This window comes from Mytilus edulis, chromosome 2, assembly GCF_963676685.1.
Source record: "Mytilus edulis chromosome 2, xbMytEdul2.2, whole genome shotgun sequence".
Taxonomy (NCBI): domain Eukaryota; kingdom Metazoa; phylum Mollusca; class Bivalvia; order Mytilida; family Mytilidae; genus Mytilus; species Mytilus edulis.
This window is the reverse complement of record NC_092345.1, coordinates 15,602,293-15,714,121: the sequence shown is the minus strand read 5'-3', so window position 1 is coordinate 15,714,121 and position 111,829 is coordinate 15,602,293. Positions and strand designations below refer to the sequence as shown.

Genomic DNA, 111,829 nt, shown 5'->3' with positions numbered 1-111,829 from the left:
GCAGATCTAAGTGTGGTACAATTTTTCTTTTTTACAGGGGAGACTTTTACATTTCTTGGTCAGGCAGAACATCCATAAGCTTGACAAGTCATTTTAACACTGATTATCGTTTATGACATTTTTTAAAATCTGGTGTAGGAGATAATAATATTTCTCTTGCAGATGAAACCGCTTGTAAATCTCTGGGATCAAAACAGTAAAAAATATATATTAGGTGATGGAAGACTGACGGTTACATTAGTGTTTCTTTTGATCTCATGTTTGTAGTCAATAATACAGACACTCGCTTTTGTTTTTTGTTTTAAATTAGGTATAAATGTGTTCAATTACTCTTAACAAAGTTGACGTTTGAAAATGAAAATGAAAAATTAATTTTAATTAATTGTTGTGTCTGGAACAGTTAGACAATTGCTATCGCTTGAATGAGGAAAATCTTCGCTTTCAAATGACAAAAGAAATAAAGAAATACACACACACAATAACCCTCAATGAGTTCGTGATATTGAAATAATTTTCTACTCCACAAGCACAGTCTACACAGCTGCTTTAGTACAAGTAATCTTGATGTACAGTTCTAAACATGCATATCAAATGTACATCTGTGAAGCTGTATATAAACTGTACAGCTGTAAAGCTGTATATAAACTGTACATCTGTATAAACAGTGTATATCTGTTTAGCTGTATACTTTCTATAACTTTCTAAATTATGTTTCAGAAAAACTTAAAAACTGCATTTATTTAATTTTTTTTTTTAATTTAATTTAATCATTTTACACAATATACTTTAGAATATTCAAATAATTGTTTTGTACACAACTTTGTAATATTTTTCAATGAAAACGTAGCATTTAGGTGTATTTTCCGGAATTTGCCGAGTATCACCGGAATGCCATGTGATAACGTTACGGAAAGGCATGTGATAACAATCGAAGCATGTGATAAACTTTTCATATCAGCCCGCTAAGCACCAATTCAAAAAATATGGAAAATACTTTAACTTAATGCTATTATCATACTGTAAAAATCATATGTTATTTAGTCTAAGTATATGATAAATAGCTTTACAGCTCACGGTACAGTTGATCTACAGCTTTACAGATGTACAGTTTATATACAGCTTCACAGATGTACAGTTTATATATAGCTTTACAGCTGTACAGTTGATCTACAGCTTTACAGATGTACAGTTTATATACAGCTATACAAATGCACATTTGATATGCATCTTTACAACTGTACATGAAGATTACTTTTCCTAAAGCAGCTGTGTATGCAAGGATTTACTATACAAATTCTTGGTCTATGGAAAGTGCGAATCGGTTAAACCGTTTCTTATGTGGAGTCGTATAGAAAAAAACGTTTTTTGCAACAATTTAGTATTAGTACAAAGACGTTCAGTCCGAACTTAATTTACACAACAAACAGAAGAGTTTTGTGTATTACCCGATGATTAATAAAAAAAAAGCGTTAAATCAATTATTATCAATCTTTCACGGCCGTTTTTATGGGAAAAGTCAAATTGACCAATTGAACCAGCAACAAGATAACATTTCTATATGAACATATTGACTGTTTATCTATCATTTAGATATAAACAAAAATTTAGTCTTGAAATATAATCAATATCAAAATATAAGAAAAAGTGTATGTCTTTGTTAAAATTTTACTGCTGCGGGTTTTTTTTTTTTTTTGTAAACACACAATTAAATGCTATTTATTCTATCGTAGCTGCGGTATGTTTTTGTTGTAACTATACATTTCATGTTATATGAGGTAGCAGTTTTACACCACTACTTACTGTGTATTTTTGAGACATCATTCGAAAACCTTTATTGTTCTTCAAACATAATTTTATTTGATTAAAGTTAACGTGACGGTACCCAAATTGCACCTATTTTGACAGTTTTTTCGCCTACGTTTTTTTATGATAAAGACAAAAATGTCCATTCTGTGTTTATTTTGTAGCCGTATCCTTCTTTATTATGTAGGTACACCAATTTGATTTTTATTCCATATGAAATCATAGAAAAATTGGTCTAAACTGACCTCCAAACCATCAATGATTCTTAAATGAGTAGTACCCAAATTGCATCCATGCTTAAATTCGCATCGTCAAAAGTCTAGTTACAGAGCTTTTGTTTAATTTCTTCAAATATTTTGAGCAATTGGATATTAGTCCATGCTTACTCTTCATTTTTTTTAAATGGATACTTGTAACATATTGTATTTGATCATTTTAAAAAGATGACGTTTTGAGGACGTCGCATAGCGACGTTTCAGTACATTTTGCTTTTTCAGTAATACTTCATAGTGTGCATAGTATCAAATCATAAAAATACAAATTGTTTAGTCTCAAGGAAATCTTGTAAGACGTCCGCTGCTATTTTTGCTATATAGGTGCAATTTGGGTACTCGGTGCAATTTGGGTACCGTTACGTTACATGGCGGATATAATTCAGTTTTTCTGTTTTTTTGAAGAATAAAATCAAGTCATAATGTATAGACCGAAATTTTCGTTCAAACTGTTAGTATCGACATAACATCTCAGAATAAGTGTCTATATGCACACTTTAAAAATTGCATTTACGATAAACTTCCTACGTGATCACTGTATAAATGGTGTTTAAACCCTAAACACAATTCTAAATACATTGTACATTGTTTGCGACCTTTTTAACATGTTTAATTTCGCAACATTTTTAACTGAAGATTGTGTTTGTTAAATTCACATTGCGATAAGACGTGTCACGGTACTTGTCTATCCCAAATTCATGTATTTGGTTTAGATGTTATATATATATATGTTATATTTGTTATTCTCGTAGGATTTTGTCTATGTGTGTTACATTTTAGTGTTATGTCGTTGTTCTCCTCTTATATTTAATGCGTTTCCCTCGGTTTTGGTTTGTTGCCCCGATTTTGTATTTTGTCCATGGATTTGTGAGTTTTGAACAGCGGTATACTACTGTTGCCTTTATTTATGATCATGTTTATCTCAGAAATGGGTGTAAAAGTTATGTAGTATAGACCGACCCGAATTTTCGATCAAATTGGAGGCATCGACATGATATATATCAAATTTCTGTATGACCACGTAAAAAAAATATCATTTCCGATAAAATTTCTACACGTTAACTGTATAAATGGTGTTTAAATCCTGAACTAGAGTTTGTACATTTTTTGCTCTCATATTTTAACACGTTTAATCTTGTAACATGTTTAGATCGAAGAAAGTGTTGAAAATTGTGTTTAGAAGCTTAGTGTTAAAGTCCGAAAATCTTAACGTAAGACACATTTATTGCGTTCCCTCAGTTTTAGTTTGTAACCCGGATTTGTTTTTTGCTCAATCGATTTATGAGTTTCGAACAACGGTATACTACTGTTGCCTTTATTTTTATAGTAATTTTTGTTGTTGGGTTGCTGTCTTATTAATAATTAAGTATACCATATTTTGTTTATATTGAAAACATGACGGTTCATTTGTCAGATACTCTCATTATTATCCCAAGCAGAAAACCTTAGCCGTATTAGGGACAACTTTTTGGAACTTTTGGCCCTCAATGCTCTTCAACTCTCTTCTTGTTTCGCCTTTCGAACTTTTTTGATCTGAGCGCCACTGGTTAGTCTCGTGTGGACGAAACGCGCGTCTGGCGTATTAAATTTTAAACCTGGTACCCTTTGTTAGCTATATTTCGTGTGTTTTTTCTATCCTATATGTTTTCCTATTTATTTGTTTTATAGTCCTGTCATGTAATGTTGTCATTTTAATGTTATACTAAACATTGCCATAAAAGCAGGAGGTTTGGCTAGCCACAAAACCAGGTTCAACCCACCATTTTTTTTCTTAAAATGTCCTATACCAAGTCAGGAAAATGGCCATTGTTATATTATAGTTCGTTTCTATGTGTGTTGCATTTTAATGTTGTGTTTCCGTTGTGTCGTAGGTTTCTTATATTTGATGTGTTTCCCCCAGTTTTAGTGTGTAACCCGGATTAGGCTTTTCTCAATCGATCCATGAATTTCGAACAGCGGTTTACTACTGTTGCCTTTATTTACATCTAAGGTAACATATACCTAAGTTAGAAAATACTTCGGATTACGTAAAATTAAAAGTTTCACTTTATCAACAAACAAACCAAAAAAAGCACAGTTTTCTGTTTTGTTAACTCATATTTTTTTTATTACATTAGAAACCATTTTCATAGCGTATTTATACTATCTAAGAGAATGGGAAAAAAACATACACATATCAATTTATACGGAAGAAATTAGACCTTTTGACTTTTTTACAATTACAGATCATTACAAGATGAATCGTAACTGACACTGTTACTGTTCTCTAACATGGATAAAAAAAAACCATTGTGGTTGGGTACTGTGAAAAACAAAATAACAAAAATACAGAAATGGCCAAAACATGATATCAAACGAATTAAAATAACTGTCATATTCCTGACTTGGTACAGACAGCTCCTCGTGTAAAAAATGGTGGCATAAACTTGGTTTTATAGCTACTAGTAACTCAATATACCTCTAAATTGTATCACAGTCGCATAGAACCACCACCCTGAATTAGAAAATTGACATTGAACCAATATCTTCGTATGCGATGGTAGTCTTTCAAGGTAATGATCTTTATTTCAAACTTGGACAGACAATTCTACAAAATCAGGAAATCCTCAACAAAAAATCTAAATTTAATGACTGATAGATGTAGTTCATTTGCAGGCAGCATTACAATTTAATACTGACAACATTACTCGCAGACGACACATTGCCGTGAAACCGCAGGAAAAATCATTTGCCAGTATTGTGTGTGTTGGAAGTATATTAGCTCTTTTCTGATGAATCATAACCAACCGGAGAGGAATTTGAGTTGTACCAATTTGTGGCAATCTGATTATGCTTTCAAATAAACAAGTTTTTTTTCTAGTTAACCATGATTACGCTAATCAACCTTGAAATCAGGTGATACATAAATTGAAATAGCTGCATAAACGGACATCGTGGTAAACTTTTGATCTAACAGTTAATATTAATAATTAATGCTTTATTAAAACTGTTTTCTCTATTACGCTCCAGCTTGGGAATATCATTATTGTCTGATTTTCAAAAAAGTTTATGTATGAAATGACTGTATAACATTGAACATTTTTTCCCATGCATACCATTCTTGAATAATTAAGGTGTGATTATAACTTACATATGGTGGTGTTCTGCTTTCTGTTGTCTCTTGACTGCTCTTAATTCCCTCATCTCTGAATCTTTGTCGCTCTCCGCCGCTACTTTGATGTCATAATATGGTCCCAACCTTCACCGGGTGTGTCGACCTTTTACCCATACATCATCTGGTTGGCGGGTCAGTAGAGGTGGCCAAATATCTTCTCATCAGCACTCGACTTCAAGCTCATATCATCTCGACGATGCCTTAACCAGCAAGATGAACGTTCTGCTGCTTCCCCAGCTGTCTTACAGCTGTCTTCCTTGCCTTTCTGACAATTCCAATAGCCTGTATAATCCTCCATACTGACTGTGCAGGAACTCCTCTGCAGCCAACCTCTCTCTCTACATGTTGTCATAAGCTCTGTGTTCTTTTTCTAATACCACGTTTTATCGTTTAATAAAATGTCGCGACATATTGACCTACAATACACACAAAAAATAACTGATACAGTGATTTTTTTCTCAATTTCGAAGCAAATTACTTTCCTGTACTTAACATTCTGCATGTACAAATACAGGACATCATCCCAACTACGAAATACAATATAGACATGTAGATGTCAACGTACAGTCTGCAATAACAAACAAGCAATTACAATTTGTCAATCTCAATCCCTCCCCTTATTCTCACCGAGTCTACAAAACTGTATAAATTTACGATATACGGCATCAAAAATTCCGTCAACGCTCCTCAAAGGCAACAACAATACGAAATTTCTGTGTTCTCTTGTAATCTGACGGACTTGTATTTCGTCAATAACTGAATATTTTTTGGAGTCAAAGGAGAAGGGGGCAATAAGGCCCTTATTTGGCCCAAAACTACTGCAAATTTAAAAGTTATCATACATGTTCTTAAATAACTGAAAACTTGACTAAGGTGTAAGGTACTAAGAAAAACAAAACAAAAATTTGACATCGAGCAAGTTACCATGGCAACAAATCATGAATTAATTTGCATATTGTGTTAAATTTCGTGATTTTCTTTGTTTTTTTATCAAATTTTAAGTATTGAAAAAGTATGTGCGCACCCAAAAAACAACTTTATATTTGGTGAAATCAAGCCAATAGTTATAATAAAGCTCCTGTTAAATTATTTTGTTGTTTCTTGGGTGCGCAGGATGTTTCCACAACAGATATAAAGAAAGAAAATTGCATAAATTCTGTTTTTTTTCATCGTTTTTGTGAAAACAGTACATATTATGACGTAATTGTGACGTCATCAGATACAAATCTTTATGTTTTTTATTTATATTTCTTGACCCAATGCATTTCTAAACATTATGTGCAAATTTGAAATAATTATCAAACATTTTATTTTCTTGGGCCAAAACTAGTTTACGTAAGGAACAATTCGTTCCCATTGGAATGCCGATATTCTGTTAAAAACACGTCCTCCGAACGTAACAAATATGTTGTCAATCTAAAAATCAAGCATCTTGATAATGTCAGTTTCAGAGATTTTTTTGTTTGAATCAGAGTGATCCTTTACAAAGTAGGATTTATCCCTTCCTAAGACAAGATACTTGTATCTTCGTTGGCCATACTTATTGATGAAACAAAGCAATACCAACTCTTTCAATTTTTCTTTTAGTTTGGAATGTGAAATACTTGTATAAAGTGTAGAAAAGTCAAATGTTTTAATACTATTACAAGATGAAAGAGAGTTAGATTGTATGTACTCTAAAAGATCTTTGGAATTTTTAAGTATCCCCATCTGATTCACGCCACCTCTAGAATAGGCCGTTTCATAATAACTTTGAAGCCCGTCTTTGATTGCTGATAAAATAGATGTTAATAATTTAGATAGAGGTTTCGTGGAGCACTTGGACGACCCAGCAATATACCGTTGTTTGTAAGGACACTTATGCAGTTTAAGTATCCAATACAGTGATGGAAGATCCAGTGAATATAGAATATAGTTATCAAAGGTACCAGGATTATAATTTAATACGCCAGACGCGCGTTTCGTCTACATAAGACTCATCAGTGACGCTCATATAAAATTATTTAAAAAGCCAAACAAGTACAAAGTTGAAGAACATTGAGAATAAAAAATTCCAAAAAGTTGTGCCAATACGGCTAAGGTAATCTACTCCTGGGATAAGAAAATCCTTAGTTTTTCGAAAAATTCAAAGTTTTGTAAACAGGGAAACTACAATTTAATTGATATTCATGTCAACACCGAACTGTTGACTACTTGGCTGGTGATACCCTCGGGTATATTCCTTGACTCTTGAGATGTTTATATCATATTGTGAAGGCAATTCAGTGATGTTTATATTTGCCGACATGTAGAAACTGACATTGTAAATAATTAAAAAAAAAATTGTATGCATTATTGTAAAATTCAAATAAACTTTTTCAAGTTTTATTTTGCATTAATGTAACAGTTACGTAATGTGACCGTAGACTCAATTATTATTGTTACAATCGTAATTAATCGGTTCCTTTTCAAACACTGCATTCCTGCAAATCGTCTCCAATGTAACATATTTTTTTATGTTATGGTTACATTTCCATGTAACCGTAGTCAGTGCCTATTTTATTTTGGGTGTGTGTATATATGATGACAGACCACTCGCAACCTCAGGGTTGACAGGCTAGAGATAAGTGATGTAGTCTGTTGGATAACTTAGACCTCTCGGCTACAAAGGTCCCTACAAATGTTGCTTATATGTTTTATGCTCATCTACGATAGTAAAGGGGCATTATGTTTTATGGTCTGTACGTCTGTTCGTCCGTCTGTCTGTCTGTTCGTTCGTCCATGCATCCGTACGTCCGTTCGTTCCGCTTCAGGTTAAAGTTTTTGGTCAAGGTAGTTATTGATGAAGTTTAAGGCCAATCAACTTGAAACCTAGTACACATGTTCCTTATAATATGATACTTCTAATTTTAATGCTAAATAAGAGTTTTGATCCCAATTTCACGGTCCACTGCACATAGAAAATGATAGTGCGCGTGGGGCATCCGTGTACTGGGGACACATTCTTGTTCATAGTATCAATCATCATTGTATTCTTATATAATGGATTAAAATGAAGACGAGGAGGAGTCTAACACGTCCGATTTCTAGCACAAACTTAATATGGTAAATATATGTTATACAGAAGGAAAATGCAGTACAATGGTTAAAAACATCGAACAAACATTAAATTTGTAAAAATGAAATGTGAATACACTAGAACACAAATAGTATAAAATTGATCAAACTCTTTACATGTTGAACAGTTGCAAAGTCCAAAATTTAGAATTCTTACTTTGAAAACTGTCTTCGTCTCATTTGAACCGATAAATAGAGACATGACAGGTCATTTCATAATAGGGTAGTCTTCTCAACAACTATCTGAATTGGTAAAAAAAGTCTATACTTTAGATAAGGTTTTAGTTTAATAAAAAAAAATCCCTCTCAGACTTCCTCATCAAAATAAAAGGAATGGAAACCGATTTATTGCATGCTTTACAGCTACCAGTAAAACTTATTTACATATAAGAAAAAGGATGAAATTTATGATAATAGTTCAGCTGATAGATGATTGTTTTTTTCTTATTCTTAAAATTAAGAATGAAATTTGGAAATGTGTCAAAGAGACACCAACTCAACCAAAAGGCCAGATAACAGCCGAAGGTTGTATCACTCGATATGAAAAATCTATTATTTAGGTAGAAAAACAATCAAAGATGGAGATAAGGGTAAAGTTTCATGTTATTTCCTCAGATGTTAAAAATACAAATATTAGTTATTTCGTTCTTTAAATATTGGTTTTTTTTTAAATGATACGGGTAGATATCAGAGTAAACGTGTAAATGATTTCTTGAAAATTCAATAACGGCATGAAAAAATTAAACGAGCAATAAATTTATCCCGATAAATTAAATAGCACTGCTGCATTTTACTAGTATAACGCTAACAGTTTTTTAAATGCCCACACTAGATAGTTGCTTCTGTGCAATCTACATGTATAATTGGAAAACATTTTGGCAAAATCTTTATATAATGATAAATTGTAAGTGTCTACTTGTATTCGGTTTAACCCCACACTAGGTATAATGTAGCTGGTATTAAAAATCGGTCACACACACCCATATTTCAGAAGAAAATTTGTCCGAAAACACGTTTCCGATTACAAGTTTCTACTGTTTAATTCTTTTACAACTGTTATTGCTCCTACAGTTGATCCAACTTAATCCGATAATTTGCACTTATGCAACAACCATTTTTGTCAAATGTAGAAATAATTCGTTTGATCTACTTTATAAATGATAGCGAAAAGGAGAATATTTACGATTTTAAATCCTGGGTTTGTTTTTATCTGGTATTTCTACGTCTCTAGGAGGAACTGAAGAAGGCAGAAGAATTTATAGCATTCAAAATCTCACTAAATCTTCAAGTTAAAAGCGGTCCATAAATGCCATGATGACTGATTTTTGTACAGTACTGCTTGTATCGGAAGCATACTGTTTGTATTTTGATTGGTTTTTTTTCTCTATTTAAAATAGTTTCAAATTATGAATACTGGTTAACATGATTGCATGTTATTTACTTTAACTTTCTTTTTGCCAAGGTAAAAAGATACCAACCAGGCTTATACTTCTGTACGCCAGATGCGCGTTTCGTCTATACAGGACTTATCATTGAGCCTGGTGTATAGATAAATCGTATTACAACAGCATTGTTATTCGTGTCGCAGAAAAAATGGGACACGAATCTTTCGCAAAACTGGGTGAAAATAGTCACCAGAAGTTACTTTAGACGTGGTATTAATTGTGGGCCATTTTTTGCATTAAACTAGTTGTCCAAGTTATCATACTTTTATATATTATATGAATCTGTAGCGGCGACTCTCGAAAATTGCTTATATTAGTTCTACAAAATACGCAGCGCAAAATTATTTGTCGTCAATCGTCACGAAACATGAATATAAAATATGAATATGTTATGAATGTGAAGCATATAACACTAAAAATACAAATAACATAATATGTTTAATAAATTGAATAAAATGGAAACATATGTCTGGGGACATTTGTAACCGAACTTTGTACCATAAACTAATCATTGATATCAGGATTGAAATATTGTACGCCAGGCATTCGTTTCGTCTTCAAGAGACTCATCAGTGACGCTCGAATAAAAAAAGTCAAAATCCAATTAATGTACTAAGTTGAAAACCATTAAGATAATTCGATAAGGTTTTGCCAAATACGGATTAGTATATGTATTCCTGTGGTAGAAAATACTTAGTATTACAAAACATTCAGAGTTTCACTTTACCAATTAACAAACAAAAACATGTTCTGTTTTGTTAACTCACAATTTTCTATGACATCTTTGGTCATTTTCATTACGTATGGCACAGAATTTCATGTATATACTATCTAACAGAATATAAAAACTAACATAAATCAATCTATACGGAAAAAATTAGACTTTATGACTTCTTTGTTTCCTTAGAAACGCTGTCCCGTGAACAGTTTTCAAAGATTGAACGGAATTCTAGATAAAAAAAAATCCGAAAAGCCCTTGTGATACGTTTGTTAAACTTGAGCATATTTACACAGATTGTCATAATTTCCTTAACACAATAACTTACAACAGTCATCAAAGATAAAACTCTTATCTACAAGTGAAGCTTTTGTATCGAGTTGTTGTTGTCATGACAATAAAAGTAATGATCGAACTGACTTCTTATTTATCCTGAAGTTTTCGAAAATATTGTTCTTTTAACTGTTATAAAAGTAAATTAAAAAAAATTCTGATTTTGATAGATAAATAATTAAATACACGAAACAAAACAAAATATCACCAACTAAAACAAAATATCACTAACTTAAACAAAACTAACATAAAACTATCCTGCAAATTTTAAAATGTAGTATGCATAAAACCCCTAACGTTAATAGATCCAATCGTAGTACCTATATGTCGTAGACATGTAAAAAAACACCCATCCGTTCTGAACAAATATTAACTTAAGTAGCTTCATGCATACGGGCATTGATGTCTAAGTGCATTGTACGTATTGTCCTTTTTTAAACCTCAGAGGACTGAGTAGTATATAGAGTAACTTATACTAATCATTTCAACTGAAGGACTATAGACTCTGTGATTTATGACAGAAATTGTCAATTCTCAAAGAAAGCAGACCACACTAGTTCTCTATAAATGAAAAGCCATATAGAAACTGCACCCCCTATCATATGTGATATTAACAAATCCCGACCAAACAAACAAGCAAATCATTACAGAAAAATAATTGAGCTATTCTCTTCAAAATGAAAAACTAAACATTCGATGCTACATAGCTACAACCCAGCGTCATTCTCAAATATGTGAGTTTATTTACACTAATACAGTCACTGAAATCAAGTCGTTTTGAATGTGCATGACACAATCGTAACTGGACGTAAAGTACGCAAAAACTAAAGGCAGTTTTAGCTTTATTTCACTTCTTATACTAATTTCATTTTAATTTTGATACAAACCTATTTTTAAGAGCACGCACACCAAAACAAACTACTGGGAGCGCATGCTTTGACATTTTTCTGTCTCAACACTAGAGGTTAAATTCCTCATTCTACCTACACCAAAACACGACCATACTTACCTTTCACCTGTTAAGACAGTCTTCAATAATACCGCTTATTAACCAAATCTTTACCAAGCTTTGTGTGAAAAATCAGTAAATATTTGTATACTTGTTATGTCATATTATATGTCTGGCAGAAACTTCAAGTCGTCAGGGTTAAATTTGTTTGTCGAAGTTGGTCGTATTTCACGACAGTTTAAATGCTACAAAGAATGGTAGATTTATTCTTCTAAGGGATATCTGCACATATGCACTATATCTACTGTCAAAATATTTGTGATTAATTAATCACTTTAGTCACCGTTACACGTCAAAATACCTGCGGTGTGTTCGTTTAGGTGGAGGTGTTGGCTAAACAAACAGTTGTCAAAACTGATCGAGAATCATTCTGACGATATTACTATGCAATCATACAGTTTTGCTTTAGAAAATGACTATTAAACAACTTTGAATTCCGGTTACGATTGATAAAGTTTACAAAATAATTGACGAAATAGGGAAACTGTTCTCATATCCGATTTCACCCTCTGATCTTTAGTGCATAAAATACACACAAAAAATAATAATTTAAGAACACCAGTTTCATCCTCTGTTATGACGTTCATTTACATGAATAAACATAAAATGATCTTAAATGGTCACACAACAGGCGTCTCCTTTAATGTGAATGGGTAGGTTTTAAAAAAATTAAAATTCAGATCTATTTTTAATTCAAATCAAAATTAAAACTTTATCCTTGCTGAGATGGTTCTAAAATCCAACATTTAATTGCATATATAAGATTGAACTGAAATTATAAATGTTGTGTACAAGTCGAAATGTCAAATTTATTATTGAAACATACTTTTTGTGTCAATTAAACACTGGACACTTTTAATTTGTAAAACACTCATTTGCAAATCCGACGCCGCCTCTCCTTAGAGCTATAGTGTTATGTATATAAACCAAATGTGCAGAATTACATGGGATACAATAAATTCATTACTTTACTGCTGTTATTTTAAATATACTTTGCAATTTGAATTAGAAAAAAACCCATTATTATCGCTTTTTAGCACACATCTTTTTCATCAGGTGGTGCAAGATTAAACATCTTCTACCATTAATCGCACATTGATATACTTTAATTTTTGACAATAAGCACTGTCTGTTTATCGTCATAATCATGTGGGTAAATAAATGTAACAGTAGTATACCGCTGTTCAAACTCATAAATCCATGGACAATAAACAAAATCGGGGTAACATACTTAAACTGAGGGAAACGCATTAAATATAAGAGGAGAACAACGACACAACACTATAATGTAACACACACAGAAACGGACCAAGCATCAGACAAAATCCCACGAGAAAAACAAATATAACCTCAAAACCAAATACATGAATTTGGGATAGACAAGTAGCGTGACACGTCTTATCGCAATGTGAATTTACACTCAAAAATAAGAGAAAACAAACGACGCAACGTTAAAATGTAACAGACACAGAAACGAACTATAAAATGACAATGGCCATATTCCTGACTTGGTACAGGACATTTTTAAAGGAAAAAATGGTGGGTTGAACCTGGTTTTGTGGCATGCCAAACCACCCTCTTTCATAGCCATGTGAAATATAACATTAAAATGACAACTCAACACCACAGGACTACAATAAAAATAAATTGGAGAACACAATTGACAAAGAAACACACGAACAACAGCCAACAAAAGGCAACAAGTTCAAAATTTTAATACGCCAGAAGTGCATTTTGTCCACACAAGATCTACTAGTGACGCCCAGATACAAAAGTTTGAAAGCCGAAACAAGCACTAAGTCGAACAGCATCGAGGACCAAAAGATAAAAAAAAGTTGTGCCAAAGACGGCCAGGATTTTCTGTTAGTACCAGAACATCCCTATTATTTAGAATAATTTATACTTTTGCAAACAGTAAATTCATAAAATTACTATACAAAAGATGTATATGTTCAAACTGAAGTATTAACTAATTACAGAAAACAACTGAAATACATTATATAACCAGACATTTGCAACACAAAATGTAGACACATCCGAATAAGTTTAAACCTCAACGCCAAGTTACGTCATATTTGAAATTGTAAAAAACGAAAAAACAAATGACGTTGAATTTGTAAAACAGATCATCAAAAAATGAAAAATGACGTCACATAAGAATGAATAAGATAGAATTAGGATTGATTTAAGATTATATTTGAATTAAATACTGATATTGCATTTAATAACAATGCACATTTCAATACTTATTAATAGCAAACTAAGGTAGCAATTAACTATATTATAAAGCTATGTCCGGTTTGCCTTGAATCCAACTTCAAACGCAAAATATCGTACTGATTACGTTGAACAAAATCAAATCTAATAAATGAATGCGGGGATTAATTTTCTCCACCGTAACACACAAATACAATAGAAAAGACAAGCTTTGGTTCTTGGCAAATCTGTACCAGTAACGTCAAAAGCAAACAAAAAATCGATAATATGATGCAAAAATACCGAGTCACGTCAAGCAAAAGGAACATAAAAGCTTTATGGTCAAATAAAATTAATATTTCGTATAATTGATTTCTAATACTAGCTAATTCAAAAACTGCGCAGAATTAGTTTTTTTTAAAGTTCTTGTTTAAGCGAAAATGTACCAAGTCACTATTAGTTGACATAAAAAAAAACTTTTAAATACGACAAAGAAACCTACCATCTTAAGTTTTAACCCATTTAACTATAAAACATGGAGACTTTGTATCCAGTTCTTTTATGTTTGATCTCACCATTTACCCAGAAGATAACAAGTGAATCCCAGTCAAAGACGAACCCATCAATTAGTAATTGTACTATACCTCCTACAGTTAGTATCAAAGGAATCGAGCTGTCCTTTAGTTTGCTTTCGATATTTATTAATTATAAATAATACTAGTTTGAAGTTACAACAATATGGTTTTATTTGTCTCTTTCTCAGCGCATACTTGTCCTAAGCCTACACTATTTCACACGATGTACATGTGTCAGTTGTTATATCTTTCAAAATGTTGACGTCTCTTGGCTTTGTTTGAGTGTATAATTCCCAAATCAAGTTTGGGAAGGTTGTAAATTTTCCGAATGTCGGTTTTTATCGCAGTTGCATACGTTTAATGGTTCACGAATTGAGAAAATGTGTTTGCTCAAGATAGTGATAGAAGTTTTAAACCTTTTATATCAAAAATATTTTATCAAAGAAGGATTTCATCTTCAGAGTTGTTTAGATATGTATATTTAAAAGTGATGACTACGAAAACACCTTGATAAGATCAAGGAAATAGTTTTGTCTGTCGCTCTGTATACCTTTTCCCAGGGTTTAAAGGGTGTATGCTTAAAATTTATATACGGTAGTTTTAAACTTAATATCCCAGTTGTTATTGCTTAGAAATGCAGAAACAATTTCAACACAAGGCCGAATACTGAGCTATAAATTCAGTCAAGTGTAAAAACCTGTCACTATACATTAACTGTTAAAACATTTCAAACAGCATAAATTTGTGCTGAACAATTAAGAGCGGATACGGGATGGGGAAAATGGGATGTGACTGCAGTCATTCCAACATTTGGAGTGATACTCGAAAAAGTATAGGCTTTATCATATATAAACCCCATAAGGTGCACCTGGGCCCCTGTCCCCTATATCCGCCTCTAATGACACTTAGCTGTAGTACAGTACGACAACTAGGTTCGCTAAATATCTATAGCACCAATAATCCAATGTGTCAAAAGAAAAAATCTCATTTTTGACATGCTCATGGGTGACTATGTGAAAACAAATATTAACCATCTGATTCAGCTAATCAATTCAATAGGAAAAGTAACCATATGATTCAGCTAATCAATTCAATAGGAAAAGTAACCATCTGATTCAGCTAATCAATTCAATAGGAAAAGTAACCATCTGATTCAGCTAAACAATTCAATAGGAAAAGTAACCATCTGATTCAGCTAATCAATTCAATAGGAAAAGTAACCATCTGATTCAGCTAATCAATTCAATAGGAAAAGTAACCATCTGATTCAGCTAATCAATTCAATAGGAAAAGTAACCATATGATTCAGCTAAACAATTCAATAGAAAAAGTAACCATCCGATTCAGCTATACAATTCAATAAGAAAAGTAACCATCTGATTCAGCTAAACAATTCAATAGGAAAAGTAACCATCTGATTCAGCTAAACAATCCAATAGGAAAAGAAACCATCTGATTCAGCTAATCAATTCAATAGGAAAAGTAACCATCTGATTCAGCTTAACAATTCAATAGGAAAAGTAACCATCTGATTCAGCTAAACAATTCAATAGAGAAAGTAACCATCTGATTCAGCTAAACAATTCAATAGGGAAAGTAACCATCTGATTCAGCTAAACAATTCAATAGGAAAAGTAACCATCTGATTCAGCTTAACAAATCAATAGGAAAAGTAACCATATGATTCAGCTAATCAATTCAATAGGAAAAGTAACCATCTGATTCAGCTTAACAAGTCAATAGGAAAAGTAACCATCTGATTCAGCTAAACAATTCAATAGGAAAAGTAACCATCTGATTCAGCTAAACAATTCAATAGGAAAAGTAACCATCTGATTAAGCTAAACAATTCAATAGGAAAAGTAACCATCTGATTCAGCTAAACAATTCAATAGGAAAGTAACCATCTGATTCAGCTAAACAATTCAATAGGGAAAGTAACCATCTGATTCAGCTAATAAATTCTAACGAAAATTATTTATGGCAAGACGACAACTGACGACAATCACTTTACAAGAAGATTTCATTGGTATAAAATAGTTCCCAATTAAAATGATTATATATATGAACCAAATTAAAACGGTATGTTCATGTTCAAGATCTTAAATATTCCGACATCAAACAACAAGGTGTGAACCATCATGGCATGGACCACAAGGCAGATAGCTGTGAAATCCTTCGGATTGGTCCAAAATTGACTAATTCGAACAGTCTAGCTATTTATGCTGTAGATGATCAAGTATATTAGATGTTTAAACATTTAAATAAATAAGGAACAACATTTATAGAGGTTGAATCTAAGTTTACAGCATGTTACACTTATATATAAGAAGTTTAGAAGGATCGCATGAAGTAATGTAAATTTAATCATGGTTCAACCTTTTTTTTTCTTTTCGATAAAAATTGGCGGAGTTTATATGACTTTCCCTTTAAAATATTTTCAACGGTATTAAAAAAGTATTTTTAATTTATAAATAAATAAAGGCAACAGTAGTATACCGCTGTTCAAAACTCATAAATCCATGGACAAAAAACAAAATCGGGGTAAAAGACTAAAACCGAGGGAAACGCATTAAATATAAGAGGAGAACAACGACACAACACTAAAATGTAACACACACGGAAACGGACCAAGCATCAGACAAAATACCACGAGAATAACAAATATAACATCAAAACCAAATACATGAATTTGGGATAGACAAGTACCGTGACACGTCATATCGCGATGTGAAATTACATTAAAAAATAAGAGAAAACAAACGACGCAACGTTAAAATGTAACACACACAGAAACGAACAATAATATAACAATGGCCATATTCCTGACTTGTTACAGGACATTTTTAAAGGAAAAAATGGTGGGTTGAACCTGGTTTTGTGGCATGCCAAACCTCGCACTTTAATGACAATGTTGAATATAACATTGAAATGACAACATAATATTACAGGACTACAATACAAATAAATAGGAGAACGTATTAGACAAAGAAACACATGAAAAAGGACTTTATAGAAAGTCCCTGAAAAAACGAAAAACAAACAACATATATTTATTATATACGTTGGATTAAATTGTGTTAGAAAAAAAATATGAAGAAGAATTATTATATTGGATTCAAACTGAATATACGCATTGTGCGTAAAATTGCCTACAGAAAATAAATGCCATAACATCGTATTATCCTTTTCTTTCTTAATGAAAATTTATGCAAATTTCAAAACAAAAAAGAGAACATCTGAGTTAAGTTTTTCTTATTTTAATGACAATGTTAATTTTAATTTTATATTATTTTGTCTTCATTTTTTTCAAGATCAAATAGATTACCTAATTTGATATTATGTAACTTAATTATCGTAATGGTGCTAGTTGATGAGTCTTTAGGGAAATACACCTTGTTTGAATTAATAACTATATTTCATCGTTTTATTGTGACACTTAAATTGGTTAAAGCTTTATTCATTCATTTTATCAACTTCCAATTCAAAACCGTTACATAACATGAGGTTGAAAATAATGAAGTCAGGTGCAAAACAGGCATGTCTGTGTGCAGCAGACATCATTATTGAGGTGTGAAAACATTTTTATGAATATTCAAAATAAAGTATATTATGTGTCGCTTATTTTTTTTTGTATTAACGTTCGTTTTTTTACAATTTACTTGTAATTTTGTATTATTAGTATTCTTCAAAAAAACCTATTAAGTTAGTTTTAGACTAGAGCAGGCATGCAAAATTGATACTACAGCCCACTGCAACAAAAATTAACCCAAACAGTCATCAATAACATAAGCTTAAGGTTTCTTTTATTCAATTTTATAAATGTTTATTGTCAAATGTTGGATTTTAAAAGAAAAACTTTTATGAATATACTGATATTTTTAATTATAGTGATGTTTTTTTATTTATGTACACTGTATTTATTGTATGTATACTTTGTATGACGCAAAAACTAATGCCCTGTTGGTGTTTGTCCCGATATGTTTAAGAACATCAGTTGTTCGTCCTGTTAGTCAAATGCATATTGTTAAAATATATTTTTCACTCTTTTGGTCTTTTGGTCTTTTTGGAAAATGATATGGCGTAGAAACGTCACGTTCCGTAATAAATCGTTACTGATGTAAACAAGATCTCCACAGCTCCGACTGCTAGGGATTTCCTTTTGTTAAGATGAGTTTCCATATATTGTACAAGCATTTCAGGTATGTTACTTATTTATTTTATCAAGTTTTACCATTTGCTATACATTTTTTCGTACTTCAGCGCTCTGGTATTGCCTCTATCGTCCTCGGGTAATCTACCCGGGAGCTTGCACCATTGATTGTAATGGAGGGCGAGCTGGACTCAGTGACAAAAAATAAATAAAAATGAAAATAAGTCAATAAGGCCAGGACTGGACTACACAAACAACATTTTCCAAAAGACCAAAAAGAGTGAAAAATATATTTTAACAATATGCATTGGACTAACAGGACGAACAACTGATGTTCTTAAACCCTGCCATTGACGATTGCCAAATAAATTGATCACAAAGTGTAACAAAATGAATCTCTATATTAATTTGATAACGAGTAGAAAACAATAAACTTGAGGCAAAAGTTATCAAAAGTACCAGGATTATAATTTTATACGCCAGACGCAAAGATGGTAAACCACAACATGAGGTGCTAAATTTTTTACACCATATCCGGATTTCGACAATTAATGTCTCTTCAGTGATGTTAGGGATAGAAAAGTATTTGGAAGGCCACATATATATATAAGCGGTACCAATTTCACTGCACAAGATGCACATTCGGCAATTAGTATCTCTTCAGTCATGTTCGAGATCAAATAATTGAAAATTCTATACCTATTAAAAAAAAGCTGACCAAACCATCCAAAATTACTTTTACTATAGTCCAATCCGAACAAGTAACCAGGACTTTGCAGGATGGAGATATGTTCCTTATTTAAAAATGATTTCCATAATTTTATTTCAGCAAATTTTAATCAAATAATATCCGTATGTTCATGCAAGTATCGAAGTACTGGATATTAGGAAGGTGTTACTCTTGAAAACTAAATGTCTACCAGCAGAGCTAGAGGTAGAACATGAACGGTACCACTAAGTTTTTCTGCATTTCGACAATGTGGATTACTAGATGTAGCCACAATTATTTCTAACTTAGCTGATGTTATAAGATACTAATCGCTTAGTGTAATCATTTTAATGGAATGAGTAAAAAAAAAACTCGGTTTACTTTTTCATAATCCTCCGTGCATATAAGAGAGTGTATGCTTTTTCGTCGAGAGCATCCAATATCTCTCCGTTTTGTGTGTGTATTTTTTGTTTTTTGTTAATTTTGTTTTTATTTGTTTTTATTTTTTTTAGTCTTTAATAGTTTATATCCTTGTATAGACAAACTCTAATGTACCATGTTATTTTTTCCCTTGTGCATGTTTCTATGATAAATATTGTTAAGGTTTAAATGCATTTTCTAGTCTTTAAGTGCCTTTTATATATTGAAATTTTGGTGTAAGTTAGTTGAACTTGCATTTCTATCGCTTCCAAATTGTTTCAGTTTTTTTCTAGAAATCAGTTAGTTGCTTCTTTTGTTGCTTTCGAGGAAAAAGTTTCCCACCTCGAATTTGTTTAGTATTTAATTTTATGATTTTTTATTATCAAATCAGATATTGCTTTCTATGTAAGGCAATTTATTTACTTTTTTGTTGTTATGTCACTTCGTATATAAATTTGGAAAATTCGTGTTCATTCAAATTTGCAACAACGTAACGAGTTCATATTAGGGACATTTTTAATGGTTTCTTAATGATTGCAGTCATTCATGAATATGACGAGAGTTTTATACCTCGCAGTACGTACGTCTTTCAACGGACAAAAATAACTGAAACCAAACACGGATGATTAAACTATGTAACTACTTTGTAAATAAATGACCCGTTTAAATTTTTTACACAAAGTACCAACGGAGTTCGGCACCTCTCGTTTAGTGATGATGTGACATTTTAACATACGTTAGGATCGATTGTATACAAACAGTTAACTGTACCCAGCCATCTATAACCTAACAATGTTGATAATTTACCAGTAAACAAGTTATAGTGTATAAGATTACACTGGGTGGATTTTGTTTCTACTCAGTAAATAGAGTTTGACAGGCGAAACCTTAATGGGGCGAAAGCTGGTACGATACATCACGGACTTACACTGCCACGAGAACGGTTACAAAGGAAACGACAGCTTTAAACGCAAAACTAATTCTGATTTGTCTATCCAAATCGGACAGACGTTTGTAATTAGTTATGACAAGGGTATATAGATTAATATACAATAAAACATTTAAAAGCTTTTGTTTTCTTTTTATTTTGACATCCTGCTGAATCTTTGGAATTTCTAAACCGATCACTAAATAAAAAAAATGACGTTTAAATTCTTCAAGAATAATTATAATTACTCGATTAAAGAACGTGTCATGTTATGAAATATTCATTGTTGTAATTTTCACGACCACAGGTTTCACTGATAATCAAAAACATGTAGCAACATTAAAAAAAAATACCTTTTTTTTCTCCTTTAGATATTTTTGTCGGATTTTCTCAAAATGTATTTGCTCCTAAAAATCTACACAGAGGACAAGAAGGTTTATCAAAAGAAAATCACGTTTCGGTAATTTGCGATATTGAATATAATACTGCCGATATCACTCTTACAATGGTAATAAATATTTTTGCTCTAAAGAGTAAAATTTACATTTTTGTTTTTGCAAATTTTGTTCCTAAAAATTTTGAAAATCTCCAATCTTCAGTATCAAAAGTACAGAAAAATAAATCGAAGAGGGAAAATTAAAAGGTATCAATAAACTAATGATAAATACCAGGATTAGAATTCTGTACGCTAGACGATCGGTTCATTTATAAAAGACTCATTACTGACGCTCAAATAAAAAAAAGTTAAACAACCAAACAAAGTCCGAAGTTTAGATCTAAGAGCAAAACAGCAAATACTATTCAATGTTTAAAGGAAACATATGAACGCTAACGTTACATTTAAGAAACTATGACATTAATATGCTATGCTTAGCAATTGTAATTTTAAATACAGAATGTTTGCTTTAAAATAAACAGTTTACGGAAATACTTATTTTCAAATCTGAACTGATAAAAACTGTTTATATATAATTGTAAATTTCATAAAAGAAAATTTAAAATATTCATTGTACAATGCTTTATTGCAGTTTGTTGATACAGAAACAAAATCAATTGGCTGTAAAAAGTTTTGTGTTCCTTGCTTCAATGTCGACTTATTTTTGTGCCACCGTATTTGTTACGAATAAACATTGAAGTTTTTACTTACCTAATGAAAATATTAAGTTTCAAAGAGAAATCTTAGTATCAATTATTTGGGTTTAAATTCAATTCTATTTTGCCGCAATTTAAATCTTTATTTGTAGAAATACAATAAATGTTCAGCAAATTTTTTTATTCCTTTTTTAGAAAACAATATTGTTATGTACGACAGGACTAACTGTTTTTGTCATACAGAAACATTTTTAATTGTTCTTTTTAATATCCCTAAATGTTTCAAGATTAAGTGTAGTAATGTTATAAATGTTTATGTAACCAGATGAGCCACGAGTTTAAAGGCAATGTCAACGTAATAACAGCAACATTTTATTACACAACCTATTCTGGGTAATTGTAGTAAATCGGAAAATCCTGCAATTGATTCAACACAAACCATTTAATTATCTGGTATTCCACTTTGTCATAAATTGTGTTTTCTTTGTTTTAAGTTAAGAGAACTTAAAACAAAGAAAAATACAACTTATCGCTAGTTGCATGTTCATATCAAACATTCCTTTGTTAGGGACTTTCCGTTTTAAATTTTCCTCGGAGTTCAGTATTTTTGTAATTTTACTTTTTACATATGAATACTCATGAAATCTACTGTATTAAGAAAAATAAACTCTCTATAAATTCCATGCGTTTAAAGGGTTTTTCTTGATTTACCTACATAAGAACACTTAAAGTCAGGTATTTGGAAACCAAGGATGTATAAAAATCAACCCTTTAGAAGAGCTATGTAACAACAAGGAATTAAAAACAATAGCCAAAGCGGAAGCAAATTTTTGTTCTTCCCTGTCTGAGATTCGAACTTATGCTACTGAGATATCGTGGCATCAAATCGCCTTGCATGCCCGGCGGTCTAGACCACTCGACCAACTAGGCTGGACAACAATCAAGCGTTCGTCAGCCGGGTTTTACCTTTCTTCGTCATTTTTTTATGTGGCATCGTAACACAGTACATGTTAAATTAATGCAGGATGCAGAAATAATTACATTATAAGTATGCTCTACCAGTGACAACTCTACGACAGATTTTAACCATCGGATCACCAGTGATGGTGATATAAGTTTGAGAACACATTCTGTATATATTATTCGTCTAAATATCAGCCCAACAATGTTAGACCTGTAAATTTGCGGATGCACATTTTTTGTTCATCCCTGGCCGGGATTCAACCGCATGCTAATGAGATATCGTGGCACCAAATCGCCTTGTATAATGCCCGACGCGCTAGACCACTGGACCACAAAGGTTTTACATATAATCAAATAGCAAAATAAAAAAAAACTGAAATACATCAAAAGAATGGAAAATAACTTTCATATTTCTGACTTGGTATAGGCATTTCTTGATATAGAAAGTGGTGGATTAAACCTGGATGTATAGCTAGCTAGCTACTTCTCTCACTTGTATAACACTGGGTTTTTTTTGTATTTACCTTCACTAGGAATTTTAGTCATACTATATATACCCCAATTCATTATTCAGTTCAAATTAAAATAAAAACTCAAAGTATTACATAAAGGTATGCAGTTCGGTAGATAAAAGTTTTGATTAAAAGTAATATTTTGTTAAACCCGCACCTAACTGCGGATCCGAGTGCCTTAAATCGAAAGAAAAAACCCACCAGAATAGTCGTCGGATCTATAAATGTACCGCTTGTGTTTCATTCTCGATTGTGACATTTTGACTGAGTGTGGATGCAGCAGCAAGTAATCAATTATTGCAGAAGACACTGACCCTGTAGATGCACTCGGTCGTATAATTCTTTCGGTTTTTGTTTCTTAATCTTAATATCTTATGGTAAATGAGTTTTGAACGTCGCAAAACTACTGCTGCCTTTAAACTTATGTGTGTTTATAACAATATTGTCATTAAATTGTAACAGACCAAACTAACTGAGTTGGACCACGAAATAAAGATTTCTTGTATTGACTTTAAGCTGGTGCTCTCGTTAAATAGATAAAAAAGGCATATTATTTAGAATGTGATGGTTTACGATTACTACCGGGTTGTCATAAATGCTCATAAGTAAACCGTCTTAATTTTAGTAGTAGATATCAAAATGTGTGTTTTATATTAACTATTTGTGTATTTGATTAAAATATGAAGGTCTTTACTCTACCATCAGAGTCAATGTAGACATTGAGCACTGTAATTCCGCATTTTTATTGGACACTCATTGCATATAAAAAGTCAATAAAATACAATTTGATAAAACATTTGAAAACGAAACTGAATGCATTAGGTGCTTACATTATGATCGTAAATAATCAATGTTCGAGCACATTTTTCAGTCCTTTCACTGCCTTTTTGAAGAGGGAATCTAGCCTTTAAAATCGGGAAAGTATCAAAAAGTACAATCACAAAAGTACTGAACTCCTAGGAAAATTCAAAACGGAAAGTCCTTAATCAAATGGCACAATCAACAGCTCAAACGAATAGATAACAACTGTCATATTCCTGTATTGGTAAAGCCATTTTCTTTTGTAGAAAAAGTGTATATTAAACCTGGTCTTATTGCTAGCTAAACCTCTCACTTGTATGCCAGTCGCATCAAATTCTATCACATGTAAAACGATGTTTGAACAAAACAAACAGACATAATAGGTAAAAATGTCAAAAAGATGGATACAGAAGTCAACATTGTGTTATAATCTTAATCACTATAAAAACCAAAATCTCTTTAATTAATCATTTTGATTATTTCATAATATTTTCGCTTGGCGAAGCCAGGACTTTTGAAAGGGATGTGTAATTCCCAATAATGGAATAAATACAAAAAATCTAGTTGAGACTAAAAAAAATCGTGAGAAACACGAATGCCGATCAACGCCTCATCATGCCTGGATCCGCCACTGTGTTTTTTTTTATACACTAGCTGTTAAGATGACGAATTAAGCTCGATCATATAGTAGCTTTTGCAGTTGTCAGATTGTTCGGGTTTTATATATTCTGTACGTACCATATCTAGTTCAATTCTTGTTTGCTTTCTTCAAGTTATTATGTATTTTGAAATATAAAAAGTCATATAACTTTTGTTTTTCGTTTGTCTTTTTGAGGAAGGGTTTGGTTTATGATCACATTTATAAATTATTACGGTTATACATTTGTCAGACTTGTGAACCTCAAACTAAAAAAATCTTTGATACTGACGAGCAGTATTGACAAAGCAGTTAGAAATATAATCAATGTCAGTTGAAAGCTTTTCATTATCATTACACATCAACAACATTTAAACACAATAAAGTTATCTGGTTATTGGAGTATCATATAATAGTACCCGGATTTAGCGAAAATGATTTACATTTGAAAGCTATCACAATGTTTTCATGGACATAATCGCTAAATAATCACCTTTAATAGTAATCTAACGCATATTTTAAGTTCACGCTTTCGCGACAATCTTTACGACAATCATAAGTCAGGTTGTTGGATTTCCGGCCTGTCAAACTACTGTCCGTTTGAATTTCGAACCAGCAGGTGTAAATCTATGTAATCTTGGGGATCAAAGCCAGATAATGTCCCTGTTTTGTTTTGATCCCACTGTATGTGTTTGCTAATGATAAGTGGGTACTACATCGAGATATGAAAAGAGGATCAAGGAACGAGAAAACTGCCCACAACATAGTTTCCTTTTTCATTTATTTACATTTTTAGAATATTTTCAGAAAGTAAGTGTGATTTGTGGTACAAGTAAATATCGAGTGAGATAGCATAAAACCACGAAATCAGTTACTAACCAGGAAACAAACAAACACATGCCTGAATGTTTTTCGAATGTACGTTATTTTTAAAGATACTGGAAAATTTTATTTCTTTCAAATGTATATCTGAACTCCCGCCCTGACGGTTGAACAAGTACATATACTCCTTCTTACGTCATACTAAACGTTTTTATTATCACCATGAAGCCTTTTAAATGTTGTGTTTCACAGCAACTGTAGTCGCACTAAGAATTAAAACTGTTTTATCACCAGGACATTATAAAAAGGAAAAAAACAACAATATATATACGTATTTCATTACAATCGATATATCTTTCTAAAAAAGAACATTTAAAAAAATTAGAATGATAACAAAACTTTAATTTAGTTTTTAATCAGTTTATTTTACCAATAGGGCGAACATCTTCGATTATCAACATTTATGTAACATGTCAGTTTGTTTTGGAGGTAGTAAAAATCAAAAGATATACAAAGAAATTAATAAATGCAAGTTGATTTTCGGTTCTTTAAATTTCTTAAGAAACAGTATGATCACTCCTAATGGCTCTCGTAAATAATATCTAAAAGTTTTACCATTGGCTAATGTCATTCATTTGCATGGTATTACTAAACAAACTTCGATGCTTGCTAGTAAGAACTGTCCTGTAACGGTAGACTCGTGTCTATCTCAAGGACATCGCACGTAATCCCGAAATCAACATCTCGTGACTAAGATTTTTTATAAGCATTGAAATGCCTCAGTATGAATTCAGAATAGATCATCGTTCCTGGTGGTATACAACTTGTTGAGCAAAGTAAAAACCGATAAAATGTTGTCAGTGCCAAGTAGTACGTCTATCTTTAAAAAAGATTACTTCACAATAAGAAACGTTTTGTTTTGGTTCGAATTCCATTTTATCAGACTATCTGTCCCGTAGTCACAATCTTTATCCTGTAGCGTTTCTAGTCCATGGAATATGTTTACCGAATATTTGATTGTAAACATGGTGTATATCGCCTACAATACCTGAGGCAGTTTTTAAGGGTGGGAAAATCTATCGTTTATGTTTTGGATCGTAGAATACGCTATGCTTGTCTTTCAAAGCCACTACCCGTTTAATAGACTTGGTGGGAATAAAACATATCTTTGACCACAAATCAACTTGGATGCATTCCCGAAGAGATGCTGTAACGATAATTCTGATTGGCTGACTTGTCATTATTTCTAGATGTCGTTATACACCGGAACGTTTTATTCTTTTTTCAAGCGTCTATCATTAACATCAATTTGCCGGGTCACGTACTAACTTTACGCGGTTGACTTCCTTTAAAACATATCTCTGTCATAAGAATGTCTACATAGTTAAATACCCTATTTGTCTGTATATTGTTTTAAGAACGTTTGTTTAGAGATAAGTTTCACCTATTCAGTCCCTGTCTTGGCTTTTGTTTATCAATGACAGCAGTTTTTATGTATCATACCATCTTTTATTGTTGATGAAATCCTGTATTTATCTATGTTAAAACGATCAAACCAAACTAAGCAACCAGTTCACAAAAGGTGCCTTAAATAGACAAAACTATAAGAAGATATGTTTAAAGCTTTAGCAGACTGGAAATAATAGTATACATTTGAGTTGTACAATGAATGCATTGATAAATCTGTCTTTTGAAACAACTGCATTTGTACTGTTCAATCCAAACTATCATATCTATATGTCTTTGTTTTAAAAAGTACATGCTTCTTTTGAATTACCATAGACAACATCGAGTTACAGAAATGGAAAGTGAAAACAACCGCAGCATATCACTTAACTGATGGTTGACTTTTGTTTCCGATGGAGCCATCTAGCGACCATGTATGTAACCGAGTATTCAACATGTCAGTGAAGTTATGTCATGTTGCAACTGACCCTTTAGTGAATTGTACTGTTGCAAGGCTTATTAGTCTTGAAGACAGCATGGCAATCATCCTACATATGAGAAAAGTAAACGTTCCATTCCGATTGGTCGTGGCTGTGTATTTGTACATCCAAAAAAATGCCCCAATTTTGCAAGGGTTTATCGCCGGACTGGAGAAGTTAGGCCCGGACCATATTTCTAATTCGAGTCAATTATGAGTCTGGTTTCTAATAAACTATTTTTTTTATGTCAGCAATAATGTATGGTATTAGCGATGTTGTTACAAGTAAATATTAAATAGAGAGATTTAAACTGGTGTAAAAGGGGTTTCAAGTCTCGTTTTTATCACTACATGCATATTTTTAACGTTTATAGTGCTTAAAGATCGATATTTGTCGTGTTTCCATCGATTTGTAATAAATGCATCAGTTAAAACCAAAAATTATCAAAGTATGATACTAATTTTACTTTTTTTTTATTTCACGCTCTCCCAATCACAGGACACACTGCTTCTTTGCTAGTGTTATATGACTTGGACATAGACAAAGTCTTATTAATTCTAGATTCTTTAACGAGCAGTGACGAAATATATTGTATCTTCAAATATTTATGACGAAAACAATTTAAAAATAATAAAAAGTTTTTGAAAAAAGTAAGGAGATGAAACCAAGATAGCATTGGCGTAACCATGATAGCCTCGGCGCATCAAAGTTAGCACTGTATCAAACAAGATAGCATTGGCGCAACCAAGAAAGAATTGGTTCAACTAAGTCATGATAGCATTGGCGCAACCAAAATGAAACTGGCGCAACCAAAATTTATAAGTCATTGAAAGATAAAAACTAAGAAATATACTTTCTAACCTATTTGTGTACACTGTAAATATCGTGCTTAGAATTTAAACACTTGTGATACATGTTTAGATCTAAACGTGTTTAGGATTGTGTTTAATTTCTAAACACATTTTTCAGTAAGCACATAATATTTAAACATGACGTGAATTTAAACACGTTTAAAAATGAAAGTGTATAGAAATTAAACACATTTTTCTAAGCTGAACACGATTCTAAACACAGTCCTAAACACATTGTACTGAGACACAATTAGATCTAAACATGTAAAAAAAAAGTGCACAAAAGATGTGCTTAGAATTGTGTTTAGGATCTAAACACCATTTTTACAGTGTAAATATTCCCCATTACCAAATAAGGAGTGTTCCTAAGATAGGAAGCTTATACATAAGAAAGAAAATAAAAGCTCATCGAGTATTTTTTTAAACAAAAAATACTTAGACTTGTTAGAGTACTTGGCGCTTTGCTATAATATCTTTATCAATAAAATTAAAAGACATGTACCGGCAGTAGACATTTCAGTGATAAAAAGACTTTTGAGCGCCGAAATGTTTGACCATTTGAGCAAAAAGTAGCAAATGTTGAAGGAACATTTTTTTAATTCGCTAGATTTATTATGCTACCCCTGCTCTACGATGTCGGCGCTCAAATGAATCAATGTATTTTTTTTTCTCTCTTTGAGATGTCCTATGCCCGACATTTAAAAATACAGTTCAGAATTATATATAAATAGTGTGAGGTATACTCTGTCAATTTTCGAACCATTCTCCCGGTACATATACTGCATAATACTTTGGGTTGACAACTTTTGTAAATGTTAAATAGACGGAAGGACGGGAGTACGGGCATGCTAAGACAAATATTACGTAAGAATATATGTTAGTCTCCTTTTGAATCCAACTTTAGGTTTCTTCTTCTTATCAATGCTTAAAAAAATAGTTATTGTGCTATATAATTCAATCTTTTGTTTATAGGAGCTATTTTGTGTATTGTAGATGATATACATGTCCAGATATACATAAAAGATAACTATTGTCTTGCTGATATAAATCTGCTCGGATCATCACCTTCTGAAAGGCGCAGAGATATATCGTAACACATCGATTTTTAGGGTCACTGAAACTCTTTTTTGGATGAGTTGTAACATACATTTAGAGAGAGATTGTGTTGCATGGATGACCATCGAAACACATCGATGTTTTACTTTAAATACCGACTATTATTACCTGAAACAATAGGTAAGCCAGTCTAGTTATTGTTTATATTTACACAAAGCACCTGTTTGGCAGGTAGAAGAAAGATATCTGCTTCTACTTAACTGTGGGAAACAAAATTTACATTTTATTTTTAAAGAAATCTTAAATGATTTCATGACGTCTTAAGAGTTTCAAAAATTCCATTCTTCTGACACAAACATACCCCCTAAATAGTATTAAGCATTGGTGGTCGAAATGACATGCTTAGTCACATAAGACATGTAATACAAGCTTGAAGAATCTGTCGTCACGTAAAAGACGACTTTCAGATTCGTTTCGTTTACAAATTCCGCTAAAGTGTCAGACATTGTTAAACTATCTTTTATTGTCTTTTTAATTTTTTTGACAAGTTTGAAATGTAGCATTTTGAAGTTTAAGTTACAGTATCATGTTAATATTGTAATTTTCACCTAATGTTTCACTCTTCCTTAGGCATAGGTGACGAGATTAGACAGTAGATTCAGCATTATATATTTCCTATTGTTCGACTGAATTCATGTAAATTGAGTACGTATCGTTTGTTTGTTTGAAATTGCATACTTTAAATATAATTGTAATAATAACATTTATATGAATTTCTTTTTAGATAATTGTACTTAGTCCTTTGTGGTGGTATTAAAATGATTTGTCATTTTTATTATGCAATCTCGTCACCGATTTTTAATTTTATTGAACTGTGTACCTTGACATCCCAAATAAATCACATGGATACTTAGTACTTGAGATTTCAAATAATGGAATTGGAATATGACAAGGCCACTTATTGCTTATTTTCATAATGCGGAAAGTGCTTATCGAAAAAAGGAACTGGATTGTTTTGTGTTTTCACTATACATGCTTTAACTATTACAATAATTGCGCTTTTTTTATGTGGAAAGTGTTAATCGAACAAAAACAGTTGAATTGTGGTAGGACTATAACTCTTAATTCACTTGTTTCGTGTACCGTGTCGCTTGTGTGTTTTTTCTGATAAATATGACAACTCTGAGGCACATTGCCGGTACAAACACATGGCTTACACCACATATTCAAATTCCCGTCTAAAATTTAAGACCAACAATGTTAGATATGCATTTGCGTTTGCAATTATTTGTATCCCCTCGGCGTACGTTAACCCGTGCCTCGGTGTTGTGAAACTCTGTGACATCTTTGTCTAGCGACCGACCTAGACCACTAAGCTAACTTTAAAAAAATATTTCTAAATGTGACAACTCTCCGTCGTGGTTCCCTTATATCATAACAGCTTCTTAATATAAGTACGTAGGACTCGGAGATGGTGTGCGATGGTCTATAGGACACGTGATGGCTAGTTTAAAATTTACAGATGACCAATTATTATGAGAGCTTGAAATTCCTTGTTTCTTATTCCTTGTTCTGAATCAAAGCAGCTGTATAGAGTTTTCTAAATCAAAGCAGCTGTGTAGAGTTTTCTGAATCAAAGCAGCTGTATAGAGTTTTCTGAATCAAAGCAGAGGTATAGAGTTTTCTGAATCAAAGCAGCTGTATAGAGTTTTCGCTTATGTTGTACGACAAACCAAGAAGTATTTGCATCTCAAACAACTTCAGCTTGTGTCTTTCTATGTGGTGATGTTACACTAATGTTTCGGGTAAGGGTGAAGGTTGGTACCTATTCACAAACGTTTAAACCCGCTGCATTGGTTTGCATCTGTCCTAAGTCAGGAACCTGGTGTTCAGTAATTGTCGTTTGTTGATGTGGTCCTTAAGTGTTTCTCGATTCTTTTTTTATATATAGATTAGACCGTTCGAATGGTTTTACACTAGTATTTTTTGGGGCCTTTTATAGCTTGCTGTTCGGTGTGAGTCAAGGCTCCGTATTGAAGACCGTACCATGACCTATAACAGTTTACTTTTATAAACTGTGACTTGAATGCAGAGTTGTCTCATTGGCACTAATACCACATCTTCCTATATCTGTAGATTGTTGGTTTTCCCGTTTGAAAGGTTTTGCACTAGTCATTTTGGGGCCATTATAGCTATAATTCAAGCTGTTCGGTGTGAACCAAGGCTCCGTGTGGAAGACCGTACTTTGACCTATGATAGTTTTTCTTTAACAGATTGTGACTTGGATTGAGAGTTGTATCATTGGCACTCATACCACATTATCTCATATCTATCCAACCACATGTTTTTAGTCATTGCAATTGGTTTAATGGTGTTGATAAGGAAAATAGCTTTTATATGTAACATCAATTTCTGAACGATAATATGAACGACTTCTTTTTTTGTCTAAGCTATTTGCTAAGTATAATGTACACTTTACCGTTACAGGGGGTTGCTGACTCGTTGACTAGTGACACAATATTTCCTGTGAGAATACAAGATCATACAAGTCGGATGACTGGTAGAATTCGAAACAGTGGTACAAAGCCACGTGGCCACTGGTTCGGAGTTGGATAGAAAGGTTCCTCTCACTTATTATAATTTATAGTAATTTTCGAATAAATAAATAATTTCCTCATAGCCTCCATATTTTATTTGGAAGTAAAATAAATAAATAATAAATTTACAAATAAAACAGTGCACATATATATAGTTAACGACAACGAAATAATGCAAAATTCAATGAAATTGCGGTAAAAAATAAATAAATGCCTTTTCCATGTTAAGAAATTCACCTGTTTTATCGTCTTAAATGTAGAAAGCGATTTTAAGCAAAAATGGTATGTTTAGATTACATTTTAAAAATAACTTACCGAAGGAAATTTTCCAAAGTATAAGTTATCTTGAAAACAGTGAAATATGTAAAAAAAATTAACATGGAACTAAGCTTTTGTATTTACAATATTAAAAAAACTAATTTCAAAGTTTTACTTTTTACTATTAATTCGTGATTCGTTACAAGAAGTAACAAAATTGTGAAGTAAACTGAACATACTTGCAAGAAATATTTTTAGACAAGGTTAAGATGCACATTATGAAATTGAACATTGGTTATTGGCAGTTCTAGTAGATACGAATCGTATTTCAAAAATATGAAATAATAATTAAAATAAATAAATGCATCAAAGCGTGTTGAACATTTCATTTCATGTAAGAATCATATATTAAAAAAATATTCAATTTGTTTTTCAAATTTGTTTTTTGATGTTTCAGAATTACAAATGTATATTATTTCTGATAATCATATCAAGTAATATCCTAAATATCATGATCATTGCAATATGAGTAATTGTGTTCATATCTTGTCATATACTGCTACCACCTATGAAGTACCATTTCCGAATGTTTCCATAACGGACCGAAGTTTACCGAAGTATTTTCTTTTAAAGGATCGACCTAATCAAAATTTTCTACAAACAAAAAAAAAATATTTTTTTTATATCAAAATAGCTGCATTCTCGAAAATCTAAGCAATGGAATAAGAATTGGGACATATTTTAAGTAAAATTTAAGTAAAAGCTATATGCCATTCGATAATCATATGAGTTTACCAACAATAACATTGGAAGAAGACAAATCTAAGATCAATGTTGCTGTAATATGTATAAGTGAAAAGATAACAAATAATATAATGCACCAAATGAACTATAACAATAGACATACATTGTATAAATATAAGATATCATGTTTCATGTTAAAAAGTTATAAATGTGAACGGACTGATTGAAACTTTTAAGATCAGACACTACTAGTATATTGTGAAATTTGTTAGTATGAAGGTATCCAAAGTTCCAGAAAAGTATTGTTTCTTTTTTTTTAATAGTCTTCAATTTTAAATGAAAAAAAAACAAATATTAAACTATAAGGTATTAACTGACTTAAACACGATATCTGAGATTTATAGAATATGCCAAATGCGTATGAAAAGAAATACATTAAAAAATAACAACAAACTTTTCTACAATGTTGCTAAGAAACTAGAAAAGATTTTTTTCTACGAATCTGACACCACCGTTTGCCATAGAATAAAAATGCGATGTTTGATGAATATAAATAAATTAACAATGACTTTTTATTTATGAATATGAGATAATATTGAGCAATCCTGATGATAACACTGTCAACAACTTTATAACAAATAGTTGTTAGAAAATAGGTATATAAATGTTTTTTAACAGTATTCTTTTTTCATAGTCAAGGCATAAGAGGACTAGTTGACCCTTCATGCTCCGATAAAACATACCTTGTTTATTATAAAATTATTATACTAATTTAATTCTGTTGTACAGCACTTGAATGACTTACTTAATAAATGAATGCATTTTGTATACGTGAAAGATGTCATTTATACACAACTTTTCCGGGTCACTATGCACAAATTGTTTTTTTCTCTCCACATACATGTATATGTATGCAGGACAAAACTTTGTATTGTTTTTTTTTCAATTATATCACATTGAACATTATTTACAAGAAAATGCTTAAATAATTTATATAAAATGTCTAATGATAGGGCGGAATGAATTTAAACGTTAACTTCACTCTGCACAGAAATACGAGTTCTGCATGGAATAAAGTTTGTTTATATGATTGGTCGGGCACCTCGATTTATTCAAATCAGGTCCGAGAGATTCTGAAATATTCTGTTCGGGTGACTCGGCTGAATCCTCTGACGTTTGCACATCCATAAACATGTTGTTGGACAGATCCACATTGGAATATAAAGAACCTGTAAAAGTAAAATAAGCATGTTTATCAATTGGTCACACGAAATTCGCATTGGTCAACAAGAAATATCAAGTACCGAAATTTTGAATTTCAGAAATATAAGCATGTCCTTAACCGTATTTCGATTTTATTTTTACATATTTTACTACAGCCGATTTTGGTAACAACGTTTAAATCATTGATTCTGGCAGACTATTTTCATTTGTTTCTAAATATTTCAATTGTATACATTTACTTCCGGCCAGTAAAGTTTTACTTTTAAATCGAGGCTTCACCGCTCAATATATGATCTATATGTACCTAAAATGCAACATTATACAGAGATCCTTCCATTTTCATACCTTTTCTCACTTTGGTCCATTTAACACACAAAAACATTTTTTTTAAATACTTGGTCTATTTAAAAAAAAAATTTGTAGCAATTGCAGATAAGATCTGTTGTTTCTCAGTGTTTTTGCATCAGTTACATTTAAAATCATTTTTCTGATTGAAGCAAATGGGTTTTTAATAGCGCTGTAGACAGAAAATGACGTACTTTCCCACTCTTTTAAAGATTTGTTATTGCAATGCATCATACCCTTTTATAGTTAAAATGTCTCTGTACATTTTTGTTCATTTACTTATTGCACCAAATAGTTAATAGGCAAACCATCGTTTTTGTTCTGTTTCTTGTCTGTCCATCTACCTGTTATATTTTATGCATACCCTTACACATTTTATGGACATTTATCGATAAGCAACGTTACGTCCACAAAATGTTTGGTTAAGTACCATTAAAAGCAGAACATTTCCATGTTATTTTAACTTAAGTCTATGTAAAATGTTTTTATAAAAAAAAAATACTAGTCTATCCGATTTTTTTTTAGCCAGAAGTACACGAAACTAGTAAATATTTTTCTGAGCCTTAATATTTAACTTAAATTCCTATCTTTCTTTAATCATGTGATCATTAAAATACCTATGTACTGTAGACAATTTATGCATGCACTTGTCTCCTATTCTCCCAACCGTGTCCTATTATGGAAGTATCCTTTGATGTGTTAGCCGCCATTAAAGAAGATTTCAGATGAGTGAAAAAATATTTATGTACTTTTAATTCCACGATTAAGTGTTGAAATTGAGCATAACCAAGTATACTCGTCATTAGTGAATTTTTATGGGTAAAAAACGGGAATCTTGCTCGTATACTTAAAGGGAAGATAAATTGGAAAGACAAACTCTCAAAAAGATCTCTTAAGATAACAATCCACAAATGTATTTATCTAATACATTTGATATGCAATGGTATGATTTGCATTTTGAGATAAAACGCTAATGCATTTTGCGTGAATCTAAATTTTTACGATAATTGTTTATTTTGATAGCACCATGATTTTATTATTTTTATGCCGTAAAAGAACTTAAATATTTGTAAAAACTTGCGCAGTCATTTTTATGAAATCTGCATTTTACATTTTTGAACTTTTAGTATTAAGTAAGTCCATCTTTACCTTAAAACACTCGCTGTGTATTAAATGTTGTAAGAAAATGACATGTAAATTTCAGCGAAATTTATTCAATGCTACATGTGCTTTTAATAATTGAAAGTGTTTACAAAATAGGTGCCCCATGAAAGAATACAAAATCTCCGATAGTTCACATACAACAGAACATATATCTATACTATTAAATGAGAAGACCTCATTTTTGGTGTCGCTTCTCTTCTTTCCACAATAAATTAATCAACACGACTCTGTGTCCTATATATACAGTGCATAGTCGCATTTGTAATCCATTCATATGATTATTCAGATTGAGTTATTTTGGGAGAAAAACGAGAAAAAAGGCATCCGGATATTGTCCCGTCATTGGACGAAATTTTAAGTCAGATTATACTTCCGGTTTGCGTTTTTCTGTATACTTTGAACAAACAAATAGTACGAAGAAAGTGTATTTTAATTTTGTTCAGAGTTTATTAAATGGAGAGGGTCTGTATACTATGTCAATTGACCACCATGGATCGATTACTAAACTAAAAACTGAAAGTAAATACACTTTATTTATATAGTAATATACAGATAAGCGCTAAAATTATTCATGTGAACTTTTGATATCTTTTCTGAAATTCTCCATTCATTAAATATTTTACAAAATTCATTGATTACAAAAAAAAAAGATGTGGTATGATTGCCATGTTGAGACAACTCTCCACAAGAGACCAAAATGACACAGAAATTTACGACTATAGGTCACCGTACGGCCTTCAACAACCAGCAAAGCCCATACCGCATACTCAGCTTTAAAAGGCCCCGAAATGACGATGTAAAAAATTCAAACGAGAAAACTAGCGGCCTTATTTATGTACAAAAAAGGAACAAAAAACAAATATGTAACACACAAACAAACGACAACCACTGAACTACAGGCTCCTTACTTAAATGTTCATAACATACTAAATGTATGTTCATATTGAAATTGATAGAAAACCAAAAATTGGGAATTTTGGAAATGAAGGAGGAGGTATAAAACTTCTAACAACACTTTACATACTTTTAACTCCGCTCTGAATGCCCGCGATTTCGCGGGTGTATTCTAGTAACTATAATGAACAAATATTGAAAACCAATTAATTTTCGCGAGCGATTTAATAGTCACGACTTCCGTGAGCAGAAACATAACACCAATATAAATCCTTTAAAAGTTTAATAGAAAAAGAATGTCTTCTTGCTTTGTTTTAGGTTTTGAAGAAAAAAAGCATGCCTTTGAAACACCCCATCTTAAGAAAAAAGACTCCATCTAAAAATATGCATAGCACTACTGTAGCCCTCATAAATAAAGGCAACAGTAGTATACCGCTGTTCAAACTCATAAATCCATGGACAAATCATAAATCCATAAGTGTCAAATCGATTCCTTGCAAGTAGCTTGTCTGTTTTTTTTTTTTTTTTATTAATGGACTTTATCATATTTAATCCTACTTTTTGTATTTATTTTTTTATTCGTTGTTCAACCATCGGATGCCTTCAAGAGATGCTGAATAAAAAAATGGATATTTCCGGGTTTGGTACGTGTCGGAAAGCTAATCATATCCGTATCCGTAGCATATTATATTCAAGGTTATATTAAAATTTTAGCATCTCATTATACTAGTTAATGCCAAAGTATATGTAATTGTATTTTATAGAACATTAATTCCAAAGTTTATTAATATAGAAATAGAAAAAAACCAAAGGGTATGAAATATGCTACACTGATTATTAATTTTTGCATAATAAAGTCATTAATCATCCTGTGTTTACCAGCAATTTTTATACTGAGATGCAATTGTAATTCTGTCTTCAATTAAGGTTTAAAGCAGCTCAAACTAGAGGACGAGTCAGTTTCTCAATAGAACAGGAGAGTGTAGCGTAAAATGGATTGACTTTAGAAATGCCAATGTTGTACTAGATAACTATTTAGTTTGATACTGTACAAATTCATTACAAATTGCATTTGTCTAATATTGTATAAGTGCAGCATACATACAATTTCGCCAAACTTGGAATTGATGACCAATAAATTGTTAAACAACTATAAGTTGAAAACAAATGTTGAACTAACTTTGACTGAGCGTTTTTGTGTTTTACTCGATGTACATACTAATATTCGTGGATTTGTCAAAGTTATATTTGTTTCCATTTTTAACTTGAAAAAAGGCTTTTGATTGTCACGGTCGTCTGCAGTGATACTCACCCTCGTTATCAGATGCCATACGAAGAGATTGTTCGTCCATGTCTTGATACAATGATGGATCCTTATCGTCATCTAGATGTCGCCCTCGTCGTTTTCTTTCTTTTCCAATTGAATCATCCGAACCTCTTCGAGACATTTTCTTTACCTGAAATATAAAAGCTTTCCTTGAATGCAAAGCTCTAGTTCCTTGTCCGGTTTGGATAAACTGTGACTTTTTGTCCGTTTTGGTTTATAAGCCCTTCATTGTTTTAATATTTAGATTTTCAAATGTATTGGCCTCGAGCGTGATATCACTTTGTATTGTCGAAATAAGCATATGGTGAAAAATAAAATGGTACCGTTGATGTTATTGAAAAGTTAAAGACTGTTGTGTATACCTCATGTAATGAGAGGTTCAAGTACGAGAATGAAACTTCTCAACAGTCTAATAAAACAAGTGACCACAAATCATTGGAGGTGATAAACATGATGTATTTCGTAACACGTTTTCTATCGCAAAAAATGGAAAACATCTGTCTTAGTGTCAGATTGTCAAAATGAAGTCGGTATTTGAATTTACATCCCAGCTCCTTTGTTCTAACAGGGGTGATCTGAGCCGGATCGCCCCTACCAGATCACCCCAGTTTGAGTTTCTTTGTTATGCATGCTTTCCTTTGTTCTGTAACATTTTGGCGGGAATGTCAAATCCACTATAAAACTTATAATTAATTATACGGAAAAGACTATCTATCAAAATTCACGTAGAAAAAATCCAGTGTATATGCTGGGATTCGAACTCAAGACCTTTAGCATATCAAGCCACGACAAATACCACTACACCAGGACGACTGGATACAAATTAATAGTAATTTGGCATACTTAAAGGAAGCAAGATCATTTTATAAGTGGGGCGAGTTGTCAAGCCTTTATGCAGTGGGGTTTAAACCTTTTTCCTTAATAACATGAATAAGTGAGTTTTCAGACAGATTGTTCAATTTGATTTTACACTTGTTCAAAAGTGGGACGAGTCGATAAACAAGAGTGGGTTGATTTTTTTATAAAGTGGCGATATAGTGTGGGCCGATTGGCAAGTGGGGCGAGTTGACATTATTTGATATCTACTCATCGTGTTTGAGGGTCATTAAGGGTATACATCATATAGTAATATATAAAGTATATTATAATGGTTGTGTGGCATTCTAAACTAGATTTTATGAATTGTAAATGGTTTTCCGTCTAATCTAAAACAGCTGGGATGTAAAATAGTTATCCCATTCGGACTTGGTGTGTCAGTGTTAGATCACCCTCCGGCCTCCGGCCATCGGGGTGATCTTACACTGACACACCGCGTCCTTATGGGATAACTATTAAAGATGATTTAACTTTTAGTTCTTAAATTCTAATGAGACACTGGTACATGTATCAGACATTATACGTGTTTTTTCTGCACTGCTATTGCGAAGATGGTTTTACCTGAACAAGCAAAGCATTAGCAGACTTTTAAATTGTGATACCTATTTTCAATCATCTTTATTAACTTCTCTACAAAAATGTTCTGAAAACAGTCGATATTCGAAGACTTGTTTGACTTTAGCATAGATAGAGTGCCCTTTAACTTATTGACTGTAAAGTCAATGTTCAATCTTGAAAAACATTAAGTAATAGTTTATTATGAATACAAAAATTCCGTTGGAACATTCATTTGGATGATTTCGAGTTTGACATACTGGTATTGCATTGCCTCCGATCTTTTGTATAAAATACGCCATTTTCTACATTTGAAAATGCCTGTACCAAGTGAGGAATATGACAGTTCTTGTCCATTCGTTTTTGATGCGTTTTGTTATTTGATTTTGCCATGTGATTATGGACTTTCCGAATTGATTTTCCTCTAAGTTCAGTATTTTTGTGATTTTACTTTTGATATTGTTTTGTTGGGCTGCTGTCTCATTGACATAAACTAAGCATATCCATTTATTGATATCATTTTCGATGGATGCTGATATATGTTTTACTAATGAAGCATTATTGTAAAAAAATACACCAGTTTTGATTATTGAGGATAGGTATGATGTTTCATTATATGAATAAAACATAAGCAGATTGTTACCCCGGGGAAAACTAGTCAGATTCGGTGGATGTTATTGAATACATTAAACATTTTACTTCCTGCTTTATACTGAGGTTCTAGATTAGGGGATTTTTTATTCGTTATTTTTTTATGTCATTTCTCTGATTTTCATAAGTATGCCCATTATTCTCCATTCTCTATATTCATGCACCCCATTTTTATCATTCTTTATCATTTAACCAAAGTTTTCTCTATTCTATATGTTTTTTCCTATTCATTTGATCCTTTACTTTCTTTTCTGTATACCCAATCCTGACCCTCCCTATTTCTATTGTCCATACAGTTACTGATTTTTGTTTTGAACGTACCTTTGCTCGTTGATTTTGAAACCACACTTGTACAACACGCACTGTTAATCCTGTTTCCGAAGCTAACTGCTCTCGTACCTGTAAAGAAATATAGAATATTGAAATATTTGAAAATAACTTTTAATATTTTTCAATATTACTTGAATGAGTCGTTTTATATTTGCAAACTTATAGTTCTATTGATAAGCCAAAAGACACAGCACATAGTGAAAATATCTCATAACTGTACAAACTAATTAGATTTAGGCATGTATTATATATTTTAAAGATCTGTTACACATCTTGAAAGCACATTAGCTCATGAGAAAACGAGTTAACTACAGGTTTTTGATAGGGTTCGTGTTACTCATTATTTTGTTAGTTCTGTGTAGTGTTTTAGAACTATTTTTCGTCTATTCGTCCTTGTTTTTCTTGGTCATGAAGTTTCGTCGAGTTTTGGTGTGTGCTTAACCCTTTAGGTTATTCTTCTATTTAAGTATTGCTTTAGGTCTCTCCGCAGTTACTTTACGCATATTCTTTAAGCGTTCGAATGTAAGTTCTAGTTTATGGCTATACAAGTCTGTATTATTTACGTGGTAACATATTATTAGTGAAAGTATTTAAACATGCAAATATTCCACGAAGAAACATTTTTCCAACTTGAGATGTCGTTGGTTTTTGTGCTTTGTGATATACTACTCCACAAACTGGTTTCTTTCTTTGAAATAAACTTTCCTTAGGAAATTACATTGTCTGGTTTTAAAGATGCTTATAAAAAGTTGCTTCGCATGCAGTGGCGGATCCAGACATTTTCATAAATGGGGGCCCACTGACTGACCTAAGAGGGGGCCCGCTCCAGTCACGTCTATATTCCCTATGATTCCCTATATAAGCAATCCAATTTTTTCCCAAAAAGGGTGGCCCGGGCACCCTGCCCCCCCCCTGGATCCGCCTCTGCCTCGGTAATAGAAATCCCCCCAAAAGATGTATATATTTTCCATCGAAAATCATGTAAAAAAAACTTAATATTTACTTTCCGACAGGGTTTGGGATTAAGTTCAAATGCTGCCTTAAACTTTCGTCTTTGTTGTGTATTGAGTATTGTACGTGGACGTTTTGCTGCCCTATCTAAATCGCCATCAAAATCTTCATAACTGTCACTATCGTCTTCCACTGAAAAAAATAATCCCAATAATTAAAAAGTCTTTATTATTCTCAATTTGTCATTTTGATGTAAATTGAATATTAAGATAATTTATTCATTCTGAAAAGATGTAAATTGCATAAAAAAAAAGATCAGTGAAAAAGTCGTGCATGTTTAAAGCTGACAAAAATAAAGCATCAAATCTAGCTTGAAGTTAAAAAACAAAATTTTAAAAATTAAATTGTAATTTGTCATCTTAAAAGTTAAAAAAAAGTTCATGGAAAGTCAGGTATAAAATAACATAATATCTGTTACTGACAGTACACACTGAAAATGATTGACAGTTTCTTACAAGACGAACACTTTCTTTATGCAAAATTATGCAAATGAGATTCAAATTTATTTCCTGGTCTTCAATGCATATGCTTATAAGACTTTGATATAAGTGTACGTGTGGGTGTCCTAACATCTGGTAGATCGTTTTTTGATTGGATTACAGAATTGGTTTGTCGTTAGTATTGTACATATTAATGATATTCTAAATTCCCCGTTCTTTATGCTAATTAGCTAGCATAAGTACAGTATTGTGAGCCTTTGTCAACCAGAAAGTACAAGAAAAACGAAGATGAATATATTTGTATATATTTAGTGACGGTTATGACATTTTCCAATACGACAATCATCGAAATCAAGATTTTTGTGGTTGAAATTTATTTCAGTTTATTTTTAAGTTGTTCATTTTTTAGTAAAATTTTGAAAAATTTATTGCAATAATGCATCAAATTTTGTCATTTGTCGCTTAAAGTGATTTTTCATGTCATATGCGTTTTTTCAGCTGTCCAAATCAATATCAATGCATTTTGATTAAGTGGTTGCCAGATATGATTTTTTTATAATGTTTTAAAAGCCTTAAAACAATGAACTTTGAGTAAATATCAAACGACGAAGCCATTTAAAATCACATTGTTTAAATTTTACAAAAACTATATTTGAGACATTGTTTTCAGTACATTATCCTCTAATTTGTATTTTACAGTTCAAATACTTTAAATTTCCAAGTTCACCAACTTATTTTGTCTGAAATGTCGAAATACATTACCTACACTTTAACGATTGACACCTGATAACTATATTTACCTGCATTGTAAACCGGAGGTATAATAAACGATGTTACAAGCTGTATCTATTTGTTTTTCGCATTTGGTACATGAACACTTATGAAATGAAACTATGATTGATACAAATAGATCAAAAATTGATACAGACATGAATAGGTTTGCAGTTTTATAATGTTGTTTCCCAATTCTATTGATTTATTGATGTTTGCTTAACGTACAGTGGAAAATATTTCAGGCGTATTCAGAACGATGTTCAATTCGAATGATAAATTTCAGTCTCCAGTGATATGATAAGGCTCATATTTTATAACTTGTCCCCTATCTTTCGTCGTTTACCCACACACCCCTTAAAAAAAGAAACGTTGACGACAGTTACCAGTAAGATTTAGGCGGGAATTTACACATACAATATATGTACACATTTGATACAAATGACTATTTATTGAAGTATATCTCCTTGCTTCGAATTGGAATCGAACCAATTCTGGAAAATCTTTAAGACGATATGTTGTTCGTGACAAGATAATTATCAAGACATTAGATAAACATAAAAAAATGTCGTTTACAAAGACTTAACATCAATGTTGTCGATCTAAGATACAATTGACTTTGAGAAACATGTAAGCAACATGATATCTGTAACTAAGGTATATGATCTAGTTTATAAGGTTTGTAAACATTACGACAATGTTCGTGGTATTAATATACATTTGGAATACATAGAAAAAAGTAAAATCACAAAAAATAGGACATATTGAAATTATTGGAAGGAACTTTCGAATTTTGTTTTGCTTTTGAGCATTTTAGAATTTGTTTTCACTCCACAGTTCTAAAGGAGCACCCATTTAACTTTTAAGAGGGTTATGGGTTTTTTTTCTCAGTCAGTACAGCTTTTATTTAGTTTTTCAACGTTATCGATCAGATTTTTTCTTCTTCAAAATTTAAAATTATAAGATATGGGTAAAATCTCGGAATAATTTCTTTTGTTAATTGCTTGACAAGAATTTTTTAAATTGGGTATCAGAACATTTTTTTTAGGAAAAAACCATTCCCCCCCTTTTTGAAGTAATATATCATGTATCTTATTCAAAACAGCATTATCTCTTCCAAACAATTTCTTCAAAGGTAGACATAAAGTGAATTATTCAAAGAAAAGTAAACGCTGGCCGAATTTGGAACAATGTCAATGTTTGGCTGTTCAATCTCTTCGTAGCAGAAATAAACTCTAAAAGTACAATGACACGCAAGTCCAAACAGCGCCTGCTCCGTCTTTCATATACAAATAGAAACGGAAACCTGACGAACGGAAATAAAATAACGCCCAGTGGCAAATATTTCATGTATGCTATTGACACTTCAAATATATAAGAAGGTTAGGGAACCAGTTAGTATTTCTTTTTTTTTAAATAAAATTACCAAAACGCTTTACAAGTAAGAAACGTTTCAAACTGATTATGTTTTGAATCGTCTGCCAAATGAAAATGGCGGGAAAAAATAATTAATAATAAATAAGACTCTACAAATGAACACCACAACTCCGCCTGTTGTAAAAATTAAAGACGTGCCGTAGAAAACGTTTGTATTTAATTCGGTAAACTTTTGGTTTTGCGGTCTTGTTAAGGAAAAATCCCGAATGCAAAAATGTAAGAGGTTATCGTAAAAACTTGTAATAAACATCATGCAGAACTGACGTAATTAACGTCACAAATAAAAAGTCTTTTTATTTTGGCATACAAAAAAGCTCTAAATGGATTGATGATTCAATTACAGAGATTTCTGCAGTAAATTATAGAAAAACAAACAGAATGACACGTTCTGTTTATAGAATGACAGTTTAGTGACACAGATCTTTGAAGCTAACGGCTAAACAGCGCCAACTTTTCACAATTAGCAATGCAAATGAATGCTTGTTGTACTTTCGAAATGTTAATTACTCGAAGGTCACACTTCAAAAATTTAAATCTTAATTGATGTGACCAGTGTTCGTGGAACATTTTCTTTGTTCTTAGTTGACAATTGTAGCACGGTATGAATTCAAACTTATTTTATGACAAGTTATACTGCCGTGACGTTAACATACTATGTACACTCAACTAATAGGAATTTAATTGAAAAAGTTAGACATTAGGCCTTGGAAAAGAGAATGATACTTATTTTTAAAATAAATTTGCAAGAAACATGAGAAACAAACAATAAATGTCAAATTTGTAAATATAGTCATCATGGATTTGTCAAATTTATCAATCTATGGTAGTACCAATTTGTCATTCAAAGTCATACCTATCAGATTCAATAACGTATATATATGTTTATGTATATAAAACGCTTGGGGTGCCTGCGTGTTAACATGAATGACATAGTTGGATGTGAAACGCAGTTGCTACTCATCTTTTTCGCAATTTAGCGTAGATTTTATGAAAAATATCCCTGACTAAAGATACATTAATTGTCGAAATGAAATTAGGTGAGGTAAAATTGGTACCTCTAGTGTGCCCAAACTTATCTTTTCACATCAGATACATATGTTTTCCCCAGGTTACATGTATATAACTTAAACTGAGACAAAAATGAATAAAATATATTTCGGTTACCTTTTGGACTATATGAAAGAACACTAAATTCTTTGTCGAAATCAAATCGACAAAACAGCTGTCCATCTTTGAGCACATATTGGTCCCCTTTCTGTAATATATGGCCACATTCCACACACCGGAAACAGTTCATGTGATATACATTTCCATTAGCCTTCATTACCAGTTCTTGAGCTGAAATGCAGTAGCCACAACCAGAACATTTTCCACGGAATAATCTGAAAAAAAGTATACATTCAATTAGTCTAAACCTTAATATACATTTAGGAGAAATGCAAGGAAAAATTCCAATATTGTTATACGCAGATGCGGATCAAGAATTTTGAAACAGTAGGCAATTTCAGGAGTAGAACATGTAAAAAATATATTCATTAACGATATATGTAGCTCCAGGAGTGACAACCCGTACTCCTACCCTTCCCCACTTATTCTGGTTCAGATGCGTATATAACGAAGTGTTGCGCGATACATTATTCAATTCAAAACACCACATAGCCACTATAAATACATTTAACGACACTTTCTCCGAAAAATCAGAAAAAAAAGAGGTTATTATAAGTGATAACGTTAAATAAGTGTCACAATTATAAACAAGTATTCTTTTAGCTTGATACATATTTGTTTGCCACATACACCAATAGTTATCAAAAGTACCAGGATTATAATTTAGTACGCCAGACGCGCGTTTCGTCTACTTAAGACTCATCAATGACGCTTATATCAAAATATTTATAAAGCCAAACAAGTACAAAGTTGAAGAGCATTGAGGATCCAAAATTCCAAAAAGTTGTGCCAAATACGGCTAAGGTAACCTATGCCTGGGATAAGAAAATCCTTAGTTTTTCGAAAAATTCAGAGTTTTGTAAACAGGAAATTTATAAAAATGACCACATTATTGATATTCATGTCAACACCGAAGTGTTGACTACTGGGCTGGTGATACCCTCGGGGACAAAACGTCAACCAGCAGCGGCATCGACCCAGTGGTGTAAATAGTTATCAAAGGTACCAGGATTATAATTTAGTACGCCAGACGCGCGTTTCGTCTACTTTAGACTCATCAATGACGCTCATATGAAAATATTTATAAAGCCAAACAAGTACAAAGTTGAAGAGCATTGAGGATTCAAAATTTCAAAAAGTTGTGCCAAATACGGCTAAGGTAATCTATGCCTGGGATAAGAAAATCGAAAAATTCAGAGTTTTATAAACAAGAAATTTATTAAAATGACCACATTATTCATATTCATGTCAACATACAGGAGAAGGTCATTAAATTTTGTAATATAAGTCAGTAACTCATGTCAATCATAAATTCTGCATATATGTATATATAAAGGCTCACTGTTGAAGGCCATACAACGACATGTGGTGGTTTAAATCTTTGACCCTTGGTCATTGGTGGATGTTTGTTTCATTTGTATTCATATACCAACTACTTCTCGATACATTAACTGTTTAAGTCAATAGGTCCAGTTTTGAGATTTTCTATTTCCTGCAGGTCAGTATCGCTGGATAAAAAACATTTAATATTGAATCAAAATTTTCGATAAGGTCCAATTTTAAATTTTTCTATTACCTGCAGGTTAGTACCCAGACAGATGTTTTTGAATAAAAAGTTTTTATATTGATTCAATATTTTCCGAGGCAATAACCTGACAATGTATGCAAAGTTACGAAAGTAAAGTACAATCAACCTCCCTTATTTATTCAATCCAAAATCGGCGTGGTTAATAAGATTTCCTTAAACGCATGATGTGCAAGTCGCAATGTCAGACGGCTAAAACGGAAATATCGTATGACTAAATAAGGTACATGTACTATACTGCAGAGTCATCAGTACTGATGTCAACTGCACATACAGATATTTTGAGGTCCCTCGTGTGTGGTACTTTGTAATTGAAACATCACTTGTTTTCGTGCAGATCAAATGTAAATACCATTTAATTGATCTTATATTAGTAAGTATAGAACAGTCCTTAATCAAAACTCAAATGACGGACATATATTTTGGTATGATAATCAAATAGGTTTAAATATATTCTTTATAATACACATGCTTTATAATAATAAAAAAAAGCCACATTGGACCACAAACTGTAAGAGTAACATTTGATAACAAATGAATATATATATTAAAGCAATCATAATTTTTCACATTAGATTGAGATAAACTAGATTTCCCAGCGTCAACGAATTCAATTGTGTTGTCAAGTGTTTAGCTTGACGATTAAAGCAAAAGTTTATATAAAAACAACAATTTTAAAACGAAATATGAAAAAAAGATTAAGTATGAATACAACGACCAATGCCCTTGTAGTCAGGAACTACTAACCAAAGTTCACCCCTCGGTTTTTGGTGAGGTTGGTGTTTCTAAATCTGTAGTTTTTGGTGAGGTTGGTGTTTCTAAATCTGTAGTTTTTGGTGAGGTTGGTGTTTCTAAATCTGTAGTTTTTGGTGAGGTTGGTGTTTCTAAATCTGTAGTTTTTGGTGAGGTTGGTGTTTCTAGATCTGTAGGTTTTGGTGAGGTTGGTGTTTCTAGATCTGTAGTTTTTGGTGAGGTTGGTGTTTCTAGATCTGTAGTTTTTCGTTTAGTGTTTTGTATACTTGTATGTCTTCGTGGTGTTGTCTGTTTTTCTTCAACCTATTGCTTTTCATTTTCCCCAAATTTATCTTTCCTCTCCTTTTCATCGAGAGATGCATGCGCACAAAATGAGCTTTTTAAAATTGCTATGAAGCATTTAGTTTAATTTTATTTTCACAATCTCTTTCAAAAAAATTGTCAAAGTTCGCACATAACAATTTTATTCCTCTTAATTATTATGCAAATGATAAATCAGAGATTTTATTGTATTGCCAATATGAACTATCCACCGAAGAGCAAACAAGATGAATGTAAACAACTACAGGCCAACGTACTGCCTTCAACAAGGATTGATTGATTGTTAATAGTTTAATGTCTAATTACAAGTATTGCATGTATGTTCATGACGGGAATAAATACATTCAGTAGTTTCTGCATGGTAGGGGTCGATTGTGACGTAGGGCAGCTAATTTGGATTTTCACTTGAAAATTGTGGTGTGTTTAATAGGGATGTGCATTTTGCATAGCAACTGTCAAACTATTTACCCCTCACAAATTTGTTTGAAACATTTTTCCTCAGGTAGAGAGCATGGAACTCTCTCTACACGATGCATCGGATTTAACGTCCCTATTTCGAACGGACGTGGCTGCGTATTTCAACAATAGTCAAAACCATTACTGAAATATATTTATAAAAAGCCATATTATAACAACTATCATGAGAAAACTAACGACCCAATTTAAGCCCACTTCTCACGCTGATAACTTTCCCCTTCATATTTATGAATTATAATATGCATCTTCTTATCAATCAAAAAATTATTTGTGACATGCATTGTATTTTTCTGCAAAATCTTGATAAGTAAGGATATATTGAAATATACATAATTTTATTAATATTATCAACAATCAATATTGGTCGAATTAAACCGTGTGAACAGCCTTGGATATTATATGTTAAGATATCATTATATTGTGCTCGCATCAATACAATAACCATATAACAATATTATCAAAATCGAAGTCGGGTTTAATCGAGATATTTTGAAACGGTTAATTTCTATATCAACGATAGACGATCGTATTTTCTGATAGGGTATTTGCGTATTAAAATCAAAAATGACATTTGTGGTCAGCAAAAAGTCTTATTTGCGCTAAGTCACTTCTGCATTTTGATCTACCGATTTTTACACGTACACATTCAACTGTTTAATTCCAGTTAAAACCTGTCAATTGTGATGTTTTAACATAAGAAAAGACTTTTAAGTCAGATGATCCCAAGTGGGTAAAATTGGTTAAGGTTATTTGTTACAAAGATATTTTTCCCTGTCTATATCTCCTCTGAACATTCTTCCAGCAATTTAATTGAAAAAAATGTCCCTCATTCTCATAAAGTTTTCTCCAATTATTTAATAATAAAGTCAACAGTTGTATACCGCTGTTCGAAAGTCATAAGTCGATTGAGAGAAAACAAATCAGGGTTACAAACTTAAACTTGGCGAACACATCAACTATAAGAGTTAGATATTGAAGATCCAGAAGGGAGAAGTACATTTATTGTTTTCTATTCATGATTTTTTTTTAAAATATTTACATAAATGAAAATATCCAAATAACATCTTAGTTTATCTTGTTGTACGGTTTAAAAAAAACATATTTACATACTTATAAATGATGAATAAATACTAATTAGTAATAGAAAACGTAAAATCATCATAATTATCACAAATTATAAAAAGAAAAAAAAATATGAGAGAACAAAATACAGTAGTAATAATAATAATTTTTAATAAATAATAATAATAACAATAAAAGTGTTATAAATAAATAACATTCGACATTTTAAAGAGATTGATAATTATCACTGATCAAATGTCATTTTTAAGACTTGATTAAATGGAATGAATTATTAATTTATTTTAACACGACAGAAAACCTAGATTTTATTCCAAGTTTAATTTGTCGATTTCATATCAATTTTACAATTGCTGAATTAATTAATCATTGTTGCATTTTATTTTCTCTGTAAACATTTGAATGAGGCCACTTTGGAGGGTAACTCTGAATTTGAATAACACAGGTCTTTTGTTGTTTTCCTTGTTTAGAAATTTAAACGCTTTCATGATATTTACTTTTTTTTAGTATTCCGTGTCGGACTAAATGCCTAAATTTAAAGTATAAAATTACCACTAAAATTGAACCTGACGTATATTTTTTTTGTTTACTTGTAATTATCAAATTTGAATATTATCTTTTGTACTGAAGAATTAAACTACAAAAGTTGACTTTAAAAACAAAACATTAATTTTCTCAGAGGTGGCGTAATCTCTTGTATCGTTGTTTTGTTTCTTTTCAGAGGAATAATAATTAGGTCAATTATGGTCGAGGCTAACTCGACTTGTCATGACACTTTTACTTTTAGCAGACGATAACATCGCCGCCATTACAATGACCTAGTAATTAATGACTGACCTTTTCTCTTTACATAAAGAACAAGAATTGCATACCACAACTCTTGTATCATGAAGTCTTTGTTTTTGTTGCCATTTTATCGAACAAAAAATGTTTCAAACACAATTGAATATAGTAAGCTGAAAATACTACATATTTTAAAAATTACAAAACGAGATATAATTGCATACGATTATCTACCACTTTTGGTACTTGTCATTCTAGGTTAATGGCGGTAATTACCGATTTACTAAATTTAGAATACGAGTACATGTGCATGGTACTATTATTTTGCTTGTACTATTTGCACTATATACTATTTGACTCTAGCTATCTAATCCTCACACTTTTATGCTCTTCAACTTTATACTTGTTTGGCTTTCTAACTTCTTTTTAACTGAGCGTCACTGCTGAGTCTTATCATAGACAAAACGCGCGTCTGGCGTAGTTAATTATAAGCCTGGTACCATTGATAACTATTTACACCACTAGGTCGATGCCACTGCTGGTGGATGATAACTATTTACACCACTGGGTCGATGCCACTGCTGGTGGACGTTTCGTTCCCGACTGTAGCACAAGCCCAGTAGTCAGACATGAATATCAATTATATGGTCATTTATATAAATTTACTATTTACAAAAGTGTAAATAGTGGATTTTTTATCCATGGCATAAATAACCTAAGCCGTATTTGGAACAACATTTTTTGAATTTTGGGTCTTCAATGCTCTTCATCTTTATACTAGTTTGGCTTTCTAATTCTTTTGATCTGAGCATCACTGATGAGTCTTATGTAGACGTAACACATGTAGGCGTAACAAATATAAGCCTTTGATAACTATTTTATGTCAGTCGCAAAAAGAAGAAACAGAAATAACATTTTTTAATATTGTGGTTAATATAAATGTAACCCTCGCCCTTATATTAGCCTTACTCTGACGAGTGTCTTAAACTAAACCCTAAATCTAAAGTTTTAAATACACCCTCTTTATAAAAAGAGGCCATTTTCTTTTCGATTTCAAACACTTTCTAACAACAGACACAACAGTCAGTTTAGCATTACAGTTATATTTCATTGTTCTACATTTGATTTACAGATCTTGAACCATTGATATATTTGCTAATTTTATGTACAGTATTCAAAAACTCTTTCACTTTAAAACTTCAAATCGTTAAATTTTTATTTTTTATGTTTAAATTCGGGTTTATAACAACACTGTAACCGACTGGATACGACAATTTTATTACAGCTGTTTGTTTAGTTATAACATTCTAACCATACGACTCCACTTCAATTATTTGTATTCTAACGGCTGTTGAACCTAGCAAACTCCACTTTAAACGTACAATCATACTTTTTAAAGATCTCCGTGGGGGTAGACTTTCATTTTTAAATGCACCTTTACGAGCCTGTGTATGACATAGTCAAAACCGATTTAATGCATTCAAATATTTGTTTCTAAAATACAATATCTTTGTTTGCACATGAAATATACAAATATTGTATTTAAATGTCATTGTAGATTGCGAAGCAAACACTTTCTTTCCTGCTCCCCAATATATGTATACACACTTATAGAAACACTTTCATACATTTTCTCTGTCAGGTTTGTTGACATTTTTTTTTTTGTTGACGGTAAAAAAAAATCCGAAAATAGAACAAATGTTAAGAAAGTTTCGTAAATAATTGAACCTGACAAGAAAACGCATGCATTTGTATTACCAATGTTTATTTAATACATTTGTACAAGGGAAAAATAAGAAGGGACATTCACTTCGCATTCCTTGTTTCGACCACAATATGTTTGTTTTAAATGTAAAATCAACATATTTGTTTTCCTGTTAACTTATTTGATAACAACGAACTGTTTTTTTTTTTAAATCAAGTTGTTTATAACAAAGAAATTACAAACATAAAGGAATATGGGTGCCGTTCGTCCTATATGAGGTACATCAATTTCATCTAGAAATCGACATTACACAGGAGTGGAACTTTCTTATAGTGGTATCAGGAGACAAATAAATAATACAGGGAAAAGGAAACTAGTTTTCCTTGTCGACTTGTCAAAAGAGACAATGGTCCCATATAATATCTCAAGATTTTCACAATCTTTTTAAGGTTTGTGCTGAAATATATTTTTTCCACACTTCTTGGGCTCAGTGAATTGTGGCCTGTCACTGCCTCCCATTCCATGTATGATAATTATAGTAAGATTAAACAAGTAATCATGAAGATTCTTATTCATGTTTATCTAATTTTAGAATTATAGAAGAGGCTGATTTATTTGGAAGCACATATGCAGGTCGTGTCTGGTTCCAATTTCAGGATAAATTGAGTTGCTGAACACGGCTACGTTTTGAACTACACCTTTACATTTGAGGTAATATTAAAAAGTAAAATCAAAAACATATTGAACTCCGAGGAAAATTCTAAACGAAAAGTCCCTAATCAAATGGCAAAATCAAAAACTCCAACACACCAAACGAATCAATAGCAACTGTTATATTCTTGACTTAGTACAAGCATTTTATGTAGTAAAAAATGGCGCCTTAAAGCTGTTTTTTAAGTAGTTGAACCTCTAAATTGTATGACAGTTGCATCAAATTCTATTATATTGAAAACGATGTGTGAACAAAATGGAAAATTAAAGGGATTATATAAGAAAATTTTATTATTTTCTATTTATAGCCGTTGACCTGTTTAGGTGTGAAATGTAGAGGTCTAGAAGCCTACTTCAGTTAAATTTATCATTTGATTTAATTCATAATGTTTACTTTTAAAAACATAAACAAGATCTTAACATTTACTAAAATGGACCCTTGTCAAAACCAAATAAACAATAAACTTGTCTCTTTTTCATACCTAAACGCAATGTTGTTATTTTTCTCTATCACAACTCGATCGAGGCCTTAATCGACTAAAGAACACTGAATTATTTGAAATTATAAACATATGTATACATGTATATATTAAATTTAAGGCTACACATTGTAGTCTACAGACTTTTTGCTTTTTTTCTAGTAACACGCATCAATTAAAAAGTATTGATGCATATCTCCCCATTTCAGGTCAATTGACAAAAAGTAAAAAAAAAAGTAATATGGAAAGAAGAAAGAAAAAAAAAAGAAAGCTTGGAATGATATATAGAAGGAAACAAGGGGAAATAGTTTATGTTTGATTAACTTCAACGTACTCGACATTTTGATACTTAAATACCTGTAACCGTTAAAAGCCAAAATAGTTTAAGTCATTTAATCTTTTATATATACACTTTTTGCAGTCATAAGTACTTCTTAATCAAATAATCGGTTTAGAAGGTTGCCGTTTGGTGAAAGTTACTTACATTCTTATAAGTCTTTGTAACCCAAGAGTTAATTCCCCTTTCAATTAGGTCATTTCTTTGTTATGCCAGACTTAAATTTGGACTTTTAAGGTCAAATAATATGTATTAAATGCAAAAATATTTGCATAAAAATGTTTTGTTAACACATTAATATTAATTTTAAAAACCTATAAAAATGATCAATTACATGAATTCGTAATGATTCATGAATGCATTGTTATCAACAATTTGACAGACATAAGCTTAAGTTATTTAAATAAATAGAACAACGAATTGTCTGAAAGGTCGAAAATACTTTATGAAGAAACTGTAAAAACAGGGAACGACAATTCATTTCTACATAAAATCATTCAATAAATGCGAAAATTATACGAAGAAGAAGTAATATATGTAACGGGACAATCTGCCCCGTATGAAAAACCAATACATAAAGCAACAGCCATAATAGCAAAAAGACAGGTGGCCCATGATAAAACAATAACCGATAATCATTATCTACAAGTATACAAAATTGTAATGGAAAACTATAATAATACAAAAGAGAGGTTAAAAGATACCAAAGGGACATTCAAACTCATTAATTAAAATTAAACTGACAACGTCATGTCAAAAATGAAGAAAACTATTAAAACACGAACATCAGAACTACAAAACACAACATTGATAACTAAAGACTGACCAACACGAACCCCTAAAAAAACGCAGGGGGAATCTTAGATCGATAAGACAACGAAACCACGTGTGGAGTAGGATATGCCTACCCTTCCGAGGCATTCGAGACAGACCCGCGCGGTTGTGTCCATGTGTTCGGTTTTTAGTTATTTTATGATTGTCTATATAGACTGTTATATGTCTTCTCGTCGTTATTCATGTTTTGACATTATTTTGTCGATTTCTCTTCGACTGGTGAGATATGACGCTCACTTTGATAACTTCTGCCTATTTTAAAAAAAAATGAACTTATGAAAAAAATACGACCATCATTCCCTTTTTCGAGAAAGAGATATCGACTTGAAACTTTGATATACTACTTTAGTTTAGATATATTTCGTCAAATTATTGAATACATTTAAAAATCTAATTCTGTATAAGATATTTAGTTTGATAATTTCATAATATTAATCCTGATTGATAAGACAGTCTTCAACATCAACCGTTTAACCAATTTCATTTCAACCAGTAAATTCATTATTTAGCCAGTTTTGATAATAACTTTCAGTCTATAATTTTTAAATTGTACTGAATTATATAGGTAGCTATACGGTATTGGTTTTGCTCGTTGTTGAAGGCAGTACGGTCACATATAGTAGTTCACCTCAACGTCATTTTAGACTATAATTGATAGTTGTCTCATTGGCATTCATACGGCATTTCCTTATTTTTATATCAAAGAAAAAGGTTGCTTACAAAACAAATGGATCTAGAGTTGGAACAGTAGTAATAATTATTTAAATGAAAGCTTGTTCATATTAGATATGTTAACCCAGGAAGACTTAATCAGGTGCGAAGTAATTACTACCTGAGAACTTGTAGAAAACTGTCGTCTGGTGGAGACACATCCGACATAGAAGGTCTAAATATTTACACATAATATACTTCAACTTGACACTCGATAAAAACAATAAAGTAATAAAATTGTCACCGTTGTACAAATTTGTCCTTAGAATTTAAATATTTTACAGATAAACAGTATAACGGACAATAAGAAATCTACATTTATTTTTATAATCAGTTATTATAGCCTTGTTAAATTAAAATATAACAGAATTATGTCTTAAATTTTTGTATTATTTTAAAGAATAACCACAAACATTTATATATGTGAGTATCAAGAAATTTGTCTCGAATTCAAAATGATTTTATCATTAATTTTTTAACATAAACCAGTTACACAATCTTGATGCGACGTATTGATAATAAATTTAAAACCATGTCTCCTGAATTATATGCATTCGGAATTGATCTAAAATGTCATTCGGTACTGCTGTATGTACACATGAAAGTGCATCTATTGTTAGTCTGCTTCAATAGAATGACATCTACGGTTTAACAAATATATTCAGACTTTTTTGGCATTGACAAAAACAATTCATATAAAAGGTCTATATTTGCTTGGGACAAGAAAATTTAAAAATGTTATAATCCGATAAATCGATTTCTTTTTTATTTGTTAAACTCTTTAAATCTTTATTTTAAAATGTGCAAAACGTATCAACTAGGAGCGTTGTCACTTTTCAATATAATATCGATTTAAATGATCTCGACCCTAAGATCAGACTAGATTAAATAAAAAGGTTGGATTTAGTGAATAAATGTTTTTTGAATAAAATTCTTTCAGATGACTCCTTACCACTGATATGTTAAAACCCGTGCAATATACAAGGTCGATGACGCACAACTATACATGTCACTTTCTATCATTCTGAAAGTCTTAAATATTTAAAGGACATGAGAAAATGTGAAAACAAAAGTTTCCATTCAAATACAAGATATACTGAAATCTCTCTAGTAGAGATATGGCCATGGACGGGGATCATACAGATTTTCAAGTATTTCGTCAAGAGTGTGATAACAATCTGTAACAACCCTCTATGAGATGTGCATCATAGGGTTTTTATATCCTTTGTCGTGTAACAACCCTCTATGAGATGTGCACCATAGGGGTTTTTATATCCTTTGTCGTAAAATTAGACAAAAGAGCTGACAGACAAACAATTGCATTAATTTTTTTTAAAAATCTTCATATTTCAGAAGGATATACTTAATCGTGTTATAATTGACGTGAGGACCATCCTTTAAAGATTTCAAAATGATTATGTAATTTTTCAATCTATAATAGTTTATTCAAATTACAACAAGTTATGGATAATAGAATAGTTAAATAACATGTCTGCATATTGTTGAATTGATCAAAAGAAAAAGATACATCCTTGATGGTGAAAGTGTCTTTTAAAAAAAATATAAGTAGCAACGTCATCCTGCCATCTGATTACATATAAAAGTTTTGACAATCTCAGTCAGTCAATGTCTCTAAACAGATGCATAGCAATGGTCTTTAAATTTACATCTAACAAAAATCTAAATTTTAAAAGTACACCAGTTCCTTTATCATGATAAAAAAAGTTTGACAAAACTTGACAAACTACAAAATAATTGTACAAAATATGACTGTGGATAAAATAAGTGAATGTATAATGTCTATAACATATCTTCAACAGAGGTTCAATGTCCCAGGTGCAATGTGAATTGTGAATTTTATAATACATCTAACTTCTAAAAACCTGAATATTTCATATTTTATATCAATCTGCTCTTATAAATACTTAACAACTTTTTAGAGGTTTTACCATATCTAAAACGTATTTTTTAAAGGTAGAATTAATGATGATTTTCTACAAATTTTGCATTTTATCTAACCTCCTTTTATTTTTTATTTTCACTCACAATTTGTTAATATATATTCATTAAACATTTCAAAGTGCTTTTTATTGCTTACATTGCATTAATATACTAGAATTTCTTCCTTGGTAGTATCAATATTTTATCTCGATAAAATTAACGGTATTACTAAAACGCAAAAAAGAGTATTATTGAACCAGTGGGTGATATCACTTTAAAATTGCGGAAATCAAATTGAAACGAAACTTAAATTGGTGGGTTTCATATCGAAATCTGCTATACATGTAAGAGGTTGGAAATCACGACAAGAAAAGTTCGTTAGTGCCACTATACCAGATTTTAAAGAGGATAGATATTAAATATAATGTTTTATTACTAATCTTTCTAAAAAAAAAAGATTTTGAGAAGGTGGATATATTAAAATGGTCATTTCCTTTCTGTTCTTTTTTATAATAATATAATTAGGGAACACAAGTCATGATATGATATTTGTTTTAAACTCATTCGGATATTATATTTTCAAAATCATTCATGCGTAAACAATATACGTTGTACTTAGACATAAAAAATAAATAAAATGAAAACAATACTTTATAAATTCATGCGTTCAAAGCACTTTTATGGATGTACCTTTTTTTTTAGGAACTATCAAAGCCGAATACTAGTATTTGAAACCCAAGGATGCATAAGCTTCGATAACAGCCAAAGAGCTATATGACAATAAAATAGTAGCAAAATCCATCTCATACCAAATTTGCCTGACGGATTTTCAACCTTTAATATTTTAATAATGATTAAAGCATTTTTATGATAAAAACAGTTCACTTACTTTTCGTAGTCTGCTCGGCAGTATAAAGCACTATCTCTCATGAAGCACGAGCCTTGTAAAGGCAGACGACAGATTGCACATATCATACAGGTCTCATGCCAGTAATTGTTCTGAACTTTTAGTAGATAACGGTCCTCAATTGGACGTTGACATCCTGCACAAACCTCCATTTGAAGAGAGGGCATCTCTGAAAATATGAATGTAAGAATATTATTTATAAATTTGATATAATTAAAATTAGAAGCTGTGGTATGACTGCAAATGAGACAATTCTACACCAGAGGCCAAAATGACATAAAAGTTAACAACTATAGGTCACTGTGGTTTTACATTGACATAGTTTTACCTCTATACCAGCGTTGTCGTTTCCTGGATAATTGCGGTGTATTTTGGTTATTTAGTCTTAGTCTCGAATAGAAAATTTTATTGCACAAAACTTGTGACTGAAATTATTATTCTTCGACAAAATTATTAATCAATTTTCGGACAATGACCCTATCATTATTTGAAAAAAAAACTCTTGAAATTACAAGAACAGAACATACAACACCATGAGCAAAATTTTTTTTTAAGAGTGACATACACCAGTCCCCAAACAGAAAATCCAACAAAATGAATATATATTGAGGAACACGAAATCAGGTGCCCTGGAATGATTATGAGTCCATGTTCCGCTAAACTCATGCATCAATATTCGTATTGATTTTCGCCGACTTGTCTTTCGAAGCAGTTATTTTGAGTAGTTGTTCACGAGACAAAAATACCGAAATGCATAAAGAAATGAGCAATGTATCAAAGGACCTTCTTGGAATTAGATGTAAGGTGTTTGGTGATAAACAGAACAGCTCACACATTACATCAAAATTAAGATGACCCCTAACACCAATAAAGACAATGATTATTGATATTTATTCAAAACCGATGCATAGGTCATGGAAGGAACATTGCATATAAAACGCTGTATGATAATAAAATGAAAAAAAAAATTACCAATTTTTAACATGCTGTTAAAAGTACACTGTCATTGCTTGTGATAGAAAATATTCAGAAATAACTACGTTTTACAAAAACATCCTTAAACAAACCAATAAAAACTAACATTTAAAAACTGGTATTTAAAAACTTACCGTCATAGTCATGCAAAACCAAATGAATTTATCCAAAAAATGTTGTCAATAAAAATTACAACATTAGTAATTATCTATTAAAATTAACATAAAAAGTTAAAACGCTTGTAGGTTTTATTATGATCAAGTATGTTAACATATGTTAATGACGATGTTGACAGTTCCCGCAACATATGTGGCCATTAACCTGGAGTACACAACCATTTCTGATCACAATAGTCATTAACGACAAATCGATGCCACTGCATAAAATTACAATTAGACATAATTCTGCAACAATAGGGAACAAATTTTATGTTAAGTAAAGTCAATATCACTCTGTATTATCTTACATGTTATACATGTTTACAAGTGCAATCCTCTCAATACATGTGTTTTGTTGGTACAACATATTGTCAAGTGGGAAGATTGTTTTTAATTACTTAATTTTTTTTCTAAGTTTGAAAATCCGAAGGCGTGAGGTAGCAAAATTATGAATTATAAAAAAAGATGTTTTCAAATTCTTGGAAACCAAATGACATATTTTAAGGGTCTGTTTGGAAGGGACTTTTGCACTAGATAGCGCAATTTAGCAAAATGTAAAAAAATAACTGTTTTCAAATTAAGGGGAACCTAATGAAATCCCATAAATGCCTGCTTCAAAGGATTTATAGCACTGAATAGTTTTTTTTCTACTTTTAGCTCCTTCTCTCTCTTATGGATTTGTTTTGACCATTGCAGATAAGTAGTTTATTGATTAATATCTACGGTTGAAGAGGCATTGGTAAGTTCAAATCTTTTATGAAAAAGAGACAGTAGATTCCAAATGGAGTCAAATGAGACAAAACTATGGCAGAATAGAACAAATACAGTATACACAGTACATGAATATAATGAAGACCAAGCTACATGGAGCCCACAAAAAAACTGTTGTGATCTCAGATGGCCCGGAAAGATCATTTCTATACTAGTCATTAAAATATTGTCCCCTAATTACCCCTATATCCTTGACGTTAATACTATAATCAAACATCTGGACTTGTGTTATTGATTTGTTGGGTTACTGTGTCAGTTATACATACCCTACATCTTGTTTAAGACCGATCTAACGATGGGTTGAACATGTGTTAAAATACTACGGGGGCGTTTAACAACCTTGACAACTATGAGGGTCTCGCGCAGTCAGTTTCCTTTTTTGAACGAAATAACATAATTTCCTACCTTGGGTATCAGTCAATGTGAGAGCAACCCAACTACACAACACATAATTGGTATTTGGAATTTAATAACTGTGTCCAGCTCTAAATAGTCCGCGCCTTGAAAAACCGACACTGCAATTAGCGAACGCACTAAAAACTTACCATTAATACCATAACAATTATTTGAAAATCGACAAAATTTAACAGATATAAAGAAAAACCACAGCATTATGTTGAGTGCATTATGCTCTTGCCATTTATAAATAAAGATTATTATTATTATTATTATTATTATTATTATTATTATTATTATTATTATTATTATTATTATTATTATTATTATTATTATTATTATTATTATTATTATTATTATTATTATTATTATTATTATAATAATGATAATAATAATGCGTTATGACTAGTTACATGCACATGTGTGTAGGTGTATAACTACTGAAATGTATTCCATTTTAAATATTTGTCTATATTGTATAGTACGTACAAACCAATGAACCAAACAAATGCATTTCATCTTATGAATTTTTCATCAAAGTACATTTAATTATCTCACTTTAACATATGAATATCTCTGTTTTGATTGCTCACTCACTTTTGTCAGTATAACGGAACTACAAACTACTGATATACAAATGGAGGTTAAGATGGCTATCAACCATGTTTTACCTACTATTTTATTCGAAAAGCTCAGAAGTTGGACAAAATTAATAACTAGCCATTAGTTTTCCATTGAATTCATAGGTAGATCAAACCGTCTAAGGTTTAATTTTGTCATTTTTAATAGACTTCACCTTTTTTCATTACAATCGGAGTTCGGTTTTTTTTTGTTACTACTTTTATGTCATTATAAGTCAAATTATAAATTTGTATAAACATTTGCATAAATCAGTAATACTGAAGATCTGTTGGAGACTGTAATTCTCGTAATCTAGATATTTAACAACAAAAACAGTAAGCGAATATGATATGTTGTATTCTTAATTTAAGTTACTAAATGTAAGGAAAAAGATACTTATGTAAATTATTAGAAATTGTTAAAAAGTACCAAGAAATTATATGATTTATACCCTAAAAGATGTTAAAATAACTGAAAAACAGGGAAAATATTATGAAAGTTAAGTGGACCAAAGCAGGAAATTATATGAATTAATAGGTTTATATATTTAAATTGGGAAATTCTAAAAAAATAAGATGAACTCTTCCAAAAATTGGGGGATTTTTTTGACAGTTTTTGTACCATCTTCCATTGGACATTTAATTTTCAATTACTCCGACTTTTAAACTGCAAATGTTGAATATTTAAAAAAAAATGTTTACATAGTTCAATTACATGGAAATTACAAGAAATATTAAGAAACTTGAGCCATGGTTGCACCTTGAGTTCAAATTACAGTTTGACACCATACGTATGTCGTGTCTTCCGTGTTAAATTTGCCAACTGTAACACGAAAAGCTGTCATAACCTTTGAACTTACGGAATTTGACATTCAAATGCGTGTAATCTCGTTTAATTACGTCCGTCACGATATTTTTGTTTCTTTTACTTTTTTTATCGACCTTGCAATTACTTATGTTTTTAGCCTTAATCTGATAGACATTTAAACTTTCGTTGGATTAAATAGCAGCCAATCGTGGTGAAAAGTAAACTAAGATGATGTTTAAAGGGACGGTTCATTTTAGTAGGATGAAAGCTTTTAAAAAATTGTGGTTTATAATCTTAGTACTATCCACTGCATTGTCGTCTGTTTTTCGTGATCTAATCCACACTTTTCCTTTTTTTGAAAAAAAAATATGAATTTGGTGTAAGAACAGTCAAATGATGAACTCTTTTGGTGAGTTTTCTCAATTTTGTGTAATTATATAATAAAATAAATCGAGTGCACCTAGACAATACCAGGTAAAAATAATGGTCCATTTATATATTTCTTCTATTTATCTTCAAAGGTAGAAGTTTTGGTTATAATTTCGGAAACGGTTGATTCCGGAAGTATTTTTTGTTAATGCAAGTTTTAGCCTTTATTTTTTTCAGGTACTAAGGACAAACAATTGTACTTTATTTTTTTTTTATTTGTAAAAAAAAACCTGGATATTACAAAAAAAATCTAGATACTGTTTAAAGCTGAGAAAAATGCAGTCTGTTCGCATCCTTGTTTTTTTTATACACTTCTACTTTAATAACATAAAAGTTGAACAGTGATCAAGAAACAAAGAGCAATATGATTGTTATGTTCAACTTAGAGAATATTTACATTTTCACATATTTGTCATACTCTGATACATCATTTTAAATTGATCAGTGGATTATTAAAAAGCATAACATCATGTTCGATTTCTACACAACTTTGGTCGCCTTATAATGTTACATGCCTTTGGTATGCTATTTTTTATTTTATAGTTATTGACGTCCTTGTCTCACGATAAAGTTGTCAAATTCGTCAGTTAATTGATAATTACTCTGATCACACCGAACTGTAATTGTAAATTGTGACGCTTTGCACAAAAATCCTTTCAATTTCTGTATCTTAAAATCAAAACTGCACTTAGAACTCATTAAAATTATGAAATAATTGCAGTAACATTTCACCTGATGAATTAAGGTTTTATTGCTTTGCAATATATATTTTACTTTCAATGAAATTTTTTTTCATAGGGGTGCCTACTGTATTATTTACTTTTCTCGTTGCGTTAAATGTTCATTGTTTTCGTATTGTACTATCAAGGTTATCAAGCTAGTTATCTACCTTATTTATACTCTCCAATGTGATGTTATCGACTGACATCTTGAAAAAAGAGAAGCCGGGATAAAAGAAAGATATCAATTTTGAATGCAAAAAGCTTTTGTTGTTTCCAATGTGCATTGTAATACTTATATTATGTCATTTTTCTAGTCTAGTGAATAGCTGTTCGATTTATATAAATGATTGAATAGTTTTACCGCTCAATAAACACAGTTCAATGTAAATTATAAGCATTCAGAAAGTTGCGATTAAAGTGTAATTCTGAAATAAGCTCCGTGACTATAAGAATGTTAAAAAGCACTACTGCTAGCACGATAAATCGTTTCTTCAATTAGGAATAGTTCTTTGTATAATAAATCATAAATCATAAATCACGATGGAAAAGATTTATAATTATTCCACACCATTACAAACAAATGCAATTTTCCACAATATGAACATATCTTTATTTTTGTTTAAGAATATATATTTCCATGAAAAACCAATATTTACATAGCATGACCACAAGTGGTGAACTTTCGTCCTTTCGATTTGTAATAATGTGAACATATGTCAGATAATGAATGAGAAAAGTCTGCTGTACTATTTTGTGTACTTTATACATCTACCAGTAGAGCAAATTTAAGTTTTCACTTCACGACTGGCATTAAACTTTTTATTTGCAATTACTATTGCGATCTCTCAAACCGTTTGTGTTTTTTCCAGTACAAAACACATTTGTGTGGAATAAAAACAGCGAAAAGTCATTGAAAAAGATGAAAACTCTATTGATTGAATTTAAAATTCGATGAAGAAATCATTACTGTGCTGGTAAAATTAGTTTATGGTCGCAGAGAGCTGGACAGGAAGAAAACACATTTGCCATGACTTTGCAATTTTTTTTTCGAATTATGAGATTGAATGTCACATTGGTATCTTACGCCTTCGTTCTTTCTAATTTTTTTGCGTAATTTGTTTTAACACCTTCTTATTTTTTTTAGTTGTTTATTCATATAATTAAGGTGAAGTCTATTATCTTAATTTTTATATACATATGTTTATATACTATATCTTTTCCAACTAATAGTGTAGATATGAGAAGAAAAAATGAAAGACGAGTAAGTCTTCAAAACGTATGTAAGATTATAAGTTTCATTACATTCAATGATCCTTGAAATTTTTCTACTATCTTAACTATAATTTCAAGGGCAGGAGAAGCCAAATTATTGAACCTTTATTGAAAATATGATAAGTCTATACGAGATGTGCAATCAGGTATGACTATTAATTAGCTTAAAAGTAAACATGATATTATAGAAAAACTCGATACCTGTGATTTAATACTGAAAAACGTTTTGCTTTAAAGATCACAAGAAATTGTTACGTCAGACCAAAAGAGGGTTCTTACGTAAATACCTATCTGCACAACAAAAACTGCAAACAGATCAAGAATATAAAATGCTTAGTAATTCTTATTAGAGCAGCACCTTATGAAAAGAATAGAAGGCAATAGAGATAATAGAAATAACACAACAAAAGTATATAGAATATGCAAGCTATACCCGATATACCCTCAACTTCAGATGACTCTAAATAATTGGTGTGTATATTCCGTAACAGAAAATGAAAACCAATACTTGTTATGTAATAAAAACGATATGTAACATAAAGAATGAACAAAACCGATCAACATGAAATTTTCCTCATAGCGAGACATATTAGACGATAAACTTTCCTATTATGTCAACTATAATACAGTATTTCTGTGAACAATATCCATACCGGTCACGACAGATGACGATGGTCAATTAAGCTAACAAGCGTAATTAAATTATAAAATAACATTTAATATCATTTTACATAGGACTCACATTAAGTGTATTTAACTGAAAGTAACGAAATTAATACGGAAGATTTGCTTTTGATAACATAAACGACCGATACATGCAAAATGGGTAGAAGTCATTTTTAATGATTAGGGAAGGTGCAGACATGTAAAAGTTATAGCTTTAACTTCTGTCACTGAAGTCAACAAGCTTTGTCACGCAAACTCTGAAGTTGCTGTTTTTAACGTTCAGACTATTTAAAAATAGCTATAAAACATTTCAAACAAGAAAATTATTATATAAAAGAAATTGCTAAATTCAGGCAAAGTAAAAAGGTCGTGAAACGAAATTAATTCAATTTTCGAAAGTAGATACATGAACAGACAAATAAAGGAGTTAACAGATTTGGAAATACCTGTATTACGAACCGAGTCGGACCAATTGCACCAAAAGGATAAGCATCTTCTGCCTGATATACATTAACTGTCATACAATGCCCATGTCATAATTCGTACCAAGTTACAGTAATAAAACTAAAGGTGAGAACAATTGAATTATAGGATATATATCAAGGATCAAATATGAGATATACTTCAAAAGATCGCAGATGATCAGATTGAAAATGTTGAACTTTAAAAGAAACAGAGAAAGATAGAAGAATATGAATTGTCTATTTTAAAAAAAATCAAGTAATATCTAAAATTAAACTAAGCAAACGCAATACAACAACCAACTCATTATTAATGTTCTAATGTTTCTGACAGTGTACATTGTTTTCATTCAAAGAAATTAGATTGTTATTATGATTATTTAAAAAAATCTTCTGTCGTTTGAAACACGGTATCAACAAGTCATCGGTGATAAGTTTACTATTGAAAAGTATACCCACACCCCTAACGTGAACAAACACATCCTCAAACACATGTTACAATTACAGACTTGAATGTGAAACCTTTAACGGGGAATACTTAACATTTCAAATCAGTCATTCTTGCTAGATACAGCCCATTAAGTAACATGATTGGAAAATAATACTGCAAATAAGAGGGAAGTTAAAGATTTTCTCCATTACATATATCAGTAAATGTTTATAAGCTAGCATACACAAGAACCACTGTACTTTTAAATCAGTTTAATATTCAGTTTATACATTTAACTTTTCTTCTTCAAAGAAGTCTGACTTACAATGTTTCGTCGTTTGGTAACACTTAACACCTTTTTTTATTTTAAATTTGACTTAAGATGTTTATTTTTCAAAATATAGAAATAAAGAAAAGGTAAATCAATACTTTTTATTGAAAATATCATATTAGGTGAAACGAAAAAGAATAATCATAAATGAGGATACATATACAAAATTTCCCCTGAAGTTAATTTTCCAACTACTAATTTCCCTGTGTTTTCTATAACCACTTTCCGAGTTAGCATCTGCTGATAAGGAAATTATAATTGTTTCATAGAGCAGAGATCAGATGTTCAGAAAAACTGCCATATCAATGGTTATTCATAAGAAAAGCATTTCATTTCATATTTTTGAAAAAAACGTTCTTCAAATATACTAATCGGTTGACTGTCTTAAACAGTGAACACATATGAAATGGTCAAATGTCTTTTAATTTTGGTCTAAAACATTGAAACTAGTAATTATTCATCAGACTCATAAAAGTTGAGACTGTTATGGTAATTTCTAAAACATCCGAAAGGATCTGTCGTATATGCTCTCCTTTTACAATTCTATGATTTATTTTTATTAATTCATTATAGTGCAATGAATGAAAATGAAAGTAGTATACAGAAGTTCATTAACAAAAACTAGAGGAGGACATTTTGTTTTGACATAGTCTTTTATAGCTTTTTCTATGGTAAGAATTTTGCTCGTTGTGGAAGGCCAACTATAAACCTACTGTTGTTTACATATGTGAACTTTTTCTTTTGTTGAAAGTTGTTGAATTGACAATTATACTATATTTTTGTTTATAAAAAAGGGGGATCAAAATGCTGGAGATATCTTTAGATTACCAAATCAACAAATGACTGGTGTGAGTAACCTTTGAGGGTAATACCCCTTTGTGTATTAAGAATGTTTGTTATGAGTTTATAAAAGTTAGATCTTTTGTTAAAAAAAATTTATCACTCCTTTTATGATACATAAACGTTTGGCAATTACATTACACACATTGATTATGATAATAAATAAAATGAACTTTTAAAAATAATATCTTTACTAAATCAATTTTATCTTCATGGATCATTTTTCAATTATTTGTCACCATCAACTATTTATACCTATCCAAACAAATGTACGTACATCAAAATGCACAAAATTTGCATAATTTTACAATTCCTAGATATGTGATTTAATTACAATACAAAAATCAAGATTAAAGTATTAAACTGGAAAATTTGACAAATCTAATTACATCCTTTACATGCATATATATGTCAAGCTTAAATGCTTTTTTGGAATGATTAAAAATTCATACCTGAAAAATACTTTATCCTTCCATCAAAAATGAACACGTTAGTATCCCCGTGTGCATTTTGTGAAATTACGAAAATAAAAAGTTAATGTGACACGAAAGGCTTTAATCAATTAGCATATAATGAGAAACAATGATTCATATATCGTGGTTAGTTTAAGTTATGTATAGTTAATAAATAATTAAACACAGCTTAATTATAAATGGTAATGAAGATGTTGTATTTTTTTTTATGATCAACATTACAGAATATTAATCAAAAATGTGTTTTTCAAGAAGACATATATACTTGTCATAATATCAGTTGTTTATTTGCTTTTGTTTGCATTGTCGTCTATACTTGCACAAAAGTAATAAAACTTTGGTTCCTTGTTCCAAATCATAAATGAAACATTTAACAGATAATTAATTTTTGACGTTGAGGGTTTAATTTTCATGCACTAAATATAAAAAGAAATACACTTGATTGAAGTAATAAACCGTTTTCCATTGTATGCTTCATTTCATTTTCAAACTTATTTTCAAAACCAGTGGTAAACATTCCCTTTTATACATTTTATTTTAAGTCATGAATATTTGTTTGCCTATAACCGGGTGTAAAATCAAGGTCATTGAGTACAAGATGATAAATGACATCCATAGAATATACCAGATATAAACATAAACACGAAATCAACAAAGAAAAACTTTAGCACGGAAAATAAATAAATTCATTAAACGCACTTTTTTTTTTATAAATACAAATTAATGAGTATTAAGTGTTTTGTAAATATTTGTAAGAAATTAACTTAAAGCATATTTTTTAAAACAACATTGACATTCGGATTCTTCCTTAAAATAAATTTCACTAATAACCTTTTTAGTTTTTGTCTTCAACTAACGAAAGTAAAAGTTAAAGCATGGATTCATAGTAACAATGCATTAGGTAAGAAAAAGAAAACAACAAATACCTTACAAGATTGAAATCGATGACAACAAGCTTGATGAAAAGCAGGATGCATTATGAAGAATTTCATATTGACTTTAACTATTCACCTTTAATTCACTGGTCGGGCCTTTCTAATCGACGAAAATGAAACAGAAACTTTCCTCTCTGTTAAATGAAGCAATCACAAATAAATCTGAAACTAGACTGTAAGTTTCCTGAAACTAACGTTCCAGCTTCTTGAAATTATTTTTGACATTTATTTTGCCTTCTAAAATTTGACTAATACCTCTCATATAACGGCTTATTTAGCAAAACGACCAAGACCCCCAAATATTCTAAGTACGATTATTGGTCTTATCTTTAAACATGATTCGATAAAATGTTAAAAATCTAACATAAAAGAGATAACACAAATAGTTGGTATACGAATTGTGAAAAAAAAATGATCACCCAAGGAAACTGCGTCCACTATGTGTTAACCAATTAGTCCACGAAATGTGCATTCTATAAAATAGATAGATTGGCACGGTACATACATCAAATAAGGTTTGTTTAAACAATGATAGTAATAAAAAAAATATATGTAAACAACACTTTATAATTTCATGCGTCCGAAACACTTTCCTCTTTTTATCATGAATGCTGAATACCGAATATTTAAAACCGAAGATTTATAAGAACCGAAACAGTTGAAGAGCGAAATGAACAAAATGAACCTAAATATGATAGTCAAATTGTACCGACATCCAATGCGCTTTTTTAAAACCAGGTTAGTAAGTAATAAACTAATATGATAAGTATATTTTTTGTTATTTAAGGATTGCAGACTAGTTTTACGTTGATATTATGTATTTTTTGTATGAAGCTTTACGCAATTAACTTACAATTACATATAAAAAAGAAGATGTGAGACATACTTTTTTGTCAGATTCTTTTGAATGCTATCATTTATTTTTCCGGAACAGTTAATATGAATATATAGAAATGTAGGAGAGAACGTCATACAACATGGAAAGTCCATATGTTTACTAATGTGTTTATATCATTATATCAGTTAATATCAGTTATGTTCTAGTTCATTAGATAAAGTTACCAATAATTATTTTTCTCTGGTTAATGTTCGATTTTATACTGCATTAATTTTCATATAAAGTTATATTTAAGAAATAGGACGATCTTCATTGCAGTTTAGAATATATTCGAATCTTGTTAGATATCATTTTTATTTGAACGATGTCACTAAATAAGCCTGGTTTAATCGATGACGTTTTTATTTATATTCTTAAATGATAAAAAAAAATCTGTTTTTTTTTTGTCGTCTTCATCATAAACAATAGATATTTATCGTTGCAAAATAAACGTGTTTTTTTTTATATTATATTACAGGGTATTCGCAAGCAATTCGGATGTTACATGACATGAATTTTGAAAACAGATACTGATAACTTTTAATCATGAAGTTTCATACACAATCTAAAACGGTTTAACCTCTATTCACTCTCCTCCTTATAAAGTGATATTGTCCCTTTCTGTAACAACAATTTTATTTTCTAAACATCTCTTTTCTCGTTTTCTATTTTTATGTATATAATCTGATAATGATCTTTATTTAGTTTATCAATTGTATTCATAAAATGTAAATTAATTTATACATTAATGGTTTGTCTTTCCTGTCCAGCATGTTAATATAGATTTGTAATTTGTTTTAACTTAGAGTGATGGATTTATATAAGAGTACTGCTCTTGTTTCCTAATCTCATTTGTGAAATTATATGTGTAAAGCTCGTAGTTATACATAACGTTTTCTTTAATAAAATATGATTACACTAAGTTATAATAATTTATGCATGACGTGTAAAGTTAGTTTTATTTATCTCTACTTATTTTGATTTGTCTGTTACGATATCCAAACTAATTGTGCTTGACCATATAATACAAGCATAAAAAAGATATTTAAACAAAACCTATTATTTTTTGGTATTTAACATTTAATTGATTGTAATCAATAGAATAAAACTTAAACGTGTTACGTTGTATTCTTCTCTGAATAGATCGAATACAACTTGTATGGAGACGCCTACCCTGTCGACGTACTCGGTCTTGCTCCTTTTGTAGTTCGCGCGATTCCCTCATTTTATTGTTGTCTTTTAGCAGTTGACTGATATTTCCGTTATTGATTTGCCTGTACCATGTCAGTAACATGATAGTTGTTTTTCGCTCTTTACGTTAATTGACATCGTTTGATTCAATCAGTTATGATGGACTTCCAATTTTTGAATTTTCCTTCTGGGTTCGGTATTTTGTTATACTTTTCTTGAAATTTAAACATCAGTTAATTCCGATTGCTTTAATTTCATATGAAGATATTTATATGTTTAGATATATAGTTTGTAGTTGCGATCTAAACAAAAGTATTACTATCTTTAATAATTAATTTATTTACTTAAAATTAAATTTTTTTTCATTAAAGCGATTAATTGAAGCTACTCATATCTCCCAATTTGTTAGTTCAATTTTACAGAAACAACTATAAATTATGAATTGTTGAATTAAATAGTTTATAAAAAATGCATGTGTTGCATAAAATATCAAGAAAAATGATTTTTGACAATAACAATTACATCTAAAAAATCGATTTTATTTAATGCATTCAAATTGTATGAAAATAAAAATAAATATCCATTGGTCCCTTAAAAATGGCATCAAAATGTGTTTACTATATATTAATAATACATAAGTCTTTTATAACTCTTAACACGATTCTTCATTACTTAATTATCAAATGTTTTACATATACCGAAAGTGTTTTGTTAAACTTCTTTCTTGGAATTAAGTTCATCCTAAAAACTTGTGAAGTAAAAGTATTTCAAGGATAACATCAAATCAGCGAAAAAAAAATCCCTTGTTAAAATGAGAGGATAAGAACTTGAGTTGTATGCAGTTTGTTTTTAATTGATACATACTAAGTACAATATATCAAACTTTGCATACTGTAAATTCAGAATCTATTGCGAGGGTTTTCTTAAATAAAAACAATGAGACTGGGTGGGTATCGCTATAATAGGAGCTAAAATTGAGAATGGAAATGGGGAAAGTGCCAAAGAGACAACAACCCGACCACAGAGCAGACAACAGCAGAAGGTCACCAATAGCATTTTTTGTATTTGATACATATATTAGTATCCAGATTTTTATTAAATAGCAATAATAAATGCACGCAATAATTTCTGATTTTACAATATATTCAGTATTTGGTGAATGGTCAATGGTGATGTATTCAATATTGTGTAATTCGTGTTTGATATATGACAAATTAAATCGCAATTTGTTGAAATAAAAATTTATCAAGGGAGAAACATCAGAAAATATATAAAACAACGGTTAAAAATTTACAAAACATTTACATTAAAAACTACAGCTACAAATTTTTTTAAATCGGTTAGATAACTCAGTATAGCTGTAGATATTCACTTGTTTTTCTCCCCACTTCTTTCCTTCCCCACAATTTTTATTATTATAAGTATTATTATTATTATTAGTAGTAGCAGTAGTAGTAGTACTATTATTATTATAAAAATATGCAGTTTTTTACTTCTAAAGTTTACTTGAAAAATCTACAGCAAAAACAATTGAAAAGAAAAAAAAATAACAACTACATGAGAACTACATGAGAAGTAAAGCTGGGTATATATGATGCGGTATTATGCTGTAAAATTGTTATAAAGAATTGTTTGCTAATTTCAAGAGAATTAATGTCCTTCTTCTGATTTAACAAAATTAGTATGACAACACTGACTTAACAATATTACCAAGACCTGATTCCTATCTTTCATAATGTTAACATAATATTGAAATCAAATAACTAATAATAATTGAATAACTAATGTAATAACACTAATTAGTCCATCTAACATGCTGTTATATTTAAATAAAAAATAGTAAGTATTGAATCTAAACTGTCTTACCTTGATAATTTAGTAAGAAAACATATGAAGGAATCTAACTGTTCTATACAAACTAAACATGCATAAAGTTTAAAATCCGTTTATCACTGGCACGTCGTTTACCTGTGGGTTTGACAATATAACTAAACACAATCGGCTGAGAACATGGTTTAAATGCCTTCCGTCGCTCAAGTACCTTTAAAATGCAAAGAATAGAATAGGCATGCGTCCTTCAATGACCCACAATAGTATTTGTTTTAACATTGTATTATATTTCAATATATTGTTGATATCAACAGGGTATATGCAACGGAAGGCTGTTGTATTGTACGTATTTATGGTATTAAATAGAGAATGTTAAACTTACTGAATGTATGGTATTGATAATCTATTGTCATGATAATTTTACAGTATTTATTTTTCGAAACCATGGGTAATGTTTTCTACCATTTAGTATTAAACGAGTGAACATGGTTAATCATCAATTGTTTGTTTCGTAATGAATGTTTAACGTTAGCATTAAACTGTCTAATATAGATTTAGCTTTCCTATCTTAGCTTTTTATCATTTTGGATTAAAAGGAGTTCAGTGAAGAAAATTATACATGTTAATCTTAGATTAATTGACCGAAACCAGATACGGATCCAGGATTTTGAAAGGAGGTGAGGGACCCCTAAATTAAGCAAGGCTTTGAGAGGGACATGTAAAAAGTCTATGCAAAACAACAAATGTTGCTTCATATTAGGAAGGCGGGCACGATGGCTAATCCCTGTATCCGCCTCTAGGTACCAATTCTGATAGACTATTCTATACGGATGCATCTTAACATAGAAGTCAGTTGTTTTTAACTTGCCATGGATCATTAAAGCTATGTATTTAGATTGGCAAGAAGATACAAAAAGATGTTAATTGAAAATCATAACTCGAAAGACAAAAGACAACACCGATTGATCTAAAAAGAAGAAAAAATATACGAAAATCCAAAGTAGTTGAAATATGATTTTAAATTTTTGCATTGATGTTTTTTAATGAATTAAATTATTAAATAAAACGCCAACATGCAATTAATTCATTTATTTTAGGTTCCATTGATTAAATGTTCTAATTTGTACTAATATTTACACAATGCGGTTTGGTTTTGGGAGAATTCTGGATCACCCTTCATTTATTTGTACTTTACATTTTATATATATATACATGTGCTGACGTGCAATATAACAATGTGAATAAATCAAATTTAGTGTGAAAAGTATTATCAGATCCACTGGTGACATAATGTGGTACATGATCAAATATAATATGTTACTTACGCTGGAAACGAAAAAACGGCAACATTTGTAAATGATTACGTGTATATAAACCAATCAAATCTTCTGTATGGACACAAACAAAATACATATGTCTATAAGTTTTAAAATCAGAATCAGATATGGATATGAAGATTTTTTTTTTTTTTTTTGCTATTTTAATTTCTCCTAATACATTTTGATACAAATCTACTTTTATTCTATCTAAACTTTTACGTTCCTCAAAAAATAGGAAACCAATCTCGTCGTGAACTCTAGAGTTAAACATTGTTAACGCTCCATACTTAAGATCAGCTATAAAAGATCACAATATTAAAAATATAATTCGTAATAGTTCATTGTGTTGTTCTAGGCTTCACTTTGTTGAGATTGCAAATATCACAATGTCCCCTGCTTTTGAAAACTACGACCTTGCAAGTCTTTAAAACTACCAAATATTTCTAAAATAATCGCTTTGACCTTAAAACTAACCATTACTGTGTCGATTAAGCATAAAGCATATCCGAAAAATACAGAAAGTTTTATACTAAAGACATTGAGATACTTTGCAGTATAACTTTATTTCTTAATGGTATTCAATAGCCTAGATAGGTATTTATGATTACGTAATTGCTACTGTTTTGTTTCATTTGTCAACCTTTTAGTCAAATTCTAACACTTGATCAGTAAAAACCGAGTAAGAGCATTAAATTTGCTCTTTTCACTTTAAATATACAGATGAAATAGAGGGATTAAAAAGCAGTTAACTAAAAGAAACAATAAGTTCGAAATAACTACCCTTCTTAAAGTCCAAAAATCTGTTTTTTATTCAGTCGCATAATACAAGAAGGTATATTAGACTAGAAAAGAACCATTTATCATATGTTTGCAATTTTTTTTTCAATCTTAATTGCGTAATTCCATATATCAATACACCATTAGTCGTAATCAAGAACCTTAAACATGCAAATGTAAAATAAAAATACATATATGTATTTTAAAGGTTGAACATAGCCAAGAAGATTAAAAGGTTAAACTATTTATCTCCGCTGCAACAAAACTACAATTATCATCATGATATATTTCCTTCCTAATTCCGTAATACATATATGTTCAAGCTCCATCGGACGCTAACCCTTTCTTTATGAAGGAGTGTGCACTGTTTTATAGGGAGAATTCATGATGGTCTTCAAACGCAAATTTGAATTTTTCAAAATACAATAAAACATATAAATGTTCGTGAAGCAAACTATTAGTTACAAATCCTACATGTCTAGGGACTTTCATTCCCTGATGAAAGTTTGTAATTTCTTATAAACGTCAATAACAAATTAATGAACCAGATATTTTTGATGACTGGTTACTTCCATGTAACATTCTTCTCATGTCATTGTCTCTACTATAAATATAGTCTCCATTATTTATAACATAGACATTAGACATTATTTTATTAAACCAATCATGGGCCCTTGTCGGGCAAAATACAAAAACATCATACAATGATTATATAAACATTAGTGAAATACACAATATTATAAGTAATACACAAATAATAAATTGATAATATGAGCAATGTAGGATATAATTAAGGTAAGAGGCATTGAGTGCAATGAGGTCGATTTAATATAAAAAGAATATGATATAAAGTTTATTAATACGGAAACAGAAAGTAAAAATAGAACCAGGAATATAGTATCTCATTCTGCATATAAACATGGTGTTGGTCTATTTAGGTTGCTCACACAATTCGTCAATATAACGGACCTATAAACAACTGCCATACAAGTGGGAGGTTAAGTTACTATAAAATCTGGTTTATCCTTCACTTTCTTCGGAAAATTCCTACACCAAGTCAGGAATATCACAATTTCCTTTGGTATATATAGTCTAACGTTTGATTTAGTCCGGGTTTATGGACTTCCCTTTTTGAATTTACTTTGAAGTACAGTATTTTTGTTAAAGTTTTTTTTTATATAGTACCAATTAGTAGTATTTGTGTTTATTTTTTTTTATAGATACAATGGAAGGCATATGATATTTTTGCTATTTGATTTATTTCATAAATGGGCCTACATGTGGGTAATTTTTGTGGGTACCGCCGCATGGAAAACACCCATTATAGATTATTCAAGCATTTCATTTCTGTAAACCAAAAGAGCAACACAAATAAATATAGACTGTTCGCCTCTTATACCGTTCTATTGTTATCATTCTGTTTAAGATTATATCGCCCTTCGCATTTTCTCATTCATTTTTTATCAAAAATTAAATAAAATAATATTTTAAAATCGACATTAACACAAATGTTACATTTTAATGTCGAGTTTTATTACAAATGTAATGATCCTTATAATGAAATACTATGTGCATAAACAAGATAACGTTGATCAAGACTTTAAGCATTGATATTTTTCTTTAGAAGCATCTGTTTCCTGTTGTTAAAGAATCAATATTTTGTTTTGTTTAACAATATATTTCATAATTCATTGTCTTCATATTTCTGTATAAAATGGAATGCAAGATTTATCAAAGGTGCTTTTTTTTTTATGAAATCACATATATTGAAGGTCTGGTGATGCTTAACTCGACTTACTAGCGACATGTTTTTGACGTCTTAGATCGTCAGATATCAGCATTGTCGCTTCATCAGTAAATTTAGTCGATAGTGTCGTATTGGTAGTGTTGACTCTTTAACTGACTGACACATGGCAGGTGAAGTTTGCTTAGCAGGAGAAGCTTACCCTGTTGACGTACCCATTCTTACTGCTTTTGTGTTCATGCGATTCCCTCAATTGTAATTTTTAACCTAGATTTGTGTTTACACTTTAATGAAGTTTTGAAATTTGAACTTCGGTAAACTTCTAATGCCTCTACATTATAAGTGCACAGTGTATTGTAAAGATGTGTATAGCACATGTATTTATTCGTGATACATAAAAGGTACAACGTCACCAGTCTGGCATTTTTTTTTAATTCATGCGATTCCCTCAGTTGAAACTGTTTAACCTAGATTTTGGTCTACTAAAAGGATTTTTGAGGTTTGAATATCTGTAAACTACGCGTCTGGCGTATATACAAAATTAAGTCCTGGTATCTATGATGAGTTTATCTACTGCTGCCTCAAATTTTCAAGAGGAGAATAAAGTGTATTTATTGATTGCAATTATTCGTAATACATAAAAGGTACAATGTAACGATTCTGGCTCCTTCTTTGTGCATGCAATTTCCTCATTTGTCATTTTTAATCCTTAATTTTTGTCTTCTTAATGGAGTTTTGATATTTGAACTTCGGTAAATTACTGTTGCCTCTACATAATAACAGTACAACACAGTGTATTGACAAGAGTTGTTATAGCACAAGCAATTATTCGTAATACATAAAAGGTATTACGTATCCATTCTGGCTCCCTCTTTGTTCATGTCATTTCCTCCGTTGTCATTGTTTTAACCTTGATTTGTCCTTTTTTAATGGAGTTTTTAGATTTGAACTTCGGTAAATTACTGTTGCCTCTACATCATAACAGTACAACACAGTGTATTGACAAGAGTTGTTATAGCACAAGCAATTATTCGTAATACATAAAAGGTATTACGTATCCACTCTGGCTCCCTCTTTGTTCATGTCATTTCCTCCGTTGTCATTGTTTTAACCTTGATTTGTCCTTTTTTAATGGAGTTTTGAGATTTGAACTTCAGTAAGCTACTGTTGCCTCTACATCATAACAGGACAACACAGAGTATTGTCAAAATGTGTGAAAGCACAAGCAAATTCTTAGAATTCGTCATACATGAAATGTACAACTTTCATATAAACATATAAACAAACATACCTAACATTTTCGATTCTTCAAATTTCTAGCAATTCATTTTCATATATTCATATTTATATTTTGTTTATTTTAGATATATGTAATGTTCATCGTGTTTATATTTACAAATGGATTTAAGAGGACGTTCCTAAGTTGAAGAACTTGTGTCTGGTTCATTTCTTCTTTAGCGACGTGGTGACTAGTGATATAAACAGCTACTGTATCACCAGCCTGTCAACACTGGGGTTGTAAGTACGAATCCCGCATGTGACAGGTGCCATCGACTCCAATATTAATTGACTAAGGTTGTCAATTTTCCTACCGAAGATCGGTGGTTCCCCCATGAGATGAGAGAGTAACATTATCATCAGATGAGCAATTAAAACAGGATATCATTGGTTATTCCGAATTTAAGTTTATTATTTTCGACAATAGACATGTTATATTTTTTAGTCTACCACTACGCCACTGCTTCTGGTCTGGAAGGTAACAGGTGAAGGGATACAAATTCGCTTGGCCAATAATATTGACACACATTAAAAAAAAGTAACATTTAAAGGAATTCTATAAATTATTTCCTTTTTATTCTAAAAATAAAAATGAAGAAGACACAAACACTGATACTGACATTTACCCTTTGATCGCATTTTTGGCTTTGTCTTCGTATCATGTGATTTGTTCGCATGTAGACATTCAATTTTCAATTCGGAATATTGTTACAGCAAGTTCTAACATTGCTTAACATTAGACTGACAGATAAAACAATGTAATTAGAACCGGACATATTTCGTTAACTATTGCATCAACAAAAACCGCTATACAAAAAAACGGTGAGTATCATCAAATATCATATGTTAAATGGTCTAACAATTGTGTAAAAATTTAGATTTCACTTACTTACAAAATCTTTGATATGAATATGAAACAGACTCCACCCGCACACGCTACACATAGAACAGACACACCCTTGAAAAGATTGAAACGAATATTATATTATTCAGGCATAATACGTCATAGAAGAACATAATTTTTGTCTAAAATAGTTGTAACCTTAATTTCAGTTTACATAATTTTTCAACTGATTCATGCAGTTTATAGTAATATGTACCATTAAAGTACTGGTCAATTGAAGTTCACATGGGGCCTGACAATTTTGGCCCTTTCCTCGGCTCCTTCAGGCCAAACTTTAACAATTGTTGGGTTTTCTTTTTTGACTGGACATAATCGAATATGCCACCATTTACTAAATTAACCACCTTCTTCTGAAAGTTAAAATATTTGAATTAATAATTTAAAGACAAACTTTGTTACATTCTACTTTGTTTATCAGTTATGGACCATAAGCGGAATCACAACCTTATGATAAGTTAATTTAATGTAAAATGCATGGTTTTATAGATGTGCTTTAAGAGATTTATTTTAGTTTTTGAACAAACTTATACATTTGATAAAATTTCGTTCAAAACCGAAACAGACTCCGCTTCACTCATCTTCCAATAATGGTCAGGAGTCGTCAAACGACTATAAATATCGACTAGGCGTAGGTCTGAGGGAGGCTCTCTCCACACAGGTTTAAATATGTTCAAATAAAAAGCTGGCATTAACAGTTTAAACTATCTACATCAAATGATGGTTTATGTGCTTATTCACAGGGCTGCAGCTGCATTGAGGCTGGCATTGAAGTCATCCAGAGTGGCTGAGTAAGTCACCGTTGTTGGCAGCTGGTTCCAATTCTGGATATTGCGTGGAAATAAGGGTTGTTTGTACACTTCTGTTTTGGTGTAAATCTGTCTTAGGCCTTTTTCCCCTCTGGTTCGGTTGTCACTTTCGTTGATGATACTGTCGGATTTTGGTATGGATATCGTGCCATTGATGGCCTTGTACATGATCAACAGGCGATGGTCCTTACGTCGGTCTTGTAGTGATTCCCATTTGAGAAGCTGAATCATGTTGGTGACACATCCGTGAATTTCATCCACTGACGCAGCTTTTGATTTTCATCTCCTAGCTTTGTGACTTAGTTCCTGAGTCTTATTTTCCGGCGACTATTTCTTGTCACTTGTTTCTTTTGAATTTATTTTCATTTACATGTTTTGTCAACCTTGCCAAAAATGAGATAAAGAAATTTTTACCTTTTTTCCTTTGATTTTTTTTCTATCTAGATGTGTGACTTAATTTCCCAATTAGTCCCCATTAAGTGTAGATTTAGATCTGTAAAACTGATTTATACGTACCGACAAAAAATATATGCACTAAGCTGGAGAAAATAATAATTGGTTTGTTTACATCTAAAAATGAACATATATAAAGCACTCGCCATCTGACAATGTAGATAAAAACAACCCCACATGTAGTATAAGGCATTTGCTAGAACAGGTATAATAAAAAGTTTATTACAAAAGTCAATTTCACACATACATAAATCATAATTCAAATCTTTTTAAAGTATTAAAATAACAAAAAGGAAGCATGCCATGAAAATGAGTTGCATTGTTTCTGGGAACAGAGTGTTGTTTGATATAGGACCATTTTAACACAAATGTACGGAGTATCTCGCCATAAATTCTGAAAAGTGATAGTTGTTTAAGAAAGTGACCTTTAAATAGGGGTCATATACATATTTACAGTCCGTTTCATGGGCCACAAATTTGTGGCTAATTATCCTACAAATATGATTGTTATTTTAAGAGTTTATCAAGCGTAGTCTTGATGAGGGACATCAAAGCCATGTTTGTACCGGACTCGGATGAACGCCTACATAAATTATCATCACCCTAAGATAAGATCAGACACAAGATACAAAATGATGGGTACAAAAAACCTTAAAATGTAGAAATTTTGCTAAATATAAGAATTTAAAAAGATTAAAACATTGATAAGACAATTGACAATGGTAACATTGTCATATTTTATAAGTATCAATTAAAATTTATTTGATTTCTTTGAAGTTAATATGGCTTTCTAAAACATTATATTATATGTAAGAATATTAATAACTAAAGTTATAAAATGTAACCGAATACGCCTGCTGTAAATCAAAACAGTAGCTCTTTGCACCTTAGTTTAATGTCATTTTTATTATCATGCCAGTCTCCATATTGGAAACACCCCGGATGTCACACGTGTTCAGCTTGCGGCTTTCGAGATCTCTAAGAAAAATAGCCAACAGTGGAACATGTGGTAATTTCATAGGCTGCTTTTAATGTTAAACATTTTTTGGTTATATTGAAAGAAAAATTCAAGAGTAAACCTTTAAATTATTATAATGTATATCTTATACATATGCAGTTCATATATGCCCTTGTTATCTTTTATTGATGCTTTCAGATTATTAACTGTTACAATACAGCTGGGAACAGTATATCTAACAATATTTATGTTCCTGATTATAGTATAGTCAAACCATTTTCTTGAAGTATCTATACTCCGGTATATGTCTGCGTCATGTTGTCATGCCATAAGCAAATCTGGAAAAAAAATATGTAAAATTGACATTGGGCTTTTATACCATTACATATTTGCAAAGAGGTGCGCTCGACATAAGCGGTAACATTACATGACTACGATATTGTTCGTGTAGTTTTCTAATTGTGATAGAAATAGTTATTCGTTTGAACTATTTTATTTTTTTAGGACAGAAAGTAACGTATCCGAACTCTACTGTTTTAATATTTTGAAAATTTCCTTGAAGCCTAGTCCTTTTGGTTTTTCCTTCTTGCGTCATTTAATTTATTTTCAGTCACCTAACCAAATAGTGAATGAATAATTATATTGTTTTTGTATGAATTATAAGTAGCCTCTTTCTCTTATAATTTTGTAAGATTTTTTAACATAACTGTCTCATTATAACGGTCGAGAAAAAACGGGTAAAAAAAACAAAGCAGGATTTGATGCTCTAAAATCGATTCTGGTGTAGAGGATCGTCTTTTTTTTAATTTATTTTTTATTTTTAAAGATTTCAGTTGATAAATATTATGTGTACTGTTCGTATATCTATCTTCTAGTCTGTAATACTTTTCTCATTACTTTTAATAAATTTTCGTCCTTGTCGTGTCCTCTAATGACTTGATTTCAATTTGTCTATCGGAATAATTAAAAAAATGGTTTTGCATCATAGTCCTAAACGTCATTGATTGGTACAGATTTTACAAGGACGTTGAGATTGAAAAAAAAAGCAAATTCGTTGACAGAAACTGTATTTATCTTTAGAGTTGAATTGGGTGTTCGAGCCTGGACTGTTCCCATCCTGCAGTTAATCCTATTCGAAAGACGATGACCATTTGGCTCTGTATAATTTAGTAGCCAAATCCGAAGACGAATGGGAAGTTGAATCAGATGCCTCGATTAGCTTATCTGCTACAAGTTTTGACAGTTAAATGAAAGTTTGATGTACCCTTGACATGTAATGACTGTCACAATATATATATATATATATATATATATTGACAATCTTGAATGTCATACATAATTTCTTTCAACTATACATGCTAAACAGTACGCCCTCACTTCGACCGATTTGTATGTTGTCATAATAAAACATCAGCTGATATACGCAGTACAAATTGCCATACCTTATAGTATCACATATCTCATTCCACGCGCACGTTTCAAAATTTGTTTTGGTTCTTAAACTTTATACTTGTTTGGCTTTCTAATTATTTTCATCAGAGCGTCACTGATGAGTCTTATGTAGACGAAACGCGCGTCTTGTGTATCAATTTATAAGCCTGGTACCTTTGATAAATATTAAAACATCAACTTTGCAGATATGATAGATACAGGTATCATACATAACATATTAAATATGCTTTGGCAGACATGCAAAATAACACCTCTTGTCTGTACCTTTGTCGTTACGATTACACAATAATATGATGAAGTGACTTTGAAAATCAATCATTCAGTCAATCAATCAATCAATGGACGTTTGGTTTGCAGTTTTTTTACTTGTTTCTGCACTTACATGTATACGACACATCATTAAGACGAGTTACTAGTGTATACGTCACGATGCAACAATTGCATAATTTATTGGCGTTGAAGACCAACAATTCATCAATGAACATTTGCAGTCTTTGGATTTGTGTCTTCACTTCTACGACTAATCATTAAGACCGGTTACGTTACGAATGACATGGATACCCTTAGAAGTAGTGTATACGTTACCACAGGTTATGTTTCTACTAGTTCAAGTAAAGTAACCCATATTTTGTTTCTTTCTGTTTATCGTGTTCCGCTCTTTTACAAGCTTATTACTGATTTGTTGCTATTCTATCAAATTTTTCTGGTTATTTATATATTCTCAGTTTTTTCTTATCATTGTATGTTATAAATAAACTCAAGTGCTATAGTTTATCTGTCTCATCTTCAGTATACCACACATTCTTAGTATATTTTTAGAAGTCATTGGATGAATATACTTTTTGATAGGAAAGAAGGGAATTCTGTATTAGGGAGCAATCATTTAACTTCAAAAAGGGGGGGGGAAGAGATTATGTTTTTTTGTTTGAGACTGATTTTTATAACTTTATTTAGTTTATCAACACTATCAATCAAATGTTTTGTTCAAAATTTAAAAACTATAAGGCATGGGGAAAATCGGGACTCAGAATTTTCTTTTCCCCCTCTGCTTTAACAGAATAAAACGTTATTCAGGCGTCTTCTTTGTTCATTCTAGACACTTGAAAAGATTTTTTTTACTGGAAAAGGGTAAATGAGAAGGGAACGAATGCTCTATCAAAAAGTTAATAAACATGAGCTAGAAATAAATTAATTCCATCCAAATAAATGCAAATCAAAATATTTCTCTTTCTTGTTCGAAAAAAACCTAACTTGTTTTTTTAATTTCAGTCATACTGTAATCATATGATATATCCCAGAGGGCCTGGAAATATTAAGATATCAGCAACGATATTACCCCTCGTTCAAGTAGCAATAAAATGGTTTGGTACCGATGATGAAACTAACGTTAAACAGTACATCTCTTTTTGATTCATTGTAATATCACCCGTTTTGCCTATGGCTTATTTAATTGACAATAAGAAACAGAAGGACATTTTCTTGAAACAATATTGCTTTGCTTATCCACACGACAGAAATACTCATTTTCCTAGTAAAACATCTAATATTACTGGAGTCGTTTCTAGTTTCATATTGGCTTGATGTTTGTGATACGATACCATAGCTAGCGGGTTACAGCTACATTTTTCATTACTTTTAAATTATGACATATACAAGACTTTTGGAAATCAGTCTTTGAGATGATACTCAGCTTGATGACATTTTATTAACCTCATGAAATTAACTTCTACCCACTCAAAAGAAAAAAAATAAAGATATGAAAAACAGAAGTCAACAGAACCTCTTGTATACACTCAGATTAAAGCACAATACAATGATTCTTAAATTTTAAAAGAGAAATTGAAACATTTATAAATTTTATTTGAACTGTATAAAATTACAAAATAACATTTTATTGTGAAAGCACGTTCTATAATGAGTATAACTCTAGTAATAGACTCTTTGATAGTATTGACTTACTTTTGTTTAATTGTTTCTAGATTTGGATTTATAATCTTCTCTGATAAAATAAAGTTGTATACTATTTCATGATCAATTATACTGACGTGCTTAAAGAAGTCAGTTAATTTTAAAATCGTACATTGAATGGCAGAAAGTTGGAATTCTAGAATGCCTGCAAAGCCGAACTTGATGCACTTGAATTACCAAACTGACTTAATGTATAAAATTGAGAATGGAAACGGGGAATATGTCAGAGAGAGAACAACCCGACCAACAATAGATATGGGTCTTCAACACAGCGAGATAATCCCTCATCAGAAGGCGGACATCAGCTGGCTCCTAAATAAAAATGTCTTTGCTTTATAAGAAAAATTGAAAGTCACAGTGAAAACAACGTAGACTAGTTTTGAACGGGGGTATAGAAGTGTGATTCCATCAGGACGTTTCCTCCCATACAGTAGGGCGTCTGTTTGGTAGTATTGGATAATGACTACGCATTCATGTCAGATCAGGATAGGAAATCGCAATCAAATGCCAAAACTCTCTTGCAGTGTACTCTCTTTACATAGTCTCAAAACCTTTTATAAGTAAACTTGATATTCATTGAAACTTTAAAAGTTAGAAGATGTGGTGCAGATGCCAAAAAAATCGTAATGGATGATAAAAAAAAAACAGCAAACGCACAGCAAAAATTAAAAAGTTTCGTGTGGTAGTGTTTTGACCATTGTAACAGCATTTTTCTTATTTAGTTTGCCCTCGATCTTTTAGTTGAACATAAATGAGAATGCATCTGCCTTGTCCGATTAAACACCAATAAACATGTAAGCTTTCATTAAAAAGAACCATTCAATATGAAAATATCTAAATTTTTACATTTTAAAACTATAAAATAAAATAATAATCTGATTTTAAATATTTATTTCATAATCGAAAATTTCTATTGATCATTACTTACATTTTTGGAAATATTCTGCTTATGATTATAGATTACAATGGTTTCTAGTATGAACAATTGGTTTAATATATCATCAGTATTTGGGCTTAAAACACAAACTATTATATTTCATTAAGTTCCATTTAATAATTTAAATCATCTGCCTTTAAAAATCTATCTGAATAAAATTTGCATAAAAGGACAAAAGCAAAAACCAAAATCCTAAAGTTAAGTTCCCAGCTGACCCTTAATGTTAAGTTAGATATTGGGCACAATAGCTGTATTTAGACATTCTTAGTGCCACCAATGAGGTCTCGCATAACCTCCATGGCCGCATTGATGCAAAGGATGGTTCAAGAGACAAAACCAAATTTTCAAAAGGAAATATGCAAATCTTTACTATTTAGATCTAGTAATACATGGCTTTTTATAGCAGATGACATTTTAACGCAATCCAATCAAGGATCCAACTGATTTTCGACTTGAATAGATGACCACGCATAACAAAATAACCGCTATACAATAGTGCACACGTACTAAGCCCTTACAGTTTTCAAACAAATACTTCCTGCAAATTTGAAACAAATTTCCGATTCCATTTCAGTTTCATGTTGCCAATAACTATTTATATACATGTATATATATGCGTATTACATATTCATTCTCACCCAAAAAGGAAATATTGCGGTTTAGTCTAGGCCTAACACCTGTGAATCTTTTCAAGACAGATTTAGTGACTTCAAAAGGAAATTGTTTGACTCTTTAACGTAAATAGGTAGATAAATTTAAAAGAGAACGTTTTTATCACCACCCATCCCGCAAATAGTCCTTTTCACCTGAAATCACGTGTTCTGAGCTATGTTTGTAGATAAAACTGATAAATGTCGTTATCCCTTCAAACATTTCTACGTGTTTGTTGAATACAAAAACATCGCAATCATAACTTTGATTATGTAAGCTAGGAGAAATTATTCGCTTCGAAAACGCGACACATTAAATCGTAATCTATCAAAAAAGGACATACTCGAGTTGACCAAGAATCACTGTCATTAAGACGCTTATCAAACAGGTGTCCAAACACTTGGTTTATAATCACCATGTCAACTCGGGTACGGTCTTAGTCATGTACATATCCACGGTGGCACGTGGACACTCATCATTGTAAGTTGCCCTATGGCGGCTAAAATTTTACACACTGTCACGGACACACGTATAAAGTGCGGTATAGTAGGAGTACGTTGTATTTAAGAGCTATCGGGATCGATATAACGGTCATTCAAATCAATTAGAAGAGAAAAATCGAACAACTGGCCATACGCCTAGCTTAGTTTAGTAGTTTAGTTCAAAATAGCCTTTAACCAACTTCAAGTCACTATAATAGTTTCATTACTATTTTAATGAAGTTCTTGAAACCAGACACCATATAGTTAAACCAAAACATCATAAAATTAAAAAAAAAAAAAAAGAAGATAAGAATCGAAGACATTGTGCAATTTACAATCTTCTTATTAATCAATCCTTTGTTTTGTTCAAAGTTGCATGTGAATACCTCACGTTTTGTACCAGATTCTCTTAGGAAGAACATTTTTGTTGTTGCTTGACGTACATAATCAGTTATCTTAAAAATGACAATGAGACACCCCTCTACCACAGACCAAACGACATGGAATTTAATCACTATAAGTCACAGTACGGCCTTGAAAAAATTAGCAAATTCGCATGCATATTTATGTCGATAGTTAAGTAAGGTGAACATTATATACTAGAACATGTTTATTTCTAAATGGACATTTAATTTAATAATTATCAAATATGAATGAATTAAAAGTTCCGTGTACTTTTACAAATTTGAAACCCAGAACTCTCTCCCTCCATATAAAAATTTGGCTCTAGGTAAAGGTCAAAAATATTGGTTTAGAACCGAAAGGATAAGTTTCAAATAGCTTCGGCAGAGTGTTGGTCACTAGTTTGCTAGTTTGTTGGTTTCTTCTCCGCCAAAATCAAACAAGTGTCTTTAAAACTACATGCTATTTAGCACTCTCCTGCAAAGCCTGCAGTCGAAAGGATTAAAGGATTAAAATCAAAGACTAGTCAGCTGGAGGTTGAACCATTATGGTAAGATGGTTGGTGAATAAGGTATCTTTTAGTTCTCTTGTATATATCACGAAGACCAGTTTTCATTTGCGGACGAAACTAAAGTGCCCGGACAGGAAAACTGAACTTCGGTAAGAAAACTAGTTATCCTAGTCAATTAAAATCGATACCAATCACACCTGTAACATGCGGGGTTGGAAATCGAAACCTCAGCGCGGACATACTAGTGCTGTTGTAGAGTACGTTATAGACCACTCGGCCATCATGACCCCGTGGGTAGCAAAATGTGTTCGGAAGGTGGTACATGTCTTAAATTGGGAAGGTTACCTTGGAATGCTAGTGTAGTATATAAACCACATACGACCAAATGGTATAGAAATATGCACGCATGTACATTGTCACTGTATCAAGCATTAAAACAGAACATAATTACATTTATTGTTGCAACATAACATATATACTACACGAGATTGAAATCTTTCTAAAGTAAAGTTAAAGTGTTACAAGGTTTCTTATCTGATTTTGAATGTCTTTTTTTCATTTGGTTTATTTTCAACACATATATGCATATCTCATCTTATCCATACTAAAAAAGAATGTATTTAGGATTAGGAAATGTTTAATTAGGCTGTTTCGCATAAATTATGATATCATTTATAAAAAAAACCGCATAATTTATTGACTTTATCAGTTCGCTTAAGTCAGAGAATATCTACCTAGATTTATGTTTGGGTATCAACATGCTGTAAACTAGATAGATTACTAGGTATAAAAAAGTCAGTGAAACGAATGTTTAGTTACCTATATATTTGAAAACAATTACAATGAAAGTAGTCGTTATATGTATCTGTGCTCCTTGATAATGTAAAAATCTGCTAATAGGAGATTGTGATAGATAATAAAAAAAATACGGCTTGAATTGAGTTATATGATAATTTTTGGGGGTATTTTTGGCAATATCTAATGGTATAGAATAAATGAGTTGATCAATTTTGATAGTCGTAGTTTATTAACGTTATTAGTATATCTGTTATCAGTTTAATTGAGGTCTGGAGCTGGCATTTCAGTAACGGCTAGTAGTCCTTTGCTAATTTATGTATCATCGTTATTTTGTTTAGTTTGTTTTGTTACCTTTTTTTTCATCGAACTCGGACTTCTTTCAAACTGATTTTTACTGTGCGTATTGCTGTGTGTGTTTTTTTTTTAATTGATTAGAGATATATTAGGGAAGGCTGAGATCTCACTAAACATGTTTAACCCCGTATTCCAAAGTCAGAAGCCTCTGTCCTTTGTTAATCTTGTATGATTTTAGATTTTAGTTCATTTATATGTTTTGAAGATTAGTATGACGTCCATTTTCACTGAACTAGTACACATTTTTGTTTAGTGGCCAACTGAAGCACGCCTCTGGGTGTGGCATTTCTCGCTGTGTTGAAGACCAATTAGTCGCCTTCGGCTGTTTTCTGCTCTTTAATCTGGTTTTTGTCTCTTTGATACATTCCCTATCTCCATTTTCAATTTCATTTCAATAGCATTTTTAACGCGATATACATGTAGGTCGAAATATCGGGTTATGCTTTTACATGATCGATATGTTTTTAAGATTTTAATATCTTAATTTCATGTTTCTTTTTCTAACAATTCGTAAATGTTTATGATAATTGACGCATTTCTTAAACGTTTTAGGTCTTTTAGTACGGATTAAAAATTACAGACATAACAAACGCCTTTTCTTCAGCTGTATTTTCATAACGAATTACTTCGAATATATTGTTAAACAGTCATTTAATACTCGTCTGAAAAATTTCGATGTATAGACATTTTATTAAACTTTAAAGAGAAATCGCCATCGGAAGGAATAGCACATAGTATCTTCCTCCCGTAACAAATTCGCCAATGAGAAGAAAAGTAAATAATACAGTGTTAGGCTAAAATTTGGCCTTAAACGTTTTGCTTTTTTAATCAGGCCAACACACAACAAACATCACATAGATATAACTAGTAATACAAAATAACTTTTTTTTTGCCCATCACATTTAAAATGACAAAGAAATACATTGTTTGTGTTGTAACGTCAGTTTTGGTCAGTTTTCAATAACTCTTAACTGGTTTAACATAATTTTCTTTGGCCATCACCGCTGGTTCAAAATTTCGTTTTGTGTAGAGATCGATTGTGTAGATATTTTAATAACACAGTCATTGGCAACTTTTGGCTACAGGCATTTTGAATCATGGATTGAAGCCAATTTTATCCTTAAGCTTTTATGTTAAAAAAATACTCATCTTTTTTTTTTTTTTTTTACAAATTTCAATAATTTGCTGACTTTAATAAAGCCTAGAATGTACTCTTAACATAAAAAGAAGATGTGGTATGATTGCCACTAAAACCACTCTTCACAAGCGACCAAATGACACGGAAATTAACAGCTATAGGTCACCGTACGGATTTCAATAATGAGCAAAGACCATACCACATAGTCAGCTATAAAAGGCCCCGAAATGACAGTGTAAAACAATTCAAATGAGAAAACTAACGGCTGACTTCATGTATCGAAAGGCTAGATATGCTTAACCTAGTAGTAATGCTTTTGAAATAGATCTATAGTAGAACCAATTTATGGCAGTTTTTGACATTTTATGGCCATATTTGGCCTAACGTTATAGCCATGTCCCAAGTGACAGCCAAGTCCCATGTGACAGCCAAGTCCTATGTGATAGCTAATCCCATGTGATAGCCTAGTCCCATGTGATAGCCAAGACAAGTATACATCAATGTGTAGGCATTGGGAACTTGATAAGCAAGAGGAGTATGCAGCCAAAGTGAGAGAGGGGGATATGGAGGGTCAGTTGTAGGATGATAATTCAAATTATTTTCATAAATACAAAGTTGTTGCATAACTGACACTTTCAATCTTCAAAATTGAATTTACAACTTGAGTTCAAGTCTTGAAATATGATATTGCTGCAAACATGGGAAGGTATTATATTGCAGTGCACCTGGCGTACTGCACACATTGAAACATCATTGTTTCTTACCGTATTATCGCTCGTTTTACGACATGAAAATCACAATAATATTTCCATTTAAAGAAGGGAAAATTTCACACGGTGTTATAAAAGATATAACAAAATATAAGAGACTTTTTAAATTTTTTTGAATGTCTTTGAACTATTGAGGCTAAAAATATTTGTTAAACAAAATGTGTGGCCTCGGTCTATTATAATCTTATAGTATGTTAAGTAGCCATTTAGAAGTCACTTTCACTAACTCAAATATTCATAGTTCTCCGAGTTTTTGTACCGTGAAATATCGCACCTGATTTAAAACGATCTTATGTATTCAGATATTTCATATTTTTGTAAATTATGATCGAATTATTATCTTAATGAGCTATATAAAAATAAAGTTCTCTGTGTTGACTTAGATTTGAAATGCATTAAGGACTGACGAAGAGTTTTTATAAAAGAGAATGAAGAATAAATTAAGCGAGAAATGGAAAAACCTTTACAATAGTATATGATGTAAATGATATTTTTGTGTAAAATTATGGCACATAAACAGTCTTTGGGCTCAATTATATATGCATTATGCTTTTAAAATTTACAGCTTATGATGTGTTCGTTTTGCATTAAGTTACATTATATTCAAATATGTATTCCAAAAGAAGACACAAATGTACGCAGCGAAGCATTGTATAAAATAGAGCTGTTTTGTTTGAACTTTAAAAGTTCATTGAAAATTAAAAGATACGCGTAGCGGTGTCCGAACTTCTGAAAAAAACTTTCTTTCAAATCATTGTAATAATTTTCATTAAAAACAAATTGAACACTCACTAGCCTCAAAGGTATCTAAAATTATATCTATGATATCTTAATAGTTGATCAAAGATTGGCGACTTGTTGAAAGAGTTGTCTCTTTGATAGTATGTTTTGAAAAGTTTCGGCGTTTTTAAATTTTAAGTTATTTTCTAAGGATAATCATTTGCAATAATTATGATCACATGTTTGTACACTATCATTAGTGATGTGTCATTACACTCGCGAACTTTGTTCACATTCTCACATCCGTTTTTCTTCCTACATAAATTTAAAAACCCTTTTCAGTTTTTCTTCTCATCTATTTCATAGTTTACTTTGTAAATGTACTTTTGTACAAGAATGCTTTTAAGTTAAATTTAGCTAATCACAGATTAGATTTGATGAATTTTTAAACGCATAAACAAATTGCACCTTCTGAAGACTTGAAAGAATAGTCTAAGAATAAAACATGTGTATTTAAAATAAGTTTTCTTATAGTTACACTTTTCATAAATTAATACAGTAGATGTAAGAATGAAAGATCATTTTTTTAGTATGCATAATTTTTTGTCTAAAAAAGGTCTCTGGTTGTTATAATAAAATTTAAAGTATTAACAAACACATATAGATGTTCACTCGTTAATTTACATTAGGTAGTTTGTATAAATTTCCCCCTTTTAGAAAACATCGCATGGCTGTTCTGGAGTGCCATGCTCTCTGCACGTGAACTGTCTCAGGGGTCCATAAGTTGTCTTTTACATGGCACAGTTTGGACCCAATCCAACATAACCTTCATGCCGATCGACCTACTTATTGTCTTATGATTTGTTTTCAGCAATCTAGACGGCCCCTAATCAGCATCTGTATGTGAATACGAACTTAAAATGGGAAACACGACTGACACCTCAAAGGGAGCAGGATGTTCTTTAACCTTCCGAAGCACCTGAGATCACCATCGGTATTTATGCAGATCCGTTTAAATCGGTCTTTTGTTTTTGTAGATTGTTCTTTACTTAAATGCCATGTTTTGTTTGTTTCCTTTCGATATAAATTTGATTGTTTCTTTGGTTTCTCCCCCTTTTTTTCTTATTAGGTTTCGAGACCGGAATAAAAAATGAATAATTATTAAGGAGTACCAAAACAAAACAAAAAGGGTTTAAAATGCACTCGCGTTCATAATTCCATTAAGTTATTGGGGTGTAAAAGCGTTGACCGAAGCACCTTTTGTATGAAGCGCGGAAGCGCTTTTATATTCAAAATGTGCGCACGATCACATTACAACAGTATAAAATCATAAAAGAAGCATTTAATTCTAAGAATTACATTTTTATGCTACAAACATAATATTACGATTTAATTCATTATTTTAACATTGTCACGAATAGCACGTGCAGTCATATAGCTGTTGTATTTTATACGGAAATAAAATATGATACTGGAGTGCCTCGCGATTTTTGTCAGCCAATACAAATTGTAGTTTCGATTGAAACATACGTGTAATTAAATTACTTTTTTTATTTTTATATTTTAAGGAAATACAAATAAAAAATATTTATAACAATTTTTGTGAAATCAACACATGTACACTGTGAGAATTAATCTTGAGCGAACCAAATGTTTGGGAAGACTAAATACAAAACAGGACAGAGCTTAGAAATCAAGAAGTTATTAAATAGAATAAACTTTTCCTGTGAGAGTTGCAATCTTAGAACAGCTCAGAAAAATTCAATGAACAAAATCACAACATGAACATAAAGTAGAGTTAAAACATCAACGTTTTTTTTTCGTTGCTGTCATTTTTCATCACAAAGGCACAGCGAGGCCTTCAATATACACACATACTCAACTCACTTCAAGTTCAATACAACAACTGGAGTTTAACATATACAGTTGAAAAAAAATTACAATACCATGTCAACCGACCAAAAAAAAACCAAACAACAAAAACCAACAGTATACAAAACAAACATAGAAAACCAAAGACTGAGCAACACAACCCCACCAAAAACCGGGAGAGATCTCTGGTGCGCTGTAAGGATAATAAAATACTGCTCCACATGTGGCATCTGTCGTGTTGCTCATGTAGGTAAAAACCCGGTCACGAATAGGTCTAATTCCGAAGGTAACATTCGAGGAAAATAGGGTTTAATACCAATCCAGCAGGAATATTAAAGTTTATGAAGGCAATTTCGAAATGCTAACTTAACACTTATAAACGATGTACATAACTGTTAGAAGACACACACGTACACGGTTAGAAGACACACACGTAACCTGCACAAACCATCATGTTTGGTGTTCCTGCTTTATCGTGGTATTCTCAGATATAAATAAAGAGATTTTGATAATGTCAACACATTATTAGTAACATTTTACCTAACACATTGTCTGTGCGATAATGACTGCACTATCATTAAACTTTCACATTTAAAAAGAAAATGTTCAAAAGAATCGTTGATTACAGTCATTTTCTGGGTCATTGTAAATGCAGCAGGGGGCGATTATAATGTAAAGTGCACCTATCAAATTCTGTGTTGCACGTGTGTGGTTCAAAGTAGTACACATCTGGGTTTCAAAAAATAGAATTTGAGCTTGTTGTATTAGTTTGAAAAAATGGGTACTTTTTTTTAACTTTTTGTTGTTTTATTTATTATTTCAATAAATAAAAAAAATAATCAATCGTTCAATCTGTCTTTCTGCGAAATATTTTATTTATAATTCGAATTTCATTCGAAAATAACAAACTTTTTCTTCCTTTTTTTGAACAACAAATTTTTAAGTACAAAACACCATCACCCTAACTTATCGCGGATTAATATTCCTGTCACAGTGACCTATATATATATCTTTGGACTGACTTTAACTACTTTAATTTCGGTACATACATGTATGCTTCATTTCGACCTTTTGAATAGCCCCTTTATTCAGAAAAGTTATTATTCATAATCAGAACTCTTCGTGTTGCTAAGTCTTTAGTTTTCTATGTTCTATTTCATGTACTGTTGTTGTCTTTTGGTACTATTGAAAAAAATATATATACATCCCCAATTCATATACTACATTTATCCTTTTCAATACATTATTTTTTTCAAAATTTCTGAAAAAAGTCTTGGCCTACATATTCCAATTTTTCTAAATAAGCTTTTGTGTTTGCTTACGTGCACAGAGTGTCATTAGATGCTCACACCTTTGACCTAAAATTGTCACTTTTGTCATCAGGTGAAATAAGGCATAAATTGAAGAAAACCCAAGTTTGTATATATCTAGGCGATCCGTGCCTAATTGAGGCTTAATGTGATACTAAAATCACCCTTTGATGACAGGGTATCCTTATTCCAGTGATAAACATTTAAACATCAGGCATTCAGAAAACAAAGCCTGAAACGATATACCCCACTTAGTTGAACGCCTGAAGAAATCAAACATATTGTTAATCTTATATCATGTCGAAGGAAATTATATGTTTCATACAAAACAGTTGCAAAGGTTTTAATTGAAATTAAATCGGGGAAATTCTTTTTGTTGAAATGTCGCGCATTGTTAAGTGAAGATGAAAGCTAAATGTCGAAAGATAGGGCAACCACAAATCTTCTCCCAGCTTTGTTGGAAAAAATAATTCACGAATTATCAAATCTTGTCATGTTTAAGCACATGATATTTTATCTCTTACTTACGTATAAACAAAAAGGTTTTCCCTACTTAAATACAAAGTAATGTGTTACATCAAGTAATATAACTAGAAATATAAAAACTATATATACGTACATGTATATATACAAGTCTAAATTGAAAACTACGTTCAAACCTATGATTGCATTGGATAAAGACCGCAATTTTTATACTTGTGCATGTAAAACAAATTTCGTTGTAGAAGGGTCTAAATACAGCATATACAACACTTTCCAAAAGACCAAAGTATATTTAAACAAAACACATTTGACTAACAGGTCTCTTTACCCTGCTGACTGCCATTGGCGATTTATATATATATATAATTCGTCTAGATACTAGCCCAAAAATGTTGGATCTGTAAATTTGCTTCCGCAATTGTTTGTTCTTCCCTGGTCAAGATTCAAACTAGACCACTGGACCACCTAGGCTCGACAAAAATCAAGTCGGGGGGGGGGGGGGGGGGGGGGGAGAGAGAGCCGCAGAGGCTGTACGGTCTTCAAATATGAGCAATACTAATTTGGTTAAAATATTTTATTAGTTCTTCAATAAATGCTGAATTAGAATAGTTTGACATAATGCCATTAGTGAAATACTTGTAGACAAAAGTTCAAAATTATTAGAAATTTTATATCAGCTATTTAAAAGAATACATCATACAAACTATTTCGGTAACAGTTGTAATGTTGTTATTATAGTTGTGACAGGGTTGCTTCCCTTGGTTAGTAGATACTTGTTACATAGAGCAGTATGTTTTAGCTCACTCGGTTAGAGCGCTGATTTGTTACACAGAGGTCCCAGATTCGAGTCTCAGAGGAGATACTGTGATTTTCTAATAAGAATCATGGTCTTCAGCTACATAGTTAAAGTATTTTGAACGAGCTATAATAATACTCGATAGAAAATATTAAAACACGAAATGTAGTAAAATCAAAAGGGTAACTTTTTTGTCAAATTCAGGAAATTACAACAAATACCTCAGTGTGTGTTTTATTTGTTTTATCAACAATCTTACACTGATAACTTCTTTTGTTTTGCTATCTGTCAGTTTTAACAGTATTTCACCTTAACCATCGATTTTGGTCTTTTTAAATTAGAATTAGCGATAACACATGTTCAAGCTATCTACTCCCACATCCAATTGATAAATTGAATTATAAAAAATAACTGAAGAAAAAAAAATCAATTTAACTATACAGACTATACAGTGAAACCAAACATTTCAAATAGGGTTAAATTTAAACTATCCAGCACTTCATACTATTTTTTTCTTCAGTAAATGGGAGAGACAATGACAAGACTTCACAGATTGATCATATAAAACAATGTTATTCTAGTTCTTAACCCGCCATTATTAAGTTTTAGTGTGTACCAGAATCAAAGCCAGCTAGATATAAGACAAAGGAGGGTGTGGATGGTGGGGCCAGCTAGATATAAGACAAAGGAGGGTGTGGATGGTTGGTCATTCATTCCAGCTAGATATAAGACAAAGGAGGGTGTGGATATTGAGGCCAGCTAGATATAAGACAAAGGAGGGTGTGGATGGTGGGGCCAGCTAGATATAAGACAAAGGAGGGTGTGGATGGTGGGGCATTCATTTCTGTATTCTATCATTAGATTTTATGCCATTTTTCTGTGTATTCATAATTTTTGTCTTTTATGCTCTATTCTTCATATTTTAGCACCTCATTTTTCTAGAATCTTTACTTTTCGTTTTTTTTCTCTTTTCTTTAATTTTTTTTGCTCATTTATCTCTATTCTGTAAATCTTATCCCTCACAAAGGTTGCGGTTATAATTATCCAGGTATGCAAAAATACAAAACAAACCCAATCACATAAACTGCGCTGCCCTGTACGTATCTTTGTGTTGAAAGGCCTAGGCATATTCAGGACGACTAGTGGTGCTAGATTCATTGAAAAAGAAGCACGATTGATTAGAGGGGACCGTTATAGTCTGAGATAAAAATGTTCTTCCGCAAAGCGGTAACATAAGCATTTAAGTCCAGTTGTCTTTTTTTTTTTACAAATGCTGGATATTAAGCAGAATTTTAGTACCAAAAATTTTGAAACAATTCATTAGGTTGAATTTTACTACAAAATTTCGATAAATATACAATATATAAAATCAAATTGTTTAATATACGGGATAACCTTTTGTTATTTTGGTTCCTGCATCATATAACTTCATTTGGCCTTCTAAATTTTTGATTTGAGCGTCACTGATGAGTCTTTTGTAAACGAAGTGCGCGTCTGGCGTACCCACAAATTATAAGCCTGGTATCCTTAAAAATAATTTTTACAGATGTTCTTACTTTTAAAACTGGTCAATATATTTTGTTTTATTTGAATATGAATTCTCATTCTCCTTCAAATACTACAGCACAAATAGGCTAAATTATCTTATTCACCCTAGTATTCTGATGTCTAAAAAAGAGTGGGGGGGGGGTATTTTTTACAATGTGTTCGAAAAATGCAAATGTCATTAGTCACTGTTGCGTTGACTTAACCTGTTGATAGAACAAGACCAAACTTACCATTTTCTATCCCGCGAGGAATGCAGCCATCATAGATCAGCGGAATATAACGACTGAATTATTCGGGTTAGGTAGCCGATACTATTTACTTGATGAAATATTTCTGTTTCAATTCTCGGCAGGTGTGAAGAGTTTTGACAAATTCAATTGTATTGATTTAGTGCAGAACTGCAATGTATGAAAAGAGAAGCAGCAGGACAAACAACTTCTCGAAGGATCTCGTGTGACCCATAACGCTTCAAGGTCAACACTGTTGGCTTTTTAAACATTTTAACATTTCGATTGATTGACATGTCTGTGGTGTTGAACTGTTGTTGTAGGATAAATTAGGACACCCGTGACATGAGAAACTACTTCGAAAACCGTAACTATTACAACATATAAATTACATGTTTAAAAAAAGGAGTGGACAATGTTTGAAACAATATGCATTCAATCCATTTAAATGACAAATGGAGTAAAAAAATCTTCAATTTTTTGTAATATATTCGGCAATCATCGTATTTCAAATTTGGTTGATAAATGTCATTTGTGGTAGCCTAGCAGGGGCGTAGCTGCCGTTAGGCACTATAGGCACGTGCCTATAACACATTATTTTTTCAAAAAATTACTTTTTACGGCCTTAATAATCTAACTTTTAGATTCATTCTCCATCCCTTTCGAGATGCACGCGAAGTCATCACAACTCTTTAATCATCGTGTCAAACGACACTGTATATATCTAGTATGTCCTGATTATTGTTGTTGATTGAAAAAAGTTTGAAAGAATAATTTATGTGCAGACAGTAACTTAGTTAACCGTATTTAGTTTTTAACTATACAGATCGAGTCAGACATTTACCGGTAATTGAATTGATTATTCAGTTGTGAAAAATGTCAGAACCCAAAGAAAAACCCAAATTAAAAAATAGAACTATACTGAGACGAAATGATTAAGAAAATAAGAGAAAGTGAATCTCCAGAAAATCAAAATGAAACGCCGAAGGTATCAAAGCAAATCTCGGAAAGTGACGAAAATGAAGAAACAGTTGTAATGGCGGAGAGCCAGACTGACTTAGGTGAAGCAGTGACAGCTACGTCCGATTTGACGCCTTCTACATGTAGCTCCAGTTCAAATTCCACTCTTAGTGTAATCAGCAAATATGAACCTCCATACCCTGACATTGCTAAATTATCTGATATGGATGACCTAATAAAACAAAAACTGTTGTCTACAAAGTGGAATGAATCTCACTTATTTAAATTCCCAAGCAGGTACATTGTAGGTGCATAAATCAGAAAATATATATTTGATAAATTCAGTTTGTGTTGAATTTAAGTACTAGTATGCACGCATCTAGCTTAAATTACGTACCTATATTGTCTATCAGTTTTCAGAACATTTTTTTTTAATATGATTTTCCACTCCGACTTCTGTTAAGTTGTATGTTGTACATGTGTAGATTTTGTATTGTTCTTTAACGTTTACTTTGATTGTTTCCATTTACAACTTTTGATCAGAAACTAACATTTTGTCATGCAAGAACCTTTTAAATTTATATCTTAATATTCTGTGTTTTCGTATTGCTAAAGACCGTACAGTTATACCTATAATAACGGTAGATGTTATCATCCTCGAGCTTTCGTCTCTGGTGAATATATTTGTCTCATTGGCAACTACCAAACCACATGATCATCTTTAAAACAACTCGTATTTTCAGGGTGTTTGGACAAAAGCAGAGAAAACTTCAAAGTTCCTGGCTTCAAAATCATCCATGGATGCGCTATTCGGTACCAACTGACGCACTTTACTGTGCTTATTGTGTGCTTTTCTCATCAAAAGACAGTAAATAAAAGTCGTTCTCAAAAAGGCCTATTTCGAATTGGAAGAATCTTGAATATATTTATATATAATATAAGAAGTGTAAATACCAAATACATTAATGACAAATTTTCAGTGAAAAAAAAACAGACACCTTAATTTCGTTTTATAAACGTTGTGATTTTGTCATGGTTTTCCCTGAAAATTTAGTACTTTATTAGTTTGACTTTGATGGTTTCTTTTATGTTTGAACTTTTTAACATTGTCCTCATGTGCATATAATATAAATGTTGAAAACAATTTCTGGACAGTCATTCATCAGTCAGTTGTAATTATTAAATAAATAATTATGGAACCCTCAACGGAGTTGGGGTGACGTATTGTTATTCTACGTTTCTTTTTTTTCTCATTATTTTTCTTGCACACAATTTTGTAGAAACATTGGTAGATGTGGAATTTGGTGTTGGAATTTCTAGTATTTCTGCCGTTACAATGGAAACAATGCAAAAAGGTCAAAAATTAAAAAAAAAAATTAAAATTCTGCAAACTGGATGAAACTTTACAGAAATGGTAACTGGCATGGGTAGAGTTGCCTTTTGAAGTTTGAATTTTCAAAATGGCCGCCGTAACCATGGAAACAGCAAAAATATCAAAAATTTCAAAATGCTTTAAACTTAATGAAACTTTGCAAAAATGTTACTAGACATCTGTAGATGCACTCTTTGACTTTGGAATATTCAAAATGGCTGCTGCTCACCTGGCAATGGGGGAAGGGTGCCATCTGTTATTGCTAGCAATTACAAATCTAGTTAAACTTTACTTTTTTCGTGTATATTTCATGAGAAAAACAACCAGTGAATTGAATGTTTTCTGTGGAACGAAATCAAAAACTTTGCATCCAGAAATGCTCAAAACCGTTTTCTGTCGGCGAGCTTCGCCCCCCTGAGCCCCCTACAAGCCCTGGACCCACTCGGGGCCTTCAGCGGCCCCCAGACCCCCTGCCGATTGGTGCCTACACTTCAATTTAAGTCTGGCTACGCCCCTGGTAGGATCCCTCTTTACTTGAATAAAATAAATTCACAAATTCTGTCAGCATATTAAGTGTGACCCTCATTCAGTAGAAATGCATGTTAGCGGCGGCTGATGTAAATCCTATTTCACTGATGGCATAGGTTAACATGGAAGACTTGATGAGATTGGAAAATTAATAACGGATAACTTCAAGTGGTATACAATTAAAATTAATTCCACATAGGGTCTTTGCAACGGAAGGAAACATATGTATTCTAAAAGTAGTTGTTGACATGAAAAGGGCTATGTTTTTCTCCTCCATTTATGATGACCCGACACTAAGCTTCTAACAGGAGAGACTAACTGATTTCCATATGATGGAGACAATCTTTCAATCAGTTTATAAATTGAGGTCTAAAACTGTCATGTCAGTAACTACTAGTAACTGTAGTCCTTTGTTAATTGTTGTTAATCGTTGTTACTCTGCGTAGTTTATTCTGTTTCCTTTTCCAACATAGGTTTGGAAGGTTTTTTCAAATTCAAATTGCATGAGTTTCGATGTACATTTTACATTTTACATTGGCTAGAGGTAAAGAGGGCGGGTTGAGATATCACCAAAAATGTTTAACATCGGCGAATCTTTGCGCGTGTCCTATGTCAGGAACCTCTAGCCTTTGTTAGTCTTGTATGTTTTTTTTTTAATATTTTGGTTCTTTTGTATGATTCGAAGAATAATGTTGTGTCAAGTTCACTGAACAACATGTATAGTATACATTATTGTTAAGAGGACCAACAGAAGCCCGCCTTCTGCGTGCAGGATTTTTCGCTGCGTTAAAGTCTCATTGGACAATACGACCTGGTGGCCTTGATCTGTTTTCTGCTCTTGGTCGTATTGGTGTCTCTTTGACACGTTCCCAAAATAAACATGTATTATTAGAATTAAAAAAAAAAAGAAATAACATTACTCTAAGACATTCAACTGAAATATCAGTTTTTGTAAATATAAGCATTTTTGGGGGAAATACTTATCAGTCAAATGATTGGTGAATTGATACGACCAAAAAAAAACAAAGATAATATATAATTGTTTAGATTGGAAATATTGGTATTGATATTTTATATTGTAGAAGTAGAAATTAAACTGTTCACACGAAGAACATACAAAGAGTGGTAACTTTGTTCACCTTATATCAAATCGCACAAGATTTAACTCCCTTGGACCTATGAGCTTGTACATCTTATGTTTGTGTTTAAAAATGTATGGCCGCTTGATCATTTTCAACTTATTTGTTTGATGGATGTAAGATATATTGATACAAAGTTTATTAAAAGAAAAGGAAAAGAAAAAATCAAATATCTCAACATTCGACCACTAAATTATTTTGGACGTATATAGTGGTAGTAGTGTCTTTGTACGATTAAACATTTATTCATTTATCCATTTGCGCGCATATATTTTTTTAAAAATTTATAGACGTTTGCATTTGCGCAGCTGTTTATTAAATTTGCGCGCATCTGTTTTAGAGGCAATATCACGGTAGGTATAGTGTCAGGCTAGGATCGTGGTTTTTCGAGTGATTTGGTCCATTTTTTTTCGAGTGTAGTTCGGGCTTTTTCGAGTGATTAAACATGCGATAAGTTTAATTAACGGATATTTCGTGATTATAACAGTTTTTAACATTACTACCCATCTTATATTGAATACTATATATGTTTTGATCAACAAAGAAGCTCAATTTCCTTGTATTTAATAAAAAAAAATCAGTGTTTGTTATTGTCCGGATTTTTTCGAGAGCAACTGTGAATTCGTCCGGGTTTTTAGACAAATGGTCCGGTTTTTTTTACAGAAAAATATGAAGGTATTCTAGGCTTTTAAAAATTACTTTTTTCTAGTTTATAACTGTAATTAAGTGAAGGACAATATCATTTATCTTACCTCCTAAACATTTCGGGAAATATGATTGGTTAAAAGCGTCCGCCTGCAAACCGTGTATATTTAATATTAGGTTAGTAGGGAGGCGGGGCTTATCTCATACACGGTTAGTAGTGGAGTTACGTCCCTTTATATTCCTAATTAGGTCAGAAGGGGGCGGGGCTTATTTCATACACGGTTAGTAATGGTGTTATGTCCGTTTATAAATAAAAACAAAACGGTACTGAAAAAAAATCTTAAAAGTTTCAACAGACGAAGAGATTGAAACAAATTCACAAAACACATTTAAACCTTACAATCGTTATTGTTGGCATCTGTTTTGTAGGATCAATGGAAGTATTTTCTTAGTGCTAACAGTATTGAAGATTTGCTATTTTGAAAATCACTGGTCTTAATTTCACACGTTAAGATAGTCGGTAAGATAAATTCGTTACATAGTGTGCTAGTGACGTAATACGGTATATATGGGGTCAGTAAATTCCATATGGGGATTCGAGCTTCGCTCTCACCCCATTTGGAATTTACTGACCCTATATATACCGTATTAGGTCACTAGCACACTCGCTCTCACCCCATATGGAATTTACAAATATTCTGTTTGGAGAGCAATATACAACTACTTTCCAGTGTTCATTTAGAAATAACTTCATCCTTAACAAAACGGTGTCTAGAATATTATGCAGGGAACTCATATTCATTTTAACTTCATTTCATGCTACTTTTGATTTTACAGTTAATAATATTTCTTGTGGTGAACTCCGGAGATTTATAAAAGAAACCTATTAATAAAAAAACATAAGAAAAAACCCACACACTTAATCCACCCCATTTTTATTGCCATTGAACACAAAATTTGAATAAAATTTCAAAATAAAATCAACAATGAAATGAATCGTTCATTAGCCTAATTATGATCCTTTAGCAATGATAGACAAATACAAAATTTGTATATCATATGCTATGACCAGCTAGATTGTCCAGTGCTTCGAACGACACTAGGAACAACATTGTAATGTCTTGATTAACATTCATATTTTCCACTTTTTAAACACTTTTCATCTATTGAAAGGAAGTTATCATGGTGTTTAGTTGCTTTACGACCAATTATTATATTTGCATAATCAGACACCTCCTCACAGGTGTAGCATTTAGTCATTTTCGGCGTCCATTTCTTAAACAATAAAATAAATAATACAAGATACAAGACAAATAGATAATGAAATATCTAAGATGTATACTCTTTTAAGAACATACCTCTCATCTTATACAACATATATGTATGTACGTCTCAATTCGAATTGTCTATGCTTTTGTTCCCGACCATATGAGTATAAGGACCATACGCGTATGGTCACGACCATATGAGTATACTCATATGGTCAAACTGTACTCGTATGGTCGAACCATATGATAGATATAGAAAGATGTGGTATGAGTGCCGATGAGACAACTTTCCATCCAAATAACAATTTAGTAAACCATTATAGGCCAAGGTACGGTCTTCAACACGGGGCCTTGGCTCACACCGACCGAACAACAAGCTATAAAGGGCCCCCAAAATAACTAGTTCAAAACCATTCAAACGGGAAAACTAACGGTTTAGGGTGGGGTGGGGTAGAATTTTTTTTAAGCGAAATATATATTAATGTTACTTGGCGAAAAAAGTAATAATGTGGCGAAAAATATAAGTGCCCAAGGGAAACCCCAATTTGGGACCATATAGGTATACATTAGAAACGATTCAATAATACAATATACTTATCTATAACAATGACGGTTACATGGAATGTGATAATTTTATAGTTCAGAGGCTACCCAAAACAGCACAAGTTACAAGTTGAAACGCATTGTCTTTCAATTAATTGTCTTAAGTTAGGTGTATCTGTTTACTGTCCGTCTCTAGTATCAATTATTAGACTCTTTATTATATCGATTTTTTTTTGTCAGTTAGTAAAACAGTTGAACTCTTGTTTAACAGTTCATTAAGACAATTTTGGAAGTTATCTTCCTAATCGACATTTTGCTGTTCAGTAATAGTTATCCCATGAGGTCCAAATACTTATATGGTCCGGAACACTCACATTAGATTGTTGACATCACGGATATATACTGTACATGCAATTTATATGATGTGAGAAAAAGAATATATACAAATGAACGATACTTGTTTCATGATAAAATACAAGTGTTGATACACCATGTGCCTTAAAAGTACTTAATATGAGCCTTTATTTTATAGTTTTTAAACGTAAACACATAACATTTTTAGCTTTGAGAAATGCGTATAATCACTCGATAAAAAAAGGACACACTCGAAAAAGCCCGGACTGCTCTCGAAAAGGCCCGGACATGAAAAACTGAAATTACTCTAAAAATGTCGTTTTTAATGCAATGACAGTAGTTTTTGTAAAGTGTCTGTATATCTAAGGATATATAGATTCCATGTATGCAAGTTTCCTTCGACATTTGCATCGGTATGTGTAAGAATTAAAGGCTAAATTTAACTTTTTAAACGAAAAGCAATGTCAGAATGATACTATCTTTATATCTCAAATGCTAACATATCATGTATAACTTTGTATATCAAACTCAAGCTTCTATATCACGTCTTGTTAGAAAAGAAGTCTGTTTGTTAACATTTTTGAACATATTCACTCGAAAAAAGTGGTCACACTCGAAAAAGCCCGATCAAATCACTTGAAAAACCACGATCCTAGCCGGACACTATACTTACCGTGAATATAAGCAAATAAAGATAATTGATCGCAGATATGTCAATAATTTTGAACATAATTGTGATTGTATTTATATATTTTTCATATTGAATTCATACTAGAATTGTCATAATTAGCTATTCATTCAAGGGGGTATATATTACCAATTAAAACATCGCTTGGTTTTTTTTATAATACTGGTGTTGTAAAATTTAATTTATTTCATTGTATATTCCTCTGTGTACATTTGGTCATGTCATTTTTTTTGTTAAACCCCTTTACATGAGAAAAAAATGAGGATTTGGGTGTGATTGTCAATAAGACAACTTACTGGTTTGATTGTCCAAAGTTAGAAATCTCGTCAGCGAATGTCTTAAGTTATATTTGACTTTTTTTACATTTTTACATTTTGGTGTTATGCATGGTAAATACTTCATAGTATCTATTTAATTTATCCTGCAATATGCTAACTATTTTACAACGGTAACAGGTGCACAATTATTTTTTTGCTTTTTGTGCAAATAAAGTCTCATGTTACTGGCTACCATGTTGAGCAACCGGTACAATGGATATTTCTTTCTGGGTAATAGTTCATTTTAGGGTCTTCTTCGCGGTCTGCGTTTCAACTATGTCGATTTCGAGTAAAGCTCAACGAGCCTTGCTTTTCGTCCTGTTTCTAGAGCTCGTACAAATAAATTCTATATTTTCCGACAATGTATATATATTGTAAATTTATTCACGGCCTGCCTTAAGAACCCTTAGCTATTTTCTGCTTCACATAATGCGTAGACTTTTTCATTGTCTTTTATTGTCATGGCATGTTAGTATTCAATTTACCAGTCTGTTGGAAATATTTTGTAATAATTCTAAAATCATAGAGAATGAAAGACGAGGGAGTTCATGATTGAGAGCAGCCAAACAACACATAATAATATTATCTGGAGGTTACTTCACGATAAATACTTGTAAGTAATTATAGGTCTTGTCCTTTTTAGATTTTAAAACAAACTCTAGGGTTGGCATCCCCGGACTTTCCCGTACAGCAGGAAAAGAACCTTGCCAAACTTGGACGTCCGTATAGATGTGCGGGATGTATAAATACGCAGTCACGTCTTCACGAAATTTGTTCCGTCCCTAAGCAGTACATCGTTATTTCCAAGTGCCAGTCCAAATCTCACGCCATTCTTTCCATAATAATAGGTTCATTAGTTCTTGTATCGATAAATGCATTTCATGACATATTCGCTAGTGGACGTTAAGTAACAAATAATAAACCTATTGCCATATAAGACTTTATTTTTTATAACATAATTCTTCTATTAACTACTTTTTAAAACATAGATAACGAAAAAACATTAAACAATTTATTTCTCAATTTAACTTAAATATAGAATCACGGATCAAACTGTAAGCCTTCGCGGTTGACACCAAAAGTAGAGTATTTTATATATGTCATATGCAGTTGCATTGCAAGAAGTCTTTGGTTGTCTTGATGATATTTGGAAATGTACAAAACAATTTAATTTTGAAGCTTAAAGTTATTTAATTTTCATAATTAAATCGTTGACTTTAATTCAGAAATCAGTGACACCAGGCTTATGTAAACATATAATAGAAAGTTAATTGTAAGCAAGGATTTAATATAGAAAATATTATCTAATTTTTACTGTCAAAATAAACATATAACTAGCACAGGGGTAACACGTAGGATTTGAAAAGAAAATCGTCGCATTTTATAACAAGATTAAAACTTTTAATAATGAAGTTTGGGGTGTACACTTTCTCATGTTATATCGTTTGTTGACGACAACAGATACTATACAAGTGTCCAAAGACCACGAACATGACTGTGTTTATTAACAACAATATTTATAGAAAATGATAAAGTACGGGAGCGTATTAGCGCCACACTTTATTTTTTATATTGTTCCTATGTTTGCATCATAAACTTTTAAAGTCCAAGACAATTTAAGAATATTTGACGCAAATATGTTTGATAATATAAAACAAAAACAAAAATATTGTCAAACAGACAACTCTCCAACAGACACCAAATGACGTATAAAATGTTCAACTATATGTCAAGGTATGACCTTCAACAATAAGAAAAAACCCATACAGCACAACAAGATATACTAATTGATAGGGTCATTATGACCCATTGAATTCAAAAACAGTTAAGTACTTTTACCATATTTATATAATATACACATACTTTTAAGAGGTGTGGTATGATTGCCAATGAAACAACTATCCATTAAAAATCAAATGAGGTGATTGTGTGAGGGCTTTATGAGCAGTCAAGGTCGTTAAAAACTTCCATCATCATGTTAACAATCATAGATTAACGTTGCCGCCAATAATAGAAGAAACAAACGCCAAACCGTATAGTCGTCTCTTGACATGAAAAATGTGAAACAGTTCAATTGAGAAAACTAACAGCCTAATTAATAACTGCCTGTAAACTTAAAAACTATAAACCCTATTTCTTTATTAGTTTTTCCATACAGAAATAACACCAATGTCATAAAAGATAACTTGTCACAAAATGTCTGATCTGGTCTAAGATGCAAGTTCGTTCTTCATATGGCCTCTTTTTGATTCGAGAGTCACCGATGGCTCTTTTGTAGACGAAACGCGCGTCTGGCGTACACTATTTTAATCTTGGTAACTATGATGAGTTTATTTACTTTGGGTTAAACTGTTGCTTATATATTTTGGTTATAGAAAAAAATAAACTATAACATTTTTAAAGGCTATTTAAGGTCAAAAAACACGTCAATACTATTTTTTTTTTACATTTTAGTGAGAGAGAAAAAAAGTGTTGCACTACTTCTTTCATGCATTTATCGACCAAATCAACATATTTTTTTTTTTATAAAATTGAAGAGTTTCAATTTTTGAAACTGAATCAACAAAATAAATTCTTTTAAAAGTCCTTCTCCTTTAAAGAGACAAAGATTATTTAGTAGAATGTAACAACTTGCAAAAAGAAAATTCTAACTTTCGTTATTATTATGTATTTAACAACAACCATCTACTTATTTTACACTGATTGCAATGATGTTTTTGTTCATTGTTTTGTACATAAAATAGGTCGTTTCTTTTCTAGTTTGAATTATTTACATTTGTATTTTCGTTGCATTTTATAGCTGACTATATGGTGTGGGCTTTGTTCATTGTTGAAGGCCATACGGTTAACTATAGTTGTTTATTTCTGTGTCATTTTGTCTCTTGTAAAAATTTGTCTAATTTGCAATCATACCATTTTTTCTTATTTCATATATAAGACGATTTTATGTGGCGACCTGTTTATATGCTTGCCACGATCGAGGCTCAAACTCTCAACTTAATTGTTGACAGGACAGTAAAATCGCTGTAGATGAACTATTTAGACCACACGGCCACAGAGGATCCGGTTTAATTTCATGAACATTTAGATAGGATATCTGCATGTAGAGTTTCAACGAATCTATACAAGAGTTTTGTTCTGTTTTATGTAAACCACAATATCGCTGTTTTAATCAACGTGTGGTTTGTTTGATGGCAGTTCTGAGACTTCATTGGTTAAAATCCGATTATGACGTCGAATTTTCTTGCTTTCGTTTGAATTTCCTATTGTGACGGCATGAAAAAGGCGACCATGCCTGATGACGTCACAGATAGAACACACATTCGAAAAGAAGGAATAAGTTTACCTGCATGTTGTTAGAAAATCATTAGAGAAACAGATTCCACCACCAAATCTCGTGTAATACGATAGATTTTAAATTTGAAAATTCAACTGTCTCGAGTAGATAAATATCGTATCACACTCGATGGTAGAATCTAATTTTATCGTCCTTCCTTACGCCAATAACACCCTGCTCTGTCGGTCCGCAATTCTCGTATCTAGACTTCAAAACGAGACCAGGCATTATCAGCGACGTCACAATGTGAGAGGAGAAGTTATCAGCGACGTCACAATGCGAGAGTCTATACTTATTGGTAAATAGAAGTGGACCTTCCATCTTCGGTAAATTATCTACAGAGTATATAAAACCTTAATATAAAACCAAGACATAAACATGACGTACCTAGAAAGATATATCTGAATTTCAAAAGATATTTTATTCGAAGTATCATGATAAAAAAGTTTTAGAGGATACCATTCTGATTGAAAAAAAACCGGAACAATCATTGACATAAGCTGTTGTTTCTGTTTTAGAACAAATCTTTCGAACTATTATTCGCTTTGTTGACCTAAACTTTCCCAATTTTTCATTTTTTGTTAATTTCAACCTCCGACAGTAGTAGCCAGTGGTTCGGTACGACAAGTTTTAAATGACACATATTGCTAAACCTTGTTGGTTTATAAGTTAACTTATATAATCATATCTCTTCATAAGTTGATTTTCGATTCTCTCTTTTTATAACCACTGCTCCGAAAGAGAGGAATTGTACTGGCTTTCTAGATTTTGTCCGTCCTGCTTAAGAGAACTTCTAAACCTTCCGGACCACCAGCTTGGTACGCCCCTGGTTTTTTTTTCGGGGTTTGTGTTGCCCAATCTTTTTATGTAGTGTTTTATGAATTGTTGCTGTCTGTTCGTCTGATTTTTCGTGTAGTCTTTTATGTAATTGTCAATTGCCGTTTCGTCTTATTTTTGTGTAGTGTTTTTCGAAGTGTTCAGCATCTGTTCGTTTAACCTCCTTTTGCAATGATAGTGTCTATCTTTCTAGATCTACGACTTATTATTTATTTGCCCCTGAGCATTTGTTTTTAATTTAAGTACATCAAAAGAACTAATTAACAAACTCAAGCCTGTGCAATCAGAATTTATTGATAAGGACTAAGTATCAGTTATTTTTACTCCTTAAATTTAACCTGCTTGAAAGTGGTTTCGCCATTGCTGTAACCTCAACCTCTTAATTATGTTTGCTATGAAACTTTATTTTCTAGTTTTTTAAATTATTTTTTCTCAACTGTATCTGGAATTTAAAAGTTAACTTGATTCTTTCAGGATTTTTTTTTGTATGGTAACAATAATTACCTTTTGAAATACATATTATAAAATAAATAAGATTGTTAATTTTGAATCTGTTTAAAAAAATAATATTTCCCTCTATGATTTCAGAGCCATTATATAAATAATACTTGGTGAGAATTGGGTGGTCACTAGAGATCATCAATACACTTCTAGTTAACAGTACTTTAATTTTGAGAAGAAAATCATTTGCTATCATTAGAGAGGCAAGATACCATTCATCCTAACCTCTCCACACACAAGATACCATTCATCCTAACCTCTCCACACACAAGGTACCATTCATCCTAACCCGGCTCTCCACACACAAGATACCATTCATCCTAACCTCTCCACACACAAGATACCATTCATCCTAACCTTTCCACACACAAGATACCATTCATCCTAACCTTTCCACACACAAGATACCATTCATCTTAACCTCTCCACACACAAGATACCATTCATCCTAACCTCTCCACACACAAGATACCATTCATCCTAACCTCTCCACACACAAGATACCATTCATCCTAACCTCTCCACACAGGATGTCTTATTGCGCATTTTCGAACTAATATTAAGAAAACTTTTACTTAGAGTATTTATCAAGTTATAATTCTCTTTTATGTTTAATGGGGAATCCGTCTCGTTAACTTGTCATTATATAGTGATAATACAAAAATAAATGATCTTTTGGGTATTATTATCACTTTACTTTAATTCAGTTTCTCCAGTGTCATGTTGAACATAATATCCTGCAGTTTAAACTTGTGGGATGGCAAGACTAATCCTTAAGCTTATGCATGAAAGTGTTATTTGCTTATATGATCCTTAAATCATACGATATATTCTTAGGTCCGATTTGGTATCTGTTTCTAAGGAACATTCATAGCAACTGTAGGATTCATCGGGTATCCAGTCTAACTCTACCTTTTGCTCCTTGTTTCAGTAACACCAGGTATTTTCCTTAAAGCTCGTTACAATGGCGTGTTTCTCTTTAGTATACTATGACTTGCAATGTTCACTTTAGTCTTAAATCTCAATAGTAAATCGTTAATCAGGATTACTTTGCCCGAAATTCAACTGATAACGAGAAACATGATAATTTTTTCATAAGACATATGATGAATAAATAATCATCCGTTGCTTAGATTTCTTACATAAAAAAGGAAAATGTAAAAGTAGGGGAACTAAATGTAGATTATATTAGTAGAACATGTATAGTTTTATGAAGAAAATAGTAAACCTAAAACGATTTATGGTGTACACTAGTAACCCGAATTTAACTTGATCGGACAAAAACGTGTTAACGCTATTTGAATGAGATTGATCGTTATTTGATAAAGATTGACAAAAATTAAGAATTATATTTAATTCATTTCAATTCATATCAATTCATTTTAACGCCAGTCAAATAGATTTCTCTGCGGTGAATCAATTGAAATCAAGTTGCTGGTTAGTTGCGTTAAACTAATAGGCCACGCCCCCGTTAAACTATTTCAAACATGCATTAATTCGTTTGAAACATGGGCAGGACCCGGGATTTTTACAGGTAAATCACACAAGCAAAACGACCTCGATGTTTATATCGGTTTTTTTGTTTCAAACTTAAAATGCGTATAGTCTTAGTAAAGTCAGATGCTCCACAATTTAAACAAACGAACGTATAATACACGGGACATGTACCTATATAAGGCCTTTAAATAAAAACATTAAAATATATATGCACGCGCGGTTTAAAAATGCAAAACTGTTGAATCTGTTGAAAATAAAATAGTTAGATATATAACAAGATTCTAATATGTTCAAGTGCACTAGATCTTTATCGCATATACACATGCGTTTCAAAAATTGCCAAGTTCTATGAAAACTCGTGGCATGTAAGTTACGTGTGGTCCTTTGCAACTATTTACGAAACTTTATGTATTCCTGTATATTTACCGTTTCTCTTTTTTCTGTTTAACTATAATAATTCTTTATTCCGTAAGAAAATATACAGCTCATAGGATCAAATACATACACAAATTATACAGTTTACTATATTGTACTCGTCTATAAATGTAGACATGGAAAACTACACAGAAATTATTTATTGTGTAAATAATTTAAATCGATGTATTTCATAATTTCGGTATTGACTGAAAAAAGTGCTTAAGTCCATTATCAGTAAAATACAGAATTAAAAAAACTTTACCTTTTTTTAATTTTAATTTCAATTTCTTTATTTTAGAGGTACGCTTCTGGCCAAGTTTCACTTATTCTGTGGCAAATCATTTACTTCAATAACCAACCAATTGTTTTCTGAAAGAAGTTGATTTGTTCTCTGTACGAATACATGAAATATTTTTCACTGAACGGTATGTTGGCAATCGATGATCATATACAAATCTACAGTATTTATATGAAAGAGACTTAATAATATATTTTTTTTTATTATTATTCTACACATATTTGAAGGATCGAAATAATCAGTTCTACAAATGGATGTTATTTGAAGACTTGAAAGTTTACAATTATCAAGAGCATCCATGAAATTTTTATCGTGTATAGCTCATTTTCCGATTCACTTAAGGTTTCTAACTATCTTCTTACTTGTTCATTACATTCTAAAATTAAAATCCTACATAAAT

General features: G+C 31.5%; 1 protein-coding gene across 4 annotated transcripts; it reads right to left on the bottom strand.

Annotated features, from left to right (window-relative positions):
• Positions 1-32,147: 32,147 nt before the first annotated feature.
• On the bottom strand, positions 32,148-72,292 carry LOC139511560 (LIM homeobox transcription factor 1-beta-like). 4 transcript variants are annotated; one of them, XM_071298392.1, is made up of 7 exons: positions 72,107-72,292; positions 57,868-58,054; positions 45,259-45,476; positions 41,439-41,578; positions 40,427-40,504; positions 38,009-38,153; positions 32,148-34,298 (listed from the first exon to the last, which is right to left on the bottom strand). In XM_071298392.1, exons 2-7 carry the CDS (start codon positions 58,050-58,052, stop codon positions 34,108-34,110), a joined length of 957 nt encoding a protein of 318 aa, XP_071154493.1. In that variant the 5' UTR covers positions 58,053-58,054; positions 72,107-72,292; the 3' UTR covers positions 32,148-34,107. The 4 variants fall into 4 exon arrangements, with proteins under 4 accessions (XP_071154493.1, XP_071154496.1, XP_071154494.1 ...); XM_071298395.1 differs by having other exon boundaries at positions 72,209-72,284; XM_071298393.1 differs by lacking the exon at positions 72,107-72,292 and adding an exon at positions 67,217-67,310.
• Positions 72,293-111,829: the final 39,537 nt, after the last annotated feature.

Coding starts and splice junctions, on each gene's coding strand:
- LOC139511560 (XM_071298392.1), bottom strand. CDS start 58,052: ATGCCCTCTCTTCAAATGGAGGTTTGTGCAGGATGTCAACGTCCAATT. Junction 45,477..57,867: donor TGCCGAGCAGACTACGAAAA/GTAAGTGAACTG, acceptor ACTTTTTTTCAG/ATTATTCCGTGGAAAATGTT. Junction 38,154..40,426: donor TTCAAAATCAACGAGCAAAG/GTACGTTCAAAA, acceptor TTTATATTTCAG/GTAAAGAAAATGTCTCGAAG.